General features: G+C 48.2%; 4 protein-coding genes, 1 long non-coding RNA gene and 1 pseudogene across 7 annotated transcripts; 3 read left to right on the forward strand and 3 right to left on the reverse strand.

Moving 5' to 3' along the window:
- Positions 1-5,834: 5,834 nt before the first annotated feature.
- On the reverse strand, positions 5,835-11,563 carry LOC116558485. The gene is made up of 2 exons (XR_004272022.1): positions 11,524-11,563; positions 5,835-6,113 (listed from the first exon to the last, which is right to left on the reverse strand). It is a non-coding gene; the product is annotated as an uncharacterized LOC116558485 (long non-coding RNA).
- RHOBTB2 (Rho related BTB domain containing 2) lies at positions 7,165-30,850 on the forward strand. 2 transcript variants are annotated; one of them, XM_032288525.1, is made up of 10 exons: positions 7,165-7,299; positions 17,297-17,498; positions 18,164-18,267; positions 18,750-18,935; positions 19,527-20,545; positions 20,792-20,910; positions 23,305-23,455; positions 27,125-27,213; positions 28,034-28,139; positions 29,600-30,850. In XM_032288525.1, exons 1-10 carry the CDS (start codon positions 7,244-7,246, stop codon positions 29,815-29,817), a joined length of 2,250 nt encoding a protein of 749 aa, XP_032144416.1. In that variant the 5' UTR covers positions 7,165-7,243; the 3' UTR covers positions 29,818-30,850. The 2 variants fall into 2 exon arrangements, with proteins under 2 accessions (XP_032144416.1, XP_032144417.1); XM_032288526.1 differs by lacking the exon at positions 7,165-7,299 and adding an exon at positions 12,721-13,005 and having other exon boundaries at positions 29,600-30,066.
- Positions 30,851-34,341: 3,491 nt separating this feature from the next.
- TNFRSF10B (TNF receptor superfamily member 10b) lies at positions 34,342-65,007 on the reverse strand. Of its 2 annotated transcripts, XM_032288530.1 has the most exons (10): positions 64,609-65,003; positions 55,127-55,229; positions 43,737-43,850; positions 42,664-42,775; positions 41,262-41,335; positions 41,064-41,174; positions 40,439-40,470; positions 39,839-40,000; positions 36,645-36,717; positions 34,342-35,426 (listed from the first exon to the last, which is right to left on the reverse strand). In XM_032288530.1, exons 1-10 carry the CDS (start codon positions 64,672-64,674, stop codon positions 35,113-35,115), a joined length of 1,161 nt encoding a protein of 386 aa, XP_032144421.1. In that variant the 5' UTR covers positions 64,675-65,003; the 3' UTR covers positions 34,342-35,112. The 2 variants fall into 2 exon arrangements, with proteins under 2 accessions (XP_032144421.1, XP_032144420.1); XM_032288529.1 differs by having other exon boundaries at positions 41,064-41,335; positions 64,609-65,007.
- LOC116558206 (tumor necrosis factor receptor superfamily member 10C-like) lies at positions 64,673-73,297 on the forward strand. Its single transcript, XM_032288023.1, has 3 exons — positions 64,673-64,763; positions 71,955-72,162; positions 72,872-73,297. Exons 1-3 carry the CDS (start codon positions 64,673-64,675, stop codon positions 73,233-73,235), a joined length of 663 nt encoding a protein of 220 aa, XP_032143914.1. The 3' UTR covers positions 73,236-73,297.
- Positions 73,298-90,493: 17,196 nt separating this feature from the next.
- Positions 90,494-91,404, forward strand: LOC116558207 (annotated as a pseudogene).
- Positions 91,405-93,543: 2,139 nt separating this feature from the next.
- On the reverse strand, positions 93,544-115,354 carry TNFRSF10D (TNF receptor superfamily member 10d). The gene is given in 12 exon segments (XM_032288024.1): positions 93,544-93,876; positions 94,060-94,132; positions 97,627-97,809; positions 98,021-98,259; positions 98,828-98,879; positions 99,191-99,355; positions 99,357-99,399; positions 100,436-100,504; positions 100,506-100,534; positions 101,269-101,393; positions 106,136-106,235; positions 115,077-115,354. Coding segments are annotated over 12 exon segments (1,446 nt in total). The 5' UTR covers positions 115,224-115,354; the 3' UTR covers positions 93,544-93,655.
- Positions 115,355-119,292: the final 3,938 nt, after the last annotated feature.

A 119,292-nucleotide genomic window follows, 5' to 3' on the forward strand; every position in this document is an offset into this window, starting at 1 on the left:
GTGCACTGTTTTGACAATTTTCCTTCTCTCTTCCCTTCTCCAGAATTCTCTCCAGGGCCAACGTCTCACAATGTATTGAACATGGAGAATGAACAGAGCTCCAGCCATCTGGAGTGAAATGGAGGCACTATCAACCCAGTACAAAGGTCCTTAGCATTCCAAAGCAGAAGCTATCGAACCTACAGGACTCACAAAAAGGTAAACGAAACTGATTAAGAAATCCGCTCCAAGAAGCACAGTGGCCAGTCTAGATTTTACACTAGGTCACTCCTGCTTCATGTGTGTCCCGGCTGGCCGGCCCCGGATGTCTGGCCACTGAGAGCTGATAGCTTTTCTATTGTTTGTTTTCCACCTGTGTGCAGGTGAGCAGAAGCAGGAACAAAGTCTCCTCCCATCGACCAGCAACCACCCCTACCTTGCTTCTTCACGGCCTTCCCTCTCCCCAGCCACCGTGGCCTCTAGCTCAGGTAGCCAGAATTAATTACCAGTGGGGCTGAAACCATAGCTTGTTCCCTGGCTGCAGGCCAGGCTCTCAAGATGTGCGTCAGAAACGCCACTGAGTGAAATTCCAAAGCAGTGTGAGTCACCAGGGGCTGAGAAGGACCAGCCGGGATAACAAGAGCTCGAGGTGGACAGAACAGGGCCCTGAGGGCCAGAGGCTGCACCAGGCAACAACAGCGCTCACCTGGCCGAAGACGGAGCGGGGCTTGCCATCTAAGTGGTTTATCTCTGGGCTCTGCACAGCCCTGGACGAGGAGGGAACTGACAAGGAGGCCGGCCCCCTGGCCACACCCTGGGATGCAGGAATCATGTCCCTCCCCTGCCTTCCCATAAGCTGGACTTTGGATCCCAGCCCTTAAAACTCTTGTGTTGTTTCTTCCCACAGACCTGGCCCAGGACACTGCTTCAGGACAGAGAATAGTGACAGGCCAGCGGACCCCCAGAGGCAAGGTGGCAGGTAAGGCTACAATCCTTGGGCCCTCGCTCTGTGCCCAGGGAAAAGAGGAATCTCCAAGTCCTGGCTTCTCTAACCTATCTTCACCTGGACACTCACAGCACTGCACAGTTTCCAGTTCTCAGAATGAGATCTCTTCCAAAGGAGGGGCGTGTGAAGGCAGTACGAGGGCTGGGTTCGATCAGCAACCAGGCATCTTACCCGCCAAGGCCCAGCAGCAAACTGGGGCAGCCAGAGCTGGGCCAGGAGGTGGAGGGCTTCCTCCCATCATGAGGGTGTCCAGGGGGAGTCTCTGCAGTCGCCATGTGCCAGCAGCAGGCCTGGATGCCGCTTTCTCCTTGTGAGCCTGGCCAGGACAGAAGGGAAGGCCCCCGAAATCAAGTAGATGACACTGCACCCCACCCCCATAACCCACTGAATCCTTTCCATCAGAGGGACCACTGGCCACACAGGAACAGCTTGTGGCACAAGGGCCACCTCTGCCCTCATGCGTACGCTATCTCCTGCCCTTCCCCAACTGAAGAGTGCTCTCCAGCATCTCTGTTGTCCTGCTGCTCCTTCCCCTTTTCTTTTCTTTTTTTTTTTTTTAATTGAGATGGAGTCTCCCTCTGTCAGGCCCATTACAGTGCGATGGTGCGATCCGGTTCACTGCAGCCTCTGCCTCCCGAGTTCAAATGATTCTTCTGCCTCAGCCTCCCAAGTAGCTGGGATCACAGGTGTGTGCCACCATGCCAGGGTAATTTTTGTGTTTTTAGCAGAGACAGGGTTTCATCATGTTGGCCAGGCTGGTCTTGAACTCCTGACCTCAGGCAATCCACTGGCCTCGGCCTCCTAAAGTGTTGGGATTACAGGCGTGAGCCATGCATCCAGCCACATTTCCACATTCTTAACTCCCTACCGGGCAAGGATTGTCCCCTGGGGTGGCTGTGGACAGGGCAGGGCCCTGGGGCTAGTTTCGGCTGAGACACTCCTGCTTCTCTGTTCTGTCTCCCTAACATGTCTTAGGATAACATCATGCCATCAGAATATCAGAACCTAGGGCTCATCTAAGGAAACTGCCGAGGTTCAGGCCAACAAGAGGAAGCAAGGCCAGAGGTCAAATCTGGCATCAGAACCATAGCACTGGGGTCTGTCGCAACTGCAAACTAGTCGTGACTTTGCACAGACCTTGGTTTGCTCAACTGTAAGATAAAGAGGGTGATTTTGACATAAATGAAGAATAATGGGCTAGGCACGAGGGCTCAGGGCTGTGCTGTGTGTCCGTCTCCCCGAGAGGCTCTGATCCAGCTGCCTGCTGAGAACCCTCACCCTGCCTGCCGGCTTCCCAGCCCTGGCAATTCACATCCCCTCTCAGAGCTTCGGTTTTCTTCTCTGCCAAGTGGGGATAAGAATAGTTCCTCCATCTCATGGGATTGTTTTGAAATTTAAATAAAGTAGTACATGCAGCACAGCCCCGGACATGTCATAAACACTCAACAAGGTATTTAGAATGATTATTACTAAACTCAAGCTCCTTGACCACGTGGTAGTGTATCATCATTTTATCATCCTCACCATCTCTTGCACAGGGTCTGGCACTAGCAAGAGTTTACCATGTATTTGACAAATGAAAAAAGAGTTTACCATGTATTTGGTAAATGAATAAAAGAGTTTACCATGTATTATTTGATAAATGAAAAAAGGAAAGGGTCAATGAAGGGAGACCAAACAAGCCTCGCATTTTTCAGAGAAAAGGGGAAGCCAAGTTAAGCAAGGGGACTTGGGATGCTGCACAGACAGGTCAGGTGTATTCTGTCCCGGAAGGGCTGCTGGTGCCCCCATGCCACCTTTGCCCTCCATAACCACCCCCCCACCACCTTGCAGGCCTGCAGCTGGGAGGCAGCCTGCAGGCAGGGCATCGTGGCTGGACCTTGGACTTGATACCCCCCAGTCCCTGGCTCTCTGGGCGTCAGTTTTGCATCTGTGAAGGGATGGCCGCTGTGAAGCTTTGCAGAAGTGGCAATGCATGAGTCTCCTCCAGGGAGACTCTCTCCTTCAGCCAGGCTTCCACCAGCAGCTGCCAGGGGGCTCTCTGCTGGCGCCTCCCAGAAGGAGGAGGAAGAGCGGGTGGGTTGAGAGGAAGATTATGTGACTCAGAGTCAATGTTTCCAGGCATATGGTGAGGCACAGACAACCAGAAGGTTGAGGTGTGTGTTTAGTGGCCTTTGAGGGACCCTGAACCATGTGTCCTGTGGTCCCTGCCGCTGAGCCCAGGCCCCTGCATCCCAGACCATCTGGGGTCCAGCCTGTTCCACAGAAAGCTTCCAGCTGAGCACTGGCTCCTTCCCCTCCGGAACCTGCGCCAGCTGCCCGTGGACTGGCCTGCCTGTCTGCCTCCCCGCACCTCACTTCATGCCTTGTGGCGGGGTCAGAGACTGTGTCAGGGGGGAATAGCCATGTCCTGCAGAGCAATGCTTTGGCTGTGACAAGTCAGAATGGACTCTCAGTATTCTCCACCCAAGCCCTTTCTCTCTTCTTAGCTTAAAAATTATCACTCTGGAGGGGGTGGGATTCCCCTGGGTGAGCTCAGAGGTGGCTGCTAACTTGGGCAGATGGGAGCCTGAGAGAGGGCTGTGGGTCCAGAGAAGACCAGAGGCAACACAGCTGCCCTGTGGGTTTCCCATCACTGTCACCACCTCAGGAAACTTCTGGCCAGCATTTCCTGTCCTTGTCTACCCAGGGCCCATCCAGGCTTGAATATTGCCCACCAGTGCCCCTGGGGATCTGGTTGTCCCAGCCTGCTCATTTGTAAGCCGTCCAAGCCAGAGCCGTGTGCATTTATTTTTATAGAAATCTCTGCTCAGGAAGTGGGGAAAGGCTAGGACAGATAAACAAAAGGGAAGAAGAGAAGTAAGAAGGGAAGGAGGGGAAAAGAGGGGCCTGCGAAGATGGGCTAGAGGGGTCTTCCATGGATGAATGAGTCTGGTGGAGAACACAGAGCCCTGGAGAGTTGGGGGGCGTTCTCTTCCTCCAGCTATAAAAAGTCAGGGTCAGAGACTCCTCAGGTACCATCCAGGCCAACTACCTGTTTTCCTGAAGACCCCATAGGGACAGGAACTCAGCTCCTGACTCCACACAAGGGTTTTGACACCATTCTCTGGCTTGTGTTGTCATTTGGGGGTCCATGTACCCAGAAGGCAGAGGGTACGGGGGATAGCTTGTCAGGGTCCAGCCTGGAACTCTGCAAGAGTAACGCAGAACACAGACGAGAACCACAGCCCCTCCCAGGTGGCCCCTGGTAATCCTTTAAGCTGGATCTAAAGCAACTACAACCCTAAACTCATTCCTAGTTACTGACGACCAGCAATGCCCAAGGGAAGGGTCAAAATTCAAGTTTAGCTGACCTTGATAAGAACTCCAAGTGTTTACTACACAGATTCTGCACCCCCAGTCAGACAGCTTCATTGAAACCAGCCTCATTGCAATATGATCATGTTTTGAAGGAGCCTGTTCTGTTCCACGCACTCCTTTATCTGGAAGCAGTAATCAAGAATACGCATGCGCAGTGGACCCCTTATGAAGGTCAACAAATAACTTTCTCATCCCTGACATCAGCTGTTATCCCTGTGAGCAGAACCAACTATGGAGGGAGAGAGGTGGATCAGAGGAGGAGAGACGGGGGGCTCTTGGACACACACTCCCTCTGCCCCCTTTAAATACTGCAGCCACATGGAAACCCGCGGGGAACAGTTGGGGCTTTTTATAATCTTTATTTGTTAACAGTTCAGGCTATTTTTTGCCCATGCTGCAAGAGATGCTAATGCCTCATGAAAAAGTTGTGAAAAAAAACAAGTTTATTTTGGGGTGACCAGCCTCCTCAAAGCTTCTCGCTCCCAGCTCCGCAGGGCTTAAGGAACGGGGCCTGCCCTCTCTCAGGAGGTCTGCAGCTTGGTCAAGGCAAAGGATTCTTAGACCTGGAAGCCCCAGCTACAGTCTGCATTTTTGTCTTCCTCTTATACCTTCTCTGCCCAGAAAGCAAGGTGGAAGTCACGGGATCTAGCTTCTTTCATGCAGGCCTGCCTGAAGGTAGCTTCCAGGCCCCGTCCTGAGATATCACCATCCCAGGGGACTCGGAGTGGATCAGCGATCATTGATATATACCATGCATTTCCTTTGTATGCGTTGTTTCATGGCATTAGGATGGTACTTGGAACCCTTGAAAGACACAAACCAGGCCGGGCGTAGTGGCTCACGCCTGTAATCCCAGCACTTTGGGAGGCCAAGGCGGGAGAATCACTAGGTCAGGAGATCGAGACCATCCTGACCATGGTGAAACCACGTCTCCACTAAAATACAAACGATTAGCCAGGCATGGTGGCAGGTGCCTGTAGTCCCAGCTACTCAGGAGGCTGAGGCAGGGGAATCACTTGAACCCAGGAGATGGAGGTTGCAGTGAGCCGAGATCGTGCCACTGCACTCCAGCCTGGTGACACAGCAAGACTCCGTCTCAAAAAAAAAGACACAAACCAATGCCCCAATTTCTTTACTGAAGGGGGAGATGCTTCAGAGATGCAGTAAATGCTTCGTGCAGGCCTTGGCCAGCCGTGACTTCCTGGGAGGCAGGGCCAGCGTAGGGAGGACTGGGGGAATCGGCACAGGCATCTGCGTGCCAACACCTCTGTCAGCGGGGACTAGGCGTAGCCTGGCCAGATCGGACTGGAAGCAGATTCTTCAGGTCCTGCTTGGAGCACCTCTGGCGGGTGCATGTAGGATGAGAGGCTGGCCAGCCGGGAGGACTCCACTGTAAGATCTCCCTGTCCCGGCCTTCATTTTTCTGGGAGACCTACAGGGCACTAGAGCTAAGGTGGGCATGGGATTTCTTTCTTTCTTTTTTGAGGGGGAAATGGGTTCTTGCTCTGCTACCCAAGCTGCAGTGCAGTGGTACGAACATAGTGCACTGCAGCCTTGAACTCCTGGGCTCACGTGATCCTCCCGCCTCAGCCTCCAGAGTAGCTGAGACTACAGGCATGCACTACTGCCTCTGGTTCTACATGGGATTTTTTGACCTTGGGGGATTAGACTCTTGCCCTCCATGCTGTCTGTCCTCCACACAAGGCCGAGACGGCAGGGGCACAAATGCGAGGTGGCTCCCCCTTTACCCAGGGCATGGGGCTTAGGTCTGTGAGGGGGAGCAGGCAGAAGTGGAGAAGAAGTTAGAAGGGTCTCAGTGCTGGAAGGGACAGGAAGAAGGTCACGTAGCCATCCCTGTCTTCAGGTAAGAGACAATGTTATCTCCCCAATGGGAGACCAGAGAGATTAAGGTTCTTGCCCAAAGTCACACAGCCACTTCCAAGGCTGGCACCGAGTTCAGTGGCTGCTCCTATGCCTTGGTTTCCATTCCCTCCTGGAAGCTGCCTCTTTTTGTGGCTTCTCTGGCTTCCCAGTCCCCGAGGGGGTTGTCACAGAAGTGCCCCTCCATCTCCCTGAACCGCACAGGGCCAACAGCCTCCAGAGCTGCCTGCCTGGCCTTTCTCATCTCTTCCTTGATCACTCCCAATCTCTCCTGAAATTCTAGACTTTTCTTTGGCTAAACTGGTCCCAAGACTGTGACTGACCATTTAAAGAAACTGAAGGTGGGGACGATTGCAGAATTAGATTCTCTTTCTGTCTCTTACCATGTGTTTAAACCTTACTCTCTTTCCAAAAAATACCTCCCTCCTTCCATTCTCAGCCATGGTGGCCATCAGCTGATCTTTTTCTGAGTCCTAATTTGGGTCAGGAGATGTTTCAATGAAAAGAATGAGCAAGAAAATACAGACCTTCCATGCCAGGCACGCATAGAGGATGTCAGGGTCAGAATGAGTCTTGGAGGTCACCTAACCTGGCCCTTGTCCATGAGAAAGTGAGGCCCAGAGAGGGCAGGAAATGATCCGGTGTCATGCAGTTTCGTGCAGGCAGAACCCAGGCACTGACGCACGACTGACCGCTCCTTTCCAAATCGCCAGACCAGCTCAGAATACACAAACACCTGCGACACGTGATGCACCAGGACCCCCGTTTCAGCCTCTCATCTAGTCCCTTGACTCCCTGGGGTGGCCTCTGTCTTAGCCCCCCCGGCTGGGGTCTCACCCATGGCTGGGCCCAGAAAGCAGGGGCCACTCTCTTGTCTTGAGTAGAGCCCTCCATCAGAGTTGAATGACCTTGGAGTAATTTGCAATGTGCTCATTCCCTTTCTTCCCTCTGTCTTTCCTGCACCGCCCCATCCACTCCTGTCCCTCCCAACCAGAAGCCTGGAGCCAACACAGAGCAATGCAAGCCTGGAGGAAAGGGCAGGACAGCCCCCGGAACACCCCTTCGGAAAGCATGTGAGTAGCTACTGTGTGCCGTCCTCTCTCTTCCCATTCATTCACCCGTGAGCTTTTATTGAGCATCTCCCAAATGTCTGTGGAAGCACTAGACTGCAGGCACTAGACTGGCATAAAAAATACTCTTTTTGTTGTTGTTGAGACAGAGTCTCACTCTTCAGCCATTGCACTGGTGTGCAGTGGTGCAAACTCAGCTTATAACAACCTCCACCTCCCAGGTTCAAGCTAGTCTCCCGCTTCAGCCTCCAGAGTAACTGGGATTATAGGCACACGCCATCACGCTCAGCTAATTTTTGTATTTTTAGTAGAGAGGGGACTTCACTTTGCTGGCCAGGATGGTCATGAATTTCTGACCTCAAGTGATTCACCCGCCTTTGCCTCCCAAAGAGCTGGGATTACAGGTGTGAGTCACAGTGCCAAGTCAAAAATATCTTTTGAATAAGCATTATCTTTTTTAAAAAATTTAAAAAAAATTTTTTTTTAAATAGAGACAGGGTCTCATTACATTGCCCAGACTGGTCTCCAACTCCTGGGCTCAAACTATTCTCCCACCTCGGCCTCCCAAAGTGCTGGGATTACAGGCATGAGCCACCCACCTGGCCTAAACCAGCATCAGCATGCTGCTTCCTGGGCTGTGAGCAGGCGCCTTAACTGGGGAAAGGGACACCTCCATGCTGGCTCTTAGGAAAGCTCTCCCCTGCCAATCCCAGAGAATTCTCAGTATGGTCAAGGACAGAGAAAAACCCAACGATAGAGTGGTATGATTGGTATTATCAGGGGAGCACAATAGGAAACGTATACTTTGTGAGGCGTAAGAAAGTATTCATGGAAGGCTTCCTGGAGGAAGTGATATCTAGGCTGACACTTGAATGATGAGTATAAATTTATCTGGTGAAAGGAGTAGAAATAGAAAGAGTAGGCTGGTCCTGGTGGCTCATGCACTTTGAGAGGCCACAGCAGGCGGATCACCAGAGGTTAGGAGTTTGAGACCATCCTGGCCAATATGGTGAAACTATGTCTCTACTAAAAATATAAAAGTTAGCCAGGCATGGTGGCACACACTCGTAGTCTCAGCTATTTGGGAGGCTGAGGCAGAAGAATCACTTGAACCCAGGAGGCGGAGGTCACAGTGAGCTGATATTGTGCCACTGCACTTCAGCCTGGGCTACAGAGTGAGACTCCATTTCGAAAAAAAAAAAATGTTCAGGCTGAGGGAACGGCTTGTGCAAAGTCCCAGGAGCTTCCTGTCTCCTTGTGGGGACCCGGTGGTATCCCTTAAGCCCTGGACAGGGAGGCTGAGCGGCTCTAGGCTTTCCAGCTCCAGCTCCTTCACACTGCGGGGGCTCTGCGTCTTGAAATGCCTCTACTTTTGCTCAGGCTGGTTCTGAACTTTGCCCCAACTGCAGGGTAGGGACACCACGTGCCCCAGCCTGCACAAGGCTGGGGGTGGGAGGCGGGGCCATGTCACAAGGCCCACGGGGTGGGCTCTGCAGAGGCTCCAGCGTTCCAGGAGAGGGGTTCCATGAAAGTGCGGTCAGTAGCCTGCAAAGTGTTGAAGGGTAAAGCTGCCTGGGAAGCAAAGGGAAGGTTCAGGTTAGAGGGTTAGAGGAGGGGCCGAGTCGGGGGTCTGTGTAGGCTGGGCTGGCACTGGGGAGGGGCCTTCAGAGCCACGGAAAGAGCAACACTGGTGGGGCTGGCCGGGGAGCCTGCTGCATGTACGCTTTACTAAGAGTCGGGACGGAGGTTTCTCCTTCCCCAGATAAATCTCCCGTTCACAGACAGGCATCTGCCTGGCTTCAGGAAAGCAGCAGCTGCGTGACGGCCTGGAGGAAGGTGGTGTGGGGAGGAATGGAGGGGGTGCCTTTTGGGGACAGATTCCAGGGGTTTATGTCACTGTGCGGGGGGGTCACAAGAGGGCTTTGGTGAGGGAAGAGATGCTGGGGTTAGGCAGGGGCAGGATATTGTAGAATGGAACCTGCCTCCATGCTGCCAGGAAGCCCTCGGGCTGCAGCCACGTGGCTAGGCATGTGGCAGGACATTGCCAGGTCCAACAGTGAAAGCTGGCATGGAGGGTCCACAAGCCAGCGATGGGGGAAGTCAGCATTCAGGCTGAACTGCTCCTTGGAATCACACCAGTGTTTCCAAAGTGCAGCAAACGGGCAGAGAGGGCTGGGGTGGGGGGGGTGTCTGTGTCTTTATGTGTGTCTGTGTATATACCAGAATGGAGGAGGCAGAGAAAGAAAGAGGCCAGGAGCTTTTCTCTCCCCACCAGGCCTGCCTTGAGAAGTCACCCGAATCAAGGAAAATGGACTCCTCAGGACCTGGGGTAGGAGGGTGCAGTGAGGGGAATGGGTGGCTTCCTGTGCTTTGGGATGCTGCTGTCTGCCGGGTGCTCACAGCTGGGGACAGGGATGGGCAGGAGAGGACCCCAATAGCTCCTTGCTTGCTGGTGGGGAAGCCTGGCCTCAGGGAATGGCCCTGTTTTCTAGGATCTGGCATTAGAGGGCTGGGCAAAGATTTAGGTATGTGGCAGATCCTTGGCTGGGGTGCCAGGGGCTGGAGGCTGTCTTGAGTAGCAGGAGTGGAGGCCCCGGGGCAGTCCTGACCAGGGCTGGCTGGGAAGAAGGCCTGGTTTTAGCCACAACTAGGGCACAGACCAAGGACTGGAGCTTGCTGGTGGTCTGCTCCCTTGTACAGCGGGGGAAATGCTGCCATCTGAGCTGGGAATATCAAACCACTGGAGCTCCCTGCAGGCTGGCCTGATGGAGGGGTCTGCGGAAGTTCCCAGACAGCCTAGGTGGGACATGGATGGGGCGGCTCAACAGTGACAAGGGGCTGTAGAGTATGAGCTGAGGGGCACTGGATGGAGGAGGTGGGGACTTGGAGGAAATCCGATGATAAGAGAGGACTGAGGGGGCGTCAACCACGACAGCCTGAGAGACAAAATGATGGGGAAGGCCTTTGAAGAAAACCTGAAAGAGGGAATCGCGTACAAAAAGCAGGGCTGGGAATTGAGGCCACCTCCCCAGCAAAGCTCCTACCTCTGCCTGAAACAGTTCACTGAGTGTGAGCATGGCAGGGGCTGTGGGGGTGCAATTTCATTTGACACCCACATCTTTGTTCAAGATCTTCCCCTACCAATGAACCCTATACCTTGGAATTTGCACAGCCCAGCCTCGTTGAGGTTTCCAGGCTGAGCTAGCTTTGTCTCTAAAGGCAAAGAGGGCATTGGCTCCAGCTTACAGGCCACCGAGTAGCCACCCTCTCCTGCTTCATGACTTAGGGTGGAGGGGAGTTCTGTCTTCCTACTCCTTGCTGCACTGGGGCCATGCCTACTGCCAGGACAGGTGAAAGGTGATGAAACCAACATCTGGCACTCAGCCGGTCTCTAGAGGTGGGTGGAGTGAACAGGGTGTTCGTGGGAGAGACCCTGGCCTGCCGTGGGCACCATGCAGAGAGCTCTTATTACGTTTTTCTCTGGTGCAGAGGCTCTTTGGCACACAGAAGATGGGGTAAGGCTCTTCAATGCCAAACATGTGGGGAAGAACATATGCGAGCATGGTTTAGTTTCTCTCCTAAATATGTATTCCAATGAGTACTTTCTGGTTTATGGAGGGTGAATTCTAACCAGAAATGAGAAGTAGCACCGTCCGTCATTGTTAACCTCTTGGCTAGCTCTGGGTAGATTCAGAAAGAGGTAGGGGCCCATCCTCCACCAACCGAGCACTTCCTGTACATCCACCAGGTAGTAAGGTAGGTTGATCACAAACACCTTGACGGACAGCTTCCAAGTATAGCTTTCACAGATGAGAAGCATGCTTCAGACCATACAAAATTCCATTTTAACTCAGCTTTCTTTTGGCAGTAAATTTCTCTTCCTAATCATATTTTGCATAAACTAATATTAGAGTGGATTTGCATTTTTCAGAGCACAAGATGGAGGAGTGGTGGAGGCGGTTCAGGTGGGCGGCATGCCAGTCTGGGCTTTAAAAATTGTCCAGAGGTAACAAAGAGCTGAAACAAACCAGACTGGGCTGACTGCTGTAACACTAACACTCAAGATCATCCTAGCCAGGCACAGTGGCTGACACCTGTAACCCCAGTACTTTGAGAGGCCGAGGAGGATGGATCACCTGAGGTCAGGAGTTCGAGACCGGCCTGGCCAAGGTGGTTACCCTGTCTCTACTAAAAATACAAAAATTAGTCAGGCAAGGTGGCACGCACCTGTAGTCCCAGCTACTCAGGAGGCTGAGGCAGAATGGCTTGAACCCAGGAGGCAAAGGTTGTAGTGAGCTGAGATAGTGCCACTGCACACTCCGGCTTGGGCAACAGAGGGAGACTCCGTCTAAAAAAGAAAAAACAAATCATCCTGATAAAAGCAGCCTTGAATATGGGAAGTTTCGTCTAAGGACCACTCAGGTTATAGATGTTACACCTTAGAATCTCTCTATTTTTACAGAGGGGTAAATTGAGGCAGAGAACCCAAAGAAGACTTAGGGACGATTGTCAAGGCTACTGTCTCCATGGTGTTTCTTTCTGAGGTCAGAAGCTGTTACTGAACTCCAGGAGACAACAGGAGGGGGGTGGGATGGAGGTGGGGACCGGCTGAAGACCTCAGTGGGAGACAGGTAAGATGGTACAGGTACCCACCCACAATTCATTAAGGGCCATGGAGAGAGGAAGGCTCTCAAATGCCACGAAAATTTCCAAGGCAGCAGAAGGCTTGTATGGAACCGCCATTCTTCCTGCCCACCCACACCCCGTCTGCCCCTGCCGTCGCCTACCCGTGGACAAGTGGTGGGGGCCTGGGTTTACAACCACGCGTTCTCCTCCAACTCGCATCCCTTCCAGGGCGCACTAGGATGCCTCTCAGAGGTTCCTGCCCGCCTCCCGGAGGAAAGGGGAAAACTCCGTGGGCGTCCAGGGAGGCTTTGAGCCTCGCCAGGTGGAGGGACGGGAGCCACTGGACCCGCGAGCCGAGACCCTCCCCGCGGAGTCCCTGCGGGAGGGGCGGAAGAGCGCGGGCGGCGGGCCTGAGCGGCGGGGCGGGGTCTCCGGGGCGTCCAATCCCCTTCTTTCCCCGCCCAACCCACCCCCTCGCCTCCGGCCCCCCGAACGCTTTCCACCAACCGCGCGCGGCGGTGGGCGGGGCCCGTCACGGCCGTCCTCTCGGGTGCGATTTTTTTTTTCCTTCCCCTTTTTTTACCCTCCCGTTTTTTCTTTTTTTTTTTTCCTCTTTCCTTTTTTTGTGAATGAAAAAAGGAGGTCGCGAGCGGTCCCCGGGACTGCAGCGCCAGGCGTCTTCGCGGCAGCGCCTTCGCCGCGGGCCCGGGCGCGTAGCGGCGGCGGCCTCGCCCCTCTCCCGGCGCCCCTGCGCGCCGCCCGCAGCCTCCGCAGCTCGGCTCCGCGTGCCGCGGTGACATTGGGCGCCCGGGGCGTGGGGTGATGCTGATCCGGAAGGGGCAGCGGCTGCAGTGCAGCGCGTGCGGCGGCTCCCGGGCCCACGTCCGGCCTGGGCTGCTCTGCCGGAGTTTCTGAGCGGCCGCGAGCCGGCCCAGAGGCTGGAGCCCAGCAGCAGCGCGGCGGCGCCGGCGTCGCCCCAACTTGCAGGCGCGGAGGGACCCCTCACATTTCACTAAAATGAGCGTGCTCAGCAGGAAGAGATGTGTTCCTCACGCTAGAAGCCACCCCGTCACATGTAGTGGTGTAAGTAGATGGCCGCTTGCGGTTATGGCAGGGTGGCCAGCAACCCCGCAGACGCGCCGCGCCACCCTCCCGGCCCTGCTGCGCCTCTCGCGACGTCCCCTGGGCCCCGCTCCTCCCTGCGCTCTGGCTCCCGCTGCTGGGTTCAGAGGGTCTGGAGACTAACCCTTTCCGGGTGTTTCTAGGGAGCGGAAGATGATTTGATTGCCTCGGCGTGTCGTGCCCCTCCCCCTTCTCTGTGTTTAAATTTTTTTTTAAATTTTTCTTTTGTGTGTGTGTGCAGAACAGCGTGTCAGGAAAAAAAAAAAAAAAACGGTCCAGAGGGGTGGAAGTGATTCTGCTAAGAAAACAAAATCCAAACAACAGTGGAATTGGGGTGTGTGGCAGGCGGTTCTGGAGCTGGTTCTTTGAACTCAACTCCGTTGCAGTCTGTGAAACTGAGTTCAGTGAAACTACTGGGGAGATCCTTGGCGGTGTTTGGTGATGTGTCCGCATTTCAGGTTTGAGGGGGTTTATCCTGTGTTTAGGCTTGCATTCCTTTGTTAATATGACCATTCAGGGTCCCTTTGGGCCTTGCTTTCTGTTGGATCTGCGCGGGGCTCCTTGCAGTGCCAGCGACCCCCGTGGGAGGCTCCCGGAATTCGGAGTCCACTCTCTCTTTGTTCTTCTCCTTCCATTTCTCCCTTCCTATCCATCTCCCTTGATTTTTACCTTCATTTTCAGGATTTTCCTCCCTTTACCGTTTTGTAAAATGATGTGGGATATTGGTTGCTAGGAGACAAGCCAGGCTCCCAGGGAAATTCTTTCGTTTCCTTGACAACCAGACTAGGGCAGCCACAGATGAACAAGCCTCCTATCAGCTGTGGGAGGGAAAGGGGCCCTTTCTGAGCTCTGCAGAGTGTGTGTAGGGGTGTGGGGGTGGGAATGGGAGTGCACGAGGTTTGTAGCTAATTTCAGCACACCTTGGGTTTTGGCTTGTACCAAGTAAAAGAGCTGGGAGAGCAGTGGGCAGGAGGCTGTTTTTGGAGAGGGGCACAGGGATCATGGGACAGGGATGGAGGGAACACATACCAGTGACTGTGATTATCATGGGAGAGGAGTGAATTTGCGGTTGTGATGCCCAGGGCTGGGTGGTGAGTAGGTCATAGTTATGGAGGTTGATTGAGTGGGCATGAGGCAATTGTGAGGGAGTCCGGAGTCCGGAGTCATGGAAGGGGAGGGTACCAGAGGGAGAGGAGCAGTTGAGAAGCTCACCGAGTGGGCTGTATCACCATGTATCAGCAACGATACAACATCAGCAACATCCTGGGGCAAAAACTGTATTACTGTTGGCACGCTCTCTCCAGGACAGGCTCCTCACTTAGGACAGGCCTGATTAGACTAAGTTCTGCTGGCTGAATTGGGCCAGTCTGTATCTTAAAGAGAGATATAATTACACATATAGATATGCAATCTAGCATTATATAATACCACATTACATAAGAAGACAAATCAGCCCAGGCTCTCTTGGCACAAATTAACCAAGGTTTAGGAGACTGTCTGCCAGTGCTTTCACACCCATTTCCCAGAGGGGGAGACTGATGCCCACAAAAGTGAAGTGGCTTGCCCCTTCCTAGACAGGACAGTATAGTTTGCCAGTCAGGCGGTTGGGACAGGGTAGAAAGGGTGAGATGATACAAACAGAGAAGCACTGAAGAACAAGCCGGGGACGGCTGAGGGGGCTGGGGAGTGGATGGAAGGGGTCGCGAAGCTTGGGAGGCAACCCAGCAGGTCTGGTGTCTAAACTCACAGCACGGTGTTTGTCACGTTCCTACTTGTTGGTTGGCTGATCCCTGCTTAGCCCTAGAGGTGACACAGCACAAGGTGGGCACCAGTGTTTTCACCTCAAAGTAGCTGAACTTGGCCCAGCACTGCTCTGCCAGTGTCCTGGCATTATTCTCACTGTCAAGGTGCCCCTGGATTTGAGAACGGGCACCCCCTCCATTATGCCCCTCATTCCCCTTGCTTCTGTCTACGGGCCTATGTGCTGCTGGAACTGCAACTTGAGGAAGAAGTTCTTTTAGCGGTTGGGTGTTAATCTTTATCCTCCAGCTGCACATATTTTGTATTTGGGATTCTATCTGTTTTGGTATCCACTTGACAAAACAGAAACCACAGCCCAGATGCCACCTCCTGGCACTAGCACATCCCTCAGCTTGAGACCAGGAACTGTCAAAGTGGGGTTCTGGGTCTTCAGCTCAGGAGAGAGAACTGGGAGGAGGAAGCCTGTGGTTAGAATAACAGTTCTCTGGGCCAGGCGTGGTGGCTCACACCTGTAATCCCGGCACTTTGGGAGGCCAAGACGAGTGTATCATTTGAGGTCGGGAGTTCGAGAGCAGCCTGGCCAACATGGTGAAACCCCATCTCTACCAAAAATACAAAATTAGCCGGCATAGTGGCACACACCTGTAATCCCAGTTAGTTGGGAGGCTGAGGCAGGAGAATCACTTGAACCCGGGAGGTGGAGGCTTCACTGAGTCGAGATCGCACCACTGCACTCCAGCCTGGGCGACAAGAGCAAAACTCCACCTCAAAACAAAAACAAAAAATAGTTCTCTGCTGGAGGAGGGTGAGGAAAGGGAAGGGATGATGCAGTTGCCCTGGAGACCCCAAGGGCACTGCATGGAGACCTCTCGTTGAAGGATCCAGATCCTGTAACATTCCAAGAAGGAGCAGGAGGCTGTCTCATTGAGAAGTCCTTGCTGCACTTTTTGCTTAGTTTGCTGAGATGCATCCACTTGCGAGAATCGCAGTTGCTATCGTTACTTGGATATTTCGGTCTGCATCCCTGCATGATGGCATCCAGTTACAGCCCAGCAGGAGTGGAACCTGTCTGTTGCTGCTGGTGGCCTGGCTCTGGACTGGATGGCTTAGCAGCCAGGGTGCCTGGGCAGCCTCCAGGACTCAGAGCTCAGCCTTCCCTGGCCTAGGAGGGATGACTGTGGGCTGCTAAAGCCCCCCAGACGACTTTCATGCACACAGGGAATGTGAGTGGGACGGGCGGATGATGCTGGAGAAACCAAGCTTCCTAATAACACCGGGCCTGCCCCTGCTCCCTTAGCCCAGGAGGGTGGATGCTGAACCTAGGGCCTCCTGGCGACAGCTTTTTAAACACCAACATGACATTTGACTACAGAAGGGCCTTCTGTTTGTTTATTCAAGCCATCCCTCTCTGTGGGTGGACAAGCCACTTCCTCTCTGCTCAGCATTGAAGGCAACTGAGACAAGCATTTGCCCGGAAGTTCAGGCTCAAGTTTCTGATCCTTTGATTCCTGGCGACCCCATCACCCATGTAGCCAGCTCAGTGATCATCACCCAGGAGTGCCAGCTGCCTGAGATCTTCAGCCCAAGAATTGTCCTCCCCAGGAATGGGAAGGGCAGAAGAGGGTGGAGGTGGCTCTCACTCGCTCTGAGGCTGAGGACAGGGTGCTGGGAGGATAGCCCCATGTAGGGGAAGGAGAGGCCCACTGGCCACTGACTGTATCATCACAGGCCTGTGGTTCCCCTCACCCCCATCTCAAAGCTATACCCGTGGCTGAGCTTGATACACAGGCAACAGGACAGACCCAGGTAGAGGAGGGGAGGCCCCTGGGCTGGTCAGGTGTGTCCAGAAACGGCCCTATCTCTGGGCGGTTGGGAGGGAAAATTCTTGCATCTCTATAAAGGGAGCTGGGGTTGAAGGATGCACTTAGGCAGGCTAGGGCTTGGAAATACACCACCAGAGAGGGTGAGGGAAAGGGTGGAGGCCAGGAGAGCTGCTGCCCAGCTCTGACAAGCCCATTAAATTTTAAAGTGCCCTGCCCTCAGGCATGCTGTGAAAGGGTGGGGACCTGGCCACTCTGCTTCTCTTAGCTGTTTGTTGTTCCGCTGCCACTGCCCTGCCGGGAAAGGAGGAGGAGAGCAGATGATGAGCGAGCTGCCCTCTCTGGAGAGCAGAAGGGACGGGGCAGGGCCTGGGCGGGCTCCGCTGGGGATCTTGCGCAGGTCTCCTCCATCCAGACGCACAGCTGGAGGATGGAGGCAGCAGGAAGACAAGTGGCCCATCTGGTGGCACTGCTCCTCTCTGCCTGAATGGGCTTCTGGCCCTTTGGGTCCCCACGGAGCTCTTGCCCTGAACGTTGCCCATTCCTTCTTCCTTCTCTCAGCTGTGGGGCTTGCAGCGGGGGCAGCCTGGCTGAACGCTGCAGGTGCTGGCCCTGGCCCATGGCGAGCTGGCATGCCACGCCATCCTGACTGCCTCCTTCCTCTCCTTCAGGTCCCGTTTAATGGATTCTGACATGGATTATGAAAGGCCAAACGTAGAGACCATCAAGTGCGTTGTGGTGGGGGACAACGCCGTGGGCAAGACCAGGCTCATCTGTGCCCGCGCTTGCAATGCCACCCTCACCCAGTACCAGCTGCTGGCCACGCACGTGCCCACAGTGTGGGCCATCGACCAATATCGTGTGTGCCAGGAGGTAAGGCTGCAGGGCTGCCTGGCTGGGGGTCCCCTCCATGGGTCTGGACTTGGTGTCTCCAGAGCTCACAAGAGCCCTCTAGGGGTGGGATGGAGTGGGGTGAGGGCAGCTGAAGAGGAAGAAGCCCCTGGAGAGAGGTTTGAGCCAAGCCCACCCCAGGGATGCATCTCTGGCTGGTTGTGTTTTCAGGGACTGAGCTGGTGCCTGGGACCCCAGCCTTGTCTGGGGTAATGCACTGTATGTAATCACAGCCCTAAGTAATGGGGAACACTAAGGGGCTGGGGCCTGGGAGAGATACGAGATGAGAGGAGCAAAGAAGCCGGCAGCTGAGAGCAAAAGGCCAGAGGCTCACAAACATGCAGTTTGCAGGGAAAGCCGGGAACAAGGGTCAGCTCCCGAAGAGGCCCCTTCCACACCCATAGTAGTCCCTTAGGGTCTCTTCCACTCCTGATTGGCTTGGAGGCCACCCTTGTTATTGATTCTACAGAGATTTCCCATGGATGAAATTATTGTGCAAAGTGCACAGTGGGTGATGCTAGCCCTGTCCCTCCATCCCTGGTGCTGTCTGGGACCCCCAGGGGTCAGCTGGCGCCCATCCTGAGCTGACACACAGAGGGCCCCAAAACTGCTGTCTTCGAGTCCCACTCTTCCTCCCCTGTCCCCAGGTGCTGGAACGCTCCCGAGATGTGGTAGATGATGTCAGCGTCTCCCTGCGCCTCTGGGACACCTTTGGAGACCACCACAAAGACCGTCGCTTTGCTTATGGGAGGTAGGGAAGGCCTCTGGCTGCCTACAGAGAACCAACAGGGTGGGTTTTTCCTGCTTTTCCCAGGAACTGAGCACCTCTGAAATTTCAGCTGGGAGGAAGGAGTGGAGAAAACAGCTCTGGCAGAGCCTCCTTGGGCTGGGGCAGCCTGGGGCAGCAAAGGGAACCTGGGCCAGGAATCAGGAAGCCTGGATTGAGTTCCAGCTCTGTGCCTAGTAGCTCTGAGATGATGTTTCTCAACTGTGAAGTGGTAAAAACTGCCTTCCAACTCACAAGATTGCTGTGGGTCCAAAACAAGTCTTACGCTCTAAAATGCCACATAAATTGGAGGTAGTTATTTCACGTTTTGTGTAAGAACACGTGAGCAGATACCTAAGCCAGGGGTGGGACTCTACAGGCTGGGGTGGAGCTGACGTTCCTGGACCAGGTAAGCTACAGTTTGCTTCTCTGCCTGTCACCTTACTCTCCCCCCACCCCGCCCGCAGATCCGATGTGGTGGTTCTGTGCTTCTCCATTGCCAACCCCAATTCCCTCCACCATGTCAAGACCATGTGGTACCCAGAAATCAAGCACTTCTGCCCCCGAGCACCTGTCATCTTGGTGGGCTGCCAGTTGGACCTGCGCTACGCTGACCTGGAGGCTGTCAACAGGGCCAGGCGACCCTTGGCAAGGTAGGGGGTGCTGGTACCAAGGAGACAAACCAGGAGGGTGCCTCACCATGGCTCCCTGCTCAGCCATGGGGGAGTTTCACTGAGCCTCACATCTCTCCCTCCATTTGGAGCAAGCTTGCATCGGGAGTCAACAAGCACGCTCATTCATTCATTCATTCATTCATTTCGTATACCTGTTGCACACCTCTGGTGTGGGCAGTGCTATATAAAGAACCATGAGGAAAGACAGAGAGGAAGAGGTGATATTTGCATGAAAAAGTCTTATAATTTTGCTGGGAGATAAAGTAACTATGTGAGCATGTTAAATACCCATAGGAAGCATTGCCTGCTAATTGCCAAAGAGGCAGCGCTGTCACAGCTTTGCACTGGAGAGCTCACTGGGGCCCGGCATAGTTAGGGAAAGCTTCCTGGAAGAAGAAGGGTTTGGGTGGACTTTGAAGGAGCTTGATGGGATTTGGCCAGACAGAGCAGGGCAGGAGTGGGTGGGGACCGGCAGCCAGATCCTGAGTGGGGTCCCTCCAGCCTGCAGAAGAACAGGCGGCCTCCCTCCACCCCCAACGCCAGCTTGGTTTCCCTTCCTGAACCTACCAGGCCCATCAAGCCCAATGAAATCCTGCCCCCAGAGAAGGGTCGGGAGGTGGCCAAGGAGCTGGGCATCCCATACTACGAGACCAGCGTGGTGGCCCAGTTCGGCATCAAGGACGTCTTTGACAACGCCATCCGAGCTGCCCTCATCTCCCGCCGCCACCTGCAATTCTGGAAGTCCCACCTCCGTAATGTGCAGCGGCCTCTGCTGCAGGCACCCTTCCTGCCCCCCAAGCCGCCGCCCCCCATCATCGTGGTGCCCGACCCACCCTCCAGCAGCGAGGAGTGCCCCGCCCACCTCCTGGAGGACCCGCTCTGCGCGGACGTCATCCTGGTGCTGCAGGAGCGGGTGCGCATCTTTGCCCACAAGATCTACCTCTCCACCTCTTCCTCCAAGTTCTATGACCTGTTCCTCATGGACCTGAGTGAGGGGGAGCTGGGGGGCCCCTCGGGGCCAGGGGGTGCCCACCCAGATGACCACCAGGGCCACCCTGATCAACACCACCACCACCACCACCATCACCACGGGCGAGACTTTCTGCTCCGGGCAGCCAGCTTTGACGTGTGTGAAAGTGTGGACGAGGCCGGGGGCTCCGGTCCCGCCGGCCTCCGTGCCTCCACCAGCGACGGGATCTTACGGGGCAACGGGACAGGGTACCTGCCGGGCAGGGGTCGTGTGCTCTCTTCCTGGAGCCGAGCTTTTGTGAGCATCCAGGAAGAGATGGCAGAAGATCCTCTTACCTACAAATCCCGGCTGATGGTGGTGGTGAAGATGGACAACTCCATCCAGCCGGGGCCCTTCCGGGCCGTCCTCAAGTACCTGTACACGGGGGAGCTGGACGAGAACGAGCGTGACCTCATGCATATCGCCCACATCGCCGAGCTGCTCGAGGTCTTTGATCTGCGCATGATGGTGGCCAATATTCTCAACAATGAGGCCTTCATGAACCAGGAGATCACCAAGGCCTTCCATGTCCGCCGGACCAACCGGGTTAAGGAGTGCTTGGCAAAAGGCACCTTCTCAGGTATGGAACGTGCTTGGAAGGCAAGGGGGTTCTGCGTTGGTCCCATTAGTATTGCCTGTCGGTCTCAGCTCCTGGTATCCTGGAGCTGCGGCTGCCGTGCTTTCAAAGCCTGGTCTTCCCCGGCTGGGAGCGGGGTTGTTCTGTGTCCCGAATCTTCTGGGTTCAGGAGAAGACTCCATGGCTCCCCTGGGGGCTCATTATCCCACCTTCTTTCACCGGCCCTCCTGTGATGCTTCTTCTGGACAGATGTGACCTTCATCCTGGATGATGGCACCATCAGTGCCCACAAGCCCCTACTGATTTCCAGCTGTGACTGGATGGCTGCCATGTTTGGGGGGCCATTTGTGGAGAGCTCCACCCGGGAGGTAAGGCTGAGGACACAAAGAGGGGGAGGAAGGAGTGAAACACTGGTACTGTTTACATCTGAGGCACTGCCATTCAGGGTGCTTTCTGTATCGTTGACTGTGTGCTAACCACAGGGTGAGGGGCCGACAGGTTTATGAGGTGGTTCCTGGAGCTAAGGATGACACGGTGCACCAGGAGAGGGAATTACACTAACACCTCAACCAGCTAGTTGAGAAAGCACTTTTGGTATATTATCTCCTTGAATTCACATGCGACTTACATGTGCGCCACTCCTACTGTACACCTAGGAAATTGCAGGAGGCCCTGAGAAGTTAAGTAGCTTGTGTGAAGTTGGAAGTAGAGTTAGGACTTGAACTCGGGACTCCCATTCCTTGGCTCTTTACATTGTACCTTATGGCCTCCCTGACACACCTGAAACCACTAGAAAAACTCAGCGTGTCCCAGGCTGAATCCAGCACTGTTTTAAAAGGTAGGTTTCATGATTATTGAGATGAGGGGAGGCCACCAGATCTGGAGATGGCTGTCATTAAGACAGCTTGTTACGCACAGATCCCAAGAAGACGGGCATGCCACACCACCATGGCTGGGGGCCACCAGGGAAGCTCTGGGGTCAGTTAGGAGGCAGAGGGTTTCCCCGGGAGAATGGGCCAGGCAGGTTGAGCAGTTTAGGACTGGCTGGTTTGAATACATTTAGCAGGCTCTGGGGCCTGGGGCTATTGCTATTGTCTGTCTCCTGGCTCTAGGGGATTAGGGCAGGGGAGGTAGTGGGCTTCGGGTTCTGGATTGGTTGGTTTGCTTATGAAAGGCACATTGGTAGGCAAGTCCTTCACTATCTCTAGGACCTGGGCAGCCCTGGGGGAGCCCTATAGGGCCAGCAAGCTTTAGTTGTCAAAGCCTCAAAATAAAGAGACTAGGCCTGGGCAGTGCTCACACCTGTAATCCCAACACTTTGAGGGGCGGAGGTGGGAGGGCTCCTTCAGTAGGAATTTGAGACCTGCCTGGAAACATGGACCCTGTCTCTATGGAAAAAAAAGGAAGGAAGGAAGGAGGGAGGGAGGGAGAGAGGGAGGGAGAAAGGAAGGAGGGAATACTTCATAGAGTCGCCTGCCCCTCTAATCAGTGCCCCTCCGGCTCTCACGGTACCACCACTTTCTCAGGCACCTAGACTGGAAACATGGGGATAGAAGGATCCCCTCAGTGTGTCCTTAGATATATTCTCCTGGGTTTGTTCTCTTTTCCATTCCAAGCAGAGTAGCCCGGGCGGTAGCCCTTGGTGTACTCTGAGTTCCTGGACCTCAGCTGTCCATCCTGAGTGTACTGGAACCTTGTAGTTAGGGAGGTTCTGCTTCGCACAGGCACGTGGAGTTCTGAACATCCACAGTTTTTCCTGCTATTCCTTAACTGCTTCTGAGTTCAGGGACTGGGTCTTTTTCCTTCTACCAAATACCCCCTCAGCGCCAGTCTCTTAGGAAGTGCTCACCAAATGCCTGAATGAAAAACAGAACCCAGAACGAGGCTGCATGGCATCCCGTGATGTGGAATGTGCATTTTCTAAGATTTCTGGGAAGGAAGTACTTAAGGAAGACTAAGTGGAAGCACTGGGAATGGGAGTCGGTCTCTGGAGTAGGAGTAGGATTTGGATACACAAAATGTGAGACTAGGAGCTCTCACCAGCCCCAGGGGCCTGCCAGTCCCGGGCACTTCTCGGTAATGTAGACGCCAGCTTTTAAGGCTCTAGCCAATTCCCAGCACAGCCTGGAGAGCCTTGCACCTGATGAGAAAGCAGTTTCTTGCAGCACTGCTCTCAAGAGATCCCGGAGGCCTGAAGCAGCTGCTCTGAGCAGACAGAAAGAAGTCAGCTGCTGTGGGCCCTTCTTATTCTGTATCTCGTTTCTGCTTGCTACAGGGAAGGGAGGGGCTGAGGTGTAGGTTGAGGTGACCAGAAGGCCTTCTTCAAGCATCCCGCAAGCCAGAGTGGCTTCCAAAGCATGCCAGTGAGTATCCAGGTCCCTTTGGAAGAGTTTAGAAGCTGGATGCCATGGCTTGTGCCTATAGTCCTGGCTACAGAGGAGGCTGAGGCAGGAGGAATGCTTGAGACCAGGAGTTCAAGACCAGCCTGGATGGCATAACGAGACTCCATTTCTAAAAATAAACACAGAAATGACAGTAGAGTCCTGTTCTCTGGTGCTGTCAGCGAACTGGGGCTCGGCACAGGTTGTCGCTCTAGGGGCCAGGTGTTGGGGGTCTTCTCAGCGATACACACGCAGCACAGGGAAGGCTTCCCGTCTCGGGGAGCCCCGGCATGCAGCCCAGAGCTCTTCAGTTTCTCAGGGCTGATTTCCTCTCCTGCTAAGCAGGACCTCATTGCTGTGATGTCACTCCTTCCCACCCAGGTGGTGTTTCCCTACACAAGCAAGAGCTGCATGCGGGCCGTGCTGGAATACCTCTACACGGGCATGTTCACGTCCAGCCCTGACCTGGACGACATGAAGCTCATCATCCTAGCCAACCGCCTCTGCCTGCCACACCTGGTTGCTCTCACAGGTAACTAAGCGGAGCGCTTGGGGACCTCCCTGGAGGGGAGGTCAGGGAAACCCCAAGGGGCGATGTTATGTTCTCCTCTCACCTCTCTCCTCCTGGGGGACTAGCTCATGTCCAAGGGACTAAGCTTACATCAAATGGAATCTGTTGACAGGCACAGAGTTCTGGATGAGGAGACAGAGTGAAGAACGGTGTGTACAGGGGATGCTTGATGGGGTCACCTGAGGGGCTCTCTCCAAAGGCGATTTCAGCCCAACAAAATGGAACATGAGGTTGGGCTCAGTGGCTCACACCTGTAAGCCCAGCACTTTGGGAGGCCGAGGTGGGCAGATCACTTGAAGCCAGGAGTTCAAGACCAGCCTAGCCAACATGGTGAAACCCCGTCTCTCCTAAAAATACAAAAATTAGCCATGTTTGGTGGCAGGCACCTGTAATCCCAGCTACTCGGGAGGCTGAGGCAGGAGACTTGCTTGAAACCTGGAGGCAGAGGTTGCAGTGAGCTGAGTTTGCACCACTGCACTCCAGCCTGGGGGACAGAGCAAAACTGCATCTCAAAACAAACAAACAAAAATGGAACATGATCTTGCTTTATGTTCTTAGCTTGGCTTCACTTGGACAAGCTTAAGCAGTCAAAAAAGAACACAATTCCTACATTTTTACCCTGTGGTTCTCCTTTTGTTCATTTTTCTTCTTCTACTTCTTTTGCCTTTTTTCTTCTTTCCCTACCCTTGACATCACCTTCTCTTCCTCCTTCCAGAAACAGCACACAAACATCCCTGCCACTCCTTAGTCTTTGAACAGATTGCGTGAGCCAGAGCTCAGCTTTTTGCATGGACCAATCCCAGGGGCTCTCTGAGGTGGTGCAAGAACTGAGGTGTGGGGGAGAGCCAGTGGCAGGCAGTCTGGGTCCAAAGGCCCAGGGGAGAGAAGTGGTGTCCGCGGGGTGAAGGAAGCCTGGGGCCGGAGACCTGGACCCAGGCAGGCAGCCAGCTCTTGTTTCAGCTAGTGGTGGTGACATGGGTACCAGTGGTCATACTGATGCCGAGGTTAATATTCTTGCATAGGTCGGGGGGCAGAGAGCAGATCCTCACATACTGAGTTGAGGTTCAGGGAAGGGCCCAGTGTCACAGCTGCTGGGGTCTATCTAGGCAGATGATGAAGATTGGGGCTCAGGTATGAGAGAAAACAGCAATCCTAAGGTGAAAAATGAATAAGGTGGGGCTGGGTTATGGAAAGAAGGCAGAAATCATTGATCAGAACCAGAAGATTAAGAGCTGAGGCCGCAGAGGGAGTCCAGGGTCCCCAAAAAGGGGTAAAGGGGACTTTGGGGCAGGTAGCAAGAGAGGCTTCGAAAGATCCCAGCTACAACAGTGTATCTTTTCTTGCTGTCCATGAAAAAATGGTGTGGTCTTCCCAGAGCACATAAAGCTTCAAATTCTTAGATGGAATAATTCCACTTTTAAAAGACCACCTCCAGAAAAATGACCCAAAGGGGAAAAATTGGCAATTAGAAGCAAGTCACAGCCAAACCCTTGGTTAAGCACACACGGGCAGTTACATGGTAGTCATTAAAAATGTCAAACTGGACCGCTGCATGGAAAGGCTTATTGAAATCATGTTAAGAAACTTTTCATGAAATTGTCGATACACTCTAGGAAACATATACAAAAGTGTATATATCTGCCTTGCTAAGGATCAGTGGAAGATGCCAAGTTTTGTATAATTGGTGATATGCTTCCTGGCCAGGCGTGGTGGCGCACGCCTGTAATCCTAGCACTTTGGGAGGCTGACGTGGGTGGATCACCTGAGGTCAGGAGGTCAAGACCTGGCCATCATGGTGAAATCCCATCTTTAAAAAAAGAAAAAAAAATTATTAAAAAAAAAATATGCTTCCTGTGAAGCCATTAATTCAAGTGGAAAACGTGTTATTGTTCAGTAGAATGCAAATACATAAAAGCACATGAAACATATGTTCAGCTTACTGAATTATTACTGTGATTATATTTTTTTAGAGACAGGATCTTGCTCTGTTGCCCAGACTGGAATACAGTGGTCTGATCATAGTTCACTGCAGCCTCGAATTCCTAGGTTCAAGTGATCTTCCCGACTCAGCTTCCCAAGTAGCTTGGACTATGGGCATGCCTCACCACACTCAGCTAATTTTTATTTATTTATTTATTTTGACACAGAGTCTTACTTTGTTGCTCAGGCTGGAGTTTAGTGGCACGATACTGGCTCACTCCCGGGTTCAAGCAATTCTCTTGCCTTAGCCTCCTGGGTGGCTGGGACTACAGGCGCATGCCATCACACCCAGCTAATTTTTGTAGTTTTAGGTGAGGTGGGGTTTCACCATGTTGGCCAGGCTGTTCTCGAACTCCTGACCTCAAATGATCTGCCCACCTTGGCCTCCCAAAGTGCTGGGAGTATAGGCATGAGCCACCATGCCCAGCCAGTTGTTTGTTTTCTAAGTATTATTTTGATCTCTCTTAGATTTGAACATACTTGATTGGTTTCAATTAATTGCAGTTATCCTCATTGAAGCTCAAATCCTACATACACTCTTTGTCTTGGCTCCAGAGTCTCTGGACTTCCTCTCTATTTGGAATGATGGGATGTTCTGGGTTCCTCTTGAACATTCTATGCCCCAGACCTGGAATCAGCCATTTCTTCAGGAAGTCCTGGTTTCTTATGTTGGAAGTGGAACTGGGATTTGTATGCATTAGGAATGCTTATTGTGCTGGGATGGTTGTTGTTTCTAAGTCTTTTCTGTGGACACAGCTGGGAAATACATTGATCTTGATTTTTTTTTTTTTTTTTTTTTTAAAAGAAGGAGTCTTGCACTGTTGCCCAGGCTGGAGTGCAATGGCACGATCTTGGCTCACTGCAACTTTCGCTCCCCCAGGTTCATGCGATTCTCCTGCTTCAGCCTCCCAAGTAGCTGGGATTACAGACATACACCACAATACCCGGCTAATTTTTTTGTATTTTTAGTAGAGACGGGGTTTCACTATATTGGCCAGACTGGTCTCAAACTCCTGACCTTGTGATTTGCCCTCCTCAGCCTCCCCAAGTGCTGGGATTATAGGCATGAGCCACTGCACCTGGCCTGATCTTTTTAAGGATAAGATAACTCATGAGTTTATACTGATACTTCTAAATAAAATTCATAACCAAGGGTGTTTATTTCTTCAATATAAATATTTTAACTTAAATGCAAGCTTAGTACACAACTTGTTACAAAATTTAAATTAAAACAAACAACTAGAGGTAACTTCTAGTTCTAACAGTTCTCAGCCTTTTTCTTTGATCACCAGGCACGAGGTTTCCCACGCTCGCCTTTGTATATCAGTGGCTGGTTCTATTGGGAACTTTGACCCTATCTCTATCAGATTATGTCGTCAGACATTCGTAGTTTGAAAGATCCTCTTGGATGATCCTAATGTCCCACTTACTCTTCCTAACCCAGCCTGTCGAGAAGGTCTTGCTCTCATCCCTGGCATTCCCAGTGGCAGCAGACTTCATAGCCTGGGGCCTTTCCTGCCCTATTGGGACTTGCTGGGGTCCTGGTTTTCCTTGCCCTGCAGTGAGCTGGGAGGGAGAGGAACAGGGGGAGGGTGAACGCAGGTCCTGTCATGTGCTTCTTCAGCTGATTGGTGGCCATGTGTGTCACAGAGCAGTACACAGTGACCGGGCTGATGGAAGCAACCCAGATGATGGTGGACATCGATGGGGACGTCCTTGTGTTCCTGGAGCTGGCTCAGGTATCACGGCAGGGAAGGGAATCTACGGCAGCCTCAGTACCACACTCTGCCTCCCATTGGCTGTGAGTGGGAAGGCTGGAAGGCGGTCGATGTGGGGAACCTGTCATTGGACTGGACTCCTTAACTGTGCGGAGCCCATGTCCCCTCCGTGCCAGGAAGCAGCTGGGGAACCTTGATGTACCCGGAGGGGAGCTGGCCAAGCAGGGAAGGGATGAGGCTTTAGGCAGCAGTAGAGCCGGGGAGGGAACCCCAGGCTCAGGCTTACATATGGTTGCTGCCTGCCTGAGGTCATTTAAGGGGGACTGAGGACTCTCCATCTGAAATTAACTGCCCACTCCCTTAACACCAAACAGACAAGCAAAATCTCCCACACTGGCCCTCACCGTGCCAGAAATTCAGCCACCAAAGATTAGTGTGTGGGGTGATAGCCCGGCTCACACAGGGCTTGCAGACACCCCTGGGAAAGTAGCTCCCTCTGCTCACTGTCAGCGCCTCGGTGCAGGCTGCCTTGGTCCCTGTTGGGGAGGAGAGGGAAGTCACGTGGCATAAGATCTGAGGAGGGCACAGTATGAAGCCACCACATGGGGCTCTGGGTGTCTGCAGCGAGGATGCTGGGAGCGGGCAGAACAGAGGCGAGGGATGGCTGTGCTGGCAGTCGTGCCAAGGAGCCTGAGGCAGCAGCATCCTCGGTTTTGTGTGGCCTTGCCTCTGGCGTGGGCACTCTAAGACCGCAGGCTTTAGCGCTAAAGGCAGCTGGAGGTGTCTGCAGACCCTCTCCCCTGGAGATTTCAGTGCAGATACCCTTCCCTCCTGTCCCCAGTTCCACTGTGCGTACCAGCTGGCTGACTGGTGTCTCCACCACATCTGCACCAACTACAACAACGTGTGCCGCAAGTTCCCCCGAGACATGAAGGCCATGTCCCCAGGTGAGCATCCGGGGCCAGGCCTGGCAGCGCCTGCTGCTCTCCCCTTGGGGTTCCACAGCTCCCACATAACTCAGGGACTGGGAGGCTGCGGTGATGACCCTTGACCTTGGGGCCGGGAGTAGCCTGCGAAGGAGCCTCCAGCCAAGCCGAAGGGCCCCAGGAAAAGCACTGGCCTGGAGGGCACTCACCCTGCCTCTCTGGGCTTCTCATTCTCAGAGGAATGAAGAGGACACTGGACTAGAGCTGGCAGATTTCAGACTTTTCTGGACAGAACACCATAATAAGAAATACATTTCCTCTTGTGACCCAGGACACATATAGGAAAATATATATGTTTTTTTCATGGCCCACTAAATTGATTGTACAACCCAGGAATGGGCACAGGCCACAGCTTGGACCACCCAGGTCTGGACATCCTCTGAGGCCTCCTGTCTCTTCCTGATTAATTTCTCAGGCCCTAGAGCTCAACAGGAACTGCACAGGCTCCAGGAAGGTGTCCCTGGCCTCCCTGAGGGGTCTGCCACTCCATGGGGTCCTCTTCGGGCTTCCTCCACTCTGCCGTGACCCTCCACCCTGCTGCCACGTTTTTGCTCCATGCTGCCAAGTCTTCCACCTCTGATATCTCCACCTTTTCACTATTAAAACACTTTTTTTTTTTATTTTCTGAGACAGCATTGCTCTGTTGCCTAGGCTGGAGTGCAGTGGTGCAGTCTTGGCTCACTGCAACCTCCACTTCCTGGGTTCAAGCACTTCTTGTGCTTCAGCCTCCAAAGTACCTGGGATTACAGGGGTGCAGCACCACGCCTGGCTAATTTTTTTTGTATTTTACTAGAGACGGGGTTTCACCTTGTTGCCCAGGCTGGTCTCAAACTCCTGCCCTCAGGCAATCCGCCCCCCTTGGCCTCCCAAAGTGTTGGGATTACAGGCGTGAGCCACCGCACCCAGCCTAGCATTTTCTTTCTAAGGCACAGGTCCAATAGCATCACTCTCTGGTTCCAAACCTTCTGCGGCTCCCCACACCCTGCAGAATAAGGCCAGCGTTCCTCTGCTCTGATCCTGTGTCCTGCTGTGGCCTGACTCCATCTCCCCTTGGGAACCTCAGCTCTGGCCAGAAACTCCCACTCTCATCCCCTAACCACGACGAGTGTCTCCTCCGACATTTGTTGACCCCTTCTCCTTTACCCTTCATCTCAGTCGTTTTACCCACAACGCTCAGGAAGCCCCGGTTTAGATCGCCCTGCTGTCTTAGGGAAGAAACATAGCCAGAAGGGCTTCCCAGTGCTGACTTTCAGCCCCGCTCTTTGAGCATTTAGCTTGTCTCGGGGGCTCACGTGTTGGGGATGTGTTGGGGGCTGGGCTGGGGCCTGCTGCAGGCCTCGTGGCGGGGTGGGGCTGGTGTCCCACAGTCCTCTTGTCCCTGTGCCTCCTTTCTAACTAAGCCACGCTGTTCTCTGCTCCAGAAAACCAGGAGTATTTCGAGAAGCACCGGTGGCCGCCCGTGTGGTACCTGAAGGAGGAAGATCACTACCAGCGGGCACGGAAGGAGCGCGAGAAGGAGGACTACCTCCACCTCAAGCGGCAGCCTAAGCGGCGGTGGCTGTTCTGGAACAGTCCGTCCTCCCCGTCCTCCTCGGCAGCCTCCTCTTCATCCCCGTCTTCCTCCTCAGCTGTGGTCTGAGACGCCGCCACCCTCTTCTAACCCTGCTGCTGTTGTCCCCATCCGCCCTCGCCCCTCTGCTCTTCTGCATCACCCCATCCACCTTACAGGGACCAGGGGCCCCTGTAACCAGGACCCAGAGGGTGGAGCTGTCCTCACCAGCCACTGTGGCTCAGCCAGAGGGGAGCAGAGCCCTGTGGAGCAGAACGGGAACCACCTGCAGAGGTCCCCAGACTCAAAGCAGGACGGGAGTCAACTGCTGGGAGGAGCAAGCGCTCTGGCATTTTATCTCTGAGTTCGAGAGACCTTGAGTCAAAGGGGAAGCTTCCCAGCCTCGACAGCTTCCCCGTGTGTCTTGGCCACTGCTCTGGCCAGAGAGGCAGCCCCCTCCCAGCAAGCAGAAGTGATCCTGCCCCTGCTGGCCATGTTTTTCCACTGATGGACTTGAGTGTTACAATTGTTTTGTGGGCATTTCCACACGGAGCCTACTCAAATCCCCACTGGAGAAGTCAGGGTAGAAATGGAGCCTTCAGAGCCCAACTCAAGGCTTCTACATCCTGGGGTGCAGCTGCCAAAGGCCAGGAGTGGAAAGGCCTGCATCCCGCCAGCGTCCCTCCCTCCCAGGGGGCTGTGGTAGCGCAGGCCTGATCAGGGGGACAGAGGTCGTTCGGAGCTCCAGGCCTGGAAGCAGCACCTCTTGGTGCAACAAGAAACTTCTCCCTCACCCCTCCTTTACCCTCAGATTCAGAGATGGGAACCAAAGGAAGCAGTTGGGACAGGTGGAGAAGGAAGAGGGAACCAGTGCACAGCGACCCGAGCTCCTCAGGGCCCTCCCCGGCCTCTGGGGGCCACTGCTTTTTATAGGGTGGGGCAGAATTAGCAAAAAACAAAAGCAAACAAGAACCAGACCGAAACCGAAACAAAAAATCACCAACAAACACTCTGTCCTCTATGCACCCCAAAGAATGAAAATCAGAAAAAGCCCCTGCCTAGCTCACATTTCTCTAAACAGAGGCCCCCATGATGAGGAGGTGAAGATAGAGGTTGCAGAATCGACGCCAATGCCTTTCAGTAAGGGACTCGGCACTTCTCTGACGGCGGAGGCCCTGACCCTGCCAGCTGGCTCCCAGCGCAGCACAGGGGCCTGGCCTCCAGCCGGCTGGTGATGGAGGGGCCGAGGCTGGCGGCAAGGAGGGGTTTGGTTTCAGGACTCAGATGGCACCGGACGTTTGCTTTTGCCTGTCTGGAGACTGCAGGCTCCCCTCCTTGCCCTCAAAGGACCACCCCACAGGATGCTTCTGGTGGGTGTTTTCGGGGGGCTGCAGTAGGGGCCGGAGGTCAGGGAAAGGGGCGTGGCCCTGGTTTCTAGCAGTCTCCCTAGCGAAAATAAAGGACCTGGCCTTCTTAGTGCCGGGTGGGATAAAGGGAAGGAGAGGAGGGGGAATGGGGCAGGAGGGAGAGCCAGGTTCATCCAGAGAGGACGAGGGCGGGGCTGGAGGAATGGAGGGGGTTGAACAGTAGCTTCCAGCCCCCATGGGGCAAACGCTGGGCCACAATTGTGGCCACAAACGCTGGGCCCTTTCCGTTTTCTAATCCAAACCCAAATTTCACCACCCTTTAGGTGTAAAAGTGGAGTCCGTGGGGCTGCGGGCTCGAGCTCAGGAGTTGCCTCACCTGTGAGAGATGTTCTGGCTGAGAGAGCTTGGCTCTGGGCTGGGCTCCGGGAAAACGCTGGTTAGGCCTGGTGTTGAGCGAACCCGAAACAAAGTTAAATCCTCATCGAGAGAGAGCAGGCAGTGGGAGGACAAGCGGCTCTAGCCCTGGGGGAAGCCATGTTGTCCAGGCCCAGGATCCTCCAGGGCTGTGGCTGCCTCCCCTCCACGTGCTCCAGGGCGGCTGGCTGCGAAGCCGTGCGCGTGCTGCCCTCTACAGGCTGCTCGGCCTCCCTGCAGTTCCGCTCAGCCCGGGGCTCCAAGTGAGGCTCAGGAGCCCAGGGGCTGGGCACCAGGGAAGCAAGAGGGGAGCCCAGAGCAGCCCCACCTCCTCCCCTCTGGGCCTCCCGGGAGCCGTGGGCGAGAGGGAGAGCGGGTCCTCCAGGACAAGGAGAGTGGGAAATGGATCTCCCAGGTGCCTGCAGGGCTGGGCAACCTGGGTCCACTGATGGGATGCAGGGAATGCCAGGGCAGAGAAAGTGAAGGTGGCCCAGGGCTGCAGGAAGCCACAGGAGAGTGACCACCGGACTCCCTGAGAAACAGGCCTGGCTTACCCCTCAGGGACCCACCACCCCTTCCCTGAGAACTGTCAGAGATAGATGCAGGAGCCAGGCAGCCAGGAGAACCCTCCTGGGAGGCTGTGGGTGAACCAGGCCAGCTGTGGTGCCCCTGTCCCCAGAGGGAGGAGCAGGCAGGAGAGAGGGGAAGGAGGTATGAATTCCAGTCCCCAGGAACCTGGCTTTTTAAACTCCAGGGAGTCGGATGCAGGAAACCCCCCAAGCAGGCCACACCTGAAGGCAGAGAGGGGAGGAAGGAAGGAGTCCCAGCAGGACCAGAGCCCTGGCCTCCTGTCGCTCTGAGCTGATTCACTGAGGAGGGGAGGATGGGGCGGGAGACAAAACCACACCTCTTTTTATATAAGGTTTCATATTTAATTTGGTCATTAATTCATAAATACATAAGTATTTTGTACATAACGGGCTTCCTTGTATTGTTTAATACTCTAAAACAGGGACCTCTGACAAGGCAGAGGCATGAAAGGACACCGACCACGTGTGACACACTGCACTAAGTGGCTTCCGTGTGTCACACGCTAGTTGGCCTGGTGATAGAGCAAAACCCAACCTACCCAAACAACAAAAAACGCCAACAATTTCACGTCAGGAAACTTACTTTAAAAGAAGCTTGGCTGGGCATGGTGGTGGGCGCCTGTAATCCCAGCTGCCTGGGAGGCTGAGGCAAGAGGAACACTTGAACCCAGGGGTCAAGAGTGAGTCAACAAAATCAAAGTAAGCCAAGATCGCGCCGTTGCACTCCAGCCTGGGTGACAGAGCAAGATTTTGTCTCAAAAAAATAAAAGAATAAGCTTAGCCGGACATGGTGGCTCACACCTGTAATCCCAGCACTTTGGAAGGCCAAGGTGGGTGGATCATGAAGTCAGGAGTTCAAGACTAGCCTGGTCAACACGGTGAAACCCCATCTCTACTAAAAATACAAAAATTAGCCGGGCATGGTGTCGCACACCTGTAATCCCGGGAGGCTGAGGCAGGAGAATTGCCTGAACCCAGGAGGCAGAGGTTGCAGTGAGCTGAGATCGTGCCACTGCACTCCAGCCTGGGTGACAGAGCAAGACTCCATCTTCAAAAAAGTATACGCTTTACAAACGCTGATAAGGCTGATACTCTAGATGCTCTTCAAGGAAGGCCTCTGCAGAAGGGACAAGGGAGCTGGGACCAGACTGGCTCCCTCTGAGTTTTGCGGCTGAGCATCCTGCACCGAAGGCCCAGCAGAGGCAAAGACCAGGAGGCAGCAGCACCCTGTGCCTTCCAGAAGTGCAGGGGACAACACGTGGGATGCCAAATGGAAGTGGGAGAGGACGGAAGTGCCAAGACCAGAAAGGCCACCCCCTCCCAAAGCTCCACAGACACAACACTCTGAATGTGCCGAAATCTTCAGGGAATTCTAACTGTCCCAGTCAAACTAGTCCCAGAACAGGACAACACACAATGTCTTGAGAAGGAAATGACTAAAAACTCCTAGAATGACTACCTGCAAAAATGATCCCGCCATGACCGAAACACTATGGAGAAGGGTTTGCTGGAAAGAGGCTGAAATGGTTACTGAGGTTTTAAAACAGTAATAGAACAGGACACAGGGACAAAGCCTGAATGCGTCAGCCAGTCTCGGTCCTGTTGCCACAGTGTTTAAGAATTGATATTTCTGAGATGAGTCAGATGCTTACAGAGGGGCCAAGCTCCTCACATAGGGAACCTGTACCCTCAGATGCAGCTCAGGGGCTCAGGGCCACAGATCACCAGAAGCAAGTGGGACCGTCCACTCCTGAGTTGGCAGCGTCTTCACACCATTCCCAAGCACCTTCCACTCTTCCCTCTTGATGTCATGGCAGACATGGGAGACAGATTTTGTCCTCTCTCTCCAGAGCCCAAACAGGCTCAAGTTCACTACATTCACTGGAAATGAGATATGACATAGACCCTACTTGCGTCTGATCTAACCCATCTGCCTCCCTCCCTGCCTGTCCACAGATGGGGGTTGGGGGTGCAAAGGAGACTGGCCAGATAGGGACCAGCCACACACAGGACTTCACATGGATCCAGTTCTCCTTGGCCTCGACTCGCATGTAAACAACTACCTATAAATAATACTCATACACTTCTAGGGTTATCCAGTTCAAAAGACTGAGTTGCCAGTCACTGAATCCAAAGTACATCTGAGGGAGAACTGGAACCCAGACAGTGACATCTTACAGAGGAATTTTTCTTCTTCCCTCGTTGTATGTCTATTCATTGTACATTTGTCTAACACATTCACATAACTATGTAAACAAGTACATTTACTAAAGTTTCTTCATGTTCACAAAATAATCACATACAGAATTATAAAAGTAGAAAGGTAAGGCCAGGTGCAGGGGCTCACACCTATAATCAAAGCACTTTGGGAGTCTGAGGTGGGCGGATTGCTTGAGTCCAGGAGTTTGAGACCCCCTTAGGCAACACAGAGAGACCCCATATCTAGAAAAAATACAAAAAATTAGCTGGGCGTGGTGGTGCACGCCTGTGGTCCCAGCTATTTGGACAGCTGAGGTGGGAGAATCGCTTGAGCCTGTGGGGTCAAGGCTCTGGTGAGCCAAGATCCCGCCACTGCACTCCAGCCTGGGAGACAGTGAGACCGTCCCCAGAAAAAAGTTCATATCATACAGTATCAAGTAAAGTTGAACATAAAGAACTGCGTAGATGCTAAGGCAGATGGATTATATGATGTAACCCATGTAATAAAGCATTTGCATTAGGATAAAAAAGTGCCACAGAGAACGACATCCCAAACCAACTCTCAATACACACACACAGAATCATCCACACATTTCCATAGTGTGCTTATCATCACATTCAGCTTATAAAAAGAATTTCAAGTGCAGTGAAAAAGTTCTAGGATGTTCCATCCATGGGTGATATTGGATGGGAGAGTTTCTTCCAGTACCGGTCATGTGACAGTTTGTCCTTTCCCACTGTCTGGAGTCCAGCTTTTTCCAGAAACAAAGGCAAACCTGTTTCTAGAAGGTCTGACTTCCTGAAGGGATTCACATTCAGGAGATGGCAGAGTCTGTATCATCTTCTAGATACACGAACTTTCCAGAGCTCACCAGGCAATCCTGGATCTTCTGCTTTGCAAGTCTCTGTCCCCGCGCCTCCAAGGCATCCAGCAGGGTGTTGACAGAGGCGTCCCGCCCCGTTTTGTTGACCCACTTTCTTAGCATCTCGTACAAGATGTCCCCAGGGCCCGCGGCCTCAGCTCTCGCAATGTCGATCTCATTGCCCGCAAGGCCCAGCTCCCTCATGAACGGCACCCAGGAGTTAAAGGGCACGTTGTCTGTAAAGTGGTGGAAGCACTGCCTCAGAGCTGGGTGGAAAAAGCCACAGAGACAGCCAGGTGAGCTGGGACTCAGAAAGGACAGAGGATCCCACATCAGGCCCTGAACCAAGGTGGGGTACCTGGAGAGCCCCCTGTGCGGGTGATCCTGCCGCTCCGGTGCCCATGCACTTCCCATCCACAGAGAGCCCGCCCACACTGCCTGGCCTTCCCACACCCAAGGTACTTCAGGGAGTCAAGGTCACCAGAGAATCTGCTCTTACATAGGGCTGAGAACCCACCCGGGGAGGATGGATGGACACCACGGACGCAGAAAGCAAAGTGGGTGAGAGCCCGAGGGAGGGAGAGAGCGTGGCTGCAGCAGGAGCTCAGAGGAGGGAGGCTGCCTGGCCTGCACTTGTCATGGGAGCAGGTCCCAGGGCAGCCACTTCAGCATTTGTGGAAAGCGCAGGGCCTGGGGCAGGGGACCTCTGTTTACACCCAGCTCAGCCTCATTCCCTGAGGCTAGGGCAGAGCTAGGTGAGGGCTAGAAGACCCTGAGCAAGAATTGAACCTGGAGACAAAGCAACCTGGCCCAGATCTCGGGACCACGAGGCAGTAAACGAGACGTGTGTAGAACATGAAGCAGGCCGCCGTCCTCAGAGATAGACAGGGCCGGGAATACGGGGCGATGTTTTCTAACAGCCTTGTTTAAAGAACATAAGAAACAAGCGACATTCATTTTAATGTATGGTACTGAATATATATAAAATATAATATACAGTCAATATACAAAAATTATGAGTGAAATATTTCGCACTCTTTTTTTGTGCATGAAGTCTTTGGAATTCATATGTAGCTTACACAAGAGCTCTCCAAATTGGGCTTAGGCATATGTCAAGAGCTCCTTAGCCCACTGGGGTTAGTGGTGCCACGCAGGACAGAGCAGCCCCTCAGGAGGTCCTCGGGGCGGGGTATAGGGGCGGGTGGGCTGCATCAGGCCCTGGGCAACAAGGGAAGAGAGAGGAGCTGAACGAGGGGACGGACAGAGTCATTAGGGTCACTGATAGGGTGCAGACAGGATGAGGCAGAGTGGGGAGAAGAAGAGATGGGAGAAGACAATTTAGGGTCCAGATGGTCTACAGCACAGGAACCACTGCTTCCAGCATGGAATATTCTGGAAGAGCCCTCTCAGCTATGGGGACAGCAATTAGGACACTGTCCCTATTCCCTCCATTGCTACTGCATCTCCAGGAGCAAAACACTTACTCTCAGTGGGGTCAGCGCCATTCGCTGGAACCAGCAGCTGCCTCCTCTGAGACCCTCCAGCTTCTGCTGGTTCCTGTGACACACAGTGGGGAAGGCTGTGGTCAGAACCAGGAGTCCTGCAGTCCAGTACTGACCCCAACCACCCGCCAGCCCTGACACCTGCAGCCCCTCACTTCCGGAAAGAACATTGTTCTGAAAGTTCTGGCAACAAGACAGGGAACAAAGGGGCAAGACTCTTGGAAGGAGGCCAACACAACAGTCAATATTTTAGACAGGAGTGTATATTTTTAAAACCCCAATGTTTAAATTGTAATACTTAAAAAAGTGAGTATGTCCTGATGAATTTTTTTTTTTTAAGACAGGGTCTCGCTCTGTCTCTCAGGCTGGAGTGTAGTAGTGCGATCTTGGCTCACTGCAACCTCCACCTCTGGGTTCAAGAGATTCTCCTGCTCAGCCTCCCACGTAGCTGGGATTACAGGCACGAGCCACCAAGCCCAGCTAATTTTTGTATTTTATTTTTGTATTTTTTAGTACAGACAGGGTTTCACCATGTCGGCCAGGCTAGTCTTGAACTCTTGACCTCAGGTGATCCACCCGCTTTAGCCTACCAAAGAGCTGGGATTACAGGCGTGAGCCATCACACCCAGCCCTGATGAATGTTAAAACACAGCAGAGGCTGGACATGGTGGCTCACACCTGTAATCCCAGCACTCTGGGAGGCCGAGGTGGGAGGACTGCTTGAGCCCAAGAGTTTGAGACCAGCCTGGGCAATATAGTGAGATCCTGTCTCTAAAATAAAAAATAAAAATTAGCTGGGTATAGTGGCACAAAACCGTGGTCCTGGCTACTCAGGAGGCTGAAGCAGGAGGATCACTTGGGCTTAGGAGGTCAAGGCTACAGTGACCCATGACTGTACCACTGTACTCCAGCCTGGGTGACAGAGTGATACCTGTCTCAGAAAAGAAAGAAAAGTATCAGCAGACATCATAAAATAGAAAATGGACTTACGGGCTGGGCGCAGTGGCTCAAGCCTGTAATCCCAGCACTTTGGGAGGCCGAGGCGGGTGGATCACGAGGTCAAGAGATCGAGACCATCCTGGTCAACACGGTGAAACCCCGTCTCTACTAAAAATACAAAAAATTAGCTGGGCATGGTGGCTCGTGCCTGTAATCCCAGCTACTCAGGAGGCTGGGGCAGGAGAATTGCCTGAACCCGGGAGGCGGAGGTTGCGGTGAGCCGAGATCGCGCCATTGCACTCCAGCCTGGGTAACAAGAGCGAAACTCCATCCCAAAAAAAAAAAAAAAAAGGACTTACAAGAAGACCCAAAATGCAAAGAAACAGCTTTGATGAGGAATAAAAATAATTTATCTAAAATAAACCCCCAAATCTTGATTGAGTCATAATAAAACACTTGACTTGAAATACTGTCTTCTTTGATAATAAAACTGAATGTTGAAAGGATCTCCATCACTCCTAGAGCCATTTATTAATTTAAATTAACATTTTTTAAAGTCCAGTGATTATTTGGGGCTGGGGGGAGGTGCAGAGAAAATCTTATAATTCTAAATTTTATCTAATTCTACATTTTAAGATGTGCAAAAATGATTTTGAAAACATATTTGCTGTCTAAGATATTAAAACAGTTTTGTTTAGTGTTGTGCATGATATAATCCTTTTCATGTCAATACTGCATATACACATATGCATGGACAAAGACGGTATATGCATAAAGAGTTTTGCAAGAAATTATCCACTGTAGTTACCTGAAATAAGAAGGGCAAGAAGGCTGGGGAAAGAGAGGAGGCTCTGGAGATGATCAAGTGTTTTCATATTCTGGTGGATGTGTAGCTATGGGTGACCTGCTTTTAAAAAATGATCAGGCCAGGCATGGTGGCTTGTGCCTGTAATCCCAGCATTTTGGGAGGCCACAGAGGGTGGATTGGATGAGCTCAGGAGTTCAAGACCAGCCTAAGCAAAATGGCCAAACCCTGTCTGTACAAAAAGTACAAAATTTAGCTGGGCACAGTGGCACATGCCTATAGTCCCAGCTGCTTAGGAGGCTGAGATGGAAGGATGACGTGAGCCCAGGAGGCAGGGGTTGCAAGGAGCCAAGATCGTGCCACTGCACTCCAGCCTGGGCAATACAGCAAGATCCTGTCTCAAAAAAAAATGTTCGAAGTGATTAATAAGCATCGAGGAATTATTGGCATTGTTCATTTGATTTCTTTAAAATTTTCTTCTCTTTACTTAAAAATAAAGTCGTATAGATGCAAGGAGGAAACAGAAACAGTCTAGGTGGAAGAGATCACTGCTCACATCAACTCTTGAAATTTTCAAGAACAAGATCTAGTTAAAAAAAAGGATGAAGAGGAAGAGGAAAAAAAAAAGGAAACATCTGACATGTAGCAAAGGAGGTGGCAAAAGGGCAAAGGCAGGGGGAAAAGGAAGAACTGGTCGTTAAATGGACTTGGAAGAAGAAAACACACTCAGAATAATTCAGGGAGTTCCTCAGCTTATATTGAATCAAAAAATTCATTTCTGTTTAGATTACGTTGCTGTATGCTGAAAATTAAATCATTAAAAATAAAACACTGTGAGAAACTGGATAATCTCATCTTATGTTGGAGGGAAGGACTTTCAGTGCTTTCGTGCAATGAAAAATTAAATCTATGTACAGATTTCCCACCTACTCAGTACCGTATCAAAACTGATGGATTGAAATGAACTGGTGGTGTGCATGTGTCCAATATAAAAGCCCTCTGTGCATCAACTCGGAATCCTACTTTTTGGGAGCTACCCTACCAACTTTGAAACATGTTCAACATAATAATTTCAGAGTAAATTCAAAACTTCTGCTGTTTCAAGCAAGGACTCCCTGAGTTCCATTAGGAGCACAGGGTGGAGACCGTGCAGCCTTATTCAGTCATCAGCAAACCCTGTGACCCCCACTCTGTGCCTGTAGACCTCTAGGCTCTGGGGACACAGCAAGGACAGCACAGGAACTAAGAAGCAGATGTCCTGCAGAGTGGCACAGTCACGTCAGTGTGGCTGCTCCATCCCCTGCAGTCCCGTGTCTCCTTCAGTGTTCATTTCTCCTGGGCCAGGAGAGCTAAGGCACTGCCTTCTCCCACTGTCTACAAAATCCCAAGTGAGCAGCAGGCCAGGAAACAGAATGCCCTGTTCTCCACTCACCAGCAGATGCTCTGGCTCCCCTGGAGGCAACATGTTGTCACCTGCCACCGCTGGCTCCTGGACTTCCATTTCCTGCTCAGGGTCCTGGATGGGCTGCAAGATACTCATGGATTCGTTGCGGACATTGTCCTCAGTCCCAGGCCCTCCTCGGGCATGTGAGCTCTGGAAAAAGACATTGGGAAGGCAAAGAGCCGACTCAGGAGTTCACACCCAGGGCACGCTGCAGGGTCCCCAGAATGCTACTGAACCTGCCATCCCTACCCACTCCCAATGAGGTCACCCCAGGCAGCCCAGACTCAACACATCCAGGACCCACTGCTGAGGCCAGGCCCCTGATGCTGTGCTCAGGCAGACACCCCATCTCCAGGGTGCAGGCTGTGGGGTGAGGGTGTCACCGAGGCTGCAGCAGGGCTCACCAGCCTGTGTGGTGCTCAAAACAGCAACAGCCATGTGTCCCCCACAGTCAGCCCAGGGCCTCCAGGCCACTTCAGAGAGTCAGGACAGCCATGAGAATAAGAGGGACCTGCCCACCCAGGTTTTGCTATCCCAGGAAACAGTTCCTGAGCCTCTGAGCCCCAGCTCCTGAAGAAACCAACTCACTCTGTCTACATGCTCAAGGTTCCGGCCACGACCTGGAAGAGAAGGAGTCTCCTTAACGGCTGGGGCAGGGCCCATGCAGCACCTCCCTCCCAGAGGGCAGTGGGCTTGCAGGGGCGGGCAGTGGGCTTGCAGGGGCAGGCTGGGGGCTGGACCCTGGACAAGGAACCCCGAGCCTGGGGACAGGAATGGGACTTTGCAACTCAGAGACACCCTGAGGAAGGGTGATGAGAAGGGGAATTAGAGTAAAAATAAACACATGGAAAATCTCTGGGTCTGCTATGACCAAGGTTGAATAAATCCTCCAACCACATCTCATCCTGACCCTGGTCACCCAGTTGAGGAGCCGACTGCCCCCTGCCTGGCTGGGCCTGAATATGGGAGGAACTGGCCTTGCCCTCCTGGACCTGGCTGGCAGATGAGGGGACCCCCGGCCCTGGGAGAGGGACTGATGAGACCAGGGTCCTGGGCGGTGCATGGGATGTGGGGATGGGGCAATCACAAGGAGGAACAACCAGGCCGGAGACACTTGGACTTGGGGCAGGAGTGGGTGTTTCTGTCTGTGGGAACAGAGCGGGAGGAGGCAGGGCAGAGAGGGCCCAGCGCCCCGCCCTCAGCCAGCACCTACCTGAGCCGATGCCTTTCAGGTAAGGAAGGACTTTCTTCCACAGTGAAGTCTTCCAAATAAGCGCAGCCACAACCAGGAATATGGCTGGAACTGTAATCCCTATGATGATGCCTGAGAGGGAACAGGGAGAGGCAGGAGTCCCCATGCTAGAGGTCACTGTCTCCTCTGCAGCTGGGGTGCCTCCATTGGGCTTTGTACCTGATTCTTTGTGGACACACTTGATGTCACTCCAGGGCGTACAATTACTGACCAGGACCATCCCACTGGGGCACCTGGGTACAAACAGGAAGGAAGAGGGGGGACTCTTGAAGGAAAGCTAGCCAGGTGAGATGAAAGAGGAGCTACCCTCCCTGCCCAATGTCCCTGAGAAGGCATGAGGGGAAGGACAGGCTCCTCATGTCTGCAGGGCCCCTCCATGCTGCCTGGTTGAGGCTGGGGAAGGGTCTGAGCATGCACACTTCAGCCCCTCGGCCTCCCTGCTCTGGGGTCAGAGCTGCAGCTCCAGGAGCCTTCTGTGCTGGGCACACACTGAGCTTCCCTGGGCTGCAGGGGAGGCCTGCGTTAGGAGGAGCCACACTCCAGGGGAAAATCACAAGCCCATGTGGTCACAAGCAGAGCCTCATCCTCCAGCCAACCACAAAGGTGAGCTCTTGCCCCCACCTGTCTGCCCATTCCTCCCAGTCACAGCAAATACTAGGGGGCCAGGGAACAGCACATTACTCTTGGCTCCTAAAACCCAAATAGGGAAAAGACAGGTCTTATTGAGGGATCAGGGGCCAGGGGTGAGGCCGGCTGGGTGGGCTCAACTCTTCATGGGAACTTAAGGGAGCTCTACCCATGGCCTGATTGCGACTTTTGTGGGCTGCAGGCACTTTTGTCTTTATGGGTCCCTGCCTGCATAAAAAATATTAAAAATTACATTTTAGTACTGAATTGCTATAAAGATGAATATAAGCCTGGCAGCATTCTACTTATTCTTCTCATTTCAAAAGAAATTAAATCATGCCGGGCGCGGTGGCTCATGCCTGTAATCCCAGCACTTTGGGAGGCTGAGGCTGGCAGATCACGAGGTCAGGAATTCGAGACCAGCCTGACTAACACAGTGTAAACCCCGTCTGTACTAAAAATACAAAAATTAGCCGGGTGTGGTGGTGCATGCCTATAATCCCAGCTACTCGGAGGCTGAGGCAGGATAATCACTTGAACCTGGGAGGCAAAGACTGCAATTAGCCGAGATCGCACCACTGCACTCCAGCCTGGGTGACAGAGCAAGACTCCATCTCAACAACAACAACAAAAAAAGAAATGAAATAATTTCATGGGCCCCTAAAAGTATCATGGGCCCTAAGTCATGGCCTTCTGTGGGCAGTGAGCAAGTCAGCCTAGCCAAGGGGACTCATGCTGGGGAGGGGTGGGAAAGGGCTGCTGTGGGGGGCAGGGGTGGGGACAGGCAGAGGGACCAGGAGGGGCAGCTGCAGACTCAAGGATGCCCCATGGGGGTGGAGGCTCCATGGGGCCAGGGAGAGATGGGGGTACAAGGAGATTTGAGTCTTCTTGGGGTTCCATGGAGCTGCCGGGAGCCCCGTGGCTGCCGTCTCACCCTGGGCTGCACTTCCGGCATATCTCAGGGGAATCTTCTTCCTGGAAGGTGCCTTCTTCGCAGTGACACACTGTGTCTGTCACCGTGGTGCAGGATCTCACCTCCACTTTACCTAACAATAGAGCAGAACGTTTTGGGAATGCGTTTTCCTGATGTGTCCCTCGACCCTTCCTCCTCACCCCAAGACCCTCCCACTCAGTTCAGTTCAGTTCACCAAGGAGTTCTGAGGGCCAGTTTCTGCACCAGCACATTCAGGGCTCATACTGACACCCACCCTTCAGCTGTCACCAACACTTGGAGTCATATAAAAGGACCACGATTCATTATTGATTACATCAGATTAGAGGAAAGCATCGTTTAGATTGCATGGTCAGTAGCAAGGGAGGCGCAGGGGCATCGCCTCACAGACTCTGCAAGGAGAGGAGCCCTTGGGTGATTTCCCCAAAGCCCAGCCTTGCTGGGGAGCCGGAAGGGGACTGAGAACCTGCCAGGAGCACAGAGCCCGGGCCAGAGAGCCTGGCCCTGGAGCAGACCCGTGCCACCACTGACACCCAGACTTTTCCACTCAGCCAAGCCTTCTCTGTGTTGTAATCATGCCCCCACCCCCTTGCAGTTGATAGTTTAAAAGATTTCCTTACCATGTAGCATACATTATACAAATAATTTCTGTTTTATTATTATTATTGAGACAGTCTCAGCTCGCGCAACCTCAACCTCCTGGACTCAAACTAACCTCCTGCCTCAGCTTCCTGAGTAGCTGAGATGACAGGCAAACGCCACCACACCTGGCTAATGTTTATATTTTCGTAGAGACGTGGTTTCTCATGTTGCCCAGGATGGTTTCGAACTCCTGGGCTCAAGCAATGCCTCCCAAAGTGTTGAGATTACAGGCATGAGCCGCTGTGCCTGGCCTGTTTTATTTATTAAAAGACTCCAAGACAAAACCATAGAACAAGGTATGATGAAGACCAAGGTGGGCCAGAATCTAGGTCTCCTTGATCCCATTTTAGCTACAGCTTTTATGTCATCACCCTGCATTCCACCTTTAGGCATGGGGTCCATATGTTCTATACCTGAATCACACTTTGTACAGCGAAAGCAGAAAAGGAGGTGATTCCAGTGAGTGGTATAGCCCTGTCCATTTTGGCAGGAGATACAACCTCTACCATCTTCTGAGATATGGTATCCTGGGAGGGAAGAGAAAAGCTGGTGAGTGAAATATCACAGGATTCCCAGTAGCTGGCAGTGGTGGCTGGGGGACTCCTCTTTCAGGCATGAGTAGAATCCAAACAGGGAAATCTCTACCTAGCTTGGTCAGCTCATCAATTCTGCATTTACACACCTTAGACCAGCACTGCCAAAATAAATATAAGCCACACATTTATTTATTTATTCAGACAGGGTATTGTGCTATAGCCCAGGCTAGAGGGCAGTGATCTCAGCTCACTGTTCCCCCCACCACGAGTAGCTGGGAATACAGGTGCACATCACCATGCTGGGTTAATTTTTTTGTACTTTTTTTTTTGTAGAGATGAGGTTTCACCATGTTGCCTAGGCTGGTCTCAAACTCCTGGGCTCAAGTGATTCACTCTCCTTGGACTCCCAAGGTGCTGGGAATACAGGTGTGAGCCACTGTGCCCAGCACACATATGAAATTTAAATTTACACTCGCCACATTAAAAGAAAGTGAGAAGGGGTGAAATTAATTTTAATAATGCATTTTAATTAATGTACTCCAGATAATATCACTTAAATATGTAATCCATGTAAAACATTGAGATATTTGACAGCATGTTTTCATAGTATGTCTTCAAATCCTGCGTATATTTCAACTGATGGCACATCTCAATTTGCAGTAGCATATTTCAAGTGATTAGCAATCGCATGGGCCTAGGGACTATTATATTGGACAGTGCCATCTTAGACCTTGGAAATGCACAGAAGAATGTCCTAATAGCTGTTCTGAATGAGCTCCCCACCAGTGGAAGATACAACCAGGAGCAGAAGTCATACAACAATGAGGAAACCCTTCAAAATTAAAGCTCACATCATCAGCCATGGGAAGAAAATGGGAAGAAAAAGGGTCCTATCTCTATAGGGTCAAACAGTGATCCAAAAGGGGCACTAAAGCTACCCTGGAATGAAGATGTGTTTCAAAATTGGAAAGTGTGAGTTCCCCCAACTTTGCTTTTCTTTTACAAGATTGTTTTTGGTCACTGGGTCCTTTTTAATTCCATATGACTTTGAATATAAGTTCTTCCATTTTTAAAATAACACCACTGGAGTTTTAATAGGGATTGCATCGAATCTGTACATGGCATTGGTAATGTAACGCTATTTTGATCTATGAACATGGAATAGCTTACTGTTTATTTTGGTTTTCTTTAAGTTCTTACAGCAACGTTTGATAGTTTTCAATGTAAAAGTTTTGCAGTAGCAAAGAACAATCCAAGCAAGAAATTAAGAAAACAATTTCATTGACAATGACATAAAAATGAATAAAACATTTAGGAATAAATTTAACAAAGAGGTGCAAGACTTTCAAAAAACATTTGTCTACTCATCCAAGAAGCTCAATTATCTCCAAGTGGAATAAGTTAAAAGAGAACTACACTGAGACACATTATAGTCAAATGGACAAAAGCCAACACAAACAGAAAATCTTGAAAGCAGCAAGTAGCCCACTCAGTATGTACAAGGGAATCTCTATAAGGTTATCGGCTAATTTTTCACCTGGAACCACAGAGGCCAGAAGGGAGTGGGTAACATATTTAAAGAGCCAATAAACAAAAACACAAACACAAAATCCTGCAACCAAGAATTTGATATCCAGCAATACTGCCATCCAAGAATGAAGAAGAAATTGAGACATTCTTAGATAAACAAAAGATAATGGAGCACATTACCAGTAGATCTGCCCTGTGAAACGCTAAAAGGAATCCTTTAGGTAGAAATGAAATGACATTAGGTAATAGCTCGAAGGCATATGAAGAGATAAAGAACACTGGAAAAGGTAACTACATAGGTAAATAAATATAAATGCCAGTATGCAGCCACTCAGGCTGCTATAATAAAATACCATAGGCCAAGTGGCTTAAACAATAGACACTTATTTCTCATAGTTCTGGAGATGGCCACCATCTTGCGGTGCATTCACGTAACCTCTTCCTTGTGCACACAAGGAGAGAGAGAGAGACAGAGGGAGAGAGGGAGAGAAAGTTGTCCAGCATCTTTTCTTAAAAAGGCACTAACCCCATTATGAGGGCCCCACCCTCATGACCTCACCTAAACCAAATTACTTCCCAAAGGCACCATCTCCAAATACTATTGCATGGGATGGCAAGACTTCAACATATGATTGTGGGAGACATAATTCAGTCTATAGCACAGTATTATGCTGCTTTTGGTTTGTAAATCATCTTGTTTACTTATATGCTTTAAAGAGCAAATGCAGAAAATGGTAATTACAAATTGATGTTAATGAGCACAGAATGTACAAGGATATGATCTAGGACAACAAGATGAAGGAGGAAAGATGGAGAGGTACAGGAGCACAGTGTTTGCATGCTATTGAAATTATGCTGATATTATTCACACTAAGCTCGAGCCCATCTAGAAAGGGGCGAGTGGGTCCCCACACCCACCCTGTCTGATTTCCCCATTTTAGTACGTATAATTGGAATAGACATACTCAGCAGCTGGCACAATCCCCACCTTCATCCCCGGACATGTGCACTGAAGACTATTAAGGTGGAAAAGACCAGGTGGAAGCCATCAGACTTGCATTTACTTAAAAACATAGTAAATCAAAAGCAATACCAGATGGGCATGGTGGTTCATGTCTCTAATCCCAACACATTGGGAGGTCAAGGCAAGAGGATTGCTTGAGGCCAAGGGTTTAAAATCAGCCTGGGCAACATAGTGAGACTCCATGTGTACACACACATACAAAATTATCCAGGTGTGATGATGGTACATGCCTGTAGTCTTAGCTGCTCAAGAAGCTGAGGCAGGAGGATCGCTTAAGCCCAGGAGTTTAAGCTACAGTGGGCTATGATTGTGCCACTGCACTTCAGCCTGGGTGACAAAGTGATACTCTGCCTGTAAAGCATAAAAAAACAAAAGCAATACCACATTCCTAGAGGGATTGCAGAGACCATTACCACCATCCAAGATGCATCTGTGGTGATTCCCACTACATGCCCATTGAACTTGCCTATTTGGCCTGTGCCAAAGACAGATGGATCTTGGTGAATGACAGCGGATTATCATAAGCCTAACCAGGTGGTAATTCCAGTTGCAATTGCTGTACCCGATATGGTTTCATTGCTTGGGCCAATTGCTACATCCTGGTACCTGGTATACAGATATTGAACTGGCAAATGCTTTGTTCTTCATACTTGTCAGTAAAGACTTTCAGAAGGAGTTTGCTTTCAGTTGGCAAGGTCAGCAATATACCGTCAGTATCGTATTTCAGGGATGCATCAACTTGCAGCCCTATGTCATAATTTAATTTGCAGGAATCTTTTTTTTTTTTCTGGAGACAGAGTCTCACTCTGTTGCCCAGGCTGAAGTGCAGGAGTACAGCACGATCTCATCTCACTGCTGCAACCTCCGCCTCCTGGGTTCAAGCGATTCCCATGTCTCAGCCTCCTGAATAGCTGGGATTACCCATGCATACCACATCTGGCTAATTTTTGTATTTTTAGCAGAGATGGGGTTTCGCCATGTTGGCCAAGCTGATCTTTAACTCCTGGCCTCAAGTGACCAATCCACCTTGGCCTCCCAAAGTGCTAGGATTACAGGCATGAGCCACCATATCTGGCCTGCAGGGATACTGATCGCAGTTCCCTTCCACAAAATGTCACAAAAGATGATCCATTACATTGATGGCATTATGCTGAGTGAACCTCATGAGCAACAAGTAGCAACTACTCTAGACTTACCGGGAAGGCATTTGCATGTCAGAGGGTGGGAAACAAATCTGACAACATTTCCAGGGCCTTTTACCTCAGTGAAACAAATTCCTAGTTGATGAATGCTATGGGGCACAAAGTATTCCTTCTATTCTAAGATATTCTAAGATAAAAGATAAATTGTTATATCTGCCACCCCCACTCCCTACAACCAAGAAAATGATACAATGCCTAGTGTGCTCTTTTTGATTTTCATGGCAGCATAGCTCTCATTTGGGTGTGTTACTCTGGCCTATTTATCATGTGACCTGAAAATGTGCTAGTTTTGAGTGGTGCTCAGAACAAGAGAAGGCTCTGCAACAGGTCCAGGCTGCTGTAGACATTTTTCCGTCACTTGGGCCATATGCAGACCCAATGGTGCTTGAAGTATTGGTGGCAGATAGTAATCCTATTTTGAACCTTTGGTAGCCCCCTCTAGGTCAACCACAGCACAGGCCCTTAGGTTTTTGAGCAAAGACTTGCCATGCTCTGCAGATAACTACTCTCCTTTTGAGAAACAGCTCTTGGCTTGTTTCTAGGCCTTAGTGCAGACTGAATGGTTATCCATAGGCCAGCAAATTACTCTGACCTGACTGTCCATCTTGAACTGAGTGTTAATTTGCCTACCAAGCCATACATCTGGGCAAGTGCAGCCTAAAATTTCCATTTCCATCTTCAAATGGAATTGGCATATATACAAAATTGGGCTTAAGTAGGCCCTGACGGTGCAAGAAAGTTACATGAAGAACTGGCCCAAGTGCCCATGATCCCCATTCCTGTGACATTACTTTCTTTTGCCCAGGCTGCACTTACGGCCTCATACGGAATTCCCTATGGCCAGTTGCCAGAAGAAGAGAACACTTGGGCCTGGTTTAGAGATGGTTCTGCACCATGGACAGGTCACACTCAGAAGTGGACGTCTACAGCATCACATCCACTGTCTGGGCCATCCCTGAAGGACAATGGTGAAAAGAAATCTTCTAGGCTGGGCACAAGGTCTTATGCTGGTAATTCCAGCACTTTGGGAGGCCAAGGTGGGCAGATCACCTGAGGTCAGGAGTTTGAGACCAGACTGGCTGACATGGCAAAACCCTGTCTCTACTAAAACTACAAAAATTAGCTCGGTGTGGCGGCACGGCTATAATCCCAGCTACTCAGGAGGCTGACGCAGGACAATCTCTTGAACCCGGGAGGCAGAGGTTCCAGTGAGCCCAGATTGTGCCACTGCACTCCAGCCTGGGCAACAGAGTGAGAATCCAACTCAAAAAAAAAAAAAAAAAAGGCTGGGTGCAGTGGCTCATGCCTGCAATCCCAGCACTTTGGGAAGCTGAGGTGGGTGGATCACTTGAGATCAGGAGCTGAAGACCGGCCTGACCAACATGGTGATACCCCATCTCTACTAAAAATACAAAATTAGCCAAATGTGGTGGCACAGGTCTGTAATCCCAGCTACTCAGGAGGATGAGGCAGGAGAATCACTTGAACTCAGAAGGCGGATACCGCAGTGAGCTGAGATTGCACCATTACACTCCAGCCTAGCGACAAGAGTGAAACTGTCTTTTAAAAAAAAAAAAAAAAGAAAAAGAAAATCCTCCCATGGGGCAGAACTCTGAGCAGTGCACCTGGTTGTTCATTTTGCTTAGAGCGAAGAATGGCTAGACCTGCAGTTATATACTGATTCATGAGCTGTGGTCAATGATTTGGCTGGATGGTCAGAGACTCAGAAGGCAAATGATAACAAGGAAGTCTGGAAAAGAGGTGTGTGGACAGACCTCTCTGAATGGGTAAAAAACATGAAGATGTTTGTCCCCCATATGACACAAATATCTTCACAAAACGTGATCTCAGCAGGGAAGAATTTTGAATAATCAGGTGGAGAGAATGACCTGTTCTGTGGATAGCAGCCAGCTTCTTTCCCCAGCCACCCCTATCACCACTCAATGGGCTCATGAACAAAGTGTGCACAGTGGCAGGGATGGAGGTTATGGATGGGCTTAACAACATGGATTTCCCTCACCAAGGCCAACCTGCCTGTAGCTGCTACCGAGTGCCCAATCTATAGGCAGCAGAGGCCAACACTGAGTCTCTGACATAGCACCATTCAGAGGGTCAATCTGCCAGGTATCTGGTGGCAAGTTGATTCTCACACTGAACCATTTCTATCATGGAGGGGGCCTCATTTTTGCTGGAAGAGGAGCTTATCCTGCATATAGACTTGCCTTCCCTGCACACAATGCTTCTGTCAAAACTATCCTCTGTGGACTCACAGAATGCCTCATCCACAGTCAGGGTATTCACATAACATTGCTTCTGATTGAGGTACTCACTTCACGGCAAATGAAGAGCCCATTGTAATGGGCCTGTGCTCATGGAATTCACTGGTCTTACCATGTTCCTCACCATCTCAAAGCTGTTGGCTTGACAGGATGGTGAAATATGATCTTTTGAAGACTCATGTGTAATGTCAGCTGGGTGGCAGTACCTTGCAGGGCTGCAACAAGGTTCTCCAGGAGACTGTCTATGCTTTGAATTATCATCCAATACATGGGGTTGTTTCTTCCATTGCTAGGATTCCCGTGTCCAGGAATCTAGGGGTGGAAGTGGGAATGGCCCCACTCCACATTACTCTTAGTGACCTGTTAGCAAAATTTTTGCTGCCTGGTTCCTCAACATTACACTTTGCTAGAGCTCTGAGTTTCAGAGGGAGGAATGATTCCATGAGGAGACACAATAGTGATTCCATTTAACTTGAAATTAATACTGCCACTTGCCCACTTTGGGTTCCTCATGCCTCTAAGTCAACAGGCAAAAACCAGTTACACAAACCCTGTGGGCTGGATTGATTGGTTCTGACCACCAAGGGGAAATTGGACTGTTATTCCACAATGGACGTAAGGAAGAGGATGTCTAGAATCAGGAGATTCCTTAGGGCATCTCTTAGTGTTACCATGCCTGGTGATTAAAGTCAATGGAAAACCACAACAGCCCAATTAAGGCAAGACCACTAATAGCTCAGACCCTTCAGGAATGAAGGTTGGTTCAGTCTACCAGGCATAGAGCCATGACCAGTGAGGTGCTTAGCGAGAGCACAGGGAATACAGAATGCAGAGTGAAAGAAGCTTGTTATAAATACCAGCTACGACATGACCAGCCAAGGAAACAAGGATTGTAATCGTTATTTCTTCCTTATTGTGTTACATGTGTGTGCTCACATGTAAATGTATGTTAAGCAAATATCTGTGTTTTCCTCCTTCTCTTATCCCCTTGTTATGTGACATAAGATATTTGAATGTGTATCATAGTATTTAAGTACTGTTCACTTTGTAGTATTTATGTTCCGAGGGTATCAGGGAGAGGGGTAAACGCCACTCAAGGACTTTGCATCCTCTTCTGGAGAAAGGGTTAGTGCATTTTCAGTTGTATACAGGATAGCTGTATTATGTTAGGTGGAAATATAATCTTGTTATTGCTGTTACTTGGAGATTAAGTTTGGTTTAAAAGAACTTCAAATCTTTAAAAATTCTGTATTACTCAGGGCTCTCTAGAGCAGAGGTCTCCAATGTTTTTGACACCAGGAACTGGTTTCCTGAAAGACAATTTTTCCACGGACTGGAGTTGGGTCATGGGGGTGGTTTCAGGATGATTCACGCACATGACATTTATTGTCACTGTATTTCTATTATTACTGCATTATAATATTTAATGAAATAATTATACAACTCACCATACTGTAGAATCAGTGGGAGCCCTGAGCTTGTTTTCCTGCAAATAGACGGTCCCATCTGGGGGTGATGGGAGACAGTGCCAGATCATCAGGTATTAGATTCTCATAAGGAGTGCTCAACTGAGATCCCTTGCATGTGCATTTCACAGCAGGGTTCGCGCTCCTATGAGAGTCTAACACTGCCGCTGATCTGACAGCATGCACAGCTCAGGCGGTAATGCTCACTCTCCTGCAGCTCACCTCCTGCTGCACAGTCTGGTTCTTAACAGGCTACAGCCAGTACTGGTCCATGGCCTGGGGGTTAGGGGCCCCTACTTGAGAGAGAGAGAGATTTATCCTTAGGAACTGGTTCACATAACTATGGGGGTTGGCAAATTCAAAAGGTATAGGATAGGCCAACAGAGAAGAGTCACAGCTCAGGTCCGAAGGCTGCCTGCTGGCAGAACGCGCTCTTTCTTGGTAGAGGTCAGTCTTTTTTCTATTGAGGCTTTCAACTGATTGGATGGGACCTGCGAACATGATGGGGGTAATCTGCTTGACTCAAAGTCCACTGATTTAAATGTTAATCCCATCTAAATAAATAAATAAATAAATAATCTTCACAGAAACATCTAGGATAACACTTGGCCAAGAATCTGGGTAACCAAGTTGACACACAAAATCAACCATCACAAGTCAACCTTGCGGGACACATATGCACGACCTGAAGATCTACGTTAGTGGTCACGCAGCATGCACAAATGTGATCTATGGCAGCGACAACGGAAAGCTGGAGAGACGGAGCGGTGCAGGAGCACAGTGTTTGGACTGCAGTGAAATTATGTCGGTATTATAAAACTACCTTTTTAGACACTGAAGAAGGTCATTGTAATCTTGAAGGAAAGCAGTAAGAAAATAAATTTTAGGCTGGGTGCACGGCTCATGCCTGCAATCTCAACACTTTGAGAGGCCGAGGCAGGTGGATGACTTGAAGTCAGGAGTTTGAGACAGCCTGACCAACATGGTAAAACCCTGTCCCTACAAAAAATACAAAAATTATCCAGGCTTGGTGGCTACTCCCTGTACTCAGGAGGCTGAGGCAGAAAAATCGCTAGAATCTGGGAGCCACAGGCTGCAGTGAGCTGAGATCGCAGCCTGGGTAACAGATCAGATTCTGTCTCCAAAAAAAAAAAAAATATATATATATATGTGATATATATCTTTAAGACATATTAAAATAAGTATATGTTAAAATATATATATTTATTAAATGTATATATACTTATACAACAATATATTTCAGAAAAAATGAAAATGCATTTAAAAATATGCAGAAAAGAAAAGGAGTCAAAACGGTACATGCCAAGAAATAAAGTTTTTTCAAAAAGTGGTAAGGGAGGAACAAAATATATATAAGACATAAAGAAAGCAAATAGCTGAAGAGCAGAATAAAATCCTTTCTTGTCAGTAACTGTGATAACTGAAAATAGTTGAAACTCTGCAATTAAAAGGCGGAGCTTAGCAGAATGAGTAAAAACAAAAGGAAAAAATAGACCATAACCTATCTATATGCTATCCACAACATTTCTGAATTATCTTTACTAATACTGAAAGATACTCCAAAAAACCCAACTTACACAAACCTTACTTAATAATGTATCACGATGATAGTGATTCATTTCGCTGATAAAAATGTGATTATTTAATAATAGTGTTGGGCAACTAAAAGGTGGCTGGAAAACAATAAAGTGTTTTCCTTACTCTCCTCTTATAAGAAAATAAAGTCCAGATGGCTCAATGACTTAATTATAACATAGGAAACCACAAAATGACTGGAAATATATATGACAATTTTTTTTTTTTGAGACATAGTCTCACTGTCACCCAGGTTGAAGTGCAATGGCGCAATCTCAGCTCACTGCAACCTCTACCTCCTGAGTTCAAGTGATTCTCCTGCCTCAGCCTCCCAAGTAGCTGGGATTACAGGCACATGCCACTACACCCAGCTAATGTTTGTATTTTTAGTAGAGACGGGGTTTCACCATATTGGTCAGCCTGGTCTTGAACCCCTGGCCTCAAGTGATTTACCCCTCTTGGCCTCCCAAAGTGCTAGGATTATAGGTGTGCGTCACCATGTCTGTCCTTGTATGGGAATTTTTATTAGAAGTTTGGATGTGGCACAGTGGCTGACGCCTATACCCAACACTTTGGAAGGCCAAGGTGAGAGGCTCTCTTAAGCACAAGTGGTTGAGGCTACAGTGAGCTATGATCCTGTTGCCGCACTCCAGCCCGGGCAACAGAGTGAAATCCTATAATCTGTAAGAATTCATGTGACTCAATTATTTGAAAAAAAGAAAGCTAACCTCTTACTACGAGTGAAGAAAGCCTAGCAGAACCAGTGTACACATGATATCTGTGTCATTAACAGATTCCTGACCTCATTCACAGCATTTCGAGGAGTTTCCACGTCTCAGTCCTTGGCACTTGCTGTGGGCTGCTCCCTGCGGCTGGAAGGGCATCTCCCCTCTAGGATGGAAGTTCTGTGGACTGCTCCTGCTCAGCCCTTTGCAGTCCTGTCTCCCTGGCCTATCATCTCTGAGAGCAAATCCTAATGGGCTCAGCTGTGCCCCTCCTTCTCAGTATTTACAGCTTCTTCCTGGTAGACACCCCCAAGACAGAGGCTTCAAGCGTCACCTATGTGCTAGAATCCCCAAATGTGCACTGCTTGCCCTGCCACACACTGTCCCTGCAGAGGCTCAAGTTACCCTGAGCAGTTGAATTTGGTGCTTCTTCGTCCTCATTCCCCACACGTCATCCATCCACACTCCAAATACGTCTTGAGTCCTTCCTATTCCCCTCCAGCTCTCTGGTCTTGACCCCCAACTGCAGCAGTAGGTGCATTTACAGATGAGTTTCAGGCTAGGTTCTTCCTTCTCCATGCTCTGCTCCTGACAAGCCCATGTATGCAATGAGGGTGTGCCCTCAGGCAGGCCTTTCCTGTGGCCCTTAGTCAAGAAAAAGAAATGCAAATTTGTAAACGAATTTTAAAAACCACTGCTTGCTACACCTGCCAGCTCAGGAGCATGCAACAATCAATTCCTAACTCACACACGCGGTGGGGAAAGAGGGAAAGAAGTGAGAGGCGAACACAACAGTCAAGCACACCTCAGGTGAGGTTCCTGCTCCCTCTCTGGGGGCTCAGATGACATCGCGGGACACCACAGAACATCCCAGAGGAGCGCTTCACACCCTCCACCTGCTTCCTGTCTTGCTCCGATTCAGTCTCGGAGTAAGCACTCAAGATGCACATCCAATGCTGGTGGCCCTCTGCTGAAAACATCTCAGGGACATCCATCACTCACTAAACAAAATCCAACTTCTGTGTGGGATCTGCCCCCACCTATCTCTCCCCACAGCAGCCCCCTGCCGTTGCTCCATCTTCCCCAACCCCTGCCCCCGGCAACTGTTTCTTTGGAAGCCTCCTGGGAGCACTCTTTCTGGCTCTCTGCACCTCTGGCCCTGCCCACCTCTGGATGTCAGCCCAAAGTCACCATTGCCTGGAGGCCTTACCAGCCCCATCTCTGTCCCACTCAAGTCTCCCTCAAGGTTTCTATCAGTCTCTTTGGCTGTCTCATTCATTCGTGTGTTTTGATACCAGCCCGGCAGGAAGGCTCCAGGAGGACAGGGCCTCATGCTGGAGGGACCCAATGCTTCTTTGTGGAATGAAGAACCAGGAAGTGCAAAGGAGAAGCTCGTGGAGACAAGGGGAGGAGGGGCAACGATCAGAGACCCATCTTGAACATACCAGGCGGACACAATCCATATGTGGCGCTGAACCTCTGTTGTGGGGCCACTCCCTGCCGGGGAGCTAGGTTTTGTTGGGTGACTGGAACAGAGTCGGCTGAGACCTGTGGGGACAAAGCAGGGATGGGTGTGAGTGGCTTCCAGACCTCACGACTCCCAGGATCCGTCTCATATCCCTTCACCCCAGGCAAGCAAACTAAACAGAACCTTCATCTTTCTTGCAGCTGTCACTCTCAAACATTCTTTTGTGTTCGTTTGACCCTTCGCATTTCAGGGAAGGCCAAGTAACATACACTTGAAAAACTCTTCTAAACATGTTTATTCCAGAAAGTGTGGGGAAGGAAAGTTTTTAGAAGAATACACAAACCACGCGTGATATTCTCAACTAAAGATAGCATCCATTAATATGTTATCTCATTTAGTTCCACTATTTTCCCATAGGTGTACATATGCTCTCTCTCTCTCTCTCTCTTATTCTCTCTCTCACCTGTGTGAGACTACACACACAGACACAGGCACACATAAATGTTTTTACAAATGGGGGTTATAATATAGAAAATTTTTTAAAAATTGGGATATAAAATCAAACATTAAATAAGGAACTTCTGATTTTAAAAGGTGCCTGACATACAGACCCATGGTTAGATCAGAGAGCCCAGAAATGAACTTGCACATACAGCCATGCATTGCTCAATATTGTTCTGAGAAAAGGGTCGTTAGGTGATTGCGTGTGTGAACATCAGAGAGTGTGCTTACACAAGCCTAGATGCTGTAGCCTGCGACACATCTGGCCTATACAGCCTCTTGCTCCTAGGCTACAAACCTGTGCAGTGTGTTACATAACTGTGTGGAACCACCATCATATATGTACTCTGCTGTTGACAGAAATGTTGTTATGTGGTGCGTGACTGCATATGATCAAGTAATTTTTGACAAAGGCACCAAGACCATTGAATAAGGTGAGGACAATCTTTTCAAAAAATGGTCTTGGGAAATCTAGATATTAACTCATCATGAAATAATGACCTTGGACCCTTAACTTACATAAATACAAAAAATTAACTCAAAATGAATCAAAAATCTAACGTAAGAGTGAAAACCCTAAAACTTCTAAGAAAATATGGGAATAATTCTTCATGACCTTGGATTTGAATCGTTCATTGGTAGTGTATAGATATGCAACTGATTTTTCCTGTTGATTTTGTATTCTGCTTCTTTGATGAATTCATTTTAAGTACTGTTAAAGAAAAATTTAAAAACACACTTCAGATATACCCCAAGGCCAATCTTATATAACCATGTAGCCAAAACTTAAGACATCCTGATATCCCTGAAACACCAGCTGTAATCATAAAAAAGCCCCACAAAATGTAAGCTTTATATCTTTGTCATGAGTTTCAGTGAAATTAAACCAAGCACCTATAGAAAAATCAGCTTAAACAGCTCTGATTGTCTTTAAAAAGAATGTAAATTTTTAAGTCAATCATGAAATTGTCAAAATACATCCTCCTTTATAAACTGTCCTATACCCGCTGTAAGGCAAGTATCTTACTACTTGATTTGAAATCTCCCGGACTGTAATCTATACTGTCTCTTACTGTACAACTGTAAATTTCTAAATTTTAAAAATTTGATATGATTTTATTTTTGGCAGTTTAATTTTTTGTGCAATCTTTCGGATTTTCTACCAGTGAGATCCCATCACCTGGAAACACAGATTATTCTACTTTTTCCTTTACAGTTCAGATGCTTTTATTTCTTTTTCTTGCCTAATTGCTTTGGCTAGAACTTCCAAGCTATGAGGTTTTCTTACATGGCTTTTATGACATTGTGGAATTTTCCTTTTATTCTTAGTTTGCTGAGTGTTTTCATCATGAAAGGGCTTTGAATTTTGTCAAAGGCTTTCTCTGTATCAATTGAAATGATCATGTGTCTTTTTCCCCTTCATTCTATTAATGCAATGTATTACACTGTTCAGTTTTCATTTGTTGAAACATTCCTACATTCCAGACATAAATCCAACTTGGTCATGGTGTGTAATCCATTTAAGGTACTGTTGAATTCTCTGTTAGTGTTTTGTTAAGGATTTTTGCATCAATTAGGGATATTGGTATGTAGCTTTATTTTCTTGTAGTATCGTTCTCTGCTTGGATATCAGAGCAATCCTGGCCTCACAAAAAGAGTCAAGAAAGTTTTTGAAAGAGTTTGAGAAGTAGTGGTATTAGCTCTTCATTAAAAGCTTATTGGAATTCACTAGTGAAGTCTGTCAGTTTAATAGTTTTGAAGAATCAATGTTGGTTTTGCTGATTTTCTCTATGGTTTTTCTTTCTTTCTTTGAGACAGAGTCCCACTCTGTTGCCCAGGCTGGAGTGCAGTGGCGTGATATTGACTCACTGCAACCTACATCCCTGGGGCTCAAGTGATCCTCCCACATCAGCCTCCCAAATAACTGGGATCACAGGAGTGCACCCCAACATCAGGCTCGTTTTTTCACTTTTTGTAGAGACAGGGTTTTGCTGTATTCAGTCTGGTCTCAAACTGCTGGCCTCAAGTGATCCTCCTGTCTTGGCCCCGCAAAGTGCTCAGATTATAGGCATGAGCCACCATGTCCAGCCTCTGCTGTTTTTCTATTCTCTATTTTATTTCTCTTCTAATAATTATTATTTCCTTTATAATGCTAACTCTGGGTTTGGTTCATTCTTTTTCTAATTTCTAAATTTGTAAACTTAGTTTGTTGATTTAAGATCTTTCTTTTTTAATTAAACCATTTCTGGCTATAAATATCATCGGTGGAATCAAATAGCATATATGATTTTCTTTCTGGTTTCTTTCACTCAGCATAATTATTTGAAGTTCGGTCATATTATCATGTGCGTCAATATTCCATTTCTTTTTATTACTGAGTTGTATGGCAGAAATAATATGGTATATTATTATAAAATGTAGGAGACTTGAAATAATTGGATTCATTCATCTCCACTACTCATTCTTTCTGCTATAGTTGTCTCAGGTATGTACATATGTTATAAACCCTACAAAGTGTTATAGTGTTATATTACTTGATAGTGAATATTTTCAAGAAATTAAGAGGAAATGATCATTCTTAATATGTGCATTCATGTCTCTATTCCTGATGATCTTCCTTCTTTCCTTAAGATCCATTTTTCTGACCAGGTAAAGTGGCTCATGCCTGTAATCCCAGCACTTTGGGAGGCCAAGGCGGGTGGATCACCTGAGATCAGGAGTTCGAGACCAGCCTGGCCAACATGGTGAAAACCCCGTCTCTACTAAAAATACAAAAATTAGCTGGGCATGGTGGCGGACACCTGTAATCCCAGCTAGAAGGCAGAGGTTGCAGTGAGCCAAGATTGCACCATTGCACTCCAGCCTGGGTGACAAGAGCAAAACTCTGTCTCAAAAAAGAAAAAAAAAAATCCATGCTTCCATTTCATTTCACCTCTACTCAGATTGAAATCTTTTAGCATTTTGTGTACTGCAGGTCTGTAAGCAATGATGTATCCATACTGTCTCCAACAGCACATTCAGGTTCCTAATTTTTTTTTTTTTTTTTTTTTGAGACAGAGTCTCACCGTGTCACCTGGGCTACAATGCAGTGGCACGATCTCAGCTTACTGCAACCACCGCCTCCCAGGTTCAAGCAATTCTCTTGCCTCACTATCCCAAGTAGCTGAGATTACAGACGTAAGCCACAATGCCCCGCTAATTTTTTCTATTTTTAGTAGAGACAGGGGTTTTACTATTTTAGCCAGGCTGGTCTTGAACTCCTAATCTCAGGTGATCAGCCCACCTCGGCCTCCCAAAGTGCTGGGAATACAGGCATGAACCATCGTGCCGAGCCTCAGGCTTCTAATTCTTAAAGCCATTTATGCCCATTTACTCCATCTTATTTGGTAAGGACCTCAGCCAAGTCTCAGATTAGGAACACTAGAATCCACCAGTAACCTCTTTCCTCTTCTTACCAAACCCACTGCATCACTGGCCTGCGTTATCATCATCATTTCCCTCAGGTCAGCCTCAGCTGCCACTTGCCTCCTTCACAATAACGCAACCTGACCCACCTTAATCACTAGAACCCATCCCAAATGCTACCCAGGCCACACCGGAGGTCACTCACCTAATCCACTCTGTACCGGGTGAACAATGATCTTTGAAGTTCGGGTCTAGTGGGGAATGTCCCCAGTGAAAACTTGACAAAAGCCTGATAACTCTGGGCCTGGGCGATCCTTCGCCTTTTTTCAGATCATCTATTCTGTCCTCGACCTGCCTGCAACCCTCTCCACCTCTCACGTTTAACACACTCTATGAGCGAGCAGGCTGAGGGCACAACATCCATGTTAGTGCAGCTTCCTAGTCCACATCACTCATTCATTCACTCAGGGAAGGCACGTAGGCGCCTGGTGACCACACATGCAAGGAGCCATGGAGTATCAGGAACACGGCGTGGCCCTCCCTTTCCTTAGTACAGTTTCCATTCACAGAAGCTGAGGCACTGCCATCATGAACCTAAAGTCCATGAACATGCAAAGAGACTGGAGGGGCTGCCTGGGGAGAGGCGACAAATGCCATCGGTGGCAGGGACAATAGTGGACATAGAGGAAAGAGTTCACACAGACAGAATCCCAGACAGACAGGAGGCCAATGTAATGGGGAAGGGGAGTAAAAACAAGAAATGTACTGCTGAATTAATATTGTAATATGATTATGAAACGTAGGAGACTTGAAATAATATAGATCCATTCATCACTATTCATTCTATCTGCTGTGCAGGACAAGGCTGTGCAGTCTGTGGGCCTCTCTGATTTCAAGGGAATGGGCATGTGGCCAGAGATGTGTGGCTGTGTGGGTCCACAGATGTGGGCTCACGGGGGTGTGAGGGTGTGGGCATGGTTAGGAGAGAGAAGGAAAACAAAAAAGGGGGAGGCCAGGCGCTTGGCTTATTTCAGTTCTTGCCCCATTGAATTCTACAGACCCTGTCTCCTCCCGGAAATGAGTCACTGGCGGGGTTTCCTCGTCTTGTGACTCATCCACCTGTGACTCGGTTTGCTTTTACCAAGTTTGAGACTAATGCCTGCTAATGTTTCTGGTCACAAATTAACCCAAGTAAGCTCTTCCTTCTTCTCTGGGTCACCCACATGCTTACAACTGCCCTGGGTAATCACAGTGCTTAAAACACAGAACTTGAAACACATGCTTTGATTAGTACAATCATTATCCTCAGTGTTGGTTTTAAGCAAACCATATTATACTGGCCAAAATACCATGACCTGGAGCCTTGAGATTGCTCAGGCTTCCTCTGTCAGAGTCCAATATGGAGGGATGACATCTCTGGTGCCAGCAACGTGGCTCTGGAGGTGGGAGAGGTGACAGTGGTAGGACCTCATGCTTCCTGAGAGTTATTTAGCTCCCTGCCGTCACCTGCTCCATCGGGCTGTGGGCTCCAGGGAGCAATATTCACACAGGGCTCATCTGTCCTTCTCCCACCCATGCACAGACTTTCCCAGAGTAAAGGGCTGCTCATCTACCTGATGAATGAATCACTTCCCCGCCGAGCACAGGCAGTGAGACTAGCTGTGGCCTCAGCTCACTGCGTAAGGATAGGCTCCAGCTGCACCAGAGACAGAGGACCCTGTAGAGCTGTGTAGACTGTTGAGAATCACAGGCAGGAGCTCCCAGAGGCCAAGTGCAGAGCAGAGACTGGGGGAAGCAGCTGCCCAGAGGACTCCGGATCCATGCAGAGGACACGTCTAGTGTCTGCTGAGACTGACTCTGGGTGCCTGAGAGAAAGCCACCCTAGGGAGGAGAGACCACCAGACACAGTGGATGGGCCAGGATTGTGGCCCACTCAGGGCTGGGAGCACTGCATGTTCCCCTTCCCACAGTGGACAGACAGACCGCATGCCACAGGTGCTGGCTAGTTACCATCAGAAGTTGACCACTGTACCCCTAGTAGTTAACTAAATGAGCCCCTGAATAAGGCAACTGCACACAACGTATAGTTATAACTAGTTAAAAGCTAGTGTTGGAGGAGCAAACTGATCCTCAGTTTTCTAATTGTGACCAGAATAATATCCAAAACACTTCGAAGCAACCTCAATGAAGTTCAGTACCCAAAAAAGCAAAATTCACAATGTCATGCAATAAAAAAGTACTATGAATGGGCTGGGTGCAATGGCTCATGCCTGTAGTCCCAGCACTTTGGGAAGCTGAGGCAGGTGGATCACAAGGTCAGGAGTTCAAAACAAGCCTGGCCAAGAGGGTGAAACCCCGTCTCTACTAAAAATACAAAAATTAGCTGGGCGTGGTGGCAGGTGCCTGTAATCCCAGCTCCTTGGGAGGCTGAGGCAGAGAATCACTTGAACTCAGGAGGTGGAGGTTGCAGTAAGCCAAGTTCATGCCACTACACTCCAGCTTGGGTGAGAGAACGAGTCTTAAAAAAAAAAAAAAAACAAACTATGCATGAAAAAAGACAGAAAATGTCCCTACAGGCAGGGGAAAAAAATGCAATCAATAGACACAGTGGCAGTAATAACAGATATAATGGCATGGATAGATTAAAAAACTTAAAACAGGTCATCTAAAGCTTACAAATAAACTCAAGGATCTTAAAAAACAAAACAATAACAACACCAAAATCACAGGTCGGACATGGTGGCTCAGGTCTGTAATTCCAACACTTTGGGAGGACAAGCTGGGAGGATTCCTGAGCCTGGGAATTTGAGACCAGCCTGGGCAACATGGTGAAACCCACTCAGTCTATACTAAAAATACAAAAATTAGCCAGCTGTGGTGGCAAGTGCCTATGATCCCAGCTACTTAGGAGGCTGAGGTGGAAGGATCACTTGAGCCCAAGAGATTGAGGCTACATTGAGCCCTGACTGCGTCACTGCACTCCAGCCTGGGTGACAGAGGCCTGACCTCATGTGACCCTGTCTCAAAAAAGAAAAACACAAAGATGATCAGGAAATAGATGGAAGATACTAAAAAGGCCAAAAGAGAACCTCTAAAGTTTAAAAAATATATTTCTGATATATGGTAGAAGACATTAACAGCAGGTTAGCTTCTGCAGAAGCAGATCAATGAGCCCTCGCTAGGAACTATCCAAAGTGAAACATAAAAAATGATTGGGGGGAGAAAAAGAACAGATACTAAGTTAGCTCTGATACAAAAACTGACATTCTAACATAAATGTAAGAAAAAACAGGAAGAGACAGATTATTTAAAGAAATAATGGCTGAAAATCTTCCAAGTAGAACATAAACTCTAAAACCCCAAATCCAAGAGATTCAACATAACTCTGTTGTGGCTTTCTTTACAGAAAAATCTTACAAGTAGAACATAAAGTGTAAAATTAAAAATCCAAGAAATTCAACCCAACCCTGTTGAGGCTTGCGCCCTCCCCTCCCCCCCCCCCCCCCCTCCTCCCCGGCTAATTTTGTATTTTCAGTATAGAAACTCCTGACCTCAAGAGATCGAGACCATCCTGGTCAACACAGTGAAACACCGTCTCTACTAAAAATACAAAAAATTAGCTGGGCATGGTGGCGCGTGCCTGTAATCCCAGCTACTCAGGAGGCTGAGGCAGGAGAATTGCCTGAACCCAGGAGGCGGAGGTTGCGGTAAGCCGAGATCGCGCCATTGCACTCCAGCCTGGGTAACAAGAGCGAAACTCTGTCCCAAAAAAAAAAAAAGAAACTCCTGATCTCATGCGATCCACTCACCTCGGCCTCCCAAACTGCTGGGATTACAGGCGTGAGCTATTGTGGCTTTCTTTACAAAAAAATCTCCAAGCAGAACATAAACTCTAAAACCCCAAATCCAAGAACTTCAACACAACCCAGCTGTGGCTTTCTTTACAGAAAAATCTTACAAGTAGAAAGAACATAAAGTCTAAAGCCAAAAATCCAAGGAATTCAACACAACCTTGGGCAAACAAACTAAGTCACTGCTAAGAAAAATCCTGGTTGATAAAGAGGTTTTACTAGTTTTCATAAAACGTGTTTAGAGATGTATTCATTTTCCACTCTTTGGAAAAGTTTGTCATATTTGGATTTCCTGTTCCTTGCATATTTGATTAAACTTCCTGTAAAAGTAAAAAAAAAAAAAAAAAAAAAAAGGAAAATCCTAAAAGCTGCCAGAGACCAAAGATCCACTATCCACAGAGAAGCTAGATGCCGGGGCAGCTGAGGCCCGCAGAAACCACAGCAGCAGGCGGAGGCAGAGGCCCCTGTACACCCGCTTCACCAGGACGGTTCCCACCCTCCCTCCACTCAGAGGTAAGAACAAGGACACACAGTGGTGTGAGGGAAGCAGTGAACTCAACATGAGGTGTGTAACAATATTCCAATACAACTCCAATGCTTCACAGCGACATTCTTCTGGGTCAACACTAGCATGCCCCCGACCTTACTTTCCCAGTTCCTCCCTTTAGGCCTGGGCTCACACACTTTCCCCCTCTGATCTGCGTTCTCCTCCGCTGTAAAATGTGACGATTCACCACCGCTCCCGGCCCCAGCTTCTGGCCCAGGCTGTGTTCCAAGTGTTGAGCACACCATGCTGTTCCCTACAGAACCGATCTTCCTTCCCTATTAACACAGAGACCTGCCTGGGGGTGGATAGAAAGGCCCTCCCCAGACCAAAATGCAACTGCTATCAAGGAGGTACGGCCCCAAGTGCCTGATTTAGGAAGACTTCCTCTTTCTAAATCTCGTTTCCCGAGGAACCCCAAAGAGTGGCACTGGCGGGAGCCCGGGCCAATGTGGAAAGAACTGCACGTGTTTTTGTCCTGAATATCTTTAGGCTCCACCCGCTTCGCGTGTGAGACGCATCACCCCCAGCTCCTGAAGGAAGCGGGAGCCCGGGTCTGGCTGCCAGATCGGGGTGTGATGAGCGGCCCCGTGCGCTTGGGGGCGCAGCCGCTAAGGAGGGGAAGGGGCCTCTTCAGCTGCGCCCGCGACCGCTCCTGCGCGCGCAACAGAACCAGGGGCTGCAGCGACCACAGAAGAGTTTCTGGCTGCAGACTTGTCTGTTCAAAGCGAACTGCAATAAGCATCTTTCGGAATTCATTCGAAGGCGAAAAGAAAAAGAAATTACGGCAGGAACTGAGCGAGGAAGGAAGGGAGGGAAAGAAAGGAAGAGAGAAAAAAGAGAGAGAGTTAAAGTCCGACGACCTCTCCGTGGCTTCACGCGGCTTCCAGGGAAATTCCCACCTGCCGCCCTCCCCCACCATTGGATTCGGGGATTTACCCCGAGCGAAGCGCGCGCTCTGCCCCCTCCTGGCCCGGGTCAGTCCTGCCCATCCCGGGACCCTGCTCTTCCCCAGACTCCGACGACGACGGGTACGTCTTGCCCGGACATGCCCGGCAGAAGGTGACCCAGGCCAGGCACCCCCGCCGTACCCCCCCCCATCCTGGCCCCCTCGTGGCGCCAGGCGCGCTCTTCCCAGGGATCGCGGCGGGGACTCACCGACAGCAGCACCGAGACGACGACGACGACGAGCACAAGCGTCTTGGGGGTGAGGAGCCCAGACATGGCTCCCCTCGCTGTCCTGGGTCCCGGGGCCGCGCCCTTTCCGGGACCTCGAAGGGGTCGGGGCACTCTGTCCCCGCTGTCCGACGGCGGTAAGAAACGCTCTTCGTCCCGCAGGCTTCAGCCTTTAAAGTAGATCGGGCATCACCCGTGTATTCGTGGTAGCGGAAATGTCCCTGGAGTCTGGTGTTCTCGGGACGCCTGCCGATTTGCGTGTGTTGGATGAATTGTGTGGCGCGGCGCTGCTGCACTTTCACCGCCCCGGCAGGCGTTACTCAGGGTGGAGGCGAATCAGAGCCAGTATTCAAATTCCACCACAGGTTGGTGACAATAAATAAATAAATAGCCTCGTCAACGTCATCCTCTGCAAGCACGTCCAAATGGGGCGGGGAGAGGAAGAAACGGAACGAACCTTTGCCCAGGCGGCGGCGCCCAGGGCTGCGGTTTGCTTCTGGGTCCTGTGCGCGACAGGAGAGGCACCGAAACTGGGGAGAATGAACTGGGGGAGGCGCGTGGGGAATTGACGGCTCCCAGGGTCGCGCGCTGGGCTGTGAGCAGGGTCTTGAGGTTCAGAGCGTGCTTTCCAGGCGCGTCCTGATCCTCTCCCCTTCCCCGGGCACCTGTCCCTCCCTCCTTCTCTCCTTTCTTCCTTCCTTCCTTTTTCTCCCCCTTACTTCTTCATTCCTTCCTTTTTCCCTCCCTCCTTCCCTCCTTCCTTCCTCTCTTTTCTCTCCTTTCTTTCTCTTTCTCCTTCTTTTCTTTTTTTTCTTGAAGTTTATTTTTTGAGACTGTCACTCAGGTTGGTGCGCAGTGGTATGATCCCGGTTTACTGCAGCCTCCGTCTCCCGAGTTCAAGCAATGCTTCCACCTCAGCCTCCTGAGTAGCTGGGACTACAGGACTGCACCACCACACCTGGCTAATTTTTGTATTTTTAGTAGACACGGTGATTCACTATTTGGCCAGGCTGGTCTCCAACTCCTGAACTCAAGTAATTTACCTGCCTCAGCCTCTCAAAATGTTGGGATTACAGGCGTGAGCCCACTGCACCTGGCCAGTCTTGCCTTTTTAAATGCATTTAATTGCACAATCTCTTTTTAAAATTTTGGAGCTAACATAAATCACATTAGCTGTTTTATGGCAGTACACTAAGATTGATCTCCTTTTTTTTTTTTTTTTTGAGACTGAGTTTCGCTCTTGCTACCCAGGTTGGAGTGCAATGGCGCGAGATTGATCTCCTTTTTAAGGAGGGTATTGTATTTTACTGCATGGGTGAGCCACAGTTTAATTCACTGTTGCCACCTAGGAACAGCTGGTGAGATCCCATCCTGACTTTGCCTCTGCTGATTCCACCAGCATTGTTCTAAATAACCTTGTATGTATTGTGTCCCCACATATCCATGTGCACCAGCTTATTGGGCACCTCCTTAGAAGTAGAATCTTACTCCTTCTGCAGGATAAATGATTTCAGAAGTTTCTTTAGATGTCCACAAATTTTCCTCCAAAGACCACTGAACCCAGTTTATAATCACCCCTAGTCCACAAATGTGCCTCTGTCCCTACACCCTTGCTACACTTAGCTCTCTTTTTTTTTTTAATTTTTTATTTTTTGAAACGGAGTCTTGCTCTGTGGCCAGACTGGAGTGCAGGGGCACAATCCTGGCTCACTGCAACATCCGCCTCCCCAGTTCAAGCGATTCCCCTGCCTCAGTCTCCCAAGTAGCTGGGACTACAGGTGTGCACCACCACGCTCAGCTAATTTTTCATATTTTAGTAGGGAGGGGTTTAACCATGTGGGCCAGGATGGTCTCTATCTCCCGATCTCCTGATCCATCCGCCTCAGCCTCCCAAAGTGGTGGGATTACAGGCATAAGCCACCGTGCCTGGCCACGTTCTTTACGAGTCTAAGAAGTAAAACATGATACATCACATTGTTATGTATTTTCATTCCTTCCCTACGTATTAGGGATTTTCAAGGATACAGTAGTTTTTTGATACTGAGAATAGATGACCAGGATCCAGATGAGACAGCAGTGGAGGTCGGCAGGGAGAATTAATTCCCAGCTGTGCACTTGGGAAACTGGTGAGCTGGGGCCAGTCCCTGCCACCTGCCATTCTTGTGAGTGGAGATAAGGTCTGTGGCCCCAGACTGTCAGGATGACATCACATGAGCCTGGAGCTGAGCTCAGTTCCTGACCCAGGTCCCGGCTCTGTTAGTGCTAGGCTGGTCCAATCTCTGTGCCAGATCCTTCCACTCCATCCCTCTCTCTATCAAAGTAGGAATCAAGAAGATTCGTGGTCTCAGGCTCTCAGGCTGTCAAAGAGTACTGAGATTGACGGAAGTGGATGGCTGGGCCCTGCCTTGCTCCCCCTCCAGCTCTGTGACTCTAGTGTGGCCCCAGCTCTTTCCTGTAAAATGAGCAGGAGATAAAAAAATTTTCAGCAACCCTGTGTAAACTTCAGCAGTTGTGTAACAGATGTGGGAGGACAAATTGCATCCTCAGGGCTGGTGTGTCACTCTGGACTCTAGATCCCCAGGGCACGTGTCTTCCAACCAGCAGAGGCTGCACCTACTCCTAACTGCACCTCCATACCAGCTCCCTGAGCTGGGGCAGAAGCTTCTGAAGACGGGTGGGGGGGAAAAGACTGGGGTAAAGCGCCATGCAGAGTTCAAGTGAAGACAGTGATGGCACTGCAGGGCCACAGCCTGGTTCATCTGCCACGCTTCCAGTTGTCCTAGTAGGTGCCCAACCCGGGTTGCAGTTTGAGGAGCAGGAAAGGTCTCCATCCACGTGGCCCCAGATGGCTGCTCACCCAGCCTTTACAGAGAAACCACAGTCCCAGTTCTGATCCTCGGTCTGTATCCAGGAGTGACAGGGCAGTGAGGCTCTAGCTTCCAGGTTGGAGATGGGGACAGTGGGGACAGTGCCCTGCCTCAAGCCTGTGCTGTTGGGCAGCTGGTGTCCTGCTCCCAGCCAGAGACTGCACATCTTCATGTGGTGGATTTTCCTAACGACCCAGGGAGAGGACGGCAGGTTGTTTTCCCTGTTTTAAAAGTGGCAAAAATGAGATGCAGGAGCAGTGTCTCTAGCATTTTTGGCCTCACCTTCTGTATAATAGCAGCCATATTTGTGCCTCTGCAGGGCTAGAGTTCTCTGAGCAGCTGCTTCTCCAGATCTCTGCCCTGCACTTGGCCCTCTGGGAGCTCCTATGGTTCCTCAGCAGAGTCCACAGGCTCTCTGGGGTCCCTTCCCTGTAACACAGCCTGGAGCTTGTCCTTAGGCGGTGAGCTGAGGCCACCACTGCACTCACCTTATGGGCTTGGGGGAAAGGGATTCATCCAGGAAGTAGACAGTGAGCCCTTTACTCTGAGAACACCTGTGCCTGGAGTCTGCTGGAGCCAGGGAGGACAAACGAGCCCCATGTGAATCCTGCTCCCTGGAGCCCACAGTGTGGTGGGAGAGGTGACAGCAGGGATCATATCACTAATAGGAGGTAGCATTTGGGAGGCCTGAGGTCTCACCACCCTTGCCTCACCTCCTCCACCGAGGCCGTGCTAGAGGCAGGCCACTGAGGCCATAGGATGTGGTACTGTTGGCCTAGAAGATGTGGTTTGATTACAGTCACCACTGGGGTCATGGAGGGAAGCTAAGCTCCCCTTTAAGGGCTTTTTTATTTTTATTTATTTATTTTTGCTGAGCCTCAGAATTAAATTGACATAAGACAGGTCCAAAGAAAAAAGGACACACATCTATTTAATGCAAGTTTTACCTGGCACAGAAGAAGCAGTGAGAGTCAGTTACTTACATACTGAATTAGACCAAGTAACTTGTGAAGAAGCAAGTAAATACATGGGAGGCTAAAAGGTAAGAGTGATTCTATTCTTTTTTTTTTTTTTTTTAATATCTGCTCCTTTAAGGAATAAAAAAGACAAGCTTACCTTTCAAAATGCATTTTATATGTGTATACAATCTAAATTTATTTTTTTCTCTCTTTATCCCTGAATATTTTATTTTACTTCAAGTTCTGGGATACATGTACAGAACATGCAGGTTTGTTACACAGGTATACATGAGCCATGGTGGTTTGCTGCACCTATCAACCCGTTATCTAGGTGTTAAGCCCCGCATGCATTAGGTATTTGTCCTAATGCTCTCCCTCCCCTTGTCTCCCACCCCCTAACAGGCCCTGGTGTGTGATATTCCTCTCCCCATGTCCATGTATTCTCATCGTTCAACTCCCACTTACGAGTGAGAACATGCAGTGTTGGCTTTTCTGTTCCTGTGTTAAGTTTGCTGAGAAGGATGCCTTCCAGCTTCATCCATGTCCCTGCAAAGGACATGAACTCATTCTTTCTTATGGATGCATAGTGTTCCATGGTGTATATGAGCTACATTTTCTTTATCCAGTCTATTATTGTTGGGCATTTGGGTTAGTTCATAGTCTTTGCTATTGTGAATAGTGCTGCAATAAACACACATGTGCACATGTCTTTATAGAATTATTTATAATCCTTTGGGTATATACCCGTAACGGGATTCCTGGGTCAAATGGTATTTCTGGTTCTAGATCCTTGAGGAATTGCCACACTGTCTTCCACAATGGTTGAACTTAATTTACACTTTCACCGACAGTGTAAAAGTGTTCCTATTTCTCCAAAGCCTCGCCAGCATCTGTTGTTTCTTTAATAATAATCGCCATTCTAACTGTTGTGAGATGGTATCTCATTGTGGTTTTGATTTGCATTCTCTAATGACCCGTGATGAGCTTTTTCTCCATACGTTGGTTGGCTGCATAAATGTCTTCTTTTAAAAAGTATATGTAAATCTCCTTCACCCACTTTTTTACAGGGTTGTTTTTTCTTGTACATTTGTTTTAAGTTCCTTGCAGATTTTGGATATTAGACCTTTGTCAGAAGGGTAACTTACAAAAATTCTGTAAGTTGCTTGCTCACTCTGATGATAGCTTCTTTTACTGCGCAGAAGCTCTTTAGTTTGATTAGATCCCATTTGTCAATTTTGGCTTTTGTTGCAATTGCTTTTGGTGTTTTAGTCATGAAGTCTTTGCCCATGCCTATGTCCTGAATTGTATTGCCTAGGTTTTCTTCAAGGATTTTTACAGTTTTGGGTTTTACATTTAAGTGTTTAATCTATCTTAATTTTTATATAAGGCATAAGGAAGGGGTCGTTTGTTTTCTGCATATGGCTAGCCAGTTTTCCCAGCACCATTTATTAAATAGGGAATCCTTTTCCCATTGCTTGTGCTTATCAGGTTTGTCAAAATCAGATGGTTGTACATGTGTGGTGTTATTTCTGAGGTCTCTGTTCTATTCCATTCATCTATATATCTGTTTTGGTACCAGTACCATGCTGTTTTGGTTCCTGTAGCCTTATAGTATAGTTTGAAGTCAGGTAGCATGATGCCTCCAGTTTTGTTCTTTTTGCTTAGACTGTCTTGGCTATATGGGCTCTTGTTTGGTTCCATATGAAATTTAAAGTAGTTTTTTCTAATTCTGCAAGAAAGTCACTGGTAGTTTGATGGAAATAGCATTGAATCTATAAATTACTTTGGACAGTATGGCCATTTTCACGATATTGATTCTTCCTATCCATAAGCATAGAATGTTTTTCCATTTGTTTGTGTCCTCTTGTATTTCCTCGAGCAGTGGTTTGTAGTTGTCCTTGAAGAGGTCCTTCACATCCCTTGTAAGTTGTATTCCTATTTTATTCTCTTTGTAGCAATTGTAAATGGGAGTTCACTCATGAATTGGCTCTCTACTTGTCTATTTTTGGTGTATAGGAATGCCTGTGATTTTTGCACATTGATTTTGTATCCTGAGACTTTGCTGAAGTTGCTTTTCAGCCTAAGAAGTTTTTGGGCTGAGATGATGGGGTTTTCTAAATATACAATCATGTCATCTGCAAACAAAGACAATTTGACTTCCTCTCTTCCTATTTGAATACGCTTTTTTTTCCTTCTCTTGCCTGATTGCCCTGGCCAGAACTTCCAGTATTATGCTGAATAGGAGTAGTGAGAGAGGGCATCCTTGTCTTGTGCCAGTTTTCAAAGGGAATGCTTCTAGCTTTTGCCCATTCAGTATGATACTATGGGTTTGTCATAAATAGCTCTTATTATTTTGAGAGATGTTCCATCAGTACCTAGTTTATTAAGAGTCTTTAGCATGAATGGATGTTGAATTTTATTGAAGGCCTCTTATTATTGAGATAATCATGAGGTTTTCATCACTGGTTCTGTTTATGTGATGGATTATGTTTGTTGATTTGCATATGTTGAATCTGCCTTGCATCACAGGGATGAAGCCGACTTGATCACGGTGGATAAGCTTTTTGATGTGCTGCTGGATTCAGTTTGCCAGTATTTTATTGAAGATTTTCCCATCTATGTTCATCAGGGATATTGGCCTGAATTTTTTCTGTTGTGTCTCTGCCAGGTTTTGGTATCAGGATGATGCTGGCTTCATAAAATGAGTTAAGGAGAAGTCCCTGTTTTTCTATTGTTTGGAACAGTTTCAGAAGGAATGGTACCAGCTCCTCTTTGTACCTCTGGTAGAATTTGGCTGTGAATCCGTCTGGTCCTGGGCTATTTTTTTCTTTGGGTGGTAGACTACTAATTACTGCCTAAATTTCAGAACTTGTTATTGGTCTATTCAGGGATTCAGCTCCTTCCTGGTTTAGTATTGAGAAAGTATGTGTGTCCAGGAATCTATCCATTTCTTGTTAAAATTAATTTGACCTCATTCTTTTAACTCCTTTCATATGGCTCTGATAGAATTTGAATTTTACATGTGGTTTGTATTATATTTCTGTCCACAGTACCAGTCAAAAATGTGTAACAAATGTCAAATTGGTGACAAGACCAAGCTTGGAAGAGTGGATTTCTCTGTCTGGATTCCACTGAGGGCCAAAAGACAAAGTTTTTGTTTGTTTGTTTTTGAGATGGAGTCTTGCTCTGTCACCAGGCTGGAGTGTAGTGGTGCGATCTTGGCTCACTGCAACCTCAGCCTCCTGAGTTCAAGCAATTCTCCTGCCTTAGCCTCCCGAGTAGCTGGGACTATAGGCACGTGCCACCATGCCCAGCTAATTTTTGTATTTTTAGTAGAGAAAGGGTTTACCATGTTGGCTAGAATAGTCTCGATCTCCTGACCTCATGATCTGCCCGCCTTGGGCTCCCAAAGTGCTAGGATTACAGGCATGAGCCACCGTGCCTGGCCAAAAAGATAAGTTTCCCAGCCACTGATAGCCTCTGGGAATTCTGTGGTGACTCACTCATTGGCTTTTTTCTCCCTTCCCAGGATCTCATAGATCAGAATATACTGGAACCTATAACAGGTGCACAGAGGGTGTGGATTACACCAATGCTTCCAACAATTTGTTTTCTTGCCTCCCATGTAGAGTTTGTATATCAGGTACAGAATGTGTGAACCCTTTGCCCAGAGGTGGAGTGCAGGGCAATGAGATGGGAGTTGTAGCGATGTGAGTGAGGGAACCAAGTTCCAGCCCAACTTGGTCGTCATCATACCCTATTCCACGATTATGCATTTGGCTGATAAAAAAAAATAGACATGTTTTTTATAATGCATGCCACCTGGCTGGGATATCTTCTAAACTATCGGCTGCAAGGGGTTGGGGGCATGATTACAGCACAGAGAAGGCCTGGCCGAGTGGACAGGACTGGGTTTGAGCGGTGGCGTGGGTCTGCTCCGGGGCCAGGCTCTCTCCCTGGGCTCTGTTCTCCTGGGACGAGCTCTGCCTCACTCAGCCTTCAGGTTCTCAGGCCCCTTAAGACAAAAGTCTTAAGAAGGCCATGGGTAGGGCTCCTTCAAGTTCTCATGAAGCCCTGAGTCACTCCAGCCCACCTCATTCCTGGCCCCAATCTCTCAGTGTCCTGTCTTCCCTATTTGGGTTTTAAGGGCCAGGAGTAATTTGCTCTTCTCTGGCCCCCTATTGTTTGCTGTGATTGGGAGGAACCGGCAGACAGGTGGGGGTGAGAATGCAGTTGCACTGTGGGTTACCTGGAGGACGGGGCTCAGCTTGCGGCCACATGGGATTGTGATTTTCCCCTGGAGTGCGGCTCCTCCTAACGCAGGCCTCCCCTGCAGCCCAGGGAAGCTCAATGTGTGCCCAGCATAGAAGGCTCCTGCAGCTGCAGCTCTGACCCCAGAGCAGGGAGGCCGAGGGGCTGAAGTGCGCATGCTCAGACCCTTCCCCAGCCCCAACCAGGGAGCATGGGTGGACCCTGCAGACACGAGGAGCCCGTCCTTCTCCTGACGCCTTCTCGGGGTCATTGCAGAGGGAGGGTGGCTCCTCTTTCATACTACCTGGCCAGCTTTCCCTCAAGAGTCCCCCCTCCCTCCCTGTGTGTACCCAGGTGCCCCAGTGGGAAAGTCCTGGTCAGTAATTGTATGTCCTGGAGTGATATCGGGTGTGTTGAAGAATCTGGTGCCAACGCCACTGTGAAAACCCCAGCTGCTGAAGAGACAGTGACCACCAGCTCGGGGACTCCTGCCTCTTGCGATTACCTGCTATGCATCATCATGCAGAACTAAGGGCCATAGTTCTAGTCACGGTTGTGGCTGTGTTTATCTGGAAGACTTCACTGTAGAAGAAATTCCTTCCTTTCCTGAAAGGCATTGGCTCAAGTAGGTGCTGGCTGAGGGCAGGGGAGCTGGGCACTCTCTGCTCTGCCTCCTCCTGCTCTGTTCCCACAGACAAAAATGCCCACCCCTGCCCTATGTCCTGGTGTCTCCAGCCTGGCCCTATCTTCCTCCTTGTGATCACCCTGTCCCCACATCCTCTGCACCCCACAGGACCCTGGTCTCATCAGTCCGTCTCCAGGGGCTGGGGGTCCCCTCATCTCCCAGCCAAGTCCAGGAGGGCAGGGCCAGTTCCTCCCATCTTCAGACCCAGCCAGGCAGGGGGTAGTGAGCTCCTCAACTGGGTGACAAGGGTCAGGATAAGACGTGGTCAGGGAATTTACTCAGCCTTGGTCAGAGAAGAACACAGAGCAGAAAACAGATTTTCCATCTGTTTGCTTTTACTCTACTTCCCCTTCTCATCCCCCTTCCTCAGGGTGTTCCCGAATTGCAAGGCCTTATTCCTGTCCCCAGGCACAGGGCTCCTTGTCTAGTGTCCCAGCCCCCAGCCTATTCCTACCCCCTACTTCCCTCTGGGAGGGAAGTGCTGCATGGGCCCCTCCCTGCCTGCTAAGGAGACTCCTTCTCTTCCAGATGACGAAAGTGTCCCTGAATGTATAAACAGAGTGACATGGTTTCTCCAGAAACTGGATGCCTCGTAGGCTGAGGAACTGCCTCCCACCCACTGCAGAACTCAGGCGGACACAATCCCTTGTCCTCATGGCTGCCCTGACTCTCTGAAGTGGCCTGGGGGATCTGGACTGACTGTGGGAGACACATGGCCATCTTGAGCAGCACACAGGCTGGCAGGTCCTGCTGCAGTCCTGTCCTTCGTGCAGCCCTGGTGACACCATTACCCACAGCCTGCGCCCTGAGGATGGGGTGTCCGCTCAAGCACAGCATCAGAGGCCTGACCCCAGCAGTGGGTCCTGGATGTGCTGACCCTGGGCTGCCTGGGGTGACCTCATCGGGAGGGGTGGGAACAGCAGGTCCAACTGCATACTGGGGACCCTGCATCCAGCCCTGGATGTGGACTCCTAAGTCGGTTCTTTGCCTTCCTGAGGTTTCTTCCCAGAGCTCGCATCCCCCACCAGGTCCTGGGGCGAGGACAATGGCCACAAGGAGACCCTGAGTCACAGAGGGTCTCATTGCAGCCCACCCAGGTCTCTGAGCAGGAAATTGAAGGAATCATCACATTTTACACAGGAGAATGTGTGCACCAGGCCACACGCAAGTTCTGCCCAGAGCACTAGTAAGAATGAGGGAAACTAGGAATGACCATTTTAAAAAGTTAGATGAAGAGAATTTCAAAGTGAGGGCACTGGAGTTTGCTGGCAATAGGTCTGTATGGCTTAGGTCATATTAAGTGCATCACGCCCTTGCCCCATGTCTGCTGTTGGTCTCAGCACTGAGTGGAGGGAGGGGGAACAGTCCTGGTGAAGAGGAGGGAAGAGCCACACTGCCTGGGGCGGGCCCTCTGCGGCTGCCTCCTCCTGCTGTGCTTTCTCTGGCTTAGGCTGCCCCTCTCACCTGGCTTGTCTGTGGGGAGGAGACCTTTGTTCTCTGGCTGCTTTTAAGACTTTCTCCTTAACAGTGGTTTCAGCACTTTGATTGCGGCAAAAATAATCCTCAGGAGCCATGCCTCTAGCATTTTTGTCCTCCCCTTCTGAATAATAACAGCCATGTTTTGGCCTCTGCAGGACTAAGTTCCGCTGAGCAGCTGCTTCTGTATATCTCTGCCCTGCCCTTGGCCTCTGGGAGCTCCTGGGGATCCTCAGCAGAGTCACAGGGCTCTTCGGGGGCACCTCTCTGTGCTGCAGCCTGGAGCCTGTGAGCTGAGGCCACCACTGGGCTCGCCCCATGGGCTTGGAGGGAAAGTCATTCACTCAGGAAGTGGATGATGAGCCCTTTACTCTGAGAATGTCTGCACCTGGTGGCGGTGGGAGGACAAGTGAGCCCTGTGTGAATCCTGCTCCCTGGAGCCCACAGTCTGGTGAAGGAGGTGTCACCAGGGACCTAAATAATATCAGGAAGCACGGGGTCCCACCTGCCTCACTTCCCCCACCTCCAGAGAGGCTGTGCCGGCTCCAGGGATACCATCTCCCTACTTGACTCTGGCAGAGGGAGGCTGGGAGTTACAAGGCCCCAGGTCATGGTATTGTTGGCTTAGAGGATGTGGTTTGATTAAAATCCACATTGAGGGTAATGTCTGTACTAACAACAGCATGTGATGAAATATATTACTTGCACATGCCAAGTCTGTTCTCGGCACTTCATACACATATGAACACATGGAATCCTCATACAAACAGACTGTACAGGAGCTCTCATTGCCCTCATTTTAGATGAGCAGCATGAGACGCAGAACATTCGTTCAGTGGAGGGGCTGGGCAGGGGGATGAGCGACGCTCGGGGCAGCAGCAGTGATTGCGTCACCGGGTTGTGCTGGCCTTTCCCAGGGGATTATTTGGTGCTTGTTCATGAGGCCTGCACTCACCTAGGGCTGGGTCACAGCTGGGGGTCCCTGAGAGGTCACGTAAGGCCACCTCTTATCTCAAGAATGATAGACATGTTTAGAGAAGAAGTGGCTTTCCCCCGACCATGAGGCTGGCCTGAAACTATAAGATAGATGGCTTGCTTCTTAAGCCAGGGGTCTTTTTATACCAAAAGAACAAAGAAAAAAAAAAGCCACAAAAGACTCAAAAGAAACATATTTCTCACCACAGGATGATCTTCAGAACAATTCTGAGTTCCTCACTTTAAGATTAACAAGGCATGTTTTAGGGTGTGTACGCTTGAGAGAGGAAGCTGCAGTGTGAATGCCAAACTTGCCTCTAAAACAGCCTAACGCAACTCTTGTCCAGGATGAATAAGGCAAGGAAATCCCCTGGTTAATGACTCAGCTCAGGAAGAGGCAGGGTCAGGAGAGGCTATGGAGGAGAAGACCTAGAACAAGGCCTGTCTCTCTCACTCTCTTACACACATACACACACACACACACACACACACACACACACACCCCCATACCCTCACACCCTCATGAGCCCAAATCTGTGAACTGAGAACCTCACTTCTCTGACCACACCCTCCATCTCCCTCAATCAGAGACGTCCACAAACTGCAGAGCTGCGTCCCAACCTCACTTCTTGTTACTCCCCTCCCCCACTGCTTTGACTTCCTATCTGCCTGGGAACCTATCTGTGTGGACTTTTTCCTCTATGTCCACCAGTGTCCCTGCCACCAATGGCATTTGTCACCTCTGCCTGGGCAGCCCCTCATGACTCTTTGCATCTCATAGACTTTGGGTTATTGATGGCTGTGCCTCATCTCCCTGTGAACTGGAACTGTCCGAAGGAAAGAAACGGTCATGCTTGCCCCTGATACTCCAGGATTCCTTGCAGTGTGGTCACCAGGTGCTGGACAAGCCCTCCTTGGATGAATAAGTAACGTGGGTTCTAGGAAGCCTGCACAAGCATGGATGTGATGTCCTCAGCTTTTCATAAACTATGTTTCATGTGAGCGATGGGAAGAACAGCTAAACCAAATGCTGAGGTCTGCCCAGGCCCGGAGTCAACAAGAGATTGTTGTCAGGTTTTCACTTGCTATTCACAGAGATTTTTTTTTTTTTAAGACAGCATTTGCAGTGTTAAAAGAATGAATTTGGCCGGGCGTGGTGACTCCTGCCTGTGATCCCAGCCCTTTGAGAGGCCGAGGCGAGTGGATCACGAGGTCAGGTGTTAGAGACCAGCCTGGCCAATATGGTGAAACCTTGTCTCTATTAAAAATACAAAAATTAGCCAGGCATGGTGTACGCACCTGTAATCCCAGCTACTTGGGAGGCTGAGGCAGAAGAATTGCTAGAACCCAGGAGGTGGAGGTTGCTGTGAGCCGAGATCATACGACTGCACTCCAGCTTGAGCAACAGAGCAAGACTCCATCTCCCCAGCCCCTCCCAAAAAAAATGAATTCATCAGAAGGCATAATAATCATAGATGTGTATAGTGTCTATGCCTAATGATAGAGCTTTAAAATCCATGAAGCAACACTCAAAAGGATTAAAGGGAGATCTTATCACCTCCTTCTCACCAATTGATAGAATGATCTGATGAAAACAGTAAAATAACAACAGATCTGAACACTGTCAACCACCTTGACAAATATTTATGCCTAAGTTTCCATTATTGCTAACATGGGAATTATTTATATCCTAAATGCTAAACACGTGAAAATTATTTTTATCTTACTGCTCAAGGCCATTGCCAACGTCTAATTGCAAAATTTTAAAAATTGCAACCTCAGGCATAAGTGGGTTAACTGACATTTATACAGCACATATGGAACATCTAGTGGAGATTCATTCTTTTCTATGAACATGGTACTTCCACCAAGATAGACCACATTGTGAGCTATAAAACAAATCTAAAAACATATAAAATGAAGGAAATTATATAAAATATGTAATCTGATCTCAACAAAATTAATTTGTTAATAACTATATCTAGAAAGACTCCCAATATGTGAATATTAAACAACATACTTATAAGTAATTCATAGTTCATGGATGAAATCAAAAGAGATTCAAAATATTTCAAAATAAATTATGATGATTATATAACATGTGGAACGTGTGGGAAGCCACTAAGCCAGTGCCTAGAGTGACATGCACAGCTCTCAAGGCTTCTGTGAAAAGAATTGGGAGTTGGTGAAACAAAGAGTGATTGCTAATGGTCATGGAGTTTCTTTTTGGGGTGATGAGGAAATGTTCAAAACTTGACTTTATTGATGGTTATACACTCCTATAAATATATTAAAAGGAAATGATATGACATATATATGATATATAAAGTGTATCTCAGTAAAGTTCTTAAGGATTAAAAGAAGAATGGTATTACAATCAGTGACTCAGATGTCTGCATTACTCACCCATAAAATAAGTGTAAATCAAACTCAGAGGCAGTAACAGGAAGGAAAATATATAGTAAGAGTAGAAACTAATGAAATAGAATACAAAGAATAAAAATAATCAACAAGGCAAGAGTTAGGGCTCAGAAATGATTAACACAATTAATAAATTAATAAATCAAACTTCAAAAGAAAAAAAAAAACAACAGCATGAAATACCAATATCAAGAATTAATGATGGGATATTATTACAAATTCTATAGCTATTAAAAGGATAACAATGGGATCTCATGAATAACTTTATGCAAAAATATTTAACAACTTAGATGAAACGGACAAATTTCTTGAAAAATCCTACTCAGCACAAACAGTCACAAGAGGTAAAGACCATTTAAATATTTCTACAGCTATCTAAGAATTGGAATTTATTATTTAAAAGCTTACAAAGATGACAACTGCAGGTCTATATCGTTTCACTGATGAATTCCATAAATATATTTGTTTGTTTGCTTCTGAGACAGTCTCGAGGGTAGATAGATCACTGATAGATCACCCAGTCTAGAGGGCAATGGCATGATCTCGGCACACTGCAATTCTGCCTCCTGGGTTCAAGAGATGCCCCTGCCTCAGCCTCCCAAGTAGCCGGGATAACAGGCGTGTACCACTCTACCCAGCTAATTTTTGTGTTTTTAGTAGAGACGGGTTTCACCATGTTGGCCAGGATGCTCTCAATCTCCTGACCTCACAAGATCCATCTGCCTCAGCCTCCCAAAGTGCTGGGACTACAGGCATGAGCCACTGCATAAATATTTTTAAAATAAATAACAACAATGTTAGACAAGTTGTTTCAGGAAATAAAGGAGGAGGAAAAACTTCAATGTTTTAAAAGTCCAGCATAGGCCAGGCGCAATGGCTCACGCCTGTAATCCCAGCACTTTGGGAGGCCGAGGTAGGCAGATCATGAGGTCAAGAGATCAAGACCGTCCTGGCCAACATGGTGAAACCCTGTTTCTACTAAAAATACAAAAATTAGCTGGGTGTGGTGGTGAGTGCCTGTAATCCCAGCTACTCAGGAGACTGAGGCAGGAGAATCGATTGAACCTGGGAGGTGGAAGTTGCAGTGAGCAGTAATCACGCCACTGCACTCCAGCCTAGTGATAGAGTGAGACTCCCTCTAAAAAATAAAAAAGGGCAGCATAACTTTGACGCCAAAATCTGACAGACACTACAAGAAAAGAAAAATACTGACAATATTTATTATAGCTACAGATGTAAAAATCCTTAATTCAACAATAGCCAATTGAATTCTGCAAGAAGATAATATACTATGAGCAAGTAGGTTTTATTTCAGGAAGACAGATTAAGATCTGAAAATTCATCAATGTTATTCATGATACTAATAGCATGAAGGAAAAAACTATATAAACATGCTAATTGAAGCAGAAAGAGCACTTGACAAACTTTAACTTCCATTTATGACAAAAAATTATCACCAGAAACAGAAGAGAACATCCTCAACCTGATTAAAATGCATATATAAAGGCTGGGCACAGTGGCTCATGCCTGTAATCCCAGCACTTTGGGAGGCCGAGGCGGGCGGATCATGAGGTCAAGAGATCAAGACCATCCTGGCCAACATGGTGAAACCCCGTCAATACTAAAAATATTTTTAAAAAAGCCGGGTGTGGTGGCACGTGCCAGCTACTCGGGAGGCTAAGGTGGAAGAATCGCTTGAACGCAGGAGGCGGAGGTTGCAGTGAGCTGAGACTGCGTCACTGCACTCCAGCCTGGCGACAGAGCAAGACTCCGTCTCATAAAAAATAAAAATAAAAATAAAATGCATATATAAAAACCCTATTGCTAACATCAGTGACAATGGTAAAATATCGAATGCATTCTTTCCATGATTCGAACCAATTCCAAGTATGTTTCTGCTGATCACAGCTATTCAACATTGAACTCAGGGTCCTAGCCAGTGCAGTATGACATGGGAGGAAGACAGAATAACTGGGAAGGAAGGGCTGCAACCACTTTCATTTGTAGAGAAGAACTACTAGCAGTAACTTGCGAATCTAGCAGGTCACAGGATACAAGCCAAGTAATACAGTGCTGTGAGAGCAGAAAAAGGAAACACAGATAGGGTTTCCCACACACATTCATGTCACCAGATAAAGACATATATGCAGAAAGGTGTTGTATTTAATCTTTAAATCTAATCAGCAGTCAAACTGAACTCAGCCTAAGCTGTTTATCTTGTAACAACTTTTTCTTCTTCCTCCTCCTCCTGCTCTCTCTCCTCCTCCTTTTCTAATTTCCCTTTCTAATTTAAAATATTGTGCTATTACAGAAAACACCATACTCCAATTGCAACACCTATGCTATATACTTTGCTCTGAACCATCTGAGAGCAAGCTACCCATACAATACACGTCACCCAGAAACACTTGAGTGGCCAACAAAGAAGGACATTCTCCCCATCACCACAATACAACCTTCAATACCAGACAGTAAACATTAGTACCTTACTACCAGATAATCCTGAGACCACATTCAATGACTTTCGCTTGTCTTTATGATGTATTGCACAGAAATTCTGCCTTTTCACTTTAACGAACTGAAAAACGAATAGTAAACTAATCCCAAAACCAGCAAAGGGAGTAAATACTAAAGATTAGAGCAGAGACAACAGAAATAGAGAATAGAAAAACAACAGAGAAAATCAAAGAAGCCTCAAGTTGACTGTTAGGAGAGATCCACAGCATGTACACACCAAGAAAAAAAGAGAGAAAACTCAACTAAAATCAGAAATGACAACAGGGGGCATTTCAAACCAATTTACAGAAGTCAAAAGGATTCTAAATAATACTATGAATAATTGTATGTCAACAAACTAGATCACATAGATAAAACTGAGCAATTCCTAGAAATACACTACCTACTAAGATTGAATCATGAAGAAATCGAGATTCTGAAGAGAACTATAGTAATGATATAGAATCCACAGTCCAAAACTTCCCAACAAAGAAGAGCCCAGGACCAGTTAACGTCTACAAAATACTTAAAGAACGAACACTAATTCTCCTCAAACTCTTCCAATAAATTGAGGATGAGGAAACACTTTCTAACTCTTTCTGTGGGCCCCGCATTACCCTGGTACTATAGAAGTGATGAAAGGAGGTCTCCGTGTCTTGTTCCTGATCTTGGAGGAAAAACCTTTAGTCTTTCACTGTTGAGTAGGATGCTAGCTGTTGACTTTTCATATGTGGCCTGAATGTAAGATCTACAAGAATTATACAACTCTTGGAGGTAAACAGCAATTTTACCTCTGGGTATGAAAGCAGGGTCTCAAAGAGATTTTGTACACCCATGTATATAGGAGCATTAGTCACAATAGCCAAAATGTGAACATAAGCCAGGTGTCCACTGACAGATGAATCAACAAAATGTGCTAGATACGCACACAATGTAAAGAAAGGAAATGCCAATGCATGGTACCAAATGGATGGGCGGTGATAACTTTATGCTAAGGGAAATATGCTAGCCACAAGAAAAAAACAAATGCTGCACAGTTCCGTTTATATGAGGTACCTAGAGTAGTCAAATTCATGGAAACAGACAGTAGAATGGTAGTTGCCAACGACTGGGGGGCGGGGTAGGGGCAAAGAGACAAATGTAAGTACAAACAAATGGTTGAGTGTTAGAACTGGGAGAACGACGCAAGTTCTGTCTAGTTTTGGAGGCTTGGGGGAATGGAATGTGAGATTGATCTTGTGATGGATGAGATCGGGAAGCCACTCATGCCAGTTCCTGCTCTGCCTCCACAGGTCATACCTGGCTCAGCCACAACCATCAGAGTTTATCATCAGTCACTTGTCTCACAGCAATGGAAACATAGCCCTTTGGGAGAATCGTGTCCAGCAAGTACATTCTAAGACTGATTTTCAATCATTTACACCACCCTTTTCCTTATAATACACCATATGCAAAAATGAACTCAAAATTGGTCAAGAACATTCCTTTTCCATGTTCATCCAGTCTTCTGTTTCCCGCAGTTTCTGGTTCTTCTTTTCAACAGGTACTTACTGATCCTTTGCCAAATCCAAAGTCATGAAGCTTTAACCCCATGTTTTCTCCTAAGAGCTTTATAGTTTAAGTCTTGATCCATTTTCAATTAACTTTTATATATGGTGTCAGATAAGAGTCCAGCTTTATTCTTTTGTATGTAGCTATCCAGTTGCCATTTGTTGAAAAGATGATTCTTCCCACTGAATGGTCTTGGTACCCTTGTCAAAAAATAACTGACCATAAAGGTATGGTTTATTTCTAGACTCTCTTTTCCATTAATCTATATCTGTCCTTTTGCCATCGCCACACTGCCTCGTCGTAGTGAGTTTTGAAATCCGGACATAAGAATCTTCCTTTTTTGTTTTTCTTATCCAGAATTACTTTGTTTATACTGGGTGTCTTGCAATTCCATATGAATTTGAGGATCAGCTTGCCAATTTCCCTTTCAAGAGAGCATCAGCTCTGTTAATACAGGGAGGAACAGGTAGTGGACAGGGCCCTAGAACTCTCAAAAATTATATGCCCTTTGTCTTCAGTTACTAGGGTAGGTAGGGAAGGGCCATTAGGTGGGGGCAGGACTAAGAATGGCTGAGCTCAGACTCTCCTTGGGCAGGTCTTGCTGCAGCTGTTGTCAGGAATGAAGGTGTGGTTCCCAGATCAATAGAGTTATGCTCCTAGGAGGATTATGGCTGCCTGTACTGTGTTATGCAGGTTATCAGGGAAGTGCGGGAAAGCTGGCAGTCACAGGACTCACCCAGCTCCCACGCAACCCAAAAAGCTGGTCTCACTTCCACTGCATCCCCGCAACAGTGCTCAGTCTGTTTCCAGGCAATGGGTGAGCGAGGATGAGAACTTGCCCGAGGCTACCTGCCTCCCAGCTGAGAAAGGAAGCAGGGCTTTCATGCTTCCCCAGTCTGTGGAGTCTGCACACCAGATTCATGCCCTCCCCTGAGCTCTGGCCAGGAAACTTCTAAATCAGTTCAAATTGCTAAAAAGTTCAGCCGGAGGTTTCCTTCTCCCTCTAGCCTTTTCCCAGTGCTCCTGGTGGCCATCCTTGGGGACCCCGGTGAGGTAAGGCAGTAATGGCTTGCTAGGGCACCCAGCAAGGCCACAAGTCTTTTCCCACTGTTTCCTCTAGCCCCTACTTGGCTCTCTAAATTGACTCAGCTCCAGGTAAGGTCAGAATCTTCTCTGTGATCTAGACCTTCAGCTTACCCAGTGAAGGTGTGTTATGTGGGGGGCAGACAATTCCCCTTTCCCACTTGCACAATTTGGGGGCTCACAGTATCTGGGGTGTCTACCAGGTCCTGCAGACGCAATCTGCTTCCTTCAGAGGGTTTGTGGGTTTTCTCGGTTTTCCTGATTTATTCCTGCAGTTATTTTGGAGCATAAGTTCACAATGTGAACCTCCACAGGCTGCTCTGAGTGAGAGGTGCAATCTAGTCCTGCCTCCCATCTATCATGATCCCATCAGCAGCTCTCATGGAATTTGAATTTTGTGTGTAGCTTGTATTATATTTCTGCCAGCAGTGCCAGTCAAAGGTGTGTAATAGATGTAGAATTGATGACAAGACCAAGCCGGAAAGAGAGGATTTCCCTGTCTGGAGTCTACCGATGGCCAAAAGAGTATCCCGGCCACCGCCACCAGCCTCTGGGACCTCTGTGGCAATTCATTCACTGGCTTTTCTCTCCCATCCCAGGATCTCATCAATCAGAACATACTGGAAATTCTAACCAGTGCATAAAGGGTGTGGATTACACCAGTGCTCTCAAAAATTTCTCTTCTTGCTACCCATGCGGGTTTTGTAAATCAGGTACAAAATGTGTGGACCCTTTGCCCAGAGGTGCAGGCCAAAGTGATGAGGTGGGAGTTGTAGCCGATGTGAGTCAGGGAACCAAGTTCCAGCCCAACTTGGTCTTCATCATACCCTGTTTCATAATTATGTCTTAGGTCAATAAAATAAAGCAGAAAAAAATTATTTTTATAATGCCTGGCACCTGGTAGGGAAATCTTTTAAACTATTGGCTTCAAGGGGAGGTGAGGGCATCATTACAGCACAGAGGAGTGTCTGAGTTGAAAGGGCTGGTTTTCAGCAGTGGCACAGGTCTGCTCCATGGCCAGGTGCTCTGCCCCATGGGCTCTGTGCTTCTGGCAGGTTCTTGGCCTCACTCAGCCTTCAGATTCTAAGGCCCCTTTCTCTCCAGCAGGCCCCAGCTTTTGGGAAATCACCTAAGGGCTCCTTTCCTTGCAGAGTGTCTCATATGATACCCTATGCCTCCCTTGGAACTGACCATGGAATCTAAATGATGCTTGTCCCCTAATCTGATGTAACAAATAATGAATCATGATCCTTTGGGGTTGTTTTCTGAGACAGAGTCTTGCTCTTTTACCAGGCTGGAGTACAGTGCCGTGATCTTGACTCACTGCAACCTCCGCCTCCCGGGTTCAAGTGGTCCACCTGCCTCAGCCTCCCAAGTAACTGGGATACAGGCGTGTGCCACCATATCCAGCTAATTTTTGTATTTTTAGTAGAGACGGAGTTTCACCATGATAACCAGGATGGTCTCCATCTCTGGACCTTGTGAACTTCCCGCCTCAGCCTCCCAAAGTGCTGGGATTACAAGCATGAGCCACTACGCCCAGCCTGCCAATTTTAACAATAATAATTCTTCCAATCCATGTGCGCATGGAATGTCTTTCCATTTGTTTGTACCATTTATGATTTCTTTTAGCAGTGTTTTATAATTCTCCTTGTAGCAATATTTCACCTCCTTGGTTAGAAGCATTTGTAGGTGTTTTTGGATGTGTTGGTGTAGGGGCTACTGTAAATGGAACTGTGTTCATGATTTGGCTCTCAGCCTGGATGTTATTTGTATATAGATATGCTACTTATTTTTGTCCACTAATTTGCATCCTGAAACATTGCTGAAGTCATTTATCAGTTCCAGGAGCCTTTTGGTGGAGTCTTTAGGGTTTTCAAGGTATAGAATCATGTAATCCATGAAGAGATAGATTGACTTCTTCATTTTCTATTTGGATGCCTTTTACTTTTTTCTCCCGACTGACTGCTCTGGCTAGGACTTCCAGTACTATGTTGAATAGGAGTGTTCAGAGTGAGCATCCTTGTCTTTTTCCAGTTCTCAAGCGGAATCTTCCAGCTTTTGCCCATTCAGTATGATGCTGACTGTGGGTTTGTCATAGATGGTTCTTCTTATTTTAAGGCAGGTTACAATGGAAACCTTCTAATGTGTTTTAATATCCAAGGGAGCAAACACCTCTTCTGTACTGTTTCAAAATTTATTATTTTACCCAGATAAAATTTAAAATTATAAAATTTCCTCCATCCTCCTACCAAAAACAAAACCAGTGACATTTTTATCAATTACCTTAAAATTAAAATTAATCTAGGCATAATTGATACAATATTTACTTATTAAAGATAGCATTTGAAGTATCTAGGCATAACTGAGTTGTCCTTTGTGTTCTTCTTCAGATAACGTTATTCCTGTCTTTTCTCATGACCATTAGTACTTTATGTATTTTGTAACCATTATGAGTTGGATAGCCCTGTAATTCTATTAGAAACTTATTCCATCTGGTATGTTTTTAACATTCCTCCAGATATAGATTTCTATTTCAATATCATAGTTTCATTATTAGGGATTTTAAATGACATTGAAAATGATTATTGTGTCTGCCCCCTTCCAAGAGTCTTGCCTCATTTTTGTTTTCTATCTTGTTTCCTAGGCCAGATCTTTCAGAACAATGTTCAGCTGTGCTTGGGAAGGCAGGTGTTTGGGTCCTGATTTGATTTCTGAGGAAGGCCTCCAACATGCCACCCTTAGGAATAGTGATCACTTTGGTTTCATACAGAAATTCTCCTCATCAGGACTGCAGCCTCCTGTTCTGAAATGCTTTGAAAAAAATCAGAATTGGTGTTTAATTTTACCATATGTCTTTCCAGCCTCTATAGAGACATGTTTTATTTACAGTATAAATGACCAAAGAACATTTGCAGTCTTGGAATAAATCATTTTGTTAGATTTTCTTGTATGCCCTCATATATAGTCTTCTGTTGAGATTTCTGCTGCTGGTAAAAATCTTGTAAGGAACTGACTGTTTCTTGTCAGGTGGGTGGAAATTGGTTAGATGGGGCAGAAGGGGACTTTCTGGGATTGTGGGAATGTTCTACATCTTGATCAGGGGATGATTAGACTGGCGTATACAGTAGTCAAAGCTGGGCAAAGCTTAGAGAGTGAGCATTTGCTGCATGTCACTTATGTCTCAATGAGCCAACAACACATAGAGCCCGAGAGCTGTGCAGAACCAGAGGGTTTCCTCCATCTCCATGAAGGCTGAGAGGGGAAGTGCTGCAGGTGTCAGGGCTGGCTGGTCAGGGTCAGTAGTGGACTGCAGGACTCCTGACTGATCACAGCCTTCCCAACTGTGTGTTACAGGGACAGTCAGAAGCTTAAGGGTGTCAGAGGAGGAGGCTGCAGGTTCCAGTGAATCATGCTGACCCCACAGAGCGTAAGTGTTTTGTGCCTGGAGACATAGTAGGAGGGCAGGGAATAGGGACAATATCCTAACTACTGTCCCCATAGCTGAGGGGGATCTTCTGGAGAAGAGGGGGTCCTATGTCAATCCCGAGCTGATTGTCCCTGGAGCATCAAGACCCTCAATCTCCTCTTCTCTACTCTCAATCAACACCTTGCTGGAGGCCTCAGAAATACTGGAAGGAGGACATGCAAAGGAAAGATTCAGGACCAACTGGTAGGCCCCAAAAAGCTTCTCTATGAAGAAGGTGATGCAGACTCTGCTATGTCCTGCCTATGAATCTCTTCAGGAAACCAGAGCTTCCCTCATTTACCTTTTCTCCTACGAAGGGAAGCAGACTGGAAGAAACAGTCCAGTATTTGACCCATGCCTCAACAAACCCTATTGGATAGTTCCAATATGGTGCAGCTTACCAAAGGTCCTACAACTTTGTCAGTGTACTTTGAGTACCTGTGATGAAATACGGCATGTGATAAGCAAACTGTGGAAATTTGTATCAGATTTTTGGTGGCATATAGTTATATAATTGTGTACTGTGTGGCTTTAGAACGTCATTCTTTTGAGTTCTTCATCATGAGTGAAGTCTTTTTTCTCTTTCTTATATTGTAAGCTCCATCTCTGCTGTATGTGCATTTAACTACATCTAACTACAGATGGTTCACAGCCACAATGGTTTGACTTACAGTTTTTTAACTTTAGATTTGGTGTATCTGGGTACTACCTGCATTTTAAATTTGAAAAATTTGGATGTACAATGAGATTATCAGGACATAGCCCATGCAAAGTCATGAGCATGCAGACTTACCAGGATTTGACTTAGATTTTTCAGCTTTAAGACAGGATTATTAAGGTTTACCCCTTAATAATAAGACATCTTTCTGTCTTCCTATTTTTGTATATGATGATGTGAGCATGGAAAAACTCTAGGAAATACACTTAGTAGGCTGTTTATATGTGTTGCCTAAATGCCACTTGGCAATCAAAAATGACTAGAAATATAACTAGCAATAGGAGAAGAAATCCTCCCTCTCTGCGAAAGGAAATGACTGTGTTCCAGTTCTCCCTCCTACGCCCTGTGACTGGACCAGGTTTTGATGACTGGCAACTTCTCAAGGGTCGGTCTGTCTTAGTTGATGATTTTAGAGGTATATAGATGTCTATACTTCTGGCCTGGTGCAGAGTCGATGCCTGGCATTTGTTATCAGGGGTGCACTGTCTGGTCACCCTTTCTGAGGCCAACAACACCTCTTCTACCTTGGACAGCTAGTTCTGTAGAATCTCCAGGACAGGGCTCTGGATGAGTGTATTTGTTCTCACCCTACAGTCACATCTGTTGACAAAGTATTTGAAAACCCAGAGCTCTGAAATTCGTCTTATTAATATCCCATAACCTAACCTCCCCTCCATAATTTCTGTTCTTCCAGAATGTCTTCCCAGCATACACTACAAATGCATAGAAAATACAGAAACCAAGGCCGGGTGTGGTGGCTCATGCCTGTAATCTCAGCAGTTTGGGAGACTGAGGTGGAAGGATCACTGGAGCCCACGAGTTCAAGACTAGCCTGGGCAAAATGGCTAGATCCCATCTTTATAAAATTTTTTTAAAAAAAATTTAGCCAGATGTGATGGCAAATGCTTATAGTCCCAGCGACTCAGGAGGCCTCAGTCCAGGAGGCTGAGGTTGCAGTGAGTGTGTTCATGCCACTGCACTCCAGCCTGGGTGACACAGCAAGACCCTGTCTCAAATAACAAAAATAAAAATAATATACAAAAATGAATGGACTCACAGTCTTCACAGTTTTTTAAGTTCTTGATTTTTAAATTTTACAATAGATCTTGAATAATATTTCATTTTTGTCCCTGGAATTCTCCATCCCTCTTTAACTGTTGTACAGATTTCCTCAATGCCGGGGTGAGCTGAGAACTAAAAAATGTGCGTAGCAAAGACTGTAGTAGGGTAGCCAGGTGCAGTGGCTCACGCCATAATTCCAGCACTTTGGGAGGCGGAGGCAGGCAGATCACAAGGTCAAGAGATCAAGGCCATCTTGGCCAACATGGAGAAACCCTGTCTCTACTAAAAATACAAAAATTAGCTGGGTGTGGTGATGCATGTAAGGCAGGTTGCCTCGTGGGAGCTCGGACATGCCCATCCCTCTCCACACCTGAAATTAAGTCACCAGAATCTGCACTCAGCATCTAGCTTCCCCACACCCACCTCTGCACTCAACACTAAACTCTGCACCCGGCACCTGGCCCCCCCTTTGGAAATCCCCTCTGCACTCAGCACCAGGATGTGCACTCGACACTAAACTCTGCACTCGGCACCTAGCCAGCTGTTGGAAAACCCCACCAAAATTTAAAAGCAGCCCGGCCAAGACCTGCCCAATAGCATATTGCCCCGTCCAGCCCACTCACCGGAAATCCCTCCTACCTACTTATAGCAGCTTGCCACGACCACATCCTGTTTCTCCACAGCCAATCAGAGCACCTTCCCTCCCTATATAACCCCAAGCCTTAGAGGAGTCAGGCTGACTTCCCTGGCCTCTTTACCCGGGACCACAGAACCTCGCCTGGGAGCCAAATAAATTGGCGTCCAATTGTTCTCACGCAGGCCTCAGTTTCCTCATTTTAAAATCGGCAACAGACCTCACAGAGAATAAACCTTACAGTGCACACCTGTACTCAGGAGGCTGAGGCTGGAGAATCGCTTGAATCTAGGAGTCGGAGGTTGCAGTGAGTCAAGATATACCACTGCCCTCCAGCCTGGCAACACAGCAAGACTCCAACTCAAAACAAACAACTGTAGTGGGAAGTTTGGTGGAGGGTTCTAGAAAGGAAGAGCTGTTATTCTAACTGTGTAGTGTGGGGCCCCATCTCCCCGCCTCTGTTCTGGATGGCAGAAGTGGCCCAGGGAGGGCAAAGATATTTTGGATATAACCCCAAAAGCACAGACAGACAAATAGGATTACATCAAACTAAAATGCTTATGAAAAATAAAGGAAACAATCAACAGAGTGAACAGATAACTTACAGAATGGGAGAAAATATTTTGGAACTGTACATCAGATGAGGATCTAATATTGAAAACATAGACATACCTTAAAGATACTGCAGGTTAGCTTCCAGACCACCACAATAAAGTGAGTCACACAATTTTTTTGTTTGTTTTCCAGTGCATATAAATGTAATGGGTACAAGGCTGGGCACAATGGCTCATGCCTGTAGTCCCAGCACTTTGGGAGGCCGAGGCAGGGGAATCACTGGAGCTCAGGAGTTCCAGATCGGCTTGGACAACATGACAACACCCGTTTCTACACAACACACAAAAGTTAGCAGGGCATGGTGGCTTGTGGACCTGTGGTCCCAACTTCTTAAAAAGCTGAGGCAGGAGGATCGTTTGAGCCCTGGAGGCAGAGGTTGCAGGGAGCCAAGATTGCACCATTATCATCCGGCCTGAGCAACAGAACAAGCACCCATCTCAGACTCAAAACAAAACGAAAACAACGTGTAAAACAAAAAGTTATGGGTATCCTATACTGTAGTCTGTTAAGTTTGCAATAGCATTGTCTTTTAAAAACAATATATGGTGATGGATCACGCGCCTGACCAGCCCCGCGCAGCCTTCCCTCTGGCCTACCTGACCGCGATGCGTCTCTCCTTCTCCAAGCCTCGTGGCCTGCAGCAGTCCTCCAGCTTTGGCTCAGTGGACTCGCTCTCCCAAAGCAGCTGCCCAGGGCCGACCCACACCCCCAGGCCTACCGGTGTCTCCCCGGGAGCCTCCTTGTCCGGGGCCAGATATCCGGCACCCAGGAGCCCCTCAGGCCGTCAGCACCGAGGAAACTAGGTCCTCAAATCTGCCTGCTCCGGAGAGGACTGTGGCTTCCTTCCCCACGAAGCACATCAGCGCCCTGGAACGCGACTTCCGGCACCACCGGTACCGGGGCCTTCTGGACCGGAAGAGGCTGGCCAGGGAGATGCCGCTCTCAGAGGTCCAGATAAAAACCTGGTTTCAAAATCGCCGGATGGAACACAAACGGCAAATGCAGGACTCCCAGCTGAACAGCCCCTTCTCAGGGTCTCTCCATGTGCGCTGGACTTTACACTCACCATCTTCTGGCCTTGCCAATGGCCTGCAGCTGCTGTGTCCTTGGGCACCCCTGCCGGGGCCCCAGGCTCTGATGCTGCCCTCTGGCGCCTTGTGGGGTCTCTGCCAAGTGGAACAAGAGGCCTTAGCCTCTGCGTGGGCTTTCTGCTGCGGGCAGCCTCTGGTGTACCACCTCCCCAAGCCCAGGAAGTGGCGTGCAGACCCTGGGACCAGCCCTGTCCATGGGGCCCTGGGGCCTGTGTGCTCTACCAAAGACAGGTGATTCATTTTGTGGAAGCGACTCTGACTCCTTGCTTCCCACCCACGTGGTCTGTGCAGACAGGATCTGGCGTTTCCCTGCAGGACTCAGCTGTTCTTCCTACATGCGGGAACCTCCCCCAACCCACCCTCCACCAGGCAGGCCAAGCCTGAAGGCAGACAGGGGGACAAGTAAGGAGTCCCAGCAGGAATGAAGCCCTGGCCTCCTGTCACTCAAAGCTGTTTCACAGGAGGAGGGAAGGATGGAAATAAACAAACGCCGCACCTCTTTTTATATAAGGTTTCATGTTTATTTTGGACAAAATTTATGAACATATGAGCTTTGCATATATAACCAGGCGTTATGTGCTATTTGGCCTGGGTATAAAGGAAAACCAAAACAAACTAACACTAAAAACTCCCAACAATTTCATGTTGTCAAGAAGCTTACTTTACAAAAATAAGCTTAACCAACACTGATAAGGCTGATATTCTAAATGCATCTTCAAGAAAGGCCTCTGCACAAGGGACAAGGGAGCTGGGACCAGACTGGCTCCCTCTGGGCTCTGAGGCCGAGCGTACTGCACCGAAGGCCTAGGAAAGGCAAAGACCAGGAGGCAGCAGTACCCTGTGCCTTCCAGAAGTGCAGGGGACAACACGTGGGACACCAGATGGAAGTGGGAGAGGACAGAAGTGCCAAGACCAGAAGGACCACCCCCTCCCCCTCCCAAAACTCCACGAACACAACACTCTGAATGTGCCAGAATCTTCAGGGAATTCTAACTGTCCCAGCCAAACCAGTCCCGGAACAAGAGAGCACGCAATGCCTTGAGACAGAAAACATGGAAACTCCTAAAATGACTATAACTGTAAATTATCCTACCACGACTGTACTACTGTGGAGAAGAGTTTGCTGGAAAGAGGCTAAAATGATTACTGAGGCTTTTAGGTAAAAGAGTAGAATGGACACAAGAACAAAGCATTAACGCGTCAGCCATTCTAGGTCCCGTTGTCACAATGTTTAAGAATTGCTATTTCTGAGTTGAGTCAGATGGTTACAGAGGGGCCAAGCACCTCAAACAGGGAATCCGTACCCTAAAATGCTGCCCAGGGGCTCAGGGTCACAGAGCATCAGAAGCGAGAGAGGCCGTCCACTCCTGAGTCAGCAACCATTTCACACCATTCCCAAACACCATCCACTCTTCCCCCTTGATGCCATGAAAGATGCTGGGGCAGATGAACACCCGCTCTGCCCTGAGCCCAAAGGACGCCCAAGATTCACTCATGTGCAGCTGTAAGGGCACTTGACAGAAAAGCTGTTCACAGTCTCAGATCTCACTGTCCTTATCTGCTGTGGACAAGCAGGAAGATGCAGTCTCATGCCTGTCCCAGCAGGACTGACCAGACACATGGCTTCCCATAGATCCCACCCTCTCCAAAATCCTGGGCATATGTAAACATCTACTTATAAATAAATACATGTTTTAAAATATTTATAAATAAATACCACTATACACCTCTAAAATTATCAAGTAAGACAGGCTGGCCCCTTGAGAAGCTGCCAGCCATCAAACCCTGGTCCAGTCACAGGGCGTGGGAGGAGACCTGGAACACAGGCACTGCCTCCCACAGAAGGAGGATTTCTCCCTCTGTCGCTACTTATATTTCCAGTCATTTGTGACTGCTGGTTTGCATCCAGGCAACCCAGGTAAACAGCCTAATAAGTGCATTTCTTAGAGTTTTTCCATGCTTACATCATTATATAAAAAATCAGAAAATGAAACATGTACATGATATAAATACTAAGCAGTACAAATGTTTCTCTACTTCAGGGAGGTAAGTCCCAATAATCCTATCTTAAAGCTCAAAACTCGAAGTCAAATCCTCTTAAGTCCATATGCTCATGACTTAGCATGGGGCTTTGTCTTGATAAGCTCATCATTAAGTCAAAAATATCCTAAACTGAAAATGCAGGTAATAGCCAGATCACCCAGTTCTAAAGTTAAAAAGTTGTAAGGCAAACCATCGTGGCTGTGCGTCATCTGTAGTTAGATAGAATTAATGCACACACCAGCAGGGATGGAGCTCACAATACAAGAAATAGGAAAAAAGACTAGTCTCATGATGAAGAACTGAAATTAATGACATCTTAAAACCACTTTATTTCTTTTTGAGATGGAGTTTCACCATGTTGCCCAGACTAGTCTCAAACTCCTGAGCTCAAGTAATTCACATGCCTCAGCCTCCCAAAGGTATAGGTTTACATGTGTGAGTCAATGCACCTGGCCTAAAATGCCCTTAATACACAATCGTATAACTCAGTGCCCCAAAGAATGTTATATAAATTCCTGCAGTTTGCTTATCACACACAATATTTTATAAAAATTACTCCAAGTGCATTGACAAAGTGGTAAGACCTCAGGTAAGCTGCACCATACTGGACAGTAGAGTTTGCTGAGGCGTGGGTCAAGCACTGGACTGTCTCTTCCAGGCTTCCTCCCTTTGTAAGAGAAAAGGTAAACCAGAGAAGCTGTAGTTTCCTGAAGAGATTGTTTCACAGGCAGGACGTAGAGGGCCTGCATCACCTTCTTCATAGAGAGGCTTTTCGGCGCCCACCAGTTGGTCCTGAATTGTTTCCCTCACGTGTCCTTCTTCCAGTGTCACCGAGGCATCCAGCAAGGTGTTGACTGAGAAGAGGGAAGAAGAGACTGAGGGTCCTGATGCTCCAGGGACAATCAGCCCAGGATTGGCATAGGACCCTGCGCTTGCGGCAGTGAGTGCTCCAAAAGAGCTCTCAGCTATGGGGATAGCGGGTAGGATTGTCCCTATTCCCTGCCCTCCTGCTGTGTCTCCAGGCACAGCACACTTACTCTCAGTGGGGTCAGCGTCATTCACTAGAACCTGCAGCCTCCTCCTCTGACACCCTTCGGCTTCTGACTGTCCCTGTAACACGCAGTGGGGAAGGCTGTGATCAGTCAGGAGTCCTGCAGTCCAGTACTGACCCCGACCAGCCAGCCCTGACACCTGCAGCACTTCCCCTCTCAGGTCTCCATGGAGATGGAGATAACCCTCTAGTTCTGCGTAGCTCTCAGGCTCTATGTGATGGTGGCTCATTGAGACATAAGTGACATGCAGTAAATGCTCACTGTGTAAGTGTTCTGCCCAGCTCTGACTACTGTATACACTGGGGTAATCATCCCCTGATCAAGACATAGAACATTCCCACCACCCCAGAAAGTCCCCTTCTGCCCCATCTAATCAACTCCCACCCACCTTCACAGGAGATGATCACTTCCTTACAGAATTTTTACCAGCAGAAGTCTCAGCAGAAGACTATATATGAGGGCACCCAGGAAAACCTAACAAAATGATTCATTCCAAGACTGTAAATGATCTTGGATCATTAAGCCTGTACCATATCAATAGGGTAATTAAATAAAACATCAATCTCTATGGAGGCTGGAAAGACATTTGGTAAAATTACACACCAATTCTGATTTTTTTCTAAACATTTTAGAACAGGAGGCTGCATTCCTGAGGAGGAGAATTTCTATATGAAACCAAAAGTGAACACCATTCCTAAGGGTGACATGTTGGAGGCCTTCCCCAGAAATCAAATCAGGACCCAAACAGCTGCCTTCCTAAGCACAGCTGAACATTGTTCCGAAAGGTGTGGTCTAGGCAACAAGATGGGAAACAAAAATGAGGCAAGACTCTTGGAAGGGGGCAGACACACTAATCATTTTTTTCAATGTCATTTAAAATCGCTAATAATGAAACTATAATATCGAAATATAAAAAACATAACAGATGCAGTAAGTTTCTAACAGAATGACAGGGTTTTCCAACTCATAATGGATACAAAATACCCAACAGCCATGAGAAGAAACAGGAATAACTTATTTGAAGAGTAACATGAATCACAAACCAGTTACAACAAAATGCTTGACTACCAATTCTATCTTCTTTGATAAGGGAATACAGAATATTTATGTTATTATTATTATTTTTTGAGATGGAGTCTCACTCTGTCGCCCAGGCTGGAGTGCAGTGGCGTGACCTCAGCTCACTGTAACCTCCACCTCCTAGGCTCCTGAGATTCTCCTGTGTCAGCCTCCAGAGTAGCTGGGCCTACAGTCATGTGCCACCATGCCCGTCTAATTTTTTGTATTTTTATAGAGACGGGGTTTCACCCAGTTAGCCAGGATGGTCTTGATCTCCTGACCTCATGATCCACCTGCCTGGACATCCCAAAGTGCTGGGATTAAAGGCATGAGCCACTGCACCCAGCCTCTAGATTAATTTTTAATTTGAAAGTGAATTGAAAAAATGTGGGAAGTAATTGAATCATATGGATGAGTTCTTCCTGTCCTGTTCTTGTGATAGTGAATATGACTCACAAGATCTGATGGTTTTATACAGAGCAGTTCCCTGCACATGCTCTCTTGCCTGCCGCCATGTAAGATGTGCTTTTGCTCATCCTTCCCTCTACAATTGTGAGGCTTCCCAGCCATGTAAAACTGAGTCCATTAAACCTCTTTTTCTTTATAAATTACCCAGTCTTGGATATTTCTTCATAGCAGTATGAAAATGGACTAGTACAACTCCCTATTCACCAGATAATGCTGGGATATTTGTCTAGCCATATGCAGAAGAATGAAAACTACACTCCTACTTTTCACCATATACACAAATTAACTCAAGGTGGATTAAAGGTTTAAAAAGTAAGACCACGAACTATAAGAATCCTAGCAGAAAACCTAGAAAACACCCTTCTGGACATCAGCCATGGCAAAGAATTTATGATTAAGTCCTCAAAAGCAATGTACCAAAAACAAAAATTGTCAAGTGGGATTTAATTAAACTAAAGACCTTCTGCACAGCAAAAGAAACTATCACCAAAAATCAACTATTAACAGGCTGGACGCGGTGGCTCACACCTATAATGCCAGCACTTTGGGAGGCCAAGGCAGGCAAATCACCTGAGGTCAGGAGTTCAAGACCAGCATGGCCCAACTCACTAAAAGTACAAAAATTAGCCGGGCATGGTGGTGCATGCCTGCAATCCCAACTTCCACGGAGGCTGAGGCAGGAGAATCACTTGAACCTGGGAGGTAGAAGCTGCAGTGAGCCGAGATCATGCCACTACACCCCAGCCTGTGTTACAAGGAAGACCCTGCATCAAAAAAATAAAAATGAAAAAAAAAAAAAACAAAGAGTCAGGTGCAGTGGCTCGCAATTCTAATCCCAACACTTTGGGAGGCCAAGGTGGGCAGATCACAAGGTCAAGGGATTGAGATCATCCTGGCCAACATGGTGAAACTTCATCTCTACTAAAAATACAAAACTTAGCTGGGCATGGTGGCGTGCATGTAGTCCTATCTACTCGGGAGGCTGAAGCAGGAGAATCACTTGAACCCAGGAAACAGTAGTTTCAGTAAGCCAAGATTACGCCACTGCACTTCAGCTTGGTGACAGAGAGAGACTCCGTCTCAAAAAAGAAAGAAAAAAGAAAGAGAGAGAGAGAGAAGAAAGAAAGAGAAAGAAAGAAAAGAAAGGAAGAAAATATCAACAGAATAAACAGACAACCTACAGAATGGGAGAAAGCATTTGCAAATGATGCATCTGACAAGGGTCTAATATTCAGGAATTATATGCAACTTAATTAAACACACAAAAAGCAACCCAATTAAAAATGGGCAAAAGACATAATTTGTATGTCTTTAAAAGAAGCCATACAAGTTGTCAACAGACATGAAAAGATGCTCATCATCATGAATTATCAGAGAAATGCAAATCAAAACTACAATGAGATTCCATCTCACATAATCAGGATGGCGATTATTAAAAAGCCAGTAACAACAAATGTTGGCGAGGCTATGAAGAAAAAGGTACATTTTTATACTTCTGGTGGGAATGTAAATTAGTTCAGCCACTGTGGAAAGGAGTTTGGAGATTTCTCAAAGAATTTTCAAGCAACTACTGTTTAACCCAGCAAACCCAACATATACAGAAAACAAAACAAATCATTCTACCAAAGACACCACTACCTATCATAGCAACGACATGGATTCAACCTAGGTTCCCATCAGCAGTGTACTGGATAAAGAAAATGTGGCATATATACACCATGGAATACTGCACAGCCATAAAAAAGAGTAAAATCATGTTTGCAGCCAAATGGATGGAGCTGGAGGTCATCATCCCAAGCGAATTAATGTAGGAATGCAAAACCAAATACTGCATGTTGTCACTTATAAGAGGGAGCTGAGCATCAGGTACTCATGAACATAAAGACGGCAATAACAGACACTGGACACTACTAGCACTATGCCCACTACCTGGGCCAGGAGAGCAGAGGCACTGCCCTCTCCCACTGCCTACAAAGCCCTGTGCGGGCAGCAGGCCAGGCATGACACAGTCCATCCTCAACTCACCAGCAGATGCTGTGGCTCCTCTGGTGACTGTACAGTCACACCCATTGGCTCTGTAAGCTCCTGATCTTTGATTTCCGGCTCAGGGACGTGGGTGGGCTGTGAGTCTCTATAACTCAGGGTCTCGTTGTGGGCATTGTCCTCAGCCCCAGGACCTCATGAGGGACATAAACACCAGGAAAAGACCTTAGGAGGAAAACCACCCACTTAAGTTCACACCCAGGGTTCAGGTTCAGAGTCCCCAGTACACAGCTAGACCTTCCATCCCCAACCCCTTCCAATGAGGTCACCCAAGGCAGCTGTGATTCAGCATATTCAGGACCTACTGCTGAGGCAGGGCAAGTGGTCACCCCGTCCCCAGGGTGCAGGCTGTGGGTGAGGGTGTCACTCAGGCTGCAGGAAGGACAGGGCTGCAGCATGGCCCATAGGTCTTTGTGGTTCTCAGAATGACCATGTGTCCCCCACAGTCAGCCCAGAACCCCCCAGGCCATGTCAGAGAGTCAGAGCCAACATGAGGACAAGGAATTGTGCCCACCCGGGCTCTGCAGTGGATGGGAAGCTGTTCCTGAACCCCTGATCCCCCAGTTTCTGGAGAAACCAACTTACTCTGAACACATTCGGGGTTCCCTCCACCACCTGGAAGAGAAGGAGTATCCTTAGCAGGTGGGGAGGGGCCATGCAGTACCACCCTCCCAGAGGACAGTGGGGGGTAGGGGCAGGCTGGGGGCTGGACACTGGACAAGGAGCCCTGGGCCTGGGGCAGGAATAGGACCTTGCAATTCAGGGACACCCTGAGGTAGTGGAATAGAAGGGGAATTACTGTAAAAACAAACGTGGAAAATCTGTTTTCTGCTCTGATGAAGGCTGAATAAAATCCCTGACCACTTCTCATTCTGACCCTTGTCACCTAGTTGATAAGCTGACTGCCCCCTGCCTGGCTGGGCCTGAACATGGGAGAAACTGGCCCTGCCCTCCTGGACTTGGCTGGGAGATGAGGAGACCCCCAGCCCTGGGAGAGGACTGGTGAGACCAGGGTCCTGGGGGGTGTAAAGGATGTGGGGATGGGGTGATCACAAGGAGGAAGATGGAGCCAGGCTGGAGACACTTAGACTAGGGGCAGGGACAGGCATTTCTGTCTCTGGGAACCAAGTGGGAGAGGGCAGGGCAGAGAGTGCCCAGTGCTCCGCCCTCAGCCAGCACCTACCTGAGCAGATGAGTTTCGGGAAAGAAGTGAGTTTCTTCCAAAATAAAATCATGTAAACAGCCGGGCGCGGTGGCTCACGCCTGTAATCCCAGCACTTTGGGAGGCCGAGGCGGGTGGATCACAAGGTCAAGAGATCAAGACCATCCTGGTCAACATGGTGAAACCCCGTCTCTACTAAAAATACAAAAAATTAGCTGGGCATGGTGGCACGTGCCTGTAATCCCAGCTACTCAGGAGGCTGAGGCAGGAGAATTGCCTGAACCCAGGAGGCGGAGGTTGCGGTGAGCCGAGATCGCGCTGTTGCACTCCAGCCTGGGTAACAAGAGCGAAACTCCATCTCAAAAAAAAAAAAAAAAAAATCATGTAAACAAACACAACCACAGCCACAAACAATATGACCCCTGTGACAATCTGTAGGATGTAAGACACAGAGGCAGGAGTCCCCGGGCTGGTGGTCACTGTCTCCTCCGCAGCTGGGGTTTTCCCAGTGGAACTGGCAGCTGATTCGTCAAGGCACTTGATGTCGCTCCAGCAATGTACAATCCCTGACCTTGACCATCCCTCTGGGGCACCTGGGTACACACAGGGAGGGAGAGGGGACTCTTGAGGGGAAGCTGGCCAGGTGGGATGAAAGAGGAGTCACCCTCCTGCCCAATGTCCCTGAGAAGGCATGAGGAGAAGGACAGGCTCCTCGTGTCTGCAGGGCCCCTCCATGCTGCCTGGTTGAGGCTGGGGAAGGGTCTGAGCATGCGCACTTCAGCCCCTCGGCCTCCCTGCTCTGGGGTCAGAGCTGCAGCTCCAGGAGGCATCTGTGCTGGGCACACACTGAGCTTCCCTGGGCTGCAGGGGAGGCCTGCGTTAGGAGGAGCCGCACTCCAGGGGAAAATCACAAGCCCATGTAGCCACCAACTGGGCCCCATCCTCCAGTTAACCCACAATACAAGTGAGCCCTTGCCCCTCCCTGTCTGCTGGTTCCTCCCAGTCACAGCAAACACTGGAGGGCCAGAGAAGAGCAAATTACTCTTAGCCCTTAAAACGAATAGGAAAAAGAAGGACTTACTGAGAAATCAGAGGCCAGGGGCAAGGCCGGCTGGGTGGGCTCAGCTCCTCATGGGACCTTAATAGAGCTCCACCCATGGCCTTACTATGACTCTCGTGGGCTGGGGGCACTTTTGTCTTTATGGGTCCCTGTCTGCATAGAAAATACTAAAAATTACATTCTTTTAAACCAACTTGGAATAAGGACAAATACAAACCAAGCTGGATTTAAGTGTCTTCTTCTGATTTCAAAAGGAAATCACATTTCCTAGGTCCCCTGAAAAGTATCAAGGGACCTGGAAATTTGCCTCTTGTGCCCAGTGAACACTTCAGCCTGACCAAAGGGACTCGTGCTGGGGAGGAGTGGGAAGGGGCTGCTGCAGGGGGCAGGGGTGGGGACAGGCAGATGGACCAGGAGGGGCCACCACAGGCTCAGGAGACCCCACAGGCTCAGGGATGCCTCATGGGGCTGGAGGCTCCATTGGGTCAGGGGAGAGAAAGAGGTACCAGGTGACTCGGGTCTTCTCAGGTTCCTGAAAGTTGTCGGGGGCCCCCTGACTGCTGTGTCACCTTATGTGGCACTTCCAGCACATCTCAGTGGAATTGTCATTCCGGAAAGTTCCTGGCTTGCACCGACACTCTGTCTCTGGTCGTGGTGCAGGGACTTAGCTCTTCTTCATCTGATGCCAGAGCACAAGGTTTTGGCAATGAGTTTCCCTGACATGTCCCTTGACCCTTCCTCACCACCCCAACCCCTCCCACTCTGCTCAACTCAGTTTGCCAAGGAGTTCTGAGGGCCGGTTCTACACCAGCACACTCGGGGCTCGTACAGGACACCCAGCCTTCAGCTGTTACCAATACTCAGGGTCATACAAAAGGACCATGATTCATTAATTATTACATCAGATTAGGGGAAAAGCACCGTTTGGATCACATGGTCAGTAGCAAGGGAAGCGCAGGGCATCACTGGAGAGGCTCTGCAAGGAGAGAAGCCCTTGGGTGACTTCCGAAAAGCCTGGCCTTCCTGGGGAAGAGGGAGGGGCCTGAGAACCTGAAGGCTGAGTGAGGCCGAGTACCTGCCAGGAGCACAGAGCCCGGGGAGAGAGCCTGGTCCTGGAGAAGATCCATGCCAACACTAAAACCCAGTCCTGTCCACTCAGCCAGGAGTTCTCTGTGCTGTAATCATGCCCCCACCCCCTTGCAGCCAGTAGTTTAGAAGATTTCCCAGCCCAGTGGCATGTATTATAAAAAAGGATTTCTATTTTTTTTTAATCATCCAAAGTCACAATCATGGAACAGGGTATGATAAACACCAAGCTGGGCTGGAACTTCGTTCCCTGACCCACATTGGCTGCAACTCCCGCCTCATCACTCCGCACGCCACCTCTGGGCAAGGGGTCCACACATTCTGTACCTGATTTACAAACTGTACATAGGAGGCAGGCAGGCAAATTGTTGGAGACATTGGTATAATCCACACCCTCTGTGCACCTGATACAGGCTCCAGTATGTTCTGATCTACGAGATCCTGGGAAGGGAGAGGAAAGCCAATGAATATCCACAACACTGTTTTTCAATATGTAATCAGTATAAATCTCACAGAATTCCCAGAGGCTGACAGTGGCTGGGAAACTCCTCTTTTTGCCCTCAGTGGAATCCAGACAAGGAAATCTACTCTTCCAGGCTTGGTCTTCTCATTAATTCTGCATCTATTACATACCTTTGAGTGGCATTGCTGAAAGAAATATAACACAAACCACATAAGAAATTCAAATTCCATGAGAACCATATTAAAATAGTAAAAAGAATGAGGTCAAGTTAATTTTAACAATCTATTCTGAACCTAAAATATCTAAAACACTACCCTTCAATATGTAATCAATATAAATCTTTGAAGTATTTTACTTTTTTTAAAGATGAAGTTTCATTCTTGTTGCTGAGGCTGGAGTACAGTGGCACAATCTCGGCTCACTGCAACCTCTGCCTCTCAGGTTCAAGCGATTTTCCTGCCTCAGCCTCCCAAGTAGCTGAGATTATAGGCACCCACCACTACGCCTGCCTAACTTTTTGTATTTTTACTACAGACAGTGTTTCACCATACTGACCAGGGTGGTCTCGAACTCCTGACCTCAGGTGAGCCACGAACCTTGGCTTCCCAAAGTGCTGGGATTACAGGCATGAGCCACCATGCCACCCCCAGTCTATTTTTTTTTTTAATAAATAAAACAACAAAATAAAATCCAACCTCTTCTACATGTGATCTGCCCACGCTGCCCACCTGACCTGTCTGCTGTCCACTCACTACAGAGGCCCTGTCTTTGCTCAGTATCCCCCAGCCCCTGGACCCTGGGCCTCTCATTCCTGAGGAGGCTGCTCAGGAGCACTGTTTCTGGCTCTCTGCAATGCTAGCCCTGTTCAACTTTGGATGTTGGCTAAAATCACCATCCCTGAGAGGCCCCACCAACCTGTCTCACCCATCACTTAATTATTATTCATGGTTCCTATCAGGAATTTCTGATTGTTATTTAATCTGTGTATCAATACTACCCCAGAAAAAAAGGTTCCATAAGGGCAGGGCCTCGTTTTATTTTTGTTGTTGTTGTTATTGTTGTTTGAGACAAAGTCTGGCTCTGTCACCCAGGCTGGAGTGCAGTGGTGCAATCTCAGCTCACTGCAACCTCTGCCTCCCGGGTTAAAGCAATTGTCCTGCCTCCGCTTCCCAAGTAGCTGGGACTACAGGCACATGCCACCACACCCAGCTAATATTTTGTATTTTTAGTAGAGACAGAGTTTCACCGTGTTATCTAGGATCATCTTGATCTCTTGACCTCATGGTCAGCCCACCTCAGCCTCCCAAAGTGCTGGATTACAGGCAGGAGCCATAGCACCTAGCCGAGGGCAGGGCCTTTTATAATCCCGATTAGTATGGTGCCTGACTCACAGAAATCATCCAACCTATCCCTATGGAATAAAGAAACAGAAAGTGCAGGAAACAGAAGTCTGGAGGGACATAGAGATAAGGGCATGATCAGCGTGAGCTATCAGTCTTAGATTGTGCCTTCCGGCTAGCGCTACAAACCCAGGATCCTGGCCCACCTCCACAGACTCAGCTTCCAGGTCTGCCCTAGTGCCACATCAGTCCCCATGAACTCACGCTCCAGGCCCTTCCCTGTGGACCTAGGGATGGAACCCATCACAGCACCTGGCTGACATCTGCAAACTTAAGTTCAAGGCCCACTCCAGTGCCAGTTCAGCACACATGGACACAGGCCTCAGGTCGCCTCTCTGGATACAGCCTCTGACCACCCTTGAACCACACCACATGGCCTGCCCAGAATCTGTGAACAGGCTGCCTGGTGAAGGGCGTTCCCTAACAGAGCCAGTCTGTAAAGACTGGAATAAATCCCTGCTGCTTCAAAGCACACATTCCAATACATTGCCACAGGCTGCTGAGCAATCAGGGAACCATGACAGCACCAAAGAAACAAAATAAAGCATAGGTAACTACCCTAAACTAATAGAGATTTACAAAAGCCTGACAAAGAATCAAAAATACGCATCTTAAAGAAGCTCAGTCAGCTACTAGACAATACAGACAGACAACTACGTGAAGTCGGAAAAACAATACATGAGCAAAATGAGAAGTTTCATGTACATACAGACACCATGCTAAAGAACCAAGCAGAAATTCTAAAATTCAACAACAGAATATCTGAACTAAAAAATCCCACAGACAATATCAACAGCGGAGCTGATTAAGCAGAAGAAAGAAATCAGTGAGCTTGAAAACAGATCATTTGAAATTACCAAGTCATACTCAGGAAGAAAAAGAAAATAAAGAATGAAAAAGAGGGAAGAAAGCCAACAGTACCGATGGTTACTGTGAAGCAAAACAATATATGCATTATGCTGCTGTGGGATGTGTTGGGTTTGGGGTCAGGGAGGTGAAGAACAAATTGCTATATCAAAAAACAATTAAACAAGGAAAGGAATTATTAATTGGGCAAAAGATGCTGTGGTATGATTGGGTTTTAAACAACTTACATTGGGCCTAAAAATGGATGTCAAGGCAGCAACTCTTATATAAATTTATGACACTGGCGAAAGATTTAAAAAATGTAAAACATTGATGAAAGATATGGAAAGTGACACAAATAAATGCACAGTACATGTTCATGGATTAGAAAACTCAATGTTGTTTAATCATCCATACTACCCAAGATGATCTATAATTCATTGCAATGCCTATTAAAATTCCAAAGACATTTTTCACCAAAATAGAGAAAATAATTCTAAAATTTGTATGGAAATGAAAAAGACCTCAAATAGCCTAAGTGGTCTTAAGCAAAACAAACAAAAAGAACAAAGATGAAGGCATTATACTACTTGATTTTAAAATATATTGCAAAGGTATAGTAATCAAAACTGAATGGTCATGGCATAAACAAAGATAAATAAACTGATGGAATGAAAATAGTGAACCCAGATGCAAATCAATGCATTTACAGTCTACTGATTATAGCAAAGATACCAAGGACACAAAATGGGAAAGAACAGTCTCTTCAATATATGATGTAGAGAAAAGTAGAAGTTAACATACAGAAGAATGAAATAAGACCCTTATCTCACATCATATGTAAAAATTAACTCAAAATGGACTAAAGATTAAACATAAGCTCTGAAATTGTAAAACTACTAGAAGACATAGGGGAAAACCTTCATGATGTTGGTCTGGGCAATGATTTCTTGGCTATGAACCCCAAACCACAGGCAACAAAAGCTGAAATAGATGAGATTACATCAGACTGAACAGATTGTGCACAACAAAGGAAACAATGAAGACAGTGAAGAAACAACTACAGAATGAGAGATCAATATCCAAAAGATCCAAGATTTTTGTTAATATCCAAACTACACAGGAACTGAAACATCTCAACAGCAGGCAATCAAATAATCCAATTAAGATGGACACATGGGCAAGGAGCCTGAATAGACCCTTCTCAAAAGGAGACATAGAAGCAGCCAACAGATACATGAAAAACATGCTCAACATCACTAATCACCAGGGAAATGCAAGTCAAAACCAGAAATATCACTTCACACCTGTAAGAATGGCTACTATCAAAAAGACAAAAGATAACAAGTGTTGATGATGATGATGGGGAGGAAAAGGAACGCTGGTACACTGTCGGTGGGAATGGAAATTAGTGCAGCCATCATGGAAAACAGGATGGAGGTTCCTCAAAAAGTGAAAAATAGAACAACTATATGATCTAGTCATCCCACTATTGGGTGTACATCCAAAGGAAATGACATCAGTATGTTGAAGAGACATCTTCCCTCCCATGTGCACTGGAGCATTATTTACAATGGTCAAGACAAGGAATCAACCTAAGTGTCCATCGATGTTTGAAAAAGTATAGAAAATGGAGTACACAGACACAATGGAATACTATTTGGCCTTAACAAAGAAGGAAATTCTGTCATTTGTGACAGCATGGATGAACCTGGAGGATACTATGCTAAGTGAAATAAGCCAGGCACAAAAGACAAACACCTCACCATGTCACACATGTAGAATCTGAAAAAGTTGATCTCAAAGAGGTAGAGAGTAAAATGGTGATTACCAGGGCTGGAGTTGGATGGTGAGTTGAAGAGATGTTGGTCAAAGGATATAAAATTTCAGTTAGATGGGGAGAAATTCAAGAGATGTCTGTGGGGATGGTGACTACAGTCAATAAAGTAATGTGTTGTACACTCCTTCCTTCTACTCACAGGGAATATATTCCATGGAACAAACTCTGCACGTACTCAACTCCCTGATATAAATTGGGATGGTACTGCATATAAGCCAGGCACATATGCTTTAAACCATCTCTAGATTACTTGTAATACCTAATACAATAGACATGCTATGTAAATAAGTGCTATACTGCGTAGCCTTTTATCTACTTTTATTGACGGATTATCATTTTTATTGTTTTCTCCCACATATTTATGATCTGTGGTTTGTTGCAGCCTCGGATGCAGAGCCCACAGATGAGAAGGGCAAACAGGTCTTATCCCAGGGCTCTGGATCTGTACAGTTGAAAATTGCTAAGAGCAGATTTTAAGTGTTCTTACCACAAATACACAGTAAGTATGTAAATTAGCTGGATTTAGGCATTCCACAATGCATACATAGTTCAAAACATCATAGTGTATACCATAAATATATACAATGTTTATCTGTCAAATAAAATAAACAGATTTTCAAAAATAAGAGTACACCTGGTGGACACTCCTCCTTGAGGCTGTGCCTCTGTTGCTGTGCGGCCACTGCCAGCTGGGGAGCTTGATCCTGCCAGAGGCTGGGACAGTCAACTTGGACCTGTGGGGATAAAGCATAGATGGGCATGAGCAGCTTCCAGACCTCACCTCTCCCAGGCTCCATCTCACATTCCCTTCATCCCAAGTGACAAAAGCCATCAGAACTTACACCTTTTTTCCAGCTCCGAACCTTCATTCTTTTGTATGTGTGTCTGTCCCTTGGCCTGTTAGGGCAGCTATTTTCTATAAAGAAAAACACCTCTGTATCCTTTCCTCATATTATAACATAAAATACCTTTACCCCAGAAAATGTGAGCAAGAAGAGTTATTTCTGTTTTTCTTTTGATAGAGTCTTGCCATGTTGCCCAGGCTGGAACGCAGCGGCTATTCACAGGTGTGATCATAGTCCACTACAGCCTGGAACTTCTGGCCTCAAGTGATCCTCCTGCCTCAGTCTCCCAAGCAACTTGGATAACAGGCATGCACCACTGTGGCTGGCAAGAAAAGATTTTATAAGAATAATAATAACAATAAACTACATGTGAGCCCCTCAAGCAGAAATAGCATCTAATATATTTAGTTTGACCAAGTGTTTAATTGACCAGTGGGTGAATTCTGTCTCTGTCTCTCACACATACAGACACACACATAAACATATACATTTTTACAAATGACAGTTATATATAACCCTGAAGAAAGTCAGGCTATAGCCTCAAACATTAAGTCATTAATTTCTGCTTTACAAAGGGCTTTGACAAACTCTTCCTACTAAATATCAAAGTGTCACAGAAAAAGATGAAATTCAGGGATTTTGGCCATGATCTCTGTGTTATAAATGACAATTAGAAGACAACTAGAGAAATTGGAACACAGTCTGCGTATTAGACAGTGGTAATGCATTGATGTTAATTTCTTTGTTTGTAGAAAGTACACACTAAGCAATTCAATAATGGCCTTCATCAGGTCAACAGCTATTATTCAAATGGTTTTTTTGTATACTTTTTGTAACTTTTCTAACTTCGGAGTCTTTTAAAGTATAAAATTAATTTAACTGTAAACAGATCTAATTACATTTTATATAATTTTGCCTCTGAGCAAAAGCAAAAAGGTTACAATAAAAGCTACTTATGTTGGGCTCAGTTCAACTGCCTGGATCTAAGCAAGACATACCATAGTGTTGGTCCACATCAAGGCCTGTCAAGTAGTTGTTGACAGTGAAGCTAAGGCATGTTTCCCAAATCCTTCCTTCTCGGGCTGGGCTCCCTCTAGGTTCAGGCAATGTCTGCGTCTCCTTTCTCTGCTCTCACAGTCTTACTCCCTCTCATCCAACAAAGTGTTAATTAGGTTGGGGTTTTTTTTTCCCCCTTTCTGAAGACCAACTTTTCATTTTGTCAATTCTTTTTTTTATTATTTCTTTCTTTGATACAAGGTCTCCCTCTGTCATCCAGGTTGGAGTGCAGTGTGGTAATCTCTGCTCACTACAATCTCTGCCTTTTCTGCCTCCCAGGCTCAAGTGGTCCTCCCACCTCAGTCCCCCAAGTGGCCCAATTACATGGGTCCCAATGCCCATGTAATATTTGTATATTCTGTACAGCTGGGGTTTCGCCAGGTTGCTCAGACTGTTCTAACTCCTGAGCTCAACTGTTCTGCCTCCCAAAGTACTGGAATTACAGGATTACAGGCATAAGCCACCACACCACAGTCCATTTGTTCAATTCTTTTTGTTGTTTGTATTCTATTTCCTTCATTTATGTTTCCAAAATTTATGTTTGGCTTAAACTTTTTTTTTTTTTTTTTGAGATGGAGTCTTACTCTGTCACCAGGTGGGAATGCAGTGGCATGATCTCAGCTCACTGCAACCTGCACCTCCCAGGTTCAACCGATTCTCCTGCCTCAGCTTCCCAAGCACGACATCACGCCCAGCTATTTTTTGTATTTTTAGTAGAGAGGGGGTTTTACCATGTTGGCCATGATCTCAATCTCTTGACCTTGTGATCCATCACCTCAGCCTCCCAAACTGATGGGATAACAGGCGTGAACCACTGCACCTGGCCTGTTTGGTTTAAATTTACACTTATATTTTATGATTGATTAGTGTACATGTTCAGGCCATAGATTCTATTTTTTTTTCTTTTTTTGACAGGTTTAATGAGACACAATTCACATAATTATGATTAGTCATACAAATTCACCCATTTAAAGTCCACATTTCAGTAGTTTTTAATATACTCACAGCTATGCAATCATCACTATAATCAATCTCAGAATATTTTCACCACTCCAAAAAGGAAATGCATATCCTTCAGGAGTAACTCCCCATCTCCCCAACCCCCAATTCTCTCACAGGAACACTGCTGGATATTCCACCCCCGCACTGTTAGCCACTTCCCGCCGGTTTTCAGGTTATATTGTCCTTATTATTTATTTTGAAATATTTTACCTTCCCTTTTGATTTCTCTTAACCATAGATTTTTTTCTAGAAGTGTGTTATTCAATAACCAAATTTTAGAATTCTCTATGGATACTTACTGATTTCCAGTTTAGTTTCATTAAGCTTAGAGGTCATTTTGTACGTATTATAGCCCAGAACCTGGTCTATCTTGGCAAGAGTATCATAAGCATAGGAAAAAAAAAAAAAAAAAAGAATCTTCAGTGGATGTTCTACTCCTGCTCTTTAAATGCCAGTCATATCAAGGTGGTTGATAGTGTTCAGATCGCTTGCCAGTTAACTAGCTGGTGTTCTCATCGGCTCATTCTATCAATTGCAGAGAAAGGGCTGATTTAATCTCCTTCTCATTCCATTTTTGCATCATGTGTTTTTAAGCTGTATTACCAGGCATATACAATTTGTGGTTATTATTATACTCCTTGAAGAATTCACCTTTTTAACTACAACGGTCCCTTTTGATCTCCCATAATATTCTGGGTCCTAAACTTGCTACAGTAGTCAGGTATGAGCAGGGCAGGAGAGAGCTCCCAGCTTCTGACACTAGCAGTTTTGGGTGACCATCAGGGGGTCCTTAACTGTTTCTCTAAAGTATTGTTGATTCCAGAAAAAGGCAGTCTGCTAATACAAAGAAAACACCTGAAAGTGATCAGCAGCTTCCCAATAAGATTTTTAAAGTGGGGAGAAATGAGGCAGGATCCCTGAAGTGTGCCAACCTATCAATCCCCAAGTTGGGAGGTCAGGCTGTGCACTTGGCTTCTCAAGTCACCTGCTTGTCCATCTTCCAAGTTGTACTTTCCTTCTTTTCTTTCCTTTCCTTCCTGTTCTAAAGCTTTTCAATAAACTTTCACTCCTGCTCTGAAACTTGCCTCCATCTCTCCTTCTGCCTTATGCCCCTCAGTCCAGTTCTTTCCTCTGAGGAGGCGAAGAGCTGAAGTTGCTATGGACCCCTACGGATTCACCGCTGTCAGCATAAGGTAACTCAGATCTCATCCACTGCTAACATAATCAATTTCATCTGACATTGACATAACCACAGCAGTTTTCCTGGCCTTACACTTTTTCCATCTTATTTACTTTCAACGTACAGCATCTGTGTGTCTTCAACTCCCCTCTCGTATAGACAACATATGGTTGAGCCTTGTTTCTTCAGCCCTTCCAAGCATTTCTGACTTTGAACTGTATTGTCCAGTGGATTTACAGATAGTGCAACAATATAGTTGAGACAGACCTGTACATTTCGTATTTAAGCTACGTCTAGTCGAATTTTTTGGCTCCTTTTTCCTTGCACATTTTAATGTTAATTACCTTTTAGAATCCCATTTTAATTGGATACTGACTTTATATGTATACATATTTCTATGATCTATGTGCAAGAGCTATAGGGAATACAGTACAAACTTAAGTGCTTATATTCTATTTAAGATTTTTTAAAAATAGATTGAGGTATAATGGATATGAAACAAAGTGGACATTCTTGAACTAGGTAGTTTGGTAGACTGAGATGTATGTATACACTGTGGAACTATTACCGCGAGAAGATAATGACATGTCTACTGCCCTGCAGTGTTTCTTCATTATTCAGTGTAATCCTCTCTTCTGCTGGACCCCTATGTCCCCAGCAATAATTCTTCTGCTTTTTGTCCTAATAGATTAATTGCATTTTAATAAGAAGAGGAATCAAATGGTATGCATTCTGCTTGGATTTTTTCACAACATGATTTTCTGTGTGTGTGTGTGTCTGTGTGTGTAAGTGTGTGCTTTTTTAGACAGGGTTCCACTATGTTTCTGCAAGTGGTCTTGAAATCCTGGGCTCAATGGATCCACCCACCTTGACAGGAATGCAGGTGTGAGCCGTCGCACCCTGCCCACCCTGGCCTATTGACTATTATGAATTAAAGGCTATTGAAAAACAGCAAGTGCAAGAAGATCCTTTTGACCTCTTTTGTGTTTCCTAAAAACAGGAGATGAAAGTCCCCAGGGAAACATAGAACAGCCTCCTTTTAAGGATGACAAGTCGAGGCTAAGAGAGTCCTGTGCAGCCCTTGCTAGAATAGAACCACTTCCCTTTTTAGCCTTCCTCATAGTTACTTGCTTCTTCACAAGTTACTTGGTAACTGACTCTTACTGCTTTTTCTGTGACAGGTAAAACTTGCATTAAATAAATCTGTGTGTTGGTCGGGCATGGTAGCTCATGCATGTAATTGCAGCATTTTGGGAGGCTGAGCCGGGCATATCACCTGAGCTAAGAAGTTCGAGACCAGCCTGGCCAACATTGTGAAACCCCATCTCTACTAAAAATACTAATATTAGCCAGGCATGTGGCAGGCACCTGTAATCCCACCTACTCGGGAGGCTGAAGCAGGAGAATCACTTGAACCTGGGAGGTGGAGGTTCCAGTGAGCCATGATTGCCTCATTGCTCTTCAGCCTGGGCGACAGACCAAGACTGCATCTCAAAAAACAAAAAAACTATGTGCTTTTCTCCTGTGCACCTGTCTTATGTCAATTTAATCCTCACTCTCAGCCAAAAAAAGCCCTTAAAGAGGAGGCTGGCTTCCCTCCAGGACCCTCAATGGTGACTATAACCAAACAACAGCCTCAGGCCAACAAAACCACATCCTGTGGCTCACACCAGTGCAGCCTCCCTCCAGCACGGCCTCGGTGGAGGAGGTGAGGCAAGGGTGGTGAGACCTCAGGCCTCTCTCATGCTACCTCCTATTAGTGATATGATCCCTACTGTCGCCTCTCCCACCACACTGTGGGCTCCAGGGAGCAGGATTCACATGGGGCTCGTTTGTCCTCCCTGGCTCCAGCAGACTCCAGGCACAGGTGTTCTCAGAGTAGAGGGTTCACTGTCTACTTCCTGGATGAATCCCTTTCCCCCAAGCCCATAAGGTGAGTGCAGTGGTGGCCTCAGCTCACCGCCTAAGGACAAGCTCCAGGCTGTGTTACAGGGAAGGGACCCCAAAGAGCCTGTGGACTCTGCTGAGCAACCATAGGAGCTCCCAGAGGGCCAAGTACAGGGCAGAGATCTGGAGAAGCAGCTGCTCAGAGAACTCTAGCCCTGCAGAGGCACAAATATGGCTGCTATTATACAGAAGGTGAGGCCAAAAATGCTAGAGACACTGCTCCTGCATCTCATTTTTGCCACTTTTAAAACAGAGAAAACAACCTGCCGTCCTCTCCCTGGGTCGTTAGGAAAATCCACCACATGAAGATGTGCAGTCTCTGGCTGGGAGCAGGACACCAGCTGCCCAACAGCACAGGCTTGAGGCCTGGCACTGTCCCCACTGTCCCCACCTCCAACCTGGAAGTTAGGGCTTCGCTGCCCTGCCACTCCTGGATACAGACAGAGAGGATCAGAACTGGGACTGTAGCCCTTCTGTATAAGCTGGGTGAGCAGCCATCTGGGGCCACGTGGATGGAGACCTTTCCTGCTCACTCTTCAAACTGCGACCCAGGAGTAGAACTGGAGGCAAGGCAGGTGAACCAGGCTGTGGCCCTGCAGCACCATCGCTGCCCTCACTTGAAGTCTGGTTCCTCTGTTCCTCCATGGCCCCTCCCCACGGCGCTCCACCCCAGTCTTCAGAAGCTTCTGCCCAAGCTCAGGGAGCCCATACTGAGGTGCAGGTAGGAGCAGGTGCAGCCTCTGCTGGGTGGAGGACACGTGCCCTGAGGATCCAGTCCAGAGAGACTGACACCAGCCCTGAGGATACGATTTGTCCTCCGACACCTGCAGACACAGCCCTCTGAGGTTTACACAGGGCTGCTGAAGATTTTTATCTCCTCTTCATTTTACAAGCAGGAGCTGGGGCCACACCAGAGTCACAGAGCTGGAGGGAAGCATGGCAGGGCCCAGCTGTTCCCAGCCTCCCATCCCAGGAGTCCTTGACAGCCTGAGAGTCCAGGATTCTGAGATGTAAGAACTTCTGGATTCCTACTTAGAGAGAGAGGAATGACCTCTCTAAGAGATGTGGAAGGACCTGACCCAGAGATTGACAGAGTCAGGACCTGGGTCAGGAACTGAGCTCAGCTCCAGGCTCACCTGATGTTATCCTGACAGCCTGGGGCCACAGACCTTATCTCCATTCACAGGGATGGCAGGTGGCAGGGACTGGCCCCAGCTGACCACAGTTTCTCAAGTGCACAGCTGGGAATTCAGTCTCCCTGCCTCCCTCCCCTGCTGTCTCATCTGGGGTCTCCAGGTCATATACTCCCAGTACATTTGTGAACATCTACAGAAACTTCTGAAATCATTTATACCATAGAAGTAGAAGTAAATTTCTACTTCTAAAGAGGTGCCCAATAAGCTGGTGCACATGGACATGTGGACACACTATACATACGAAGGTATTTAGAACAATGCTGTTGGAATTAGCAAAGTCAGGATGGGATCTCACCAGCTGCCCCTAGGCGGCAGCAGTAAATTAAACTGTGACTCACCCATGCAGTAAAATACAATACCTTGTTAAAAAGAAGATGAATCTGAATGTACTGCCATAGAACATCTAATGTGATTTGTGTTCGCTCCAAATTTTTAAAAGCAATTGTGCATTGAAATGCATTTATGAAGGCAAGACTGACAGAGGGATTAAAGCCTCCTTTGGGACATAGAGAGCTCACATTCCAAAACTGTGAAACTCAGGCTGCTGACCTGTGTGTGTACACAGGTCACCCACACATTCTGTCTTCAGGACCACTGTCCTGACACAGCCATTCCTTGAGCTGCCTTCAAGGAAGGTCCACCCACTATAAACTAAAGAAATTAGTTGTGTAATTTTTGACAGGTGAAAATGATACTGCTTTTCAGAATTTAACATTAATTTATTCAAAGAAAACATGCAAATGGCCCCACTCCTCCCCCTGCCGTTTTTTTTTTTTTTTTTTTTTTTTTTTTTTTTTTTTTTTTTTTAGGGATTTTAGAAAGTGCTGTTGGCAAAAATCTCAATCACTCTGGAAAAGTTTTGGAAGTCTGCACATTTTATTTATTTATTTATTTTGAGACAGAGTTTCAGTCTGTTGCCCAGGCTGGAGTGGAAATGGCACAATCTTGGCTCACTGCAACCTCCACCTCCTGGGTTCAAATAATTCTCCTACCTTAGCCTCCCATGTAGCTGAGATTACAGGCGTATGCCACCACACCCGGCTAATTTTTTGTGTTTTTGGTAGAAACAGGGTTTCGCCATGTTGGCCAGGCTGGTCTGGAACTCCTGACCTCAGGTGATCCACCCGCCTCAGCCTCCCAAAGTGCTGGGATTACAGGCATGAGCCACTGCGCCTGCCCTATTTATGTATTTAAATTTTATTTATTTATTTATTTAGAGACACAGTCTCGCTGTCACCCAGGCTGGAGTGCAAATGGCGTCATCTCAGCTCACGGCAACCTCTGCGTACCAGTTTCAAGGGAATCCCTTGCCTTAGCCTCCTGAGTATCTAAGATTACAGGCACCTGCCCCCATGCCCGGCCAATTTTTGTATTTTTTAGTAGAGACGGGGTTTCACCATCTTGGACAGGCTGGTCTTTAACTCCTGACCTCGTGATCCACCCGCCTCGGCTTCCCAAAGTGCTGGGATTACAGATGTGAGCCCCTGCACCCGGCCCGTTTTATTTATAATATGTCCTTATTGTGCACACCACTGCCAATCTCAGTTTCCAAAGCCAACTCGCAAAGAGAACTTTATTTACACCGTTTATGCTGAAGGAAGGGTCAGCCCCGGGTCCTACCTGTGAGAGGCAGAGGGGACACACGGGTGAGAGTGGAAGACCCTGACTGCAAGGTTAAGAGCTTCCTACCCTTGCTGACATTTTCAGGTCAGAGGAAATAAAAGTTTAAAAAAAAAAAAAAAACAAAAAAACAGCGTTGGAAAGCTTTTGCTTTTCTTTTCTTTTTTTTTAATTAATTAATTTATTTTTAAGATGGGGTTTCACCATGATGGCGAGGCTGGTCTTGCACTCCTGACCTCAGGTGATCCACCCACCTCGGCCTCCCAAAGTGCTAGGATTACAGGCGTGAGCCACCGCGCCCGACCTGGAAAGCTTTTTCAATGGGTGTTGAATCAATCTCCGAGCGCGTTTAACAATGTAAACATAGGGTTACTGTTCTTAACTAAGTAAGTAACCAAAGAGGCAACCGCTTTGTGGCTTCCAGAGGTTCATTCATAAGTTTCCATACTGACTTTTCATAAGTTTTTCATAAGTTTTTTCATAAGTTTCCATACTCCTTCCATTGATTCTGGAACTCGATCCTCACCGCACCTGAGAACGGGGGTGACCCCGCGCTCTGCTCCTCCATCGCGGCAGGGTCGCTCGAGCCCAGCCCCGAGACCGAGTTCTGCCCCCGACTCCAACGAGGTGTTCGTCCTGCCCGGACACGCCCGTCTACAGGCGACCAGGGTCAGGATCTTCGCTTCGTCCCCCTCCCCCTCTCCCCCTGCCCCGGCCCAGCCCGCTCACCGGCAGCAGAACTGCGACGACGAAGACTAACTGAAGGGTCCTGGGGTCCCGGAGCCATAGCCTGGTTCCAGACGCCGTCCTGGGTCCTGGGTCGCGCCCTGCTGGAGCCGTCGAGGCGGCCTGGACGCTCTGTCCACGAAGATCCATGAGAAGGAGGAGGGTGGAGGCACTTCGCCGCCGAACTTTGGGTCAAAAGCCCCAAAATCAATCAGAAAGCGTCCGGAAATCCTCCCCGTAGCTCGTGCCCGCGGAGAACGTCCCACACCTGCTCTGCGCGATGGGAGTGGAGCGCAGCATTACACCCCGGGGACGTGGTCACTTGTAGTTACTCCCCGCAGTCCCGGGACGGGTGGTTGTGGCCGCTGCGGTAACCCAGGGATTATGGTTTGATTCTGGATCCTGCCCAGGCTGGACAGCACAAGGGGAAGGAGGGGAGGCGCCTCCCACTGAGCTGCTGTAATGGGGTAGTGAGGGTCAGAGGCTGCACTGGAGGCCCGTCCTGAGCCTGCTCCCTCCCCGGGACGCCTGCCTCTCCTCTTCCTAAACCCTGATCTCCCTCCCGGCCTAAACACTTCGGTCCACTCAGCTGCTGCTCCCACTCCCTCCTCGCACAGCCGCCTCGCTGACCACTGCACTCCTGCCGCTGCTTCCAGCCCCCTTGCTGCTCCCACCCAGCTCTAAGCTTCTCTGGCAGGGGCCTGGCACCCCTCAGTAGGGGTTGGGGTACTGCTCCAGGCTCCCCCTGCTTCTCACCTGCCCTGCCCATGAGCTCCTGAGTCTCACTTGAAGCCCTGGGCTGTGAGCTGTGGCTTGAATCCTCCACAATCCTCCAGTCTCACCTTTCCTCTTCTTACACTTGACCTTGCTTTTCCTCCTGCTCTATTCTCCCATTTTCCTCTGTTTTCCCCCAAGCCAGCACTAGGTAGGGCTCTCTGTGTATGACCTTTCATTATAGGTGACTCCAAATGTCAGGAAAAGGGACTCTGTGCCCTTTCTCCTGACATTAGGACCCTGCCCAAAGCCCCCCTCCCCCAGAAAACATACAGGCAATAAACATCCTGTAAAGTCCCCTCCAAAGATGAAGAGTTTGGCCTGTGTGCTCAAGATGGCAAAGGTGAGAGTCCAGTGTCGGGCTCCACCCAAATACCAGCCCCTCTCCCCAAATCCTCAATCACCAGTGTGCAGGGGGAAAGAATTTCTGAATATTTGACAATACATCTTTGGCCACATTTCTGATCACATGCATTAGTCAACTGCCTAGAAGAAGTAGGATATCAGGGTTAGCCCATAGAGGTGCAAACACACACACACACACACTCACACACACAGAGCTGTGATTCCTACTGAGAATGTGTCACTTTAGATCTGACATCACTGCTCTTTTGTTTTCATTTTTTCTAACTAGGAAAGAATTAACTGACTTGGATATCCATTTCTCTGACTTGTGTTTCATATATTGATCAGTAGTTTAAACTCCTTTAAGTTCATTTTTTAGAATTTGTGTTGTCTGGAAAGACAGGCTTCACGCTTCCCAAATACTGAGAACAGATTTCTGTTTTTTTATTTGCCTATTCTTTTTGTCTTAGATTTTAATGTACAGAAATTTTAAATTTTAAGTAGTTAAATCTATGGGTGCACTTTTGTTTCTTGGTCGTAAGCTTAGAATGTCCATTGCTCAATATAAAATAAGATGAACTTCTCTAATTTCTTAAGGAGGTTTTATTAAATCATTAGATCTGTAGCATATAGTGATATAAAGTCCATGGACATTACTTCTGATGTAGAAAGTGTGACGTTGCCCTTAATTTTTCTATGTTACTCTCATCTGTCCAACCCCAGTAAGCGACTGATAATTCCCTTCCTCTCAACCTTGTGGTTTATGGTGTTTATGGAAGTTTCACTCTGTAGGCAGAAAAGTGTTAGTCATTTCCGGTGCTGAATTCTCAGGCCGTCTCCAGGCTCTGAGCTGATGGGTGTGGCAGAGCTGAAAGCGCCGGTGCTCTGATTACGTGGTTGGTTCCAGTGGCAGCCGCACCCTCTCCTCCAAGAGCCACCTAGTGAGCATCAACTCAGGAATGCTGGAAGTCGTTTTAAGATTAAAAAAATAAAACCCTTCTCACCACAACTGTTCAGGAAACATCAATGTTTTGAATCTTTGTCCCCAAAACCAGGAGCAGAGAAAAAAAAATAATAGATGTTTCTTATTATGTCCCAGCCATGAATACCTGGAAGGAGGATCACTGGGGCCATTTCAGAAGCAGCCTACCACCGGCCCCATGTGGGCGCAGGGGAGAGAGGCCTTTGCCTGGAGGATGGACAGGGAGTGTGACTGACAGTGTTTGCCGATGTGAGTCGCTAGACCCTCTCTCTTCTGGTGGTCCGTGAATCAGAGCCTTCGCACTACATATTGGAGTCTGGCTGGCCTGTTTGAGGAACCTGTCTCTCTACAATCATTAGATTTCTGCATGAAGATTTAGCATAAACTCCCTGTATAGGATAAAACCATTTTTTTTTCTTTTTTTCTTTTTTTGAGACAAGGTCTCGCTCTGTTGCCCAAGCTGGAGCACAGTGGTGTGACCTCAGCTCACTGCAACCTCTGCCTCCTGGGTTCAAGCGATTCTTCCCCCTCAGCCTCCCAAGTAGCTGAGATTACAAGTACCTGCTATCATGCTGAGGTAACTTTTGTATTTTTGTAGAAATGAGGTTTCGCCATGTTGGCCAGGCTGGTCTTGAACTCCGTATCTCAGGTGATTCACCCACCTTGGCCTCCCAAAGCCCTGGGATTACAGGCATGAGCCACCACACGGAGCTGAATTTTCTACAAAAATTCTTATCATTGTCAATTGTCCTCCTGTTCTAAGAACCAGAATAGGAGAACGATTTTGCTAAATGGCTCTCAGCCCCCATTGAGACAATATGATGCTTGCTTATTGATACTATTAACATGGTACATTATTTTTGAACACATTCACATTCTCAGAATAAGCTTTTACTTTAGATTTTCTGAAGTACCCTCATCTATATGAACGTCATTAGTCTCCTAAAAGCTGGGGAGGAGGTAGCTGTGTCTTGTTGGAATGGTGGAAATTGCCTAAAAGTAGCAGAAAGAGACTTTATGGGAATGGAGGATATTCTCTGTCTTGATTGCATAATGGTTACATGTAAGTATATAGCTGTCATAGAAGAAGTGAAACACTTGAGAAGTGAACAGCTGAGGTTGTGTGCAACGGCTCACACCTATAATGCCAGCACTTTGGGAGGCTGAAGTGTGCAAATCATTTGAGTCCAGGAGTTCCAGACAAGACTGGGCAACATGATGAAACCCTATCCTGCTAAAAATAAGCACTAGGCTGGGTGCAGTGGCTCACACCTGTAATCCCAGCACTTTGGGAGGCCGAGGCAGGTGGATCATGAGGTCAGAAGATCTAGACCATCCTGGTTAACAGGGTTAAACGCTGTCTCTACTAAAAACACAAAATATTAGCCAGCCATAGTCTGAGCTACTCGGGAGGCTGAGATAGGAGAATCGCATGAACCCAGGAGGCGGAGGTTACAACGAGCAAAGATCGTGCCACTGCACTCCAGCACAGGCGATAGAGCGAGACTCCATCTCAAAAATAATAAAAATAAATTTTAAAAATTAATACATGAATTAGCCAGGCGTGATAGTGTGTATCTCATCCCAGCTACTCAAGGGGCTGAGGTGGGAGGATTGCTTAAGCCCAGGAGACTGAAGTTGCAGTGGGCTGAGATTGCACCACTGTATTCCAGCCAGGGTGACAGAGTAAGCCCGTTTTTTTGGTTTTGTTTTGTTTTTTTAAGTGAACAGTTTACTGCATTAACTTACATCTCAGTGAGCAAACAGGGACAGAGAATCTGTGAGCTCTGCAGGATGGGAGGTTTATGATCATTCCCATGGACACCAAAAGAGAAGACCTGACATGGTCCTGTAGCTGGCTGCTTCTCAGGGTCACTACTGGAATCCACAACTCCTGACTCTGATCAAGAGGCTTCTCCACTGTCTTTTACAGTCATCTAAAGGCTGAAGGTTCTCAGGTGAAAAGGATGAATGAAAATCAATGAATATCACTTGTTTCTTTATATGTTCTTTAAATGAGACTGTACAAAACATAGCCTCGTATTCTTGGCCCTCCCTCTCTAAGGAGAGTGGTGTGTAGTGCGGCGCACACACATCTTATTGAATCACTTGTGAAGG

Source organism: Sapajus apella, unplaced genomic scaffold (genome assembly GCF_009761245.1).
Source record: "Sapajus apella isolate SASKATOON/1434 unplaced genomic scaffold, GSC_monkey_1.0 scaffold21, whole genome shotgun sequence".
NCBI lineage: Eukaryota > Metazoa > Chordata > Mammalia > Primates > Cebidae > Sapajus > Sapajus apella.

Bases quoted from the DNA above. Each gene is read 5' to 3' on its own strand.
- LOC116558206 (XM_032288023.1), top strand. From the start codon at position 64,673: ATGGCTCCCCTCGCTGTCCTGGGTCCCGGGGCCGCGCCCTTTCCGGGA. The intron at 64,764-71,954 runs GTAAGAAACGCT...TGTGGTGACTCA, and splicing joins GTCCCCGCTGTCCGACGGCG to CTCATTGGCTTTTTTCTCCC. The intron at 72,163-72,871 runs GTGAGTGAGGGA...GCCGAGGGGCTG, and splicing joins GAGATGGGAGTTGTAGCGAT to AAGTGCGCATGCTCAGACCC.
- TNFRSF10B (XM_032288529.1), bottom strand. From the start codon at position 64,674: ATGTCTGGGCTCCTCACCCCCAAGACGCTTGTGCTCGTCGTCGTCGTC. The intron at 42,776-43,736 runs GTATAGAACATA...CTCTATTGTTAG, and splicing joins CTGTACAAAGTGTGATTCAG to GTAAAGTGGAGGTGAGATCC. The intron at 40,471-41,063 runs GTAGGTGCTGGC...CTTCTCTTCCAG, and splicing joins CCTGAAAGGCATCGGCTCAG to GTCGTGGCCGGAACCTTGAG.
- RHOBTB2 (XM_032288525.1), top strand. From the start codon at position 7,244: ATGCAAGCCTGGAGGAAAGGGCAGGACAGCCCCCGGAACACCCCTTCG. The intron at 18,268-18,749 runs GTAGGGAAGGCC...CCCCGCCCGCAG, and splicing joins CGTCGCTTTGCTTATGGGAG to ATCCGATGTGGTGGTTCTGT. The intron at 28,140-29,599 runs GTGAGCATCCGG...TCTCTGCTCCAG, and splicing joins CATGAAGGCCATGTCCCCAG to AAAACCAGGAGTATTTCGAG.